The sequence below is a fragment of the Schistocerca serialis genome, chromosome 6, assembly GCF_023864345.2.
Source record: "Schistocerca serialis cubense isolate TAMUIC-IGC-003099 chromosome 6, iqSchSeri2.2, whole genome shotgun sequence".
Lineage (NCBI taxonomy): Eukaryota > Metazoa > Arthropoda > Insecta > Orthoptera > Acrididae > Schistocerca > Schistocerca serialis.
In genome coordinates, this window is record NC_064643.1 from 117,583,586 (window position 1) to 117,727,764 (window position 144,179).

Genomic DNA, 144,179 nt, shown 5'->3' on the forward strand with positions numbered 1-144,179 from the left:
CACGAAACGAATGAAAGAAGTAGAGAGTCGGATAGCAAAACTAGAGCGAAACGGGCACACGAGCACTGCGTGTTCGGATACCAATAATGAAGTACACAGAATTATGTCTCCGAGGGAAAGCCCGCCGTGCTCTAGCCCAGTGACAGAGTGCGGAACTAACAATGCATTGGCAGAAGCAGTGAGTAATAGCTCCAATAATTGCAGCCCACTTAGGAGAGTGAATTCTGAGTGCCACTGCCACTGTGATACAGAGGTAGCACATCACAGTTATCAGCAAGATAGATCAGGACACTCAGCAGATGTGCAAGTATCGGAAACGAGTGACAACACCAGTGCGAGGATCGGACAGGATTTTTATCACAATCACTTCCTGTCGATACTAAAATTCCAAAAGTTCAGAGATAATCGAGGGTCGATGCATCCCAAGAGCTGGGTGATGCAGTTTTCAAATTCATTACCGTCATCATGGCCAACCCTGGCAAAATTAGAATTCATGTGTGGACACATCGAAGGCCAAGCCGCGGAAAAGATGCGGGGTGTGGCAGCGACGTGTCAGACTTATCAGGAATTTGTTGATGCGTTCCTGGGGATCTACTGGTCAAAGGAAACGCAAGACAGGATTAAAGAGGCAATAATATTTTGTCCTGAACTGGAAGTGTCCGGGCATAGGAGCGCAACCAAATTTTTGAATGATTTACTCAAGAAGAATCAGTTTTTAGATAGCCCATATAGCAAGGGAGAAATCATCAAATTTTGTTTTTCCAAATTGCCTGTTAGGTATCAACAGACACTTGTCGGCAAGTGTGGATCTGACATCGAAGCATTCAGGAATCTATTGCGCGAACTCGAAGTAGTCTTCGATAAACAAGACGCAAAGGACAGGAAGAAGGCGCAAAATAACAAATACCACGGGCCAGCAAGGGCAGACGACAACAGATCGCATAATCGCGCTCGTCAGTTAGGAAACCAGGGTTACGGAAATCAAGGTTACGCAATTCAAGATTATGGAAACCAGAGACACGGAAACCAGAAAGTCAGGGAACAGGGTCATGCTAGACAAGGAATCTGGGACAGGAGGAATAACGAACGGCGAAGCGACCGTAACTGGAGAGAGCGAAATCAAGGACAACAGGAGAACCAGGAGATTGAAATTAGACCCGTAAATCCTAAGGCACGTCAGAGGAGGGGGAGTCTGACAAGGGATTGGCGCTAGTCCATAGGACTCCACCACATCTCTCACACAAAGAAGTTCGTGGAATAATAGTAGTTTAAGTGGTGTACATAGTGGAATAGGCAAATATATGAACCTTTCTTCGGGGAACAATAATCTTTGCGTTAATAGATTAAGATTGTTAAAGTATTAACACGCTGCGTTTTCTCGCATAAGAATTTTCTGCTGTTAACTTTTTTTGTCTATGTTCGGGATCTCCTCTGTCGTTGCAATAAGAGGCTCTACCTTTCCATGAGCAATGTTTTTGTCCTTTCCTATCTGGTGTCCATGTTAAGGGGTAAAGATGAGTGACGAGATGTCGCACAAACGGGCGCATACAAGAATGTGCTCTTAGAAGCGTTCTGAGAAGTCGTGATACGCTCCATAGCGGCCACAACCAGTTCGTGAGACGTTCATACCAATGCTTGCAGGCACGCGTCAGTGCACTGCAAGATTGTGGTATATTGCGTGATTTCGAGGATGAATATGCGCAGTATAGTCTTTGCAGAGCTGCGCCAGCATCGTTGTCTTGCAAGTCGGGGTGAACCCGTGAGCGTTTGACGCCAATGGTGCCCTAGACGATACAAATGCGGGCATAAAGCCTACCATGGCAATGTGCTGGTTGGGGATTTAGTGTGCTGCTCGTGACTGTCACAGATGAATAACCAAGGAATTATACTTGGAGATTCGTGACATACTGGGTAGCTGGCGTGCGGTGGGCGACTGAATCCTCAACAGGAACCAGTCCTGGCTTGCTCATATTACATTGCCTCTGGAAAGGTGCCCTTTGATCGCTAAAACAGCATCACATAGAAAAAGAAGTTGCAACTATAAATTTATTGTCTTGTATAGCCATGGCTAACCCAGTCTCTGGAGTTTCAGTGAGGCGTAGTGAGAACTCGGAGGCCATGTCGTACGGCGCGCACATCACTGTCGTCAATAGCGGCGAGCAGCGAGACATCTCAACGTAACAGGAATTATGTAAGATTATTATATAAAGTAAACAAAAAAAAATAAATAAATAAAAAAAGGGTACGATATACTAGGATAAGTTAAACTGTAGGATTTAACAATAACTAGATTAATATTGTGGGGGTTTTCTACCACAAGTGTTTGGCGCGCGCCTCTTGGGATGTAATTTTTCAGGTCATCAAATCACAGACCCGAGATGGAGGGACGACCGGCGAGCGAACATAGAATAGTTGCATGTTCTTTACAGCTCAGTAAAACTTCAGCCTGCATAATAACATAATTTATTCCGAAGACATAGAATGTAGATCGTTGGCATATGGTAGTTAATTCTTGAGCATGTCTAATGTCGATCTATATAAGTAATAGTAATATTGGTGCGAGCCCGCACATTTAGTTGTTCATCCATTACATAGCATCAGTTATCACACACCATGTACAATACTAAGATCGGTCTCTACACATATATCAAAATAAATTATTTCCATGTCTAGATGAGATGTTATAATGATAGCTACAGATAAATAACTATAAAAGTAAAATAAGAATGTCTGAAATGACAGACCATCAATGTGTCATTATGTAAATTTATTATAACATAGAAGGTCATGGGAAAAAGTTAGGCATAAGATTTTTGTCAGAACTGTGCAGATGACGGGGATTGTGGCAATGCAGAGGCCAGCCAGCGCTAAAACAAGAGGTCTTCGGCTACCTGCAGGAGGGCGAGCGTCCGGTCCTGCAAGCTGACAGTCACCGGGCCGTATACCTGAGGGATTAGGCGGGATCCTCGCCGGGCCACAAGCGAAAGTGAGGCTGGCTGTTGACCCTGACACGCGACAACCTGCTAGCTCTCCGGACGCGGCAGCCATTTGGAGGGATTCCCTGCAGCAGACCATGTTGTCGTGAGTACACGAAGAAGATCACATATAGTGTCAGAACCTGCGCCTCATGTGCCTCAGGACAGAAAGGGACGCTATATACTCACCTGTTTGGGTTTTTACAACCCACTAGCATTGGCCGATCTGCATACACAAAGCAGTATCGTGCCACACTAACAAATGTATGGTCTCATTTCTAACTTCTCCTCTCTATTAGAGAGCAGTTTTAGCAATCGTTGCTCCTAGTTCGATCCTGTATGGATGACCTCACACACTTGTGGAGTCACTCCACGTGCCATCATCCCTCGTCGAACTGCAATATTGGGAAACGTAAAGTACTGTCCAGCGAGAGAAGAGACCTAGACTAGTGATGTATCTCAACAAGTAGACCTCAGAGACAATTAATCGACGTGAGGAGAGCCTATCACTGTGTCTTCCTACCGTACTGCCGTGATCATATGCGTAGGTCTTGGTGCAATCTCAACAGAGTACTGCAGATGCTCCAGAACACCCTATTGCCGTTGCAACAACGTAGTAACAACACCCGACGTTTAGCCCTATGAGATGTCAGTACTGTCGAATTTGTGAAGTGCTTCGAATATTTCTAACAATGTGATTTAGTGCCTCATTCTCAGCAAAGTCGTGAACTTTGTGCAATGTGCACGCACAACTTGATGCCCCATGAACCTTGTTGTTTTTTTTTTCTTAAATTTCTTTCTCTAGTGTTGTTTTTGTAATGTATGTTATACCTTGTATGTGTTTGTGTTTTACACTGTAATTCTTATTACAAATTACTGTATTGTACTCCACACCATGTTTTTTTTGTATTTTGTATTTATTGTTGTGTGTATGCAAACAGTGTGCCTGAAGTCCCCATAAACTGAAGCAGATACCACCACTGTCATTGTGAATGGACCATCAGTTCAGGGAACATTTTGTAAAGGTTATTCTTGCTGCAGGGAGACAGAACGAATCGGAGGTTGTAACTAGATTCTGAAAGCTCACAAAGGGTTTGTTAACTTAAATAGTATCATGTGTGAGTGAGTTCAGGTTAGTTTCACGATTCAAACTGTAGTAAAATCTTGGGCATTTAATTGCGGAGCACTCCAACTCTGATTGTAAAGAATAAACTGCTCCATATTTGGCTCACATGCCCGGGCCACATTTATAGCGTGAATGTCTGTGTGAATCGGTGTTTGGAAGGGGCTCCCTGGGTATGGATGTGTGATGTGAGTGTTCCATATTAAGAAGGTGAAGTTGGCTACATCATAAATAATCCTCCCTCTATGAGCTGCATTTTTCGGTTACAGTGATTCTTTTATAGAGTGCAGCATGTGGAGTCAGTTTGTAAGATTGTTCTTGGGCGATTGACTCACTACCTTGCTCCTAAGTGAGCCAACCGCTCACCAATTACAATCTAAAATGGCGTAGGGGCAATGAAAGGTGGCATGAGCCCCCTCTCATATTTCTATCTTACGATTCTCCTCTCTAATTGCATGCGGTGGAAAGTTGCTATTCCTTCACACGCGGACTTCCCATGCAGCGTCTCTAGTCACCCAGGTGGTCCGGTGACAGGCGGGAACCACTGATCTCGAGAGGGTTAAGCCGACGTGTGTGAGGCAGTCGAGTGAATGCTTTCCAGACGCCGACATTGTCAAGAGACACGCCCGCCGGGGCCTGAAGTAGTGGCTGGGCTAGAGGTTCCGTTACTTCCCAGAAACTTTGCGAAAACACTTTCTGGCGGGCTACCAGCGAGGCGTGGGAATGACTTGTGTACCCAGGCAGTTGTGGCGGGAAAATTCCCGCGCTTTCTGCAAAATAGTAACTGTGATTGGCTTGCTCAGGGCATAGCTCCGTGACGTAGCAAAATCAGCGCAGAAATTGGCGCCAAGAATCTCCATTGGTGGAATGGTAGTGTTCCGGCAATGGGGTGGAATTTTCCGCCGGTTTTCGAGTTGCTGATTGGAACGTTTAACCACGGCCACTGTCGTGAGGGCGGGAATGTTGTGTGTTCGGCCTGTATGGGTGCTCTAGTAGTCGGCACTCGCCTTTTGGTCGAGGACGTCGAAGCAACCAGCCATCACCTACGGTACGCAAGATCGTGTTCTGGCAGTTAAGAAGACAGTTTGGTAATGTATGTCCGCAGCACCGGCAGATAGGGATTTTCCTAGGTGATAATCAGAGCTCAGCAGAGCGCACCTGTTCGTCTTTTTCTAACTTTGTTCTGTCTTGAGTACCAGCAATTAACGTTGGGTTAGTTGTGTGTCTCTCTTATGATTTGAGTAGCAAGGAATTGGCTCCACATACCACTTCGTCTTAAACCTCACAATCTAGTTTAGGGACAACTTCACCTTTACAGTGTTAGTATGAGTATCCAATTTGAGCCAATTTGATGTATTGTAAATGTTTTATGTGTTTTGGCTTAGTATTTTGTGTTTGCTCTTAATAAATCATATTGTTATTTTGGACAGAACTTTCATTCTGTTAATCGGTAGAGCAAACCTATCATTCCTCACTATGTTAATGAAACCTTCGTTTATTTAACTTATTTATCAAATTAAATTATTGCAGGTGCCAAACTCTTCTCTACTCCACTTGAAGGTTGATTACAGTCAGTTCGCATATATTTTTTTATCCTTGTGCAACAGCAAAAGTCGGAGTTAGAATAGGGGGGGGGGGGGGTTTAGAGCATCATTTACATATGTAGATTCTAGAATTTAGTGTTAAATACACTGCTAGCCCCGGCACCTCACAACTTGTGTGCATAGTACAACTAAATTTATCTTGAACATCGGGCAGCGTGATTGTTGGGCTGGCTTATCGACACTCGTGGGAAATAACCTGCTGCTTTTGATTTTACATATTATACAACTCTGTAGGTTGTTTACGGTTCTTTAATAACTTACTGTATTGGATTTTTATTAATGAGGTGTGGCACTCTTTGTCTATGCAGTGTCACTATACCTATGTCTATTAGCTGTATACAGTTATTTTGTATCATTTCTAGTTTGTTATACAGTGCATTTACAAGTCTCTTGTTGTATCACTTAGATGTTCTATTTACACAGCTTTGTAAAGCTCATGTATGGGTGTTCATGGTGGGCTGTCCAGAATCCACCTTAAAACTTTATTCTGCACTCCTCGCAGTTTTTTCCTGGTTCATCTGGTACATAATTCCTCATGCAGAGAACCCATATGTTAATGCTGCGAGTACTGTTGGCTTGTATAATGTCCTTTTCGTTTCAATCCCCATCTCCCTGCTGCGGAACAAGGGCAAGAGGGTTTTTGTGAGATTTATTCCTCTCATCCTCTTTTCCCCAATGTGAAGACGGAAAAGCATCTTTTTGTTTAGTGTTATGCCCACGTATTTCATGTAGTCTCTCCATGGTAATTCCTGAACGTTTAGAGACAGTCTGAAGTTTCCTTGAGAAGTAGACAGCTGCAGTTTTTCCTACGTGTCTTATTTTCCACACACCAGTCTTCTACCAAGTCTAGCTCCCTTTGAAGCCACCTTATGTTTTGAGTGGTGCTGCCTGCCACTCACGTAGAAGGCTGCGTCGTCTGCAAATTGGACAATTCTGGCATGTGGCGACAGGGAGATGTCATTCACATTTTTGAGAAGCATTTCCCATCAACCTCAACAAGAAATATCCAGTCTATCACAAAACTGTCTATCAGTTTTGTTTACACATCGGAGATCGTGGTGGGGTGTTTGATTTTGAATACTATGTTGTCATGCCATATCTTGTTATAAGCCTTTTCCTGGTCGAGGAATACTATACTACTGTTGAGTTTGCATAGTTGAATTTGTGCGTGATGTGATCGGTGAGTCATAGGACTTGTAGCTTTGCACAGACCTTTTTCTGGAACCCAAATTGTTCTGGTCTGATGGTTTCGTCGTCTCGCGACATTTATTGATCCTATCCAAAACTACTCTTTCGAGTATTTTCCTCATTTTGGAGAGTAGGCTGATCGGGCGATGGTTTGTCAGTAGTGTTGGTGCTGTTTGTGTAGATGTGTTTCAGAGGTTTTGTACTGCTTGTGTGATGTTTTCTTCCTCACACTGCTCTGCAGCTGTGAGGTCGATTTGTCATAGTGTTTAGCTCCTCGTATGTGTACACAAACAGTTCGGCTTTTCACACGGCATCAAACACAGGTCCTAACATCGCCCCTTTGGTTGAACGCTGCTGTCAAACATTTTGACTAGTTGCCATTCATCTTGAGATTGGAGGAAGAAGGTCTCCTTTCTGTCTTCTCATGTCTCCGCGCGCCATTCCTTTAACCGTTTCTCGGATTCGCGAGAGAGAATGTTCGTCTCCCTCCACTCATGCGAGTCTCTGCTTCTGTGCCTGTTTTTCTGGCATCAGAGCTCCCGCAGTAGCGGGGGGAGTTTTGGTTCGCGTCGGTGGCGCAGTACCATTGTTAATTTCGTGTGTTTAAAGCCAGAGATGGGTATGCAGCTCAGTACAAAAATTTCGAGAATTCGCCAATCTGTGCTAACATCTCAAAGATTTTGATGTAAATGTTGGTTGAAACTTTATTGCAAGAACTCTTGGAAACTGTGTGTGTCAAAGTTGGAGGCACTGTAAACACATTAGCTTGCAGTGCCCAAAGGAAAACGAAATCTCCTGACCGCTGATTTACACAAAATGTCAGTGAAACTTTAACAAAAATGAATTCATGTTTTGCTCACGAGATACTTATAGAATCAGCCAGAGTTTCTCGGGAAGAATGTTTTCTTTAGCTTCACAGGTTGCTAAAAGAAGAGAGAATCAGTAATTTACTTAAATTGATTGAAAGGGTAGGTTGTCAAAATATCAGAAGTAAATGACGATGGCACGTAATGAATGGTTTCATCACCGCAACGAGATTTAGAGACATTATGCGATGACAGGGAGCCAGCACGTTTCCTTTCGAACTGCCCAATGAAAAATGTCAATGGGCGACAAATATGCGTGAAATTCAGAAGCATGCCTTTTTTCCTCAAATGGGAGCTCAGGCTCACAAATCTGCTGGACTCATATACAACAACATTTGTTTGCCTATATACGCTGGGTTCCCAGAACCAGTCATTAACACTTAAAGCCGAACATCCGTCTGACAGCAGGATATGGTTTACATCTGCTCCACTAGAAGCGGTGAATATTGTCCTATGCTTCTAGGCGGCTACGAGAGTCTCATTTGACATTTAGTGGTAGTGTAGTGAAGGCCACGTGCCTCATCGTGCCGATTTACCCAGCAAAACTTGCTTCCATTCCAGACCCACACCACCGCATGGGCAGATGTTCTGAGTAAGAGTGAATATTCACCCGCCTCTAGCACTTTTACTCCTAAACTAGCACTAACGTGTCTCAGAGATAGATAATCCAGCTTATTCTTCCGGATCTTTGATATGCCATTGTTAGTTACTTGATTACGCTACAACTTATGTTTTAGGAGTTTGCTTACAAGAATTTCAAGTGAATAACTTCGTTCATAAAATCTCTACTACAAAATTACTTATTTTGAAGTGCGGTTTCAATTTGTTTCAGTGTGGTTATCTTTTTTATTAACTTTAACTTTACTCGTTCAAAATTTTTCAGTACTTAAGTATGTACTTAACACAGTATCAAACAGGCGCTAAACCAAGGGGGGTAGATGTCACGACATCCCCCCCCCCCCCCCCCCCAAAAAGAACAGGTAACTGAAAGCATATCTATTTTTACACATAAAAATTTCCAATCTTTTAAGTCAACTTTCAGAGAATAAAGTATCAAAACTGTGGGTCTAAACCTGTGAGCCTCGAACGCAAAGTGTACTAGGAGATTGAAAGTTGTGGTCAGCATAGGATACTCCTCTGTTCATTGACTGAGGGATGCTTGACACGGATGGGTTTCCGGCCTGACTGGCTCCTGGAGACACTCCCACCGGGTAACGGGGTCCACTCAAGGGCTTACGTGCTAACACTAAGTCACAGTCTGAAGTCCACAGATAGACCTCACTCACCACAGGGAGTAAGGCGACGGAGAGAGGGCCCATCGCCAATAAAGAAAATTAAGATAGAGAGACTGGCTTTCCCGAGTACTGACGGAAACTACTGACACACACAGCATTCCCTCAGTCACTCGTGTATGTATTCATAGTCTGCAGATCTGTGTTCACAATCGTAGTGTGGAGTGAAATACTGATAATGGCGAGTGTATACTTCAATTGTTATCATGTAAATTATTACTTTGTCAATGTTTCTGTGTGACACAGGTACTCAACACAGTTTCAGATGAGAGCCTTTCAAGTGATATACAATATGCGATCAAAAGTATCCGGACACCCCCAAAAACGTACGTTTTTCATATTAGGTGCATTGTGCTGCCACCTACTGCCAGGTACTCCAAACCAGAGACTTCAGTAGCCATTAGACATCGTGAGAGAGCAGAATGGGGGCGCTCTGCGGAGCTCACGGACTTCGAACGTGGTCAGGTGATTGGGTCTCACTTATGTCATACCTCTGTACGTGAGATTTTCACACTCCTGAACATCCCTAGGACTACTGTTTCTGATGTGATAGCGAGGTGGAAACGTGAAGGGACACGTACAGCACAAAAGCATACAGACTGACCTCGTCTGTTGACTGACAGGCTGCGCCGACAGTTGAAAAGGGTCGTAATGTGTAATAAGCAGACATCTATCCAGACCATCACACAGGAATCCCAAATACTATGACAGTTAGGCTGCTCATAAGCCACACATCACGCCAGTAAATGCCAAATGACGCCTCGCTTGGTGTAAGGAGCGTAAACATCGGACGATTGAATAGTGGAAAAACGTTGTGTAGACTGACGAATCAAGGTACACAGTGTGGCGATCCGATGGCAGGTTGTGGGTATGGCGAATGCCCAGTGGACGTCCTCTGCCAGCGTGTGTAGTGCCTACAGTAAAATTCGGAGGCTGTGGTGTTATGCTGTGGTCGTGTTATTCATGTTGTTTTGCGTGGCACTGTCACAGCACAGGCCTACACTGATGTTTTAACCCTTCACTGTGTTGCTTTGCAGATGTGCAAAGCAAAGTTTCAACTCTCTTTTCGCCGTTGTTCTTTAAGTTTAACGCTTGAAAATGCTTTGCTGATGTGCTATGTTGTATTATGATGGTAACTGATAAGATTCTGCCACTAGAATGCGCTACTGAGTGTATGACACGACAATGTGTGTTGCTGTGAGTAGCATTGTAAGTCAGGCTGACATTGCTCTCTTTCGGCGGTGATTGTTAGTAGTTGAATGGAAGAACATGTGACTGCAAAAAATTTGTAGTGCTTCTACAATCTTTGGAGAGTATTCTGCTAATAAATATGTGAGTAGTATACAAATCAATTTCGTTTGCATATGTGCAGTAGTGCGTAATAATACTTCTATCCACAATCGAACGATGAGAAAGTAGTGTTTCCTTCTTTCTGCTTTTTTCTAGTTTATCGTGATAGTTCGAGTGCTGTAATGGAGACATTCTCGTATTTCGACAATGGACGACGTAAAATGATGACGTATTAAGAATTCATTGCCCTAGAATGCCCTTCTGGCAGTGAGGATGAGTTAGATTTTGATGATTCAGATGAAGACCCGACAATAAACGTAAATGATCTGGAATCTGCAGATAGTGATAGCGAGCCTAAGGCTACTGTAGTTAATACACGTAATTCAAATAATTATTGTTTGAAGGATGATGAGAATGAAGCTGATGCTGATGCATAGGTACCACAAGCTTCTGAAAAACACCAAAAGGTTCAGAAAAATCGATCATCTGGGAAAAACAAAGTGCTTCATTTGGAAATGATAAATTTATATTCAAAGGAAAGTCCTCACTGCCGCACTCAGTGCTAGAGTTGTCCACACCATATCAGTTTTTTAAATATTTTTTTAATGATGAATTAATGGCAAAAATTGTTGATGAAACTAATCTTTGCAGCACACAAAAAAATCCAAACAAACCATTTAATTGCAATGTTCATGACATTCATGAACTTACAGGTATATGTATTATCAGTTCTTTGGCTCCACCTTCTGCTATTCGTGATCTCTGGAATGATGTTATTGGTGTTGAGGCAGTAAAACAGACAAAGGTACTTTGAGAGTCTGATGGCCACTTTACATTTCAATGACAATACAAAGCAGCCAGACCCTGAGAGTCAAGATCATGACAATTTGTACTATAATTGATCATGTGAATTAAAAATGTCTTTTGATTCCAATGAGTGAGCGTTTGCCAGCTGATGAACAAATCTGCACAACCAAAGCAAGGCACCACATGAAGGTTTATATGAAAGACAAACCACATAAATGGGGGTATAAACTATTTGTTTTGTGCGGGGATATGGGGTTTGCACACTAAATTGAAATTACAGTGGGCAAGAAAATAATCCAAAATTCAGGTTAGATAATGAACCAGATATTGGAGCATCTGGAAATGTTGTGATTCGCCTCATAAGGGAAGTTCCAAGGTAACAGAATTACAAGTTCAACTTTGACAGATATTATTCCTCTATGGATCTAGTCGTATACCTTTTCAAACTTGGGATCCAGAGTGTAGGAACAATACAAAGGAATAGGATACCAAATTTCAAAGTGAAAAGGAACTGAAGAAAGAAGTATGTGGCTCTTCTGAGGAATACATCACTACTGTTGACAATGTGGACATTTCCTCTGTTTTGTGTAAAGATAATAATATTGTCTGTTTCCTGTCTACATTTGTTGATGAGCTGCCAAAATCTGAAGTGACAAGATTTGACAGAAAGAAGAGATCGCACAGAATGGTGCAGTGTCCAGCTGTTTTTCTGTTTACAACTCACATATGGGAAATGGTAGATTTGTTGGATAGCAACACTGGAAGATGTCATATAAAGATTAGATCCAAACGCTGGTATTTACGTTTGTTTAAACGCCAATGAATCAGAAGACATTTAGAACTGAGTTGGTGAAGACATTTAGAACTGAGTTGGCTCAAACTTTTTGCCAGATTGGTCCTGGAGCAAAAAAAAAAAAAAAAAAAAAAACGAGGTAGACCAGCTAGCACAGATCCAATAGAGATAAACAGGATGGGATATAAGGGATCATCATTACCTCCAAGGATCCTTATGATCACTGGCCAGTGTGGAATAAGAAGAGATCAACATGCAAATGCCCTAACTGCAAAGGCTATACCTATATCATGTGTGAAACGTGCAAAGTGAATTTATGTTTAAATAAAGACAAAAACTGCTTCCTTGCATTCCATAGTGTTTAAGACATGTGTCTTTCATTAATTTTCGAATATGTCATTAATTCTTTTATATCTGTTATTAATTTGACATGAAAAAAAATTTACAGTTAATAACCTTTTTGTGTGAAAAACTTCACACAGTTTTGCATATGTGCAAAGTGTCACTTATGAGTGTATATGGTAAGTTTCCCACAGTTTTGCATAAATGCAAACTGAATAAAAATAAATTTTTTTCTGAATTAAAAACATTTTTTCCAACATTTTTCCTGACATCCCTGAACAATTTTGGGAAAAAAAATTTCAACTTCTAAAAATATGGTGATTGCATTTTTCAACACGATCGAGCACTTGTTCATAATGCACGGCCTGTGGCGAAATGGTTACACGACAATAACATCCCTATAATGGACTGGCCTGCACAGAGTCCTGACCTGAATCCTATAGCACACTTTTGGGATGTTTTGTAACGCCGACTTTGTGCCAGGCCTCACTGACCAACATCGACACCTCTCCTCAGTGCAGCACGAAGCTGCCATCAAGGCTAAGGGTGGGCCAACACCATGTTGAATTCCAGCATTGCCGATGGAGGGCGCTACAAACTTTCAAGCCATTTTCAGCCATGTGTCCAGATACTTTTGATCACATAGTGTATTTCTCCAAACATATATTTCTTGGAACTTATGCTAGAGCGATGGACTGAGCACTGACGCAAAGAGTACCGATTACAAAAATGTTTATGGTTCACCAACTAATAGAAGTTGTTCACAAAACGTATTTAACAAGCAAGGAAATTTAACATTTATTTTTGTGTTAAACATACGCTTTTGTATCATAATTACTGAATTAGTTCAATCTGTTTTTAGTAAGTGATCATACAGAAAAATAATGCATGGTTCCATTTCAGTTCATCTCTAATAGTTGTCGAAGTGGCTAGTTTTGACGTGAACCAGCGGGCCAAGGAAACGACGTCGCTGACGAAAAGTGGGCGCGATTTAAATACGAACGATGTATTAGTTTGCGCTTGTCTTTTCTCCTTTTCAGATGTCTAACTGGTCTAGATATATGTATACCAAAAAGGCAGACTGACTTACACGATGGGGTCTAGAGTTTGTGATATTTTAGCCGTTTCTAATTCCTAATTATATGATTTTGTGATCAAAAAGATTTTCATTTCAGTGGAATTACAGTTCCAAATTATTCAAAAAAAACGTACAAAGTGATCTTTAAAATGCATTCTCGCCACCACAACTCTTCTCCATGGATTTTTAGTATGCTGTTCATTGCCCTCCCATCTACCACTGTAAAAACTAGCACTACATGAATTATTTCCCATACTCGATCTTTTCTACTCTACATTACACGAGCTATCATTACATCTCTGGCTAAAGGTCGGGACACACACAACTGCATCGAGCCCGCGCCAACACACGGCCAAGTGTTGAACGTGCTACAGCGAGAAAGAAAAACAAGGCATTCCAACGTGTGTCCATACACCGCACTGCGTCAGCACCGTCGTGGTGCTCGGAGACAGCGCCGAGGCCACAACGTACGGACCAGTTCAGTTAATTTTTTGACGGAGAACGGTAAGGGCTCGTGCAACATGGATGGCGAAAACTTTATTGAAGAAGTGCGGAAATTCCCTGTTCTGCACGATCAAAATGATGATAAATATCGGAATGTCGAATACATGGAAAGGGTGTGGAAAATCATTTTCGAGACAATGAAAGCACCAGGTAGCCCTATGTTACATTTTTATATTATGTCATTTCGTATACAGGATGTTTTTTAACTCTCTGGGCATGCTTTGTAGAAATTTTGCAATTTTGTTTTTCACTACATAATTTTTAGCTGAAAAATAAATATTTCGACATATATTTCTACAAAGCCTGTCAAGAGAGTTCAAAAACACCATGTATCGTTCATGTACAAGTGTTTGTCAATTTAATTTACACAGAATTAATGCACTAACACAGTTGAAAGTTAAAGTTCAAAATATTACCGCTACTTGTAGGTTAAAAGCCACAGTTAATTGGCGTTATATCTTGGGTGCATTATATTCCCAGTGGAGCCCTCGCTTGCCACTCTACACTTCCAACTGGAGAGTTGAAGAAATCTGAGTTTTTCTCGCACAGCAAATGCTTCTCGTGTTGGCCCTCGTCGTAGACGGGGTAGGTCTTGAAGATTGCACGCCCTGCCAGGGAGTCTGGTGCTCTCAGTGCCATCACTGCTTTCATTTAATGCTGCCATGTTACTTCATTTTGTCTTATGAAATTGTGGAGGACGCAAGCAGCTAGTATTGCAATCGTTATGTTTTCAGGATTTCCTTGCAACCGTCGGGAGAATATGCAAAACTTCTGTACTAAAATTCCAAACGCATTTTCAGAAATCCTCCTGGCTCGGCTTAGACGGTATTTAAATATCTTCTTGTCACCTGTCAAACATTTTCCACGATAAGGTCTCATAACTTTTGAGAGGAAAGCCTTCATAACCTACAATTACCATTGGCAGTTCGAAATTTGTTCCAGGTAGTGCTCGACTCCTGGGAACATTGAACTGGCTATTTTCCGGATCTCTTCCAAAATTCAAGTTTAAAAAAATACCTCCATCCGAGTTTTTCCCGTAAGCTCTGACGTCTACTACAATGAAGTTGTAGCATGTGTCAACTAAGGCAAGAAGTACAGTGGAGTATGAGTGTTTGTAATACCAGTGCTTGATAACTTCAGAGCTTGAATGGTAACATGCTTTCCATCCAAGGCGCCAATGCAGTTAAATGCCACTTTTCCCAAAACTCAGATGCTACAATGTTCAATTTTGCTTCATCTGGCACAGGCATGACCTCATTTAGAATAACGTCCTCAATTGCTTTACTTGTATTGTGAATGATAGCAACTACAGTCGATCTGCCCAGCCTGTAGCTGAATGAAATTTTTTTAGAAGTATCCCCAGTTGCAAGAAACCTGAAAACAACGATATTCTGATAGTTTGTAACAAACAATTATTATTCTGAATGAATATTCTTTGTTTTTAGGAGGGCCAGAAAAGTGCAGGAAAAGATGGGCTTCAATTCGAGACCAGTTTAGTCGAACTCTACCGAAGAGGAAGACAAAACCAGGTCAAGTTGCAGCCAAAAAATAGAAGTACGAAGAAATTTTGGAATTTTGCTCCCCCACATTGTGGAAAGAGAAACCCTCTCAAATGTGCCATCAATGAAAGACCAAAGAGACGATTCTGAAATTGACCCTCCAGTGGGAGAGCCTGAACATGATCCCGAAAGAGAGCTTGAGAGTCAAAACGATGTTTTGCAATATTCTGGTACCAGTTTTCAAACTACAGTGCATCCTACCTCTCCAGTTCCTCCAGCTGAGTACACACAAGCCATTCCTGGGGAAAAAGAACCACTCTGCTAGGCCATTGAATGTTAAACGAAGAGTATCCCATCATGAAAAAACTGCACAGGAGTCTCCTTCGAGCCAATTTATGGCGTTCATATTAGCCGAAAAAGAGGCAGAAAAAACAGAAGTCAATGCAACCAATGAACAGCACTCTGTTGATATTTTTCTAGTTGGCTTGGCTCCTACTCTAAAATCTTTCAAACCCGTATTGTTGAACCAGGCAAAAACTTATTTTCACCACAGAGCAAGAGTTTGTGAGTTGATGCAGATATCAAAGAACGAAAGCCACCAACAAGTAACAAACCCGCTTTGTTTAGAAACGATGAGCGACGACACGTTTTCAAGAGTCACAGGCAGCAATGATTCCTACTCAGATTCATCATTCACCAGTGAATCATCTCAATACAATTCCCCTAACGTGGGTTGTCCTACATCTATTTTTATTTGCAAAAACAACATGTTTACTATTAAAAATTTTGCAATTAAAGTATTCATTTTTTGACACTGTGTGTTTCTATTACAAGTAGTACAATAATTTACAAAATAGTTTTATGTCTGAAAATTATGAGTTTCACCAGTAAAGCATGGGGCTTGAGAATGAGAAACCTGGGTAAAAATTGTGATCATCTCATTTTGAAAATGTGTTGTGTATTTAGTGACCTTAAAAACGCAGCAAAATATGGGCACATACCTTAAGCACACAGCCAGATGTTCTCTAGGTGGAATACACATCTCCTCCAGAAAGTATCGTTTTTCTTTGTGTGTTCGTGCAACTTGTTGAGGAGAAGATGAAAGATATTTTGTGTAATTCGAAAATATCTGTAGAACTTTATTTCATCATCCATGAGACGAGGAAACAGGGTATTAAACTCTCTTTCAATAGGTCTTGGTTTTCCATGCACTGTCCACCCAAGTCCTCTTTCTTCACCTTCTCAAAATTTCCTCTTTTTCTTCTTCTAAAGCCAATGAAATCATCGCTACATCACTGTTCCGAAATTTTGAAAACATGATTGAGATCAGAAAAACACACCACTCTGAGAACAGAACTGAGAAAATAATGACGGCTGTCGCTGGGAGCAGTGACTGGCTAGTGTGTTCTACCACCGTCACCAACAGTTGTCCATGTGGCGGACTCTGCTCAGGAAGGACTCAGTGCGGTTATGTGTGTCTCGGCCTTTAGTCGTACACTTACAAATTGTAAAACAGAAGTTTGTGTAACTTTTACCTCTAAATTCGGTTAATTCCAACACTGATAGTCTATTCAATTATCGACTATGCGTCCACTGTGTCGCTTACTTGTTTTTCCGTTTGTATGTAGTAGGTTCATGTTTCACGAATTCTTGAAGTGAAGTATCTTATACAGGGCTATTACAAATGATTGAAGTGATTTCATAAATTCACTGTAGCTCCATTCATTGACATATGGTCACAACACCCTACAGATACGTAGAAAAACTCAAAGTTTTGTTCGGCTGAAGCCGCACTTCAGGTTTCTGCCGCCAGAGCGCTCGAGAGCGCAGTGAGAAAAAATGGCGACAGGAGCCGAGAAAGCGTATGTCGTGCTTGAAATGCACTCACATCAGTCAGTCATAACAGTGCAACGACACTTCAGGACGAAGTTCAACAAAGATCCACCAACTGCTAACTCCATTCGGCGATGGTATGCGCAGTTTAAAGCTTCTGGATGCCTCTGTAAGGGGAAATCAACGGGTCGGCCTGCAGTGAGCGAAGAAATGGTTGAACGCGTGCGGGCAAGTTTCACGCGTAGCCCGCAGAAGTCGACGAATAAAGCAAGCAGGGAGTTAAACGTACCACACCGGACGGTTTGGAAAATCTTACAGAAAAGGCTAAAGCAGAAGCATTTCTTAAACAGGAGATTGGAAAACCGATGGATCGGTCGTGGTGGAGATCATGATCAACAATTCATGTCATGGCCTCCACGCCCTCCCGACTTAACCCCATGCGATTTCTTTCTGTGGGGTTATGTGAAAGATTCAGTGTTTAAACCTCCTCTACCAAGAAACGTGCCAGAACTGCGAGCTCGCATCAACGATGCTTTCGAACTCATTGATGGGGACATGCTGCGCCGAGTGTGGGAGGAACTTGATTATCGGCTTGATGTCTGCCGAATCACTAAAGGAGCACATATCGAACATTTGTGAATGCCTAAAAAAACTTTTTGAGTTTTTGTATGTGTGTGCAAAGCATTGTGAAAATATCTCAAATAATAAAGTTATTGTAGAGCTGTGAAATCGCTTCAATCATTTGCAATAACCCTGTAGATCTGATGATGGCAGAAGAGCCAAAACCTAATTCTTGTGCGTATAGAATGTAGTGAAGACTGAATTCTACCAAGTACTTAGGAAACATTTAATCATTTACCGGATTGTCATATAACCTCTAATCGTTCAGGTTGCAATATTATGTCCTCAGGGCTACTCCCTCTATTTACTATGAAGTGTTTCATGCAAAATTCATTTTCCGACTTTATGTGCAATAACTACTGTCAATAGTGACATTTTCGAGTTTCTTTCTTTTCGTGCCCGACAGGACATTTCATTTCACTATTTATCTCTAGTTACTGGTAAGTTTCCTACTTCTTGATTTTTTGTATACTACTGCACTGCGTCCCCTCGTTCTTGAATTTATCAATAGATAGTCTCAAAAATATTTGCGTTGCTTCGCCATTTTTCTTGGTTAAATTACATTCCGCCATAGTTGCCTCCTTGCTAGTACCGAAGTGGAGTCCCATGTATCACAACAACCGCTCAAACATTGTTAAAAATGCACTGAACACTCAGATATCGGTCAATAACTTAAGAACTACACTAAATACACTACATAGATTTTTGCGATCCTTAACTTTTTTGCTTGCCGTTAATGTACTGAAGTTGCATGAGAGCTTTTTTCTTAAAAAAAAAAAACTAATATTGGCTGTAAAACGATATAATTTGTAAAAAAAAAACCTTTAACTGCAGCAGTTACATGCACTTCGGCTGAACTGAACTGTGCCGACATGGCGTCAGCATGACAGACATCTAAATCGTTCTGGCAGTTCTTATGGTGGTGCAGCCAATTTCCACATATGCATTAGGTGGTGTTCTCTTAACCATTATGTAAAAGTAATGCTATCGCTCGGCATTGTCATTTTCTGCTTGCCGTCACACTGCAGCGGTGGTAACTACTGTGTTTCTAATGAAATATGGTGGATCATGCACCTGTTTTGAAAAGTGAATAAGGGAAAACAGAAGATGTATCTCACACCACCATTAAGAACCGGTTGAATAAACTGAGAGGGCGGGATTCTTTGATAACTGTGAAAGTAGTACCGTGGTTTGATAAACGCCTGATTCGTTCTGGCAACAATTTTCCAAGATTCTCGGAAAGACCTTATGCTAATGTATAACTACGGGAATTGTTCGATGGTGTTTCCCATCTCTCCTGATGGATAATTTCTACTAACTTTACCCGGGCACTGAGAGTAACAGTAGGTCTGAGGTGTACCTAACTGCAGCAAATTTTTTTCCCACACGCAGAAACTGCATCACTGTACACGTCAAAAATAAAGCAAAACCAAAGAGTAGTTAAATGTACCTGAAGAAAGAAGCAATTACAAAATAACTTATAAATACGTTACATTTGTACTTTGAAATATAAGTTAATGTAGCTCGTATATATTTTCGTTGCAAATTATCAGTGCTTCGTTGAGCGCAATAACGAATCAACATAATACTTTATTTTATTCTTACGTAAATTATTACTCTGACAGGACAATTGCTTGAAGCAGGTGAATAAGTTGAGACGCCATTCATCTGTCAGGGTGAATGATACTTTTTAACTTAAGAAGTTCAAGTCTTAAAATGACACGGGAGGAGAATCGACGTCTACGTTATGAGTTCCCTCTCCCAGCAGTAATGATTCAGATGTTTATTGTTCCGATGTTGCAGTTACCAAAGCTGAGCAGGCCTCGCCAAACTTTGTTGTTCTGGTACATTACCGTTTTCAGTCGTAGAAAAAGTTTCACCTTTTAGTATTGTCTGATACTGCGTGTTCCGCGCGTTAGTCTGCTGCACACTCCCAGAAAAAGAAAGTACACCTGGAAAGACGACATTGATTTTGACCCGATGACGGCATACTCCACCCGGGGCATAGTAGATGTACTGATAATGGCTTCAACGTCGTCCGCCAAAGGGTAGCTATAGATTAGCGGCACAGCTACCAGAGCGCCACCTGTGTCAACCCTTTCAACAAGGAAGGCTAACTGCCAGAAGGCTTAGTGCGGTGCAAATGTGTGAAGCAAGCAGGTAACCACGCCGTGGAGACGTTCTCGTGCTTCCTACAGCCAAAGACGTGAGTTTGAAAGGGGTCAAATTGTGGTCTTACCAGTGGAGGTGTGACTCTTTCGGAGAAATGCCACGGCAGTTGGACATGTTGCGTTAACTGTACAACGATGCTGGTATCAGTGGTCACGTGAACATTCTCACACCAGTCCACACAGTTAGAGGCCCGGGAGAATGGTGATACTGAAGGTAAGCAGTGGCAGATCTTACGTCTACCACAGCATAGTGAGAGAGCTTGTGAGCCGTGACATGTGAACACGAATTGTTGCACACCGGATATTAGCAGTGCGAATAGGCGCACACAAACCTGTAGTCCGTCTTCCACTCACGCTGCAGCACCGACATGCACAGCTTGACTGGTGCCATCAGAGGATCACTTGGAGAAGATGGAATGGCGTGCTGTGATCTTCAGCAGTGAAAGCAGATTCTCACTACACACAAGTGATGGTCGTCTGCGATTATGAAGTACACCCGTGAGCGCTGTTTCCAAGACACACTGGCCCCACAACAGCTCTTATGGTCTGGGGTGTGACAAACTACAACTCTCGTTCGTCTGTTTTTGGAGTGGATGCTAACCAGCACTCATTACGTGCAGATTGTCTTTAAATCAGGTTTTTTTTTGCCGTTCTTACAACAGGATAAGGCTAATCCACACACTGTCCGTGAAACTCAAAGTGCTCTGCTACATGTTCAGCAACTTCTGTGGCCAGCACGATCTCCGGACTTTTCTCCAATCCAGAACGTGTGAGATATGATGGAACAAGAAGTGACTCGTGCGACACGTCGATCAACATCTCTTACAGAACTACATGAACAGGTCGAGCAGGACCAGGACAGTATTCACAATCTGTACGACAGACTGGATACCAGAGTCAGCACTCGCACTGCCGCCTATGGTGACGACACCATGTACTCATATGGCTGTTTCAGCATGGATCGATACTTGGTACCTAAGAATCACTTGTGCTATTGACCTATAAATGATTTCATACATTTCATGTACTCCATATGCACTGTTGCAACAGTAAACTGCCTATAAATGATTTCATACATTTCATGTACTCCATATGCACTGTTGCAACAGTAAACCTGGAGTGAGTAGTGAATGTCTAAAAATGTGGACTATTTTTTTTCCAGCAGTGTGGATGACTTCACCTTGGCTATGCTGCTGGAGTGACACTCGACACTTTGTTCCGATTTTTAATTCCTTTACTGTGTCATTACCAAAAAAGTGTAAAAGCAGAAACAAAAAATACGCTCAGTGATCACATTTGGAGAAATTTCACTGGATCATACTCTCACACAAAAATCAAGGCTCTCGTGGTGGTTTCTCGGCAAATAGTTGTCTAAAGTGACTGGTCAGTAAACCTCTGAAGACTTGGAGGAAAAGCATCCCTTTTGACTCCTCAGCGGAACAAATATCATTAATGGGCTGTTAAGCTGGTAAGAAATTTCTTCTTATATTTAATCATCCTGAACTTTACGGTAACAACCAGGTTTGTTCACAAAGAGATGCTGAAGCTAAAGAGAACCGAGAACAGTTGTGTCCAATTATTATCAGCATTATCTTCTGTGGCCGTTAAAATATTTCTTTGCGTGATCACAGAGATGACAGGGATTTGTACCAAGGAAGTATTAGGACAGAAACTAATGCTCCTGATCATGAGACAGATAAAATTGTGATTACCAATGATAGGAATTTCATAGCTGATTTGTACTTCCGAGTTGATTCGGGTGATTCTGATCTATGTTAAGATTTCGAAAACACCTCTTTGAATGCCACATACATACACACAGTCACTAATCGATGTGCGTAAAGAAAAAATTCAAGACAAGATTTTATCCAGAGTTAGGAAAGCAAAGTATTTTTTTCCATTATGTTTGACGAAATAACGGTATTTCTCACATTGAACTGCTCAGTTAACCCGTCAATTACCTTCATGAAGGAATTCATATTACATTTTGTCATGCTTATGAGGAAATCCGTTCCGAAGATGCAAGTGTAGAGTGTCGTCTAACTAGATTCGCCCCTGCTCATATAGTTAAAGATCTTTGTAAGAAATTTAATATTGATCTGAAGATGCGAGTTGGAACTGGCATTGACAGCTGTTCGGTTATGGTTTTTTGTGAAAGGATGCCATTCAGGAGCTTACCAAGACAGCTATTAACGCAAAACATAGTGCTTTAAGTAAGTTGTGAAATGTACCCATGTTTCTTATATTTCCTTTCTTCTACCTATTAAGACACAAATTATGTTTCTTATTTTCTTCTGTTATTAATGTTTATTTTTCTCATTCAGGCGAAAGGGATAAGTGTCGCTCAGCCATTTTCTTTGTAGACCACCATAGATTTGAAGAGAGCAATGGACACTGTGAGGAACACTGTAAGCTTCCTTGAACACAAGTGATAAAGATGTGGATTCGATTTTCTGGCAGTTGTTCTTTAGGTATGTTTACACTGGGATACATGTATCGCGACATGTCAATTTGACATGTCACGATACATCACCTCATACAAAAATTCACGGAACTTTTATGCGGACCCTCGAGGTCATACATGTCACGTATACATTTTGTATATCGCTTTTTGGCCATATACGCAACATGTATGAGCGACATTTGAAGAACTCGCGCGCATGCGCAGTACTATCATTTCGTGTCGTCTTGTCGCCTGCCGCTTATTTTGACAATTAGCGCATACGTAGTACCAGGCTCTTTGGTGGCTGTTGGAGTTTTGGAGGTGCAAACTGTCGTTTGTTGTGTAGGTATTTGTGTATTGTGTCGTGTGTTGTGCCCGCGTGTAATACTTTAAAATTTGTCATTTCTTCTTGGTCAAAACAAAATACACTGCATTTTATAGAGGCAGTGCGCAGGCATCCCTGTATATGGGATGTGAATCTAGGAGACTATAAGAACACTCAGAAAAGGTACGACGAGTGGGAGGAAATTGCTAATTCCTCTTCAGTAGTAGGAAGCTGGAAAGAAAATGGTTACTTTTTTAATTTACGCATGGACGCTCAAAAAATTCTCAATACATTAATATACTTTGATTATAATGTATGTGTAACATATAGCTCACTTTGCCTTAGAAATGTGTTATGTATTTTAAAGGTCATGGAAGCCCCAGCCACAGAAGGAGATGGTGAAGGAGAAGGAGAAGGAAGCATTAGTTTCCCTTTCGACGTAACAGAAATGGAGGAGGTGACATTTGCCACGCCCCCACAAGACATTGTGGAAGTGGAAACCACTCCAGTCATCTCTGTGCCCCCACATGAAAGTGGATCTGCAACCGTGTCACCCTGTACCATTCCAAGTCCGAGTGGAAGTGGTAGATCAAGTGGCACTGAAGAGAGCCAGGAGAGACCTGGATGAAGACCGAGAAGGTCTTTTACAGACCTTAAGAAAAGTTGGCGACAATTTAGCAGGCAGAAAAAGGGACCAGTTTACCCACTTAGGTGACTTTGTAGCCAATAAGCTCATATTTCTTTATGAAAATGGCCATACTAGAATTATGGCAAGACTTGAGAACGGAATATACAGATGTTTGCAGGAGACAAATAATGCAAATGCAACATAATTTTGGGATTCTTTAAAAACACGTATAAATGTTGAAATATGCATGTCATTTGCTGTCAAGTAGTAATTAATAAAACTAAATACAAATTAATGTTGTTGGATACCTTTACTGTGCAGAAAGTGTCCTCAGAAATTATGATATTGTATTACTCAGTGAAGCATGTCAGTCGTTCCAAAGAACTAAAAGCTAACCCATTTCAGCAAAATTTGAGAAATTTATGGTGCAAAATGTATGTGCCGTTAAAATTTTAGTTCCTATTCCAGCAGCCTCACGTGGTTATGTTGGCAACATCAACGACGCGATAGAAAATTTGTGCTGCTGTTCCTGGCTGACAAATACTTGTATGTACCCTCGTCCGCTCGTTAAAACTAACTGCCCTCGTAAAACGAAGATTTCATGACAAAACATTTGCATTGTTGCGCGATTGCTAATGCCAACGTCTCTCACACGATTGTCAGCATTAGCATCCGTTGTCAACATTATCATGTTAGGCTGCCGGAATAATAGCAAAAAATTGATATATGTGCCAGCTGCACGAAAAAACTATATAATGTATTACATACTCTGATATATATAAAACCTTTACCTTCACTTCTTGGGATAAAACTTGCACAATGGCCTCGCAAACACGAAGAATAATGTTGCATATGGCACTTTTTTATATTCTATGCAGATACATTAATGTCAAAAAGGAATCCCCAGTGGCCAAAAAACAGAGTGTTACTGCCAACTGATCCTCTCGTGGAATTGCTTCCCGAAAGTTTGTGTTGGTTTTGGACACAAGAGGAGCCACAAGAGATAACAAACCGTGGAAATCCTCCATATTCATCCTAACATAATTTCTAAAATACGCGCCATCCTCTAGCGTTAATTCCTGAACGAGCATTGCGTAAGCTCCGCGAGTAGCGCGTTTGAGAAGAAACACTCTCTGCCACCATCTACGCTTCCTTCGCCTTTTCTTCCAATCATCTTCCAAAAGAGCAAGTGTACCAGCACATAAAAATGTGAAATCTTCCAAATCGTTGTCGGAAGCCATCACACAGTGATACAAATCAACCAGTGTAAACGCACGCTCATCCATGTATGAGGTTGATACTTGTCAACTCATACAAGTTGCGATACATGTCGCAAAGTCGCATATACATGTATCTCATACATGTGTCGATACAAATCACAGTGTAAACGCCCATTTTGAAGTTCAAAATGTCGCCGAGCAACTGGATGTGGAAATGAAAGCAACGCGCATGGTTTCCCGATAGGTATACCCAGACACTCATCTACCCGCACAGACCACCTAAGAATACTTTCGAAGGCCCTTGGACATGCCCTTGTTAGAGATCGGATGTCAAGGAGAGGCTCTCCCCAGAAGTGCTAAATCTTTCTAAGGATTTTTCTCAGCGTACATCACACAGTGAAGAAGACACTGTAATTGTGAAAGAAACATGAGGTAAACAAGCACTTTCTAAGGACTTCTATTTGATTTTTAGTGTAAGAATTCGAATTTTGTGTTGCTAGGCAGGAGCACCATGTCGAGGCAGGTCTTAAAATTCTGGAGGTGTGCGACAAACGTACCCTTCCATTTGCACGATTCTAAAAATGTTTCCCACGCTACCAGTTAGTGTAGCAACAGCAGAACGTACATTCTCAACCCTTGGTCGCCTCACGACTTGGCTTAGAACAGCTACGGGGGAAGAATGACTCACTAGTCTAGCTTTATTGTATATCTAGCAAGATATAGATATTGATGGAGTTACTACTATATTTGCAAAAAGTAAAAAAAAGAGTCAGCTTGAGTTTGTACTGTGAAGTGTATTTTAATGTAATAAAATATATGTTTTGTTGATATCTTTATTAATATTACAGTCCAATGCAGAAAAAGTACTTACTTACGATTACTCTGAGATAGGAAGGAGGGGGAGGGGGGGGGGGGGGGGGGTAGGAGGAGGCAGCATGGATAATGTACAATAAAATTAACCTACACACTAAAAATATGTTACTTTCATTCCCTCCAGCTCTCTCCCCCTTTTGCTTCAAAAAAAAAAGATAAAAATATTTTGATAATATTCCTAAATCAAGGACAACTTGTGATCTCCTCACCCCCAGAATCAGAATTGGGTCAATTGCTGGTATCAGTTTTGATTTAACCCTTTCGTAGTTGATGGGGTACATGCGTCCTACTAAACCAATATGCAGTTTTGAGCGTTGGGACGTCTCTGTGTCTCTTTTGCCTAGTGCCAGTTAGTAGCGAGATCCTTTTGGAGCGTGGAGAAAAATACTACAGACCATGGGATGGTTCTATAGAAGGCTGTAAGCAATTAAATGGGGAGGGGGGTGTTTATAACGCCTGTTTCACGAAAATCAGATCAAATCGATCTTCTCCAATCCAAGAATGTCTGAATTAAGTAACTGTGTTTTCTCACACATCACAGACATTTTTTCAAACATTGCTAAACATTTTATTCTCTGGTTTGAACATAATTTTATGTAGTGGGACACCCATGTCCCAGTAAACTTTATAGAACACAGAAAACATTGAAGTGTTGTACGTAAAAGGTATTTTCAAATGTTTTGCTGAAAATGTGTGTGTAATGTTTTGTGTGTTCCATTGCCAGAAGAATAAATGTGTTTCGCTACTGTTTTTTTTATTTTTATTTATTTATTTATTTTTTTCATAACTGCCGCCCTGATAAAACCAACCTAAAATAAAAAATTAACTTTGAAAATCCTATGTTCACATGAAAATATGCATCTAGTTACGTTCATTCGACACACGTGCCCATCCCCCCTTCATCAATTTTCAAAATAGATCAGCTTAATTTCTTCTTGTAGTGGAAGTATATTATTTATCGGAAAGGATGACATGTTTTAACCTTTTATTTCTCAAATATATGTTAAATACATTTTAAGCCTGTAAGGGTTAATTTATTACAGCTCATTCATTTTATCACAATTTCTTGGTTGTTTATGAAAATAAGCCTGAAAGTTTTCTGATAACAGTATGAAGCTGACTGATGATTCGTATGCACCTGACGAAAACCATCTGATGACGGTGACCACTACAAAGGCTCAGAAATATACGGAAACGAATTGGATCAGAATATTTTGTATAACGTGAATGCAACTGTTCACCCCACAGGCAGATGGTCCTTCCCATCTAAGTCGTGAAAGTTGATAAATTTGAATCGCTCCGGCACTAATGCCTTCCCCCCCCCCCCCCCCCCCCCTTCTTTAATGAATGTTATGATTTCGGTTTGGGAGTCATGAACATACACCAGCACGAGGCTTGGGGAACTACTAAATTCCCCAAAGGCTTGGGCTCCATTATTAAGCAACTCACTAGCAGTATTGAGAGCTGGGAAAAAGCCCCCCGTCCGTGACTAGACTCGCCTGGTTATTGAGGGTGGCTACTAGGAAATAGGGATGCCAGTATTTTTTAAAAACCACAATGAAAGGTGTCTGTCCTATTTGTTATGGTAATTCTGGGTATGTCATGGACCACACTAAAATATGAGTTAATTTGTAAGTCTGATAAATGTTCGTAAGTCTTGTAATATCGCTTTAACATTGTCTTCATAATTAAACATTTGGGAATTATGTTCGAGACCAGAGATGTTGGTAAGAGGGGTTAGCTTTACTTTGTCAGAGTGGAGTCAGAGCGTGCTAGTAGCAACTATGTAGTAACTTAGTGTACGTTTACACTGCCTGCGATGCGATGCGACGCGACGCGAAGCATAATGGCCAAAGCGATGCAATACGATGGAGCGTTCACATTGCACACGATACAGCACGCGCGCGCGATCTGGCCAGCAATTGAGCAGTCTCGGCACGATGTTGTGTTTCCTCGACCCAGTAAATTCTTTTTTATTAGAAAACAGTGCTCTGAGAATTCAACGCAGTCGTGAATGGGTGCATGAAATCAACAAGGAGAGGAGGGCTTTAGGAGAATTTCATCATTTGTACAGTGACTTGAGAAAAGATGAGGATAAATTTTGGAGTTATCCAGAATGAGTACAGAGACATTTGATTATATAGTGTCGTCTGTTTCAAATAGATTACAGAAGCAAAACACAAATTTCAGAATGGCTATTACCCCTGAAAAAGTTATCACCATTAGGTAAGTACAATATTAAGTTTACAGCAATCATTTTATTATGAAAGATTTACAAATTGTGATAGATTCAAACTTTCTTTTAATAAATTTTGACATAGTCGACAATGAGAAGTAAAATACATCACAGTTCACTCACTTAAGTATCAAAGTTTTCAGAAACTTCGTGGCTTGAAATAACAATGTCATCAGGTTCAATTTCAGAAATGACTATTTCATTCTGCGGATTTCCAGCAATTACGATTTCAACTGGATTTTCAGGTGCATAGGGTTGGTTTTTTTTTTTTTTTGTGGTTTTAGGGCGCAAAACGTCTATGGTCATTAGCACCCAGCCCGTGACGTAGGAAACAGGAAAAAAAACGAAATGTAAAACCAGCAGCAATGGGAACAAAGTCATAAAATTTGAGAAACTAAAAGCAGAAGGAATGCTTAAAAATCCACTATAGAAAGGGGTTGGTTGTCCCCAAAAAAGCTTCAAATGACTGACGTCATTTCACTGTCACTAATAAACTGGAGAACGCGGTCGGCTGAGCGCGTGTCATCTGCTAAATTCGACGATAGATCAGGCGATAGCTGTAGACGGGAGCGTAACGGATTAAAATAGGGGCATTCAATTAAAAGGTGTCGGACTGTCCACAGCTGAGAGCAGTGGGGACAGAGTGGGGGAGGATCACCGCTTAAAAGATGTCGATCGCTAAAAAGACAGTGCCCTATCCGGAGTCTAGCTAAAATTACCTCCTCCCGACGACGCGTTCGGGAGGAAGAGGTCCAAGCGCAAGGAAGGGCTTTCACTTCCCGCAATTTATTATGGGGAAGTGTTGACCAATGCGCATGCCATAAATGAGCAACTTGGCGACATAAACCGCTCCGTAGATCGGTAATGGGAAGCAACTGAATAGCTGGCCGAGGAAGAGAGACTGCAGCCTTGGCCGCTATATCGGCCGCCTCATTCCCACAGATACCAGCGTGTCCCGGGAGCCAGAGGAACGCCACCGAGACGCCCCCCAGGTGGAGCAAGCGCAGACAGTCCTGAATCCGGTGGACCAGAGGGTGCACAGGGTAAAGAGCTTGGAGACTGAGGAGAGAGCTGAGAGAATCTGAGCAGATTACGTACTGTATCCGCTGATGGCGGCGGATGTAGTGGACAGCCTGGAGAACAGCGTAAAGCTCCGCAGTATAAACAGAACACTGGTCGGGAAGCCGAAAGTGATTTGGGGTGTCGCCAACAATATAGGCACTCCCTACACCTAACGATGTTTTCAAGCCGTCGGTGTAAATAAATGTGGCGTCCGTCATTTGTGCACATAGAGCAGCAAATGCCCGACGGTAAACAAGTGTAGGGGTACCATCCTTGGGAAATTGACATAGGTCTCGGAGCAAGTCGATCCGGGGACGGAGCCAAGGCGGTGCCGTACCCCAAGTTGTCAAGAAGGTTTTAGGAAAGCGGAAGGAAAGAGAATGGAGCAGTTGACGGAAGCGGACTCCCGGGGGTAGTAGGGAGGAGGAGCGGCCTGCATACCCTACATCAAAGGAGGCGTCGAAAAAAAGGTCATGGGCTGGATTAGCAGGCATGGAAGAAAGATGGCTAGCATAACGACTCAGAAGGACTGCCCGCCGATTGGACAGCGGAGGTTCAGCAGTCTCAGCATAAAGGCTTTCCACAGGGCTGGTGTAAAAAGCTCCAGACACTAAACGTAATCCACGGTGGTGGATAGAGTCGAGACGCCGAAGAATAGACGGCCGAGCAGAGGAGTAGACTATGCTTCCATAATCCAATTTCGAGCGCACTAAGGCGCGATAGATGCGGAGAAGGACCACTCGGTCCGCTCCCCAGGAGGTACCATTCAGGACACGGAGGGTGTTAAGGGAACGCAGACAGCGAGCCGAAAGATAGGAAACGTGGGAGGACCAGCACAGTTTTCTGTCAAACATAAGACCCAAGAATTTAGCGACGTCGGAAAACGGAAGGTTGACAGGACCTAGATGTAAGGAGGACGGAAGAAACTCCTTACGTCGCCAAAAATTAACACAAACGGTCTTACTGGGTGAGAAACGGAAGCCGGTTTCGATGCTCCACGAGTGGAGGCGATCGAGACATCCTTGAAGACGTCTTTCAAGAAGGCTGGTCCGTTGAGAGCTGTAGTAGATCGCAAAATCGTCCACAAAGAGGGAGCCCGAGACATCAGGAAGGAGACATTCCATAATTGGATTAATGGCGATGGCAAACAGTACAACACTCAGCACGGAGCCCTGGGATACCCCGTTTTCTTGGGAGAAAGTACGGGAGAGAGTAGTGTTCACCCGCACCCTAAATGTGCGCTCTGCCATAAATTCGCGAAGAAAAAGGGGCAGCCGGCCCCGAAAGCCCCAAGAGAACAGTGTGCGGAGGATGCCAGTCCTCCAACAGGTATCGTATGCTCTCTCCAGATCAAAAAATATTGCTACTGTTTGGCGTTTCCGGAGAAAATTGTTCATGATGTAAGTGGAGAGAGCAACAAGATGGTCAACTGCAGAACGATGCTTTCGGAATCCGCCATGGGCTGGTGTTAAAAGACTGCGGGATTCCAGCCACCAAGCTAAACGGTAATTCACCATACGCTCCAAAACCTTACAGACACTACTCGTGAGAGAAATGGGGCGATAACTAGAGGGGAGATGTTTGTCCTTTTCAGGTTTCGGAACGGGAACGACAATAGCTTCCCGCCATCGCCTGGGAAAGGTACTGTCGGTCCAAATTCGATTATAAAGGCGAAGGAGGTAACGCAGACTATGGGTTGATAAATGCAGCAACATTTGGACATGGATACCATCCGGTCCTGGGGCGGAGGATCTAGAAGAAGAGAGGGCATGTTGGAGTTCCCGCATGGAGAAAACAGTATTGTAGCTTTCGCGATTGTGAGAGGAGAAAGCAAGATGTCGCACTTCCGCTGCACGTTTCTTCGGGAGAAACGCTGGCGGGTAATTTGAAGAGCTCGAAATCTCAGCAAAGTGCTGACCCAATGAGTTAGAAATTGCGACGGGGTCCACTAAGGTATCATTCGCGACAGTGAGCCCAGAGACCGGGGAGAAACTAGGCGCGCCTGAGAATCGTCGAAGCCGACTCCAAACTTCCGAGGAGGGAGTGAAGGTGTTAAATGAGCTAATAAAGAATTTCCAGCTTGCCGTCTTGCTATCGCGGATGATGCGACGGCATCGCGCACGGAGCTGCTTATATCGGATACAGTTGGCCAAAGTTGGATGGTGACGGAAAATGCGAAAAGCACGTCGCCGCTCACGTATTGCGTCACGGCATGCCTCGTTCCACCAAGGAACTGGGGGGCGCCGGGGCAATTCGGAGGTGCGTGGTATTGAACGTTCCGCAGCGGTGAGAATAACGTCGGTAACATGTGTGACCTCATCGTCGACGCTGGGAAAGAGACGGTCATCGAATGTCGCTAGAGACGAAAAAAGTGTCCAATCGGCTTGGGCAAACTTCCAGCGTCGCGGGCGCATGTAGGGCAGTTGAGGCTGCAGTCTAAGGACACATGGAAAGTGGTCACTCGAGTGTGTATCATCAAGGGCGAACCATTCGAAGCACCGAGCTAGCGGAACAGTACCGACCGCAAGGTCCAAATGAGATAAATTTGTCGTGGAGGCAGACAAAAATGTGGGGACCCCAGTGTTGAGGCAGACTAGATCCGCTTGGTGGAAGACGTCTAGCAATAGGGAGCGACGTGGACAAGGATGCGGAGGTCCCCAAAGCGGGTGGTGGGCATTGAAGTCCCCAACCAGCAAATAGGGGGGTGGAAGCCGATCAAGAAGATGAAGGAGATCAGCTCGTGCCATTGGTGTGGACGATGGAATGTATACCGTACAAAGAGAGAACGTGTATCCAGAAAGGGAAAGACGGACGGCGACAGCTTGGAAGGAACTGTTTAAGGGGATTGGGTGATAATGGAGAGTATCATGGAGCAGAATCATGAGTCCTCCATGGGCTGGAGTGCCTTCAACAGAGGGGAGGTCATATCGGACGGACTGAAAATGAGGGAGAACAAAGCGGTCATGGGGACGCAGCTTTGTTTCCTGAAGACAGAAGATGACCGGCGAGTAGGACCGTAAGAGGATCGACAATTCATCCCGATTGGTTCGAATGCCGTGGATATTCCAGTGGATAATGGACATAGGGTGAACAGAAAATGGAGGAACGTGACCAAGGGTGCTGTCAACTCAACGACTGCTCAGAGCTTGCGACCGACAGCATGGAATGGCATTCAGTCGAAGGCAGAAGTTCCTGATCCATAGGTTGGTCAGGAGCAGCTCCTGCCACCAGCGATCGGCCGGTTGACCGGCCACCAGCAGTGCGCCTCGGCGACACAGAAGACGGCCGAGGGCGATTTCCGCCAGGTGGTGCTGTAGATGGGACACTCCTTGGCGGAGAAGGAGAGGAACTGTGTTTCTTCGTAGCCTTCTTGGAAGTATGATGTTTAGATGAAGGAGGAACCGATGGTTGTGAAGTTGCAGTACGTAAAAACTCTTCACGAGAATGCTCTTTTTTCGAAGACTTGGCGTCTGACTTTTGGGCACGAGATTTAGCAGAACCCGACGAAGGGTGAGCCATGGAGTGGGCAGGCGAAAGTGGTGAGGTTGAACGGGCGATCTTTGCGCTGGCCGATCTGACGACCGTGGTACTAAAGGTGAGGTCGCAAGTCTGCGTGGCCGCCTCCTTTGTTGGCCGAGGAGAAGCAAGGACAGTGCTGTATTTTCCTTTCTGAGGCACGGTGGGCTGTCGACTGGCGAATAATTTTCGAGCAGCAAAGGTCGACACCTTTTCCTTCACTCTTATTTCCTGGATGAGCTTTTCGTCCTTATAAACGGGGCAATCTCTAGAGGAAGCAGCGTGGTCACCCATACAGTTGATGCAGCGAGGGGGTGGAGGTGGACAAGCACCCTCATGAGCATCCTTGCCACACGTAACACATTTGGCCGGATTGGAACAGGACTGGCTGGTGTGATTGAACCGCTGACATCGATAGCAACGCGTAGGGTTTGGGACATAAGGGCGAACGGAAATTATCTCATAGCCTGCTTTGATTTTTGATGGGAGTTGAACTTTGTCAAATGTCAAGAAGACAGTGCGGGTTGGAATAATGTTCGAGTCAACCCTTTTCATAGCCCGGTGAACAGCCGTGACGCCCTGGTCAGAGAGGTAGTGCTGAATTTCTTCGTCAGACAATCCATCGAGGGAGCGTGTATAAACGACTCCACGCGAGGAATTTAAGGTACGGTGCGGTTCCACCCGGACAGGGAAGGTGTGGAGCAGAGAAGTACGCAGCAATTTTTGAGCCTGGAGGGCACTGTGTGTTTCTAACAACAGGGTGCCATTCCGTAATCTGGAACAAGACTTTACAGGACCAGCAATTGCGTCGACACCTTTCTGAATAATGAAAGGGTTGACCGTGGAAAAGTCGTGACCTTCGTCAGACCGAGAAACAACAAGGAACTGTGGCAACGATGGAAGAACCGTCTGTGGCTGAGACTCAGTGAACTTACGTTTGTGAGCAGACATAGTGGAAGGTGAGGAAACCATTGCGGAAGAATCCCCCATGATTACCGGCGTCTCCGATGGCGCGCTCCTCCCTTGTGGGGGCCCTCACCGAGGGCACACCCGCCTTAGGTGATTGTTCACACCTCAGGTCACACCTCCCGACAAACGGACGGAGGGACCAATCGGCACTTTCGGAAGGTATCAGCTCGGGTAATCACACCTCCCTGGGCCTGGCCGTTACCAGGGGGTACGTACGTGTCCTACCTGTCTACCCGGGGCGGGGAACTACGCGTTACCCCGTCACCGGCTACGCATTGAAGTGCGTGGGTCGGCCTTCAGACACGCACAGGGAGGAAGAAAGAGAAAGGGAAAGGAAAGAAGAGGGGGTCTCAAACGCCGCAGCGGAGAAAAGGGCAAGGAGAAGAGGGAAGGAAAGGAGAAGGACAGAGGAAGGACGAGGACTTGTAAGTGTAGAAAGCAAGGAATTTGGCACAGTTTCGAGCGTCCGTCTCCGGACGTAGGCACAAACCGTACTCCCAGAGGGGGAGAAAGGGAAGGAAAGAGCCAGAGGTGAGGGGGGGGCGAAGATGGGGGACGGGGAGGGATGCGGAAAGGGAAGGGAAGGGAAGGTATGCAGCCCGGAAAGGAAGGAGGGCCACATTAGCTCGGGGTCCCGTGCTCGCTACGCACGTGTCCACAAAAGAGTTGTGGACCCCCTGGGGGGAGGTGCATAGGGTGGCATCAACGAATGTGCAGTGGAAGTGGTTGATTGTTCCAATTCTTCCAAAAGAACCTGCTGAATTTTTTATCCTGGCTCTCAACTGAGCTGCTGGTGATAGTTTTCGCATTGCTGGCAGCAAACTCACAACAAAATGATAGCTGTCATCTTGCGTTTCTGAAATCGACATTTGTTGCTGAATTAGCTTCAACTTTTGCTTCTCTATATTTAGCAACTCAGAGTTTGTCGATTTCTTGGATCTCTTGTTTTGGTTCGTGAGTAGGGTGGGTGAGGGAGGAGGCATCGAAACGCTACCCTCTGAACTTACAGACAGTCTTGAAGACCTGGCTTGCTTGGTTTTATCAGGTGAAACACTCTCTTTCTCTGTAAGAGCTGGTGAAAATGGTACGTCGTCGTGTGCGTCGTCGTGTTGCGATGCTGTTCTTTTACTGTGATGAACATTAGTCTTGGTCTTCTGTGGCGTCATTATGTCAGTCAGGAAGGTCATCAGCTCGCACCACGGCCAATTGGATTGGAAATGTGGCATGCCACCTTCGTCTCCTGAACGTTCAGCATGAGTTTTTTTGAGTTCAGAGCGGAAAGTGTCACGGAGGTTCTTCCATTTATTCTTCAGTACCTCGCCTGAAAATATAGACGTGAAATTCCAAAATGACAGAGCAAACAGTAGTGCTTCAAGAGCGAGGAGTGTCAGAGAGGCCTTCAAAAACTATGTCAACAGTCATTAACGCAAATATATTTCATGTCGAAATTATCAAATACTGTAACTATTGTGAACGTCATTTCATTATCAAAATACTGTAATAGTATCTATACACAATTAAAATTAGAAAATGAACGAAGTTGTTTGTGTTACTTATTTCTTGGAGTCTTGTAGCTATTTATTTTACTTTTTTGTACTTACTGGCTGTTCCACAATCTTCAGCTATTTCATTCCATGCTTGACGAACAAAATCCCTATTGTGGTAATATTTTTTTTTCTGCTCCCACAACACGGAGCATTCACGCACACTGTTAATTAGTCTTTCGATGTCAATTGCAAGCAAGCAATTACTTCAGACGCAAGCGCAAACAAGCAATCACTCCAAACACTCGCGCGAAACGCAAACTCGGTTGCGACTACAGAGGAGTCATCGCATCGCACCGCATCACATCGCTCGGCCCAGCCTGCTGTCTAAACGGGCACCGCTCTGTTGCCACTGTTAAACCAAGCCAGCCCATTGTCACGTGATTTCAGCGCTTCATCGCTCCGCTCGACTCGGCATCGCATCGCGGGCAGTGTAAATTTAGCCTTACTTGGTTTGAAATGGATGGAAGCAGGCCTGCCCTACAGTGGAGGCAGCATTCTTTGGAGCAATTTTTGTAACATGGTGTTTGAAGAGAAATATTAAGCAGTAGGATTGTAATATTGTATGAGTGGGGGACAATAACATTAAAGGTAACGTGGTTTGTTATATTAGTAATTAGCTCATGTGTGAGAAGTGTGGAAAGTTGTAGTGTTGTTGTGACTTAATGAAGCTTAGTTGAAGTGTCGTTTAAGTTATTTCTTTGTCGGTGAGGTTAATACCCGATTTTTCATATGTATTTATGGTTTTATTTGACTGCACACTCGCACTGCACATCACGAGGGGTGTGTGTGTGTGTGTGTGTGTGTGTGTGTGTGTGTGTGTGTGTGTGTGGGGGGGGGGGGGGGGGGGGAGGGGGTGGCACGTGCTGATTATGACAAGTGGTACATTTTGCACAGGTAAGCCACAAATTTTGTTATCACTGTAGTTCATATTCAGAGTCACGCACAGCATTTACGAGAGTAATCTCGGTATTAGTTCAGAGGTTTAATGGGAGCAAAATATTTAAGTGCTCCTTTGTGATTTCCAACAGATTTAACAGATAAAGACAGAAGAGTTTTATTCAGTGATCATTTTCGTAGTTACGATTATAGTTCTGGTACTGCAATAGATGGGAAAACAAAGATTCGCAACATTCATCGCCAACATTTAACAGAAAGTCATTTTGTCAGTCAGGTAGAGTACGTAAACGTTACTACGAACACATTTCTTTCTCGCAGTCTCATTGTTTGAACGACCGGTTACTCTCAATTTCACATCGCATAGTGTGAGCTTCACGCACTTCCATTTTAAAGAATCCACTCAACCATCACCATGGACCAATACATGTTTTAATTATATTAAGACTGAAGAACACTAGGCATAAAGCCAATGAAACATCTTAAAAATTGACTTTGGTAAATTGCTCACCATATGAAAGAAATGGTAAAAACACCACTTCAGACTTTGTCATCCACATACTGTACATAGTGCCAGAAAGTTAGTCTGGAAAACCATCGACAAAGGCACTTCCGAAATGGTGTCGAAGCATACAGAGAAAGCATTTTGTGCGCTACACTTTGCCCATTGCAAGTCGCTAGCGCAAAGGGCTATTCTTGGCAAGTTGCACAAGACTCAGTAACTTTGTCAAGTACGTGGCAATGCCACAGCATCTATCCAAACCAGTCCTTACCATAAAGAAAGAGAGAGAAATAAAATTATTCCTTTAATTCTGATCACAGATTCGAACTCCATATAAAATTCCGAGCACAGCCTTTCACATGACTTGTCAAATGATAGCTCTTGCCATGGTGGCCACATAAAGAATTTCCAATTATTACCATCAGTACCCGTGTTTAGCAATAAACCCGAGGAAAGTGTCAAAGTGTTCTCCCCTAAACTTGAAGGAGATGCCTTGTTAGGTTCCTGGACTGATTCAAATAAATTACCAGTTGCTAAATTAAGAATTCTGGGAGCCGCACGAGATTTCATTAGTGTGAAGCCCACTTGCGTGAAGTCAGATCACAATGAATTCAAAGCAACAGTTGTTCAGAGATTCAAATGCAAAAATTCTATCTGATTCTATAAAGTGCAACTTCATAGTCTGTGGATCGATGGGACAAATCTATTCAGCAGTTTGTAGACAGGATATGAAACGTTAACACTCCAACATACAAGCTGGTACAAGACTTGAATGAGAACTGCATTCAGCTGTTTGAAGGCGATCAGAGAGTTTTGGACACACTCATCCATGGCAAGGAAGCAAGCAAATTAGTCAGACTAGCGCAATGTAAGACCTTTCAGGAAGCAGCTGTTGGCTTTGTGGAAGTATTATGATAGTAGTAGGACAAAGAGAACATGACCAACTAAATTGTTGCCAAATTTATTCAAGATGGCGGCCATAGATGTGGCCAAGTGACAATGACACGGCGAAAGTTCAGATTTTGGCGGGAAAACATGTCAACTGGGCTACCACCACCAACCTAACCCCCTTCTCCTGCCCCATCTGGAAGTTGGCGAGAGGAGGACTCAGTCTGTGCTGGGCTGCTGGATAGGACAGACCTAAGTCTCATTTTTTATGCATTCTTTATTTAAACAATTTTGAGGTGGCATAGGTAGTTGCACCATCCAGTGTGTTCATCATGATGACAAAATACAGATTGGTGATACGTGGCTTGAGAAAACACCTGGCTTAACGAATCAGTTTTGGGGTGGAGCCTCCTTACGGATCTAATTGCTCTGAACACAATGGCAAATAAGCATGTGTATCATGCGAACTAATACAGTATGTGGGTTCTGCCACCACCACATATCCTACCACAGAATCAGCTGCCATACCCCCCAGGATTTTTCCACCTAATCCCTTGCATTCATCTTCGGGTATCCACTGAAACTCACCAATCAGCAGTAATCGATGCATGGCATGCCCATGTAAGTTATTTACATCCAGGTACATTATGTAACTTGAATCAAGAGATGCGTCGAACCTGTGGGTTATTCGCGTTTGCATGCCTATGGATACAATGGCAAAGTCCCCCACAAATACCTCGCTAAAAGAAATGAACTATGTCAGCATCACTTCATTTTCTTCAGCATTGAGTCTCAAGAGAACCCAGGTGCAATGTAATAAAAGGCAGGATCCAGAGAATATGTGGAAATACATAGACTCCAGAATTTCTCAAAAACGTCCGCAAGTAAGTGCACGTCTGTGTCCATGTAAAGCAGTGCATACTGGCTTAAAGTGGGGATGTCGAGTTCCAATCAGACATTCATGGCACGCTCTGCATCCGTTATGGCGTCGTCTTTAAGGTTGCTGGAGAATGCAGTTATGTCAGCTGGCCTCGTTTAGTTACGCAATACTATCCACATACTCATATGGGAAAATGTTGAAACTTTTCCTCGTCGGGAAACGCAACCCTGAGGTAGAATTTCAATGAGTTTCTGTAGAGGCACCTGCATAAAACAGTGTAGCAAGACAGCAGAATTCATGTTACCATTCATTCGGAGAATGAAATGTATTTCTCGACGCTCTCAGGTAGGACACTGACCTGATTTTTCTCCCAACCGACATCAGTTAAGTGCTCAACTAGAAAGCGAGCATCATACCTGCTTAAATTGGGGAAGAAAATGCCTTGGTAGCTGGAACTTGAAATTGCACGTACTGTGAGCTGCGCCACGGAACTTCCCTGTAAGACGACAGTGACTGCTACAAAGAGTTTCCTCTTTTCTAATGGCAGCAAACAAATACGATAATCAACCTTGTTATTATACAAATCTTCATACTCCTTCAATTTGGTCAGGAAATGTGTCACTGTAAAGCTTACTAACCTCCCATAAAAGTTTTTTGAGCTCAGTGAGCAGCCACACTGAAGGATTATCACAGACATAAGATTTGTAGCAGTTTTCTAATCACAGGACAATATAATTTGGTTCGCTGCTGCATATGGTATGTGTGTTTCTGTAAAGGTGGTATGTGATGCTGCCAGGTCACATTCACAGCAGGTCACAGGAGCGAGGAAGCATTTGAAGTCTGCATACACTGTAAACAGGAATCACTCCTGGTGGTGAGCATTCTTAAACCTTATGAATTTGCTTTCCTCAGTACTCATAACAACACATACCGGGTCCTTGGAAGTGCAATGTACTATCTACTAGATGCACAACTAATAACCTGTCTGAGGAAGAGGCACTGAGGCACCTTAAGCAAATATGCTGTTTACCATTATGCTTACTCAGTTGGGTGGAAAGGAGTCGGGACATGTCTTGATCCAAACATAATGATAATTATCACCTTCAGAGAAGAGCAGCACGTTTACATGCAACTCTCACTCACCGGCAAATTTTGAGAAATGAAGGCGTCCAATGACAATACCTTGCTCATCTGACATACTTTTCTTCTCCAGGATATAAATATGAGCCAATATTCTGGTATTCTGCACCTCAAATTTAGGTATGTCCTGAATCTTGATGGGGAACTTTACACCATCAAAGTCATATAACACCCACGAATATCGTCACCTATATGATACGTACCGGGATGCTCAGGATGATCCTACGATCCTAATGTCTCTCATGAGCCAGGAGTGTCCATGATTGGTTGGTTGGTTGGTTGGTTTCAAAGACGGGTGGAAGGGACCAAACTGCGAGGTCATTGATCCCTTGCTCACGGTAAAATAAGTACACAAGGGAAAGAAGAAGAGAAAGGAGATATACAGCACAATAACAGGAGAACGGAAGAACCAGAAGAACAACAGGAGGACAACCAACACTACTATGAACAAAACAGGAAAAAAAAACCACAGAGAGCAGCAAGAAACAGGTAGAAGAGGTAAAAACAAGAGAGCAGATGACCATGGCTGGCCGATCACGAGAATAAAAGGAAAAGCCAGCCGCTCTGTGACACATTAAAACATCCAGCCTAAATGCATTAGAGTGCAGAACACAAAGAAACAAAGGACATGCGCTAAAACTGATATAGAATGATAAAATACACCGTCACATATAAAAGGCGAAACTAAATTAGCCAATGAGGCGTTGTCAGCTAAAATTAATGGCAGCCAGTCCGGTAACTAAGAGTGCGCCGTAGTAGAGCAGCCAAAGAACAGCTCACTAAGATATGGGTCACTGTCGGCCTAGTGCCGCAACAACACAAAGTAGCCGTGTGTCACCCAAGCGTGGCCAATAAGGAGCTGACAGAGAACCACAGAGTCCCTGTGAGAGGCCCATGTGGAGGTCTCCCACACATTTGTAGTCTCCTTAAAGGCATACAGTTTGTTGTGCATACTGAGGTTATGCCATTCCGTCTCCCAAAGCCATTTTATAAAATCTTGCGGCATAGTACTGAACACAGGTCAGTTGCAGAGAAGCAAATCCGCATAAGTGGTTCCTGTGTAACCAGTTTGGCCAGCTTGTTGGCAAGTTTGTTGCCTGGGATTCTGACGTGACCTGGGGTCCAGACAAACACCACCGAACAACTGGACTGTTCCAGGGCATAGATGGACTCCTGGGTGGTCGCTACCAAAGGATGACAAGGGTACCACTGATTGATAGCTTGTATGCTGCTCAAGGAGTCAGTACACAAGAGAGATGACTCCCCAGGGAATGAGCGGATGTGCTCAAGAGCATGGTATATAGCCACCAGCTCGGCAGTGAAAACACTGCGGCCATCAGGCAAAGAATGCTGTTCAATATGTCCTCCATGGACATACGCAAAGCCGACGTGATCATCAACCATCGAGCTGCTGTCCGAAACCCTTTCATGGTCTCCATACATGTGAAGAATCATGAGGTAATGGCAGCGGAGCCGCAGGGTTAACAGAGTCCTTAGGGCCATGTGAAACGTCCAAGCGAAGCCGCGGTCCAGGTGTACACCATTGAGGTGTACATGAATGGACCTGTGTATGTGAATGGACCTCAATTATAGGTGGTAAGGGCAAGGACTCCAGTTCCAAAAGAAGGGATTTGACACGAACTGCAATTGGAAGCCCTGACGTGCGCCGCCGATGAGAGAGAAGAACCGCGATGGGTGGGAAAAGGAGATGGTAATTCGGATGCACAGGAGAACTACGAAAGTGTGCAATGTAACTGGAGAGCAATTGTGCACGCATTACCTGCGATGGAGGGACTCTGGCCTCCACCAGGACACTGGTCATGACTCATCCTAAAAGCTCCTGTCGCCTGGCGACTCCCACAGTCAGGGTGGGATTGAACAACGTCTCTGTAGAGCTGCAGCAGCTTAGAGCAATCTGCACGCCAGTTGGTGTTGCTCAGGCAGCGGACGGCATTGAGGTGCTGCCAGCACTTCCGCTTAAGTTAACGGTGAGGAAGCCAAGTCAATCGGGCATCAAAAACAAGTCCTAAGAATCGATATGTCTCCACTATAGTTAGTGGATCGTCATTACGGTAAAGTGCTGGTTCTGGAAGAATGGTACGATGCCGACAGAAGTGCATAACATACGACTTTGCAGCCGAGAACTGGAAACTGTGGGCAAGAGCCCATGACTGTGCCTCGTGGATGGCTCCCTGTAGGCACCGCTCAGGAAACCCGTACAGATGGAGCAGTACGAAATGCAGAAGTCACCTGCAAACAGAGAAGGTGAGACGGACGGCCCTACAGCTGCTGCTAGACCATTAATGGCCACTAAAAATAGAGATACACACAATACAGAGCCCTGTAGGACCCCATTCTCCTCCATATGGGGGGGAGGGGACTAAGGGAGGCACCAACTTGGACATGGAAAGTACAAAGCGACAGGAAGTTCTGGATAAAAATCGGGAGTGGGCCTCTGAGGCCCCCTCTCGTATAATGTGGCAAGGATATGATGTCGCCAGGTGGTGTCATACACTTTTTTAAAATCAAAACAGACAGCAACCAGGTGTTGGCGTCTGTAAAAGAAGCCTGCAAAAGAAGCCTGGTCCTTTTTATTTTTGATATTAATGCATGCCTGGTTATTAGCTATATCCTTAGGCAACTTGATATAGCTAGATCCTCCATTTACTGGATCATATACGTGTGTAGGGATGTCCAGGTGTAGTATCTGACTGAGTGCTTTAACTAACCCTCCGACTTCCATCTCGGGAAAACCGGGCCAGTATAGCACTCAAGATGGATTTACGAAACCACTGGACAATTGACGTGCTCTGTGGCATCGAGCCATTTTTTCTCCGAAGATGATTAAGAGTTGTCTCTTCAACGCGAGCATCAACTTTGTCGGGATGTCATAATTTGATGCAAAGCACGCACTGCATTTAATGGCCAGAAAACTTATCATTGACTACTTTGAGCAGCTTCTTTTCCACGACAGGAAGGTATGCTCTTAGAAAACCAACAGGGTTGTGATACCCTCCTGCCAGGTTCTTGACCCTTGTGAACAAGACTCGCTCCTTGAAAGTGTCTAATTACCGCATATTCTAACTGCAATATGGTGTCACTGACCTGATGTCCTTCACTGAAAGGACGGGGAAAGGGAACTGCCACTATCCACATGATCATCTCTATTACTATTAATACTGCTCTGTGTTCACCCCGCTGGTATGGTGCTGGGGAGAGGCAAATCGGAATGCGCCAAGCCACACATACCTTGTGTTTATACCAATTCTGACGAGGCTGATATGGATGACAGAGGAGGATGCTGCAGTGCTACCGGGTCACACCAATGAGAACAGCCAGGCTGTGGCTATGGTTCCCAATGCTGTTGCTTTTGCTGCTGTTGCAGTCTCGATCGATAACTTGAGGGGTGGTAGATCATTGGTAGGTCCGCAGACACCAGAGCGATGGTGCTGGGTGGCAATTGTGACCTCCCGTGCTATGTGTAGCGGCGCCCTTAGATGAGACGCGTACTTTACCAGGCACTAGAAGAAGAGATGAAAAAAATTATAGTTAAGTACATTTCTTGCCACTGTTGACACAGTGAAAGGAAGAATACTGATGATCACAAGGTTATAAGCAGAGTGAGTAATTACCTTTTTTGCTCTGGCTCCAAGGCATGAACATTTCACTGGGCGACTCCCCCACACCCTCAAAGAAGTGATCACCACCATCATTAAACAGGGCCAGATCGAGATGCCTTTTCGCCTCTATTTCAGTGACCCTCTGCCTGACCGTTCACGAATGTCACTATCCTCATCAGAACCGGCATCTGGTAATTGGTCTGTCTCGTCTACAACAGACAAGACATATAAACCATTTTGTGAGAGAAAATAAAACTTCCTATACTACTACTACTACTACTACTAGTGTTGCTGCTTGTGAAGTGGATAGTTCTTTTCAGCCTCCATCTCAGTTTGCATTTGCATCAAGTGAACTAGAGAGAGAGAGAGAGAGAGAGAGAGAGAGAGAGAGAGAGAGAGAGAGAGAGAGAGAGAGAGGTGGGGGGGGGGGGGGGGGGGGGAAGTATGAAACAAGAAAATGTTTGAACCACTACTATACAGGAACAAATTTCAATGAAAATTATACTCACAAGGCAATCCTGGCTGCTAGCCCATCACAGGAGGCTGGACTTACAGTGCCACGGTCCAGTCCCCTCCCGTCTCTCCTCAAAATCCAAGATAAAATCCTGGAGTTGTACTATAACAAGAAACGGAAACTGGATTAACAAGGTGAATTTAAGATACACATGAAATACACACTCAAAATACTAATTATTTACTAAGTTGGTAATACTGTCTCCAGAACCCTACTTATCTTGCCACTATACTCTGAATTGTTGCTGCTAGCTCTCCTCATCTTGGTGACAAAAATGTACGTAACACAGACTGATTGAGAGGGGTTATGGGACCAAACGGCGAGGTCATCAGTCCTGCAATTCAGAAGTTAATCACAAGAAATAGGGTCCGCTAAAAGTGGATGGATCCAGTCAGGGGAGTCCTAATAATAAACATTAAACACCCACAATAAAAGGCATAAAAGGTGAGACCAAATCTAAAAACTGGAAGAAAGGGGCGGTTCATGGGGTCACCAACTGAGAAGACAGGAAAAGAGGGCCCCCAACCACAACCAACCAGCCAATGCTCGAAGACTAAAGTAGAATCTTATACCTGGAAGTAAAAAACACTTTCACAGAGGTAACTGAGGATCAGTTCAACCATCCGTCAATCATCTAATATTAAATTTAAGGAATTGGGAAGACGACACTTAACACAAAGGGCGGAAAGAAGGGGACATTCCACCAATATGTGGGATACTGTCTGGCTCCAAAACCACATTGTGTGGGTGGGTCATTACATAGGAGGAAACAATGGGTGAGCCTGGTATAACCAATGCATAGATGGTATAAAACAGTGGACTCCTCCTGAGAGGACACACACATATGAGGGTACACACAACAAGGCCGACAGCAGTGGACTGAGGACTATGGAGGGCAGGTTGTGGGTTTATACAGACTTAGGCGACCAATGAGAGAGCTTCATTTGAATGGACAGCCAATGAGAAGCCTTTATGGAACATCACTATTTCCTGGAAGGGCTCCATGTGGCTATCATATCTCTTTCCAAACAACAGGAATGCTTTTATGATTAATAGCATTTTTGCAAGCATGTACAGACACAATGAAGGCTTTTAGCGGTGAGAACAAGAGTGAATGTTTACCATTTCTGAGAAGTGTGTTGAAAACAGGACATCATGTTTTCTGGGAAGGGTGACACACAATGGATGGGGTGCCTCATTAGGAGCATCAGGAAGAATGCATTCGATGTTATTCTGGGAGATTTTCGTCAACAGTTTCCATAAACAGTGCAAAAGATTCCTATAGAATGTCCAGAGGGAGGCTAGACTTTCATTTACATACACATGAAACATCAGTATAACACTGACAACCTTGTAGCCGCACCTGCGACGGTGAGTTGCTAGGATAACATCTTGCTCAGCAATTAGGCCATGTCAGAGATATCACATATAGAAGCTCTCAATGAGTCGTCGTTCACGTCATGGGTGCCAGCCAGATACGTCTCACCTGTGGGACAGGCTGGCATGTAGAGCAATTAGAAGACCGCATCTCCTATTTATGCTAATCCGTACTGGACCCGCAGATATGAAAGTGACGCGTCAGCGCACCTGACATGGCGGCCCCGTAAACATGTTACCACCCTCTCCAGGTGGGCATGCCCAGAAATCTCGCTTGTGGGACAGGTTGGATCCGTGTCAGTGCACTGCCCAAGAGAGCGTGCCTGTCACAGCTGGTCATCATTCCACCTTGGACCTCTGTAGGGAACAGATAACTGAAAAGACACAGTTGGATTTCTTAACGATAGTTTGAAAACATTTTTACATGCAGTGAGTGTTTGTGCACTGCATTATTTCATCTAAATGTTGTGAGCATGTTTGCTGAGCATTATACATGCATTATTCCGACAATTTAACACATAGTGAATGTGTCTGTACATCGGTGTACTGCATTATTTTGCTAATTTAAGAGTAGTTTGCACATTGTAGGCTATGTATTGCAATCAGGGCTAGTGTTTTGTATCAGCATAATAAATAAACTACGTGAAATCCATCCCTAAATAAACTGTTTCAGCTTCCCGCTGAAGTACACTGCTTCCTCTGCAACAGCTGGTTGGAGACTGACCATTTCCCACCAATTCCAAGGTAGATGTGGTGGTTGGATGACTTAGGTTAGAGGAGGTAGCTCAACTGACCTATTTTCCCACCAAAACTTGAACTTCCCACCATGATGACACTGCAACATCATGGCAGCCATTTTGAATAAATTTGGAAGAACAACACTTATTCAACACAAATCCTGAATATTACACATGTAACATGCCTGGTCACTGTAAGGAGAAATAATTTGCTACAACTGCTGGGTACAGGGCCACATATAGAGAGATTGCCGCAATAAAAGAAAAAGTAACGTGAGCAACAAACAACCTGGGAGACCATTAAATGAGTGCCGAGATGTATGTGCCACCACATCGTCAGTAGTGGGGCAAAAGGGGCATCACTCCACTTTGCATTATTGCCAATTTATTCAAGATGACGGCCACTGATGTAATGGTGGGAAATTCAAATTTTGCCGGGAAAATAGGTCAACTGGGCTACCTCCACTAACCCAACTCCCCCTCCCCTCCCCTCTCCCATCCAGAAATTGGCAGGGAAAAAAAGAGTCTGTGCTGGGCTGCCAGATAGGATGGATGTAAGTCTATTTTTTATGCAGTGCAGTATATTGTTTATTTAAACATTTTGAATTGCCACTGATTGAGCACTATACAGTAGCTCCATCCAGTGTGTTCACCTTGAGGTCCAGGGGCCATCTGACCTACTTCACAACACCACTACCAAAAGGCGCTCTTGACCTCCCATGACATAATCCAAGATGGCAGCCAAGATTAAAAATTGTGGGAAATTCGCTCAATCTTCGTCTAGCTGCTAGACGCCGAGGACCTCATGACAGTATGCTAATATATCGTGCACATGGCATTGTTTAACCAATTTGTTTAAGAATATTGTACATTTACTTCTGAAATCTAAAATCTCGAAAGTGACATTTGTGTTTAAACAATTAAGACAATGTTAAGCTACTATGATACTTTTTTTTTAATTCTGATAGCGACATGAACCACGTAATTACACTGTCACAGATCACACTAAACATATCTGAAAAACTTTCTCGGGAGCACTCTGTGCACCAGAATCGCACCCGCTGGAAGCAGCCATGCACCGGGTTTGAAGCACTGGCCACTGGCAACTGCAACAGCCACTGCAACTGCAGGGCAGTTGCACTAAGCACATCCTCTCTTACTAGAATTACCTCACCCTTCTATATGGCGCACATATACTCCTTGTCATTGACAAGAACTGCTTCAGGCATTATTAAAATCTGTTTAAGCAATGTGAGGCTGGACATAGCAAACACTCCCTGTTGAGGTCCAGTCCATGACTGTAACTGCCATGTGAGTATTAAAAAATTTCATGGTAGTAGTAGTAGTAGTAGTAGTAGTAGTGTAATTTGTTTTTGTATTGTTGGTTAATTTCTTATTTCATGCATGTTCTTGTTCTAGCTCACTTAGTGAAAACTTAGCTTCAGCTGGAGGCTGAAAAAATACACCTGCCACACACTGAGGAACAGCCTCCAGTGGCGAATATACAGTGCCAACAGTCACCTAAGCGTAGATGAAAAAATACCTATGCCGTAGTAGCTATTTGTATTGTATTTTGTATTATTATGACAAAAATTCTAGCGGCTTTTGACCTCCTAGAAAGGCAGCTGAAAACTATTCAGCAACTGCACAGCAGTCTCCAACACCACAAGAACGATGGAAGGGCAACAAACACTTAAATGGACAAAAGGGGAGAAGAAAATCACAGAAACGGGAGAAACTGGTAGAAGGAATTAAGATGACAAAACAGATTACCATGGCTGGCTGACCATGAGAATAGAAAGGAGAAGCCAGCCACTCTACAACCCATTAAAATGTCCACCCTAAAAGCACTAGGACGGATGACACTGAGTGACAAAGGACATGCACTAAAACTTAGATGAAATGATAAAACCCACCCTCATGAATAAAACATAAACAGAATCAGCCAATGAGGTGTTCTCAGATAAAATTATCAGCAACGAGTCCGGTAACCGAAGATTTCGTCGTAGGGCAGCCAAAGTGGGACACTGCACCAGAATGTGGACCACTGTCAACAGGGGGCTGTAGCTCAGCCAGGTGGAGAAAAAAAAAAAAGGCCGCAATTCCAGTGACGTTATCATGAGGCTGGGAAGGCATGAAGCATGGGAGGCAGGTTATGCCTCAGGGTCACCTGCTGCCACCGATTGAGTATTTGTAGCCGTTTCTAAGATGGATGAGGCATCAGTGAGATCCAGGTCCACAGTGGACACTAAGATCTCCAACGTATCCTCAGATGCAGAACTGACAGGGAGTGGTGGTCTTGGGGCCACCAGAGGGTCCTGTTTCTTAGCACACTACTACTTAGTTTGCTTGCTATCTTGCTTCTCTTTAGGGGCTTGCTAGGAAGATTTCTCCGAAGCAGCTTCAGGCATGGAGGAAGACTGTGAAGCTCTTTGTCCAGCAGCTTTTGGCTCCTTCGGCCACTGGCAAGTGTCTGCCATGGCATTAGTGGAGACATTGGGAGAGAGGGCCCCAAAGGACCCCTTCCGCACGAGAGGAGCCAGAGGAGGCTGTTGCTTCTCCGGCAGGGGGAGGGGACCGATGTCCCTGTGCTTGGGGGTGGGGGGCTTGCTCCTGAAGTAGGAGCTTTGGGAGCAACAGAGGAAGATTTGCCCCCCTACCATCAAGGTGGTGGATGTATTCTGGTGGCCCAGAGGGCCCACTGTTCATTGCACAGAGTGAGGAACAACTGGCACTTGGGATGGCGATGGTGGCATAGCTGCAGCATATGTCGACATCAATCTAATGGGGTGTAATCTTCCAAATTTACGAAGTGTAGCGGGAAGACGTGCTCGAACTTTCAGCACTTAAAGCCCCACAAAAGGGGAGGAATGTACGGCTTAACGTCACAGCGGTAAACTACCACCTTGACCTTTTCAGGCAATGAATCACCCTCAAAGGCCAAGATGAAGGCACCAGTAGCAACCCTGTTGTCTTTTGGTCCCCTGTAAATGCACCGGATGATATGAACACCCCGCTGTTCTAAATTGGCGTGGAGTTAGTCATCAGACTGCAAGAGGAGATCGCGATGAAAAATGATCCCTTGGACCATGTTGAGGCTTTTATGGGGAGTGACAGAAACAGTAATATGACCTGCTTGTCGCAGGCAAGTAACGCTCAGGATTGGGCTGGGGATGCTGTCTGAATCAAGATTGCACCGTTTCGCATCTTGGGCAGCACTGTCACTTCTCCAAACTTATCCTCAAGGTGTTCAATGAAAAATTGAGGCTTCATTGGTAGAAAGGAGTCTCGATCAGTTCTGCTACACACTAAAAACTGAGGCGAATGTGGCTCTCTCCGTTCTGTAGCCCTGTGTTCCTCCCATGGTGTAGCGAGGGAAAGAAACGATTAGGGTCATTCTTGTTGGCATTGTATTCGATCTTGCCCTCCTTAGAGACATCTGGTGCCATACGGTCACCAGCAAGAGATGACTTAATCTGCTTCATTGCGTGTCATCCACTCTGATGCCACCCACTCAGATTAGGGCTTTCCCCCAGGGTACCACCCAGCCACAGCGAAGGCCAACTGGCGTGATGGCCATTGCCAGGAGTCCTGATACCCCAGTGAGACAGCTCAGGCATCAGCAGTGCGATCCCCGTGTTGTCAGGGGGGCTACCACCAAATGGGTACATGACGGCCCCACCACAATGGACTGGCTACCGTGCTGGATACTGGGTGCAGAGAAATCCATTATTGTCGTGGGGACAAAAGAGGACAGGAGACAACTGAAGAAGATGACATACCCCGGAAAGTGTCCTCATACAAATAGCTGAATTGCAGGTGGAGATGCAAAGCCATGACAAGAGATTCAGGAGATCGAATCTAAGGGCACTATGGACAACTCGTGCACTGTGTAAGGCGTCCTTCGCCATATGGCCTGCACTTCAGTAGAATTTTGAAAGTGACAAGTCAAATCCTACAGGGGACCACCACATTAAGGCCGAAACGTGAGAGTCTTTTTAGTCTCCTCTTGCAACAGGCAGGGGGGTATATATCTTTGGTGGTGGTGATGATGTGATGGATCAGAGGCACCATATCGAGCTAACTATTTGTAGTGTCGTTCCCAGAACCGATCGCAGCCCTCTGGTTTGGAGCCGAGTGGAAGGCTTAAACCAGAGGCTCAGACGATTCTGCAGAGATCTGGGGTGCAAACGTCTCGACCTCCGCTATCAGGTGGAGAAATGTAGGGTCCCCCCCTGAATAGGTCAGGCATGCACTACACGCAGGAAGCAGCTACAAGGGTAGCGGAGTACATGTGGAGTGCACATGTGGGGTTTTTAGGTTAGAGAATTCCCTCCCTAGGCCCGTCAAGACGCCTCCTGAGACGCAACAACGAAGCAGTAGGCAAAATACAACAAGGAATGACAATATTAATGTGGTAATAGTAAACTGCATGAGCGTCTATAGAAAGATCCCAGAACTGCTCTCATTAGTAAACGGTCACAAGGCTCACATAGTACTAGGGATGGAAAGTAGGCTGAAACCATATGATCCTGTGGCCAACTACAGTACCCTCTCCTGTCCTTTTTAGTGAAGGACATCAGGTCAGTGAAACCATATTGCAGTTAGAATACTTAGTGTAGCAGATGCCTTTGAGGAGCAAATCCCATTCACAAGGATCAAGAGTCCAGCAGGACTATCGGGTTTCTCAGGGCGTGTCTTCCTCTCATGGAAAGGGAGCTCCTCAAAACAGCCCATGACCCGTGGAATCCTGCCATTAAATGCAGTGTGGTGCTGTGCATCGCACTTGTTGCAACACACCTAATGTATCTATGGCATTGGAGAGACAAGTCTTCATTATTTTTTTGGGAGAAAATGGTGTGATAATGTGGAGCACGTCAATTGCCAGGTGGTGGTGTGAATCTGCATTGAGGGCTATACTGGCCTGGTTTTCCGAGACGGAAGTGAGAGGGCAGCTAAAGTACTCAGCTGTATACTACACCTGGACATCCAAACACATGCATATGATCTGGTAAATGGAGGCTCTGGCTGCATCAAGCTCCGTAAGGATATAGCTAATAAGAGAGCACGCATTAATGTCTAAAACAGGAAGGATCAGGCCTGTTTTGCAGGGTCGAGAGAAATTACAATTATGGAGATCATCCTGGGCGTTCCAGTACATACCATGTAGGTGATAATATTCGTGGGTGATGTAACTTTGATGGTATCGAGTTCCTGTCAAGATCCAGGACATACCTAAATTTGAGGCACAGAATACTGGAACATAGGTTCAGGTTTGTGGCCTGGTGAAGAAAAGCAAGACAGACGAAGAGAACAAGCTGAGCCATGGTTGACTCATGTTATGCTTTACATTAAACCTTGGTTGCTATTCTGTGATTAGTCTCCCACAGTTATTGCGATTATGCTGTTATCCTCTCTCTCCGTGAGTGGCAGCAGCACCCTGTATCAATATTTGCACCCTTGTACTATCTTTGGCCTTGTGCTTATAGTTTCCAGCTGTACCATGTGTGGGCAGTTGGTCGGAGCAGCGAGGAAGTCTCTGTGGCGCGTGTCTCACCGGGGCCACTGGTGGCATCGACGCACGGTTGGAGTGTGAGGGGCAGTTCCTTGCTACAAGGTCTGTGGCTCACAAATCCCGGACACTAAAGTTGAGTCTTTACTTAATCTACCAGCCAGCCCCAACTGTTCACAATGTGTCGTTTCAATTTCGTTGTGGGCTGTTGGGACATCCCTGCGAACAACAGCGTGTGTCTTCAAGTTGGTGAAATTCTAGCCACCCTCCTGTGGAGTTTAACTTACCTTTATTATTTTGGAATCGAAGTGCACAAGTGGAATCTTCTGCCTTACGGCCGTTAACATTTCGGTTACCTGCCCTGGCCATTTACATAAATTGAGGCAGTGTATTTTCCTGGTCCTGCTGTGACTGTTTAGCATGGCGTGTAGTTTGACAGCCGAATGTGTAATTCGTTGTGGGTGCCAATACCTCCTGCGTTGTTCCAAGGAATTCCCTGTTGTGTGCTGGTCGGGTGGAGCAGAAGTTATCCTGTCGCTTGGTCCGCTGACTGTCTGTTAGTTGGGTTGTCGTCGGATTGAGAATTGTTGGGCCGACTGCCTGTCCCACCTAAGTGAGCGTTAGTGTTTGAATTCCAGGCCAAACCTTGGAAAATTCTGAGCGCCATTTGATGTGCTGCCTTTTCTTATTTGTTCTTGTTGTTCATGTATGGCTTCTAGCTGATTTTAAATTAAAGTTGTTTTGCCCTCGAGGCGTGAGATTGAATGGTGCATTTAGCTGGGAATTAAGTTCTAAAATTAATGTTTGGGTTGCTCTGTTTTTAATGTTTCCTTTACTCTTGTAATGTTTGTCAAATGAATAAAGTAGTATGTTCGAGTGAAACTGATAGCCACTCATTTTGGCCCCTTTCCACAAATTAAACTATCTGTCCCGTCCTGCAGGTATAGCAGGGGATCTCACAAGCGTATGGTTGTCAGCCCCCTCCATTTCTCAAAATTTGCCGGTGAGTGTAAGATGCATAGAACATGCTGCTGTTCTCTGAATGTGATAATTATCATTATGTTTGGATCAAAGAATGTCCTGACTTCTGTTCTCTCAACTGAGTAACCACAAGTGTCTAAAGCATATTCGTTTAAGGTGACTCAACACCTTTTCTGCACGCACATTATTAGCGGTTCATCTAGGAGACGGTACTTCCAAGGACGCAGTACATATTGTTATGCTTACTGCGGAAAAAAATAAATAAATAAAAAAGAAATCAAAGTTTATGAATGCTCACCACGAGGAGCAATGCCCATTTGTAGTGTATGCCGACTTTGAATGCCTCCTCGCTTCTGACCCACTGTAAAGGTGACTCGATGACCTCACATACCACCTTTACAGAGAAACACATACCATATGTGGCAGCGTACCAAACTGTATTGTACTATGATTTGAGTCTCAACCACTAGGAATCTTATGTCAATGACAATCCTGCGGTTTGGCTGCTCACTGTGCTCAAAAACTTTCATCAGAGGTTGATAGGCTTTACAACCAAAACGTTCTCATGACCACATCAAAAGAAAATGAAGATTTCTACAATAAACATTTGACTGTCATATCTGTGAGCTGCTGTTAGACATGCTGAAACTCCTCGTAGAGACCACTGACACCTAACGGGGAAGTTACATGGCAGCTCACAATACATGGCAATTTGAAGTACCAGCTACCAAGCCACAAACCTGTTTTATTCCACAATTTACGTGGGTATGATGCTCACTTTTTTGTTGAGCACTTGGCTGATTTCAGCTGGGAGAAAAATCAGGTCTGTGTCCCACCTGAGAGCATCGGGGAACACATTTCACTCTCCAAATGAATGATGCCGAGAATTATGCTCTGCACACTACGTTTTGTGCAGGTACAACTCCAGAAGCTTGTTAAAACTCTACCTTGGGAGGATATGCATACCACTGGAGCTGCATTTCCCAACAAGGAAATGGACTGCTGCACAGTCTTCCATATTCAGCGGCTGTTGCAGCTTATTTGCACCACTTTTCCTAAGTAATGATATTGTTCCACCAATCACAACTAGACCTTCCTCTATGTTTGCTTGAACTTTTTGGTGCAAATAGTACAATGCCACTTATCAATATAGGTTCTTTGGCACTAGACATAGCGTAGCAGAGCATGTGAATACACTACGAGAAATGAAGGTATAGATGATGTGAATATCCCACGAGAAAGGTTTGCCGGCAGTGTGGGCAGAGATCTTAACAAGAAACATTGTTGAGAACAGAGCTAGCAACACATCTGCAATGAAAACATGTTGCAAACTTCAGCACAGGCACCGATTAGCAACAGTAAATTGTAGTGATTGATAAGGAGAAATGTGGATCTATATGCCTGAAGTTCACAACTTGTTCATGCAAAAAATACAAATCTATTTTTGGGTTAGTGGTTATTCATAATGCAGAGGCCACAAACAACTGTGCAACACAAAGAAAATTTGATGCCACACAGGAAAATATTGGTGGATAGCATCCAATAAAGAATAAATTACAAATCACTAGTTTTACATGCCAACTTCAATGGGGCTAAACCAGGAAGCGTTTTGTTAATTGCAGCAGCAGGTTGTTCAGTATGTGCAAGGCAAACACAATGAAGACTTCCTGATTATTTGAGTAATCACCCCAATGAAGCTGCAGGAGATAAAAAGGACTTTTCCAAGTGCCTAGGTCACAGAATTCAAAGCAAGTATGAACTAATATGTGACTATTATGAAGAGGTTAGGCATTACATTGCAACATAGGACACTTGCTCAGCAACTTTCCCTAGCTTTTGATGAATTACTTGCATATCAGCACCATACAAACTACCTAAAGGTTACAAATGATTGTTGAGTTGTTTTAGGCAGATCTTGAGCCATTTGATTTCAGTGAAACAGTAAATCTGAACATGATAATCAATATTTCTCAAGGAACCTCTCTGTAAAAAGGAGGTTGTGTTATTGTTAGGTGAAAATTATATATGAGAGATAGAGATAGAGGTGCTGGCCAGTACTTACCTCAGCTCAGTACAGCCGATAGATACACAAAACAGAATAGAAAATTTACATTCCTAGCTTTCGGAACTTTGTTCCTTCGTCAGGGAGGAGAGAGGGGAAAAAAGGGAAGAAGGGAAAGTGGATTCAGTTACTCACAACCCAGGTTATGAGGGAAAGGTAAACAGGGAGGGTAGCAAGGATGGAGGCATGGTTGTCAGAGGGAAGCCAACGGTATTCTACTGTAAGTACTGTGCCAGCTTCAAACCAAAGAGGATGCATACAGAAGTAAAGAGGTATATAGTACAAAGATAAACACAACTATGTAGGATGAAAAGATGCGTGAATGGCTAAAGAGGAGAGGGACAAAGGAACAGACTGAAGAGTAAATGGGAGTGAGGTTGGTTAATGTAGGTTCAGTCCAGGGGGATGGCAGGATGAAAGTCCAGGGGGATGGCAGGATGAAAGGATGTGTTGGAGTGCAGCCAAATGGCATGTACGGTGTAGCAGGTTCCTAGGTACCTAGAATTATGCTGGAGGGCATGCTCTGCTACTGGGTATTGGACATCTCCTAGGCGGACAGTTTGTCTGTGCCCGTTCATGCGCTCAGCCAGTTTAGTTGTCGTCATACCGACGTAAAAGGCTGTGCAGTGCAGGCACATCAGCTGATAAATGACATGTGTTGTTTCACATGTGGCCCTGCCTGGAATTGTGTATGTTTTACCAGAAGCAGGGCTGGAGTAGGTGGTTGTGGGGGGATGCATGGGACAGGTTTTGCAGCGGGGTAGAGAAGGTGGTCTGGGAATATTGTAGCATTTGACAAGGATGTTACGGAGGTTAGGGGAGCGACGAAAGGCAACTCTGGGTGGTGTGGGGAGAATATTGTCAAGGGCTGATCTCATTTCAGGGCTGTCATATCCGTGGCGGAGTAATTTGTTGATGTATTCGAGGCCAGGATAATACTGGGTGACAAGGGGGATGCTTCTGTGTGGTCTGGGGGTAGGAACATTGTTGTTGGCCGGGGAGGAATGTATTGCTCGGGAGATCTGTTTGTGGACAAGGTCTGCAGGATAGTTGGGGGAGAGGAAAGCACTGGTCAGGTTATTGGTGTAATTGTTGAGGGATTCGTCACTGGAGCAGATACTTTTGCCACGAATACCTAGGCTGTAGGGAAGGGAGCATCTTTGTGGCCTGGACTCATGGTGAAGAAACACTCCTTAATTTCCTCCATAACCTCAACTCCTTTCTGAATCTGAATTTCACCTGCTCCTTCTCCAAAACCCAAGCCACCTTCCTGGATGTTGACCTTCATCTTGTTGAAGCTCACATCCCCACCTCTGTCCACATCAAACACACACACACACACACACACACACACACACACACACACAAAATTCAAGCTTTTGCAACCCACGGTTGCTTCATCAGGAAAGAGGGAAGGGGAGGGAAAGACGAAAGGATGTGGGTTTTAAGGGAGAGGGTAAGGAGTCATTCCAATCCCGGGAGCGGAGGGAGCGGAAAGACTTACCTTAGGGGGAAAAAGGGACAGGTATACACTCGCTCGCACACACATATCCATCCGCACATATACAGACACAAGCAGACTTGTGTGTGTGTGTGTGTGTGTGTGTGTGTGTGTGTGTGTGTGTGTCCATTAACATACCAACACTTCCATTTGGTACGTTACGTCATCTTTATATATATAAACTGAGTGACTTAGAAATCCTTGCATAACAGGAGTTACTGAACAGAAAAATGGAGCAAATATAAGAGTGCAGTACATCAAGTAGCTGAAAGAAATACAATCTAAAAAACAAGACTGACAGTAAGTGCAAAATGGCTAAGCTGGAATGGCTAGAGGACAAATGCAAGGCTATAGAAGCATTTCCTATAGAAAATGAAAGAAGCCTCTGGAGAAAAGAGAATTGACATATGAATATCAAAAGCTCAGAAGGCAATGCAGTACTAAGCAAGGAAGAGAAGCTGAAAAAGGAATGTACAGAGGCCTACATAAAACTAACTTGAGGACAATGTTACAGAAAGTGAAGAGGTAGATGGGATGAGAGAGTAATACTGCACAAAGAATTCAACAGAGTAAAGGCAAACCTAAGCCAAAACAAGGCCTCTGGAGTAGATGGGATTCCCTCTGAGTTGCTGAGTTCCTTGGAGAAAGCCAGCCATGACAGAACTATTCCATGGTTCAGACTTCAAGAAGACTGTAATAATTACAGTTCCAAACATAGCAGATGCTCACCAGTGTGAATACCACTGAACCAACAATTTAGTAAGTCATGGCTGCAAAATACTGACAAATTATTTACAGAAGAATGGAGAAACTGACAGAAGCCCAACTCGGGATTACTACTGCCTCCAGAACCGAAACTGATCTTCCCTTCGACATATCCTAGAAGACAGAGTGAAGAAAGGCAAACTTACATTGATAGCACATGTATACCTTGGGAAAGCTTTTGACAGTGACTGGACAACATTCTTTGAAATTTTAAAGGCAGCAGGGATAAAATACAGGGGTTGAAAGGTTATTTACAATTCATACGGAAAGCAGACTGCAGTTATAAGTGTTGGAGGACATGAAAGGGAAGCAGTGGTTGAAGTTCTGAGACATTGTAGCAGCCTATCCCTGATGGTATTCAATACACACATCGAGCAAGCTGTGACAGAAACCATGGAGAAATTTAAAAATGGAATTAAGTTCAGGAAGAAGAAAAATGATCTTTCAAGTTTGTCAATGATGCATCAAATGCTACATCTACACTCTGCAAACTACCATAAGATTCCCATTGTACCAGTTTTTAGGGTTTCTTAATGTTCCATTCACGTATGGAGCATAGGAAGAGTGCGTGTTTGAATGCCTCTGTGCGTACAGTATTTATTCTCATCCTATCCTCATGATCCCTCCATGAGTGATACATAGGGGGTTGTAGCATATTTCTAGAATCATTTACAGCTGGTTCTTGAAAGTTTGTTGACAGACATTCTCAGGATAATTTACATCTATCTTCAAGAGTCTTCCCATTCAGTTCCCGCAGTATCCCCATTAGTAATGCCCTATTAGTCCTATATGGCATGGTTCCACACACTTTAGCAATATTCTAGGTTGGGTCACACGAGTGATCTGCAAGCAATATCTTTTGTAGAACGATTGCACTTCCCCAGTAATTTACCAAGAAAGCAAGTCTACAAACTGCTTTACTTATGACTGAGCCTATGTGATCATTCCATTTTATGAACCTACAAGGAAACTTCCTGGCAAATTAAAACTGTGTGCCGGACCGAAACTCAAATTCGGGACCTTTGTCTTTCGCGGGCAAGTGCTCTACCATCTGAGCTACCCAAGCACGACTCACGCCCCGGCCTCACAGCTTTACTTCTGCCTGTACCTAGTCTCCTACCTGTGAGGACGGGGCGTGAGTTGTGCTTGGGTAGCACAGATGGTACAGCACTTGCCCGCGAAAGTCAAAGGTCCCGAGTTTGAGTCTCAATCTGGCACACAGTTTTAATTTGACAGGAAGTTTCGTATCAGCGCACAGTCCGCTGCAGAGTAAAAATCTCATTCTGGAAACCTACAAAGAGTTCCACCCAGGTATTTGTAAGAGTTGGTCAATTCCAACAGTGATTCATTGGTATTGTAGTCATAGGTCACTATGTTATTTCATTTTGTTAATTGCACAATTTTACAATAATGAACATTTAAAGTAAAATGTCAAACTTCGCACCCCTTTGACACTTTATCAAGATGTGACTGAATATTTATGCAACTTCTTTCAGATGTACTTCATAATAGGTAACTGCATCAATTACAAAAAGCCTGAGTTTACTATTACTATTGTCTGCGAGGGCATTAATGTATAACAGGAGCAGAAAGAGTCCCAACACACTTCCTCAGGGCACACCCGAAGTTACTTCTACATCTGATGGTGACATGCTATCCAAGATAACATGCTGTCCTCCTCCCTAACAAGAAGTCCTCAATCCAGTCACAAATTTAGCTTGATATCCTGTATGATGGCGCTTTTGACAATAAATGTAGGTGTGGTACCGAGTCAATGCTTTTCAGAAATTAAGAAATTCTACATCTACCTGTCTCTCTTGATCCAAACCTTTCAGTACATCGTGTGAGAAAAGGGCAAGTTGGGTTTCACATGATTGATGTTTATGGAATCCGTTCTGGTTGGCACTGAGGTCATTCTGTTCAAGATACTTCATTATGCCTGCACTCAGAATATGTTTTAAGATTCTACAACAAATTTCAAGGATATTGGATGGTAATTTTGTGGATCACTTCTACTATCTTTCTTTTAGACAGGTGTGACCTGTGCTTTTTCCAAGAACTTGGCACTGTTTTTCGTTCGAGCAATCTAAAATAGATTACAGTTAGAATAGGGGCTAATTCAGCTTAAATTCAGTACAGAATCTGACATGGATTCCATTGGGGCCTGGAGTTTTGTTAAATTTTAGTGATTTCGGCTGTTTCTCAACACCACTGACACTAACACTTACTTCACTCATCTTTTCAGTGGTATGAGGAACACACTGGGGCAGTTATGGGTTTTCCTTTGTAAAGGAGCATTTGAAAACTGAGTTAAGTGTTTCAGCTTTTGCTTTGCTACCCTCAATTTTAGTTCCTGTCTCATTCGCTAGGGACTGGACACCAACTCTGATGCCAGCAATAGCCCTTACACATGATCAGAATGTCTTTGGGTTTTTGTGAAAAATTTGACAATATTCTGCTATGGTAGTCATTGGGTCAGAAACAACAAAGGACTTTAAAGATCAGTTCAACAGACTAGATAGCATCTTGAAAAGATTACAAGGTGAACATCAACAACAGTAAACAAGAATAACGTACTGTAACTGAATTACATGAGATGATCCTGACGGAATTACGAGGGTGATTTGAAAATGTTCTCTGAATTGAATAGAAAAAAAGTACTTACATCACTGAAACTTTCTTTTTCAATGTAGTCTCCTTGCAGACCAGTGAATATCACAGGAACGACTTGTTGGGCTAGTGCTGACCTCTTGTGGTGATTCCAACAACTTTTGAAACCACCTTCATAAATTAGGAAATGAGAGAATGAAAGTACAGAATAAGTTTCACTATTTGGGCAGCAAAATAACTCATGACAGCGAAGTGGGGAGGATGTTAAGTTCATACTGGCAATAGCAAGAAAGGCACTTCTGAGAAAGAGGCATAATTTCAACTTCAGTATTAGGAACTATTTTCTGAAGCCATATCTTGAGCATAGCCTCATACGGAACTGAAATGAGGACAATAAGGATTTCAGCCAATAAGAGAAGAGCTTTTCGAGTGTGATGCTATGGAAGAATGCTTAAGATTCGAGGTGTTGACTGAATAATAAATTACGAGATTCTGTATTGAACTGGGTAAAAAAGAATTTTACAGAACAAACTGACTAAAAGAAGAGATCGGTTGATACGAGACTTCCTGAGCCATTGCCGAATCCCCCCCCCCCCCCCCCCCACACACACACACAAATCGTACAAAAGGAATCACTATATATTAAACCCCCATCATTTTCTCTCACTGCTACATAGAAATTCAAAATTTGGCTCAAAAATGCCTACAACTTCTTTCCATAATACGGTAAAGGTATGGTGCCCTGTGAGGTCATCCTCAGGCTTGATGACACTTTAAACAGCAAGGTGTTGACATAAGCAAAATAAAAGTAGAGCTCAGAAGTAAATGTGAGGTGTCAGGTGGGTTAATGATGCCACATTGGCACCAAATTTCACTGCAGTTCTATGCAACACATGTCCACAGTGACATGTTACACTGAGACTTCAACGAAAGCACCCCCTCCTTTGCAGCGTTCATTCATATATATTTCGCTGCTGAAAACGACAGTCTGCAGTGCAGTGTGCAACAGAGCAATATTCTTCACAGTCTTAGACTTTTCTGACACACTCCCAGACGATTCAACCCTTCTCTAAAGACATTACAGGGCTGCAACCCCACTTTGTTCTCGTATACAGGGTGAAACTGCAAAGGACCATTTGAAACCACTTGACGATGTTTGAACATGGTTCAAAGCAGTGTAGCATGTTTAAGCTTTTTCAACCCTCATGTAACTTCACAGGTGAATACGACCTCGACATATGCATGAATAAAACAGTGAAGGGTCCCTTAAGATCCTAAGTTTGCCAATAAGCCCTGTGCACCTTTACTGAGCACTTTCAAAATGTCCCAGTACCGAGGTAAGCATTCACCGATGACTGCGCACTGGTGGGATAGGCAATAATTTAAAGAGCCCTTGAGTTTCATTTCGCATGCAGTCAGCAAGCGGTAATGCTATAACTGAATGACACTCAACTGAGATTAGATCCGTAGTGTTGCCTATCCCACTGGCACACAATCATCGGTAAATGCATTTCTCTATACTTTTTTGAGATAGCCACCATCAACGGTGTGCAAGTGGCACCGAGGGTGTTGCCAAAGTGAGGTGACACTTCGCTCTTGTCATGTTCTTTTCCTTTCTTACTTCCTGTGATCATGCCACATGAGGGTGCGAAACAGGAGGGCTGAAAGAGTGAACATTCTTTGCTGCTTCTGATCACATTCATATTTCATTGAATGGTCCCTAGTGGTTCCACCCTGTTGACCAGGTCAAAAATTGCGGGCACACTCTACTCGAAGGATGTCAGATCAGGTTTAATGGGCCCGCACGTCTACAATTCGCTTAGTGATGCAGGGGCAGAAGGGGAGTATTGTCAGCAGTGTCTATGATTGTCAAGAATGTCATTCTGCTGCACATTGGACTGCAAACTGCTGGTTTTGTAAATGAACACACCAAGAGAGGTTATGATTTTACTGGCGCCCCTATGCCACCTCCTGGGGCCTTTTCATAGCGATTCTGGGTGGTGGTGTGCTGCAATGTTGTCCTTTGCCGCCCAGAAAACCACATAATTTAAAATACGGGCATTGCAGTTCTAACCTCCGCCACAAGAGGCATCAATAAAGGCGATGCGATGTAGGCCAGGGGGTGGGGGTGGAAGATCTTTCTGTCATGTGACAAGTCTACGGTGGCTTTGGCCAGAAATGTTGTGAAATTTGGTGCCACCTTACACCTCACATGAACTTCTGAGCTCTGGCATTTTTTCATCACGTGTCAACTTCTTGCTGCTCAGAGTTTCGCTGAGTGCGGGGGATTGTAGTCAACTTACAGTCTAATTTCGAGCTTCTTCATCACAATGGAAGAAAACAACAGGGTTTAAAAAAGTTAGCCTTTAACCTTTTCGCCCACCATCAAAAAATTATACTCTGTTCTAAAACCGAATGAATTTATTGTCATACAGTCACGGTTGGCAACACTCGGCTCTGGGTGTATATGAAATCGTTTCATTGAGGCATTCTAATTGCTGCTGGCAACTGTTGCACATTATAAACTGTTCACTAACGTGTAAGCTTTGGTACTGTGAACCTGAACCTGAACTCTGCATTCTCATGGGTGATTAACTGGAACACACTAAACCTGAATACAGCAGATTAAACTGTGAAGCGAAAGAAGAGCATATAATTGAAAGTATTCTCTACTGTTTATATGGAAGAGGATGAAGCTACAGATTTTAGCAATGAAATTTCAACAGATAAATGGATGCTGCTGCTTCAGATATGCATTTAAGACACCATTGGTGCTTGTAGTGATACAGAAGTTGAAAGAGAAACGATGATAATAGCACAGAAAATGACAGAGCTGGTAGAAACAGTGAGGTGATGATGGTTGGTTGGTTGTTTGGTTGGTGTTTAAGGAACCAAACTGTAAGGTCATCAGTCCCTTGTTTCAAAGGGGGTTCATTCGGAGAAGAGTCATAACAATAAAAGGTAAAAGGCTAAAAGACGTGAAAGTGCAGTTGTTGGTTGGGGTTGAAGGGACCAAACAGCAAGGTCATCAGTCCCTTGTTTCAAATGTGGTCCATTCCAATAGTGTGACATCTCAGAAAAGTCAGAACGATAAAAGGGAAAAGGCTACAAAATGTAAAAGGGCAGTCATGTTGTCAATGGTAAAAACAAAATGAGGCAAGTCAGCAAGAGAGCGAACCCAACGCTATGCAAGAGGCAGGAAATATCCCACCTCTGAAGCAGCAGAGGCAAGACCACCTGCGACTTAAAAGGTGCAACCACTAGAATGTAGAAGTGCATATGGCAAAAGGAGACAAACCAATCCTAAAAAAGAATGATAAAAACAGAGTAAAAGGGGAAGAAAAGAGGATCTCGGCCAGGGAGGGGAGTCAAGAATCTCCCAACACAGTTTACAGTGGGAGATACCCCAACCCTCACCGCACTCCCCCTACTCCAGAGGGAGATTAAAAACCTTAGAACTGAAACTAAAAACCACTTTCACAGAGGAAACTAAGAACCAGTTCAATCATCTGGGAATCGTCAGCCAACATTAAAGGTAAAGTGCGGGGAAGTCTGTACTTAGTATGCAGAGCTAAAAGAAGGGGGGGGGGGGGGGCGGCATTCCACAAAAATGATGTGGGCTACTGACTGGAAGGCTCCACAACCACAAAGTGGGGGTGGCTCATTACACAAAAGAAAACCATGGGTCAGCCTGGTATGGCTGATGCAGAGACGACACAGCGTGGTTGAGTCCTTTCGGGACAGGCGGAAGGAAGAACGCCATGGGACAGGTGTCATCTTAATCGCACGAAGTTATTAGACAGAAAGGTAGCCATGATTGTGCGAAGTGGGATTTGATATGAAGCCATAAATCCGCCGCAGGAGGCATTACAGAGAAGGGGGTTAAGTGACTGCTGCCCCAACCAAACGATCAGCAGGCTCATTACCTGGGATACCCATTGGCCAGGGACCCAAAGGAAATCAACTGAACAAGCAGCATGGTGAAGATCAGCGAAAGGGTGATGGATGGCCAAGAACAAGGGTTGGCAGGAAAAACACCGATCAATAGCCTGAAGGCAACTCATTGTGTCCGTACATAACAAAATGCGGGTGAGTTGGGACTGTTTAATAAAGGTACGGGCCTGGAAAATGGCCATCAATTCTGCAGTAAACACCCCACATGCAGTTGGCAGATGATTTTCCATGCCAACAGAGAATGTGAAGGCATATCCCACACGATCAGTAGATTTAAAGCCATCGGTGTAAAAAAAACCACAGGATCCCGAAACTCTCATAAAATTCAGTGGAGAAAACAACGGAACATCGTTGGGGGAACAGAATCTTTCGAACCTTGGCGGAGATCCATCTGAATCCGGGGCCAAGGAACTAACCAAGGGGAGGTGTTGGGGAGGAAACGTGGGAGACAGGACACACAAGGACGCTGAAAAACACGGCGAAGAGACGCAAGGCAGAGCCCAACCGGTAAACCCACTCAAGGGCGGGAATTAGGTGGTCGACATCCTTGGTCTGGGAACAGTATAGAATAGGAAGGATAAGTGGGAGAGAAACGGACAGTGATTGCATAAGAAACCAGAAGCTGGGACCGCCCAACAGAAAAGGGGGGGATGCCAGCTTCAACAAGGAGACCATCAACAGGGCCAGTAGGGAAGGCACCGGTGGCCAAACGGATGCGACGATGGTGGACCGGATCCAGGAGGCACAGTGTGGAAGGAGCAGCCGAATCATAAACTTGACAACCATAGCCAAGTGAGACAGCACTAAAGCCCAATAAAGGCAGAGAAGAGTGGAACGATCCGCACCCCAAGAGATGTGGGCAAGGAAGTGAAGGACGCAGAGTTTACGGAAACAACCTATCTTCAGAAGTCTGGCATGAGGCAGCCAAGTGAGCTTGTTGTTGAAAAGAAGACCTTGGAAACAAAACTGTGGGACCACAGGTAATCATTGTGCATTGAGGTAGACCTCCGGATTGGGCTGCACTGTAGTACGGTCACAGAAGTGGACCGCCTGAGATTTTGAAGGAGAGAATTGAAACCTGTGTGAGATGGTCCACGCAGAGGCAGCCTGTAGCTGCCGCTCTGCAGATAACCCAAATGCAGAAATCATCCACATACAGAGCAGGGCGATGTACTTGAGGACATATTATGGAAATGGAAGAGGATGTAGATCAAGACGAAATGGGAGATAAGATACTGCGTGAAGAGTTTGACAGAGCACTGAAAGACCTGAGTCGAAACAAGGCCCTGGGAGTAGACAACATTCCATTAGAACTACTGATGGCCTTGGGAGAGCCAGTCATGACAAAACTCTACCATCTGGTGAGCAAGATGTATGAGACAAGCGAAATACCCTCAGACTTCAAGAAGAATATAATAATTCCAATCCCAAAGAAAGCAGGTGTTGACAGATGTGAAAATTACCGAACTATCAGTTTAATAAGTCACAGCTGCACAATACTAACGCGAATTCTTTACAGACGAATGGAAAAACTGGTAGAAGCGGACCTCGGGGAAGATCAGTTTGGATTCCGTAGAAATGTTGGAACACGTGAGGCAATACTAACCTTACAACTTATCTTAGAAGAAAGATTAAGAAAAGGCAAACCTACGTATCTAGCATTTCTAGACTTAGGAAAAGCTTTTGACAATGTTAACTGGAATACTCTCTTTCAAATTCTGAAGGTGGCACGGGTAAAATACAGGGAGCAAAAGGCTATTTACAATTTGTACAGAAACCAGATGGCAGTTATAAGAGTCGAGGGGCATGAAAGGAAAGCAGTGGTTGGGAAAGGAGTGGGACAGGGTTGTAGCCTCTCCCCGATGTTATTCAATCTGTATATTGAGCAAGCAGTAAAGGAAACAAAAGAAAAATTCGGAGTAGGTATTAAAATTCATGGAGAAGAAGTAAAAACTTTGAGGTTTGCCGATGACATTGTAATTCTATCAGAGACAGCAAAGGACTTGGAAGAGCAGTTGAACGGAATGGACAGTGTCTTGAAAGGAGAATATAAGATGAACATCAACAAAAGCAAAACGAGGATAATGGAATGTAGTCAACTTAAATCTGGTGATGCTGAGGGAATTAGATTAGGAAATGAGACACTTAAAGTAGTAAAGGAGTTTTGCTATTTAGGGAGTAAAATAACTGATGATGGTCGAAGTAGAGAGGATATAAAATGTAGACTGGCAATGGCAAGGAAATCGTTTCTGAAGAAGAGAAATTTGTTAACATCGAATATAGATTTAAGTGTCAGGAAGTCGTTTCTGAAAGTATTTGTATGGAGTGTAGCCATGTATGGAAGTGAAACATGGACGATAACTAGTTTGGACAAGAAGAGAATAGAAGCTTTCGAAATGTGGTGCTACAGAAGAATGCTGAAGATAAGGTGGGTAGATCACGTAACTAATGAGGAGGTACTGAATAGGATTGGGGAGAAGAGAAGTTTGTGGCACAACTTGACTAGAAGAAGGGATCGGTTGGTAGGACATGTTTTGAGGCATCAAGGGATCAGAAATGTAGCATTGGAGGGCAGCGTGGAGGGTAAAAATCATAAAGGGAGACCAAGAGATAAATACACTAAGCAGGTTCAGAAGGATGTAGGTTGCAGTAGGTACTGGGAGATGAAGAAGCTTTCTCAGGATAGAGTAGCATGGAGAGCTGCATCAAACCAGTCTCAGGACTGAAGACCACAACAACAACAACAACAACAACAACAGAGCAGGGGTGACCAAAGGACCGATGGAGGTCTCAAGTCCATCTATAGGAATGAGGAAAAGAAGTACACCCAATACGGAACCCTGTGGGATGCCATTCTCCTGGGTCCATGGAGAACTACGAACAGTACCAACACAAACCCTGAAATACTGATGGAACAGGAACTGGTGAATGAAAATCTTGAGTGGGCCCCGAAGACGCCACTCATGAAGTGTGAGCAAGATATGATGGCACCAAGCACCTTGTGAAGGTCGAAAAATACTGCAACCTAATGGCAGCAGTGTGAAAAAGCCTGCTGAACTGCAGATTCCAAGCGAAGTACATGATCGATCGGAGATCGTCCCTCTCTGAAGCCACATTGGTAAGAGGACAACAGATCCCGAGATTCGAGGACCCAATTGAGCCGACAGGCTACCAGCCATTCAAGTAACTTGCAAACAATGTTTGTCAGACTAATTGGTCAATAGCTGTCGACAAACAGGGGGTTCTTACCAGGCTTAAGGACGGGAACCACGATGCTATCCCTCCATTGAGAAGGGAAGTCACCCTGAAGCCAAATACGGTTAAGCACTCAGAGAAGATGGTGTTGTTGTGGAGCACTGAGATGCTGAAGCAGTTGGTTATGAATGGAGTCTGGGCCAGGGGCCATATCATGAGAAGATGAAAGTGTGGAAAGAAGTTCCCATTCAGTAAAATGTCATTTGTAAGATTTTGATTGACAAGGGGTAAAATATAAGGCGGAAGCTTTGGCCCTCTGTTTCTGGTGAACGAAAGCAGCCAGATAGGAGGTGGATGCTGATAGAAAATGGGTCGCAAGATGTTCCGCGAGAATCAACGGGTTCATGCCAAGGCTATCCAGGAGGGTAGACTGCTAATGGCAACCATGGAGAGAGTGAAGTGTAGCCCATACCAGTGACGAAGGGACAGTAGAACCGAAGGAAAAAAAGAGAAAAAAGTGTTTCCAACACACCCATTTGCTCCGTTTGATTAAGTAAAGGGTTTTGGTGCAAAGATTGACAGCGGATGGGCATCTCGTAAGGTGATGCAAAGCTCGACGGCGTTCACAGATGGCAATGGCCGTACTCCACCATTGGACTTGCCTTCGACTAAATGGTCCAGATGAGAGTGGGATGGCAAGGCTGGCAGCGTGAACAATCGTATCAGACACGTCACGTAGGATGTCATGAATACAACCTGACAGAGGAAGAAAAAATGAGCTGTGCAGTATATAGAGGCCAATCAACACGTTGGAAAGACCAACGAGGTAACCTATCCATCGGGGAGCGGGAAGGTAGAGAGAGAATCAATGAGAAAGGGTCACTACTGCAAAGGTCGTCGTGTGGTGACCAGTGTAATGAAAGGAGGAGGGAGGAAGAAGAAAGGGGAAGATCAATGTCAGGAAAGGCACTGTGACCAGCACTGAAATAGGTGGTTGGTTGGTTGGTTGGTTTAAAGGTGGGAGAAGGGACCAAACTACGAGGTCATCGGTCCCTTGTTCCTAATAAAACAATGCCAAAAGTGAGAGAATAAAATGGGCGAAACATATAACAGAAAATGGAAAGAAAGGAAAGGCCACAAGAACGAAGGGAAGGCAACGAACACTTAAAGGAATAAAAGAGGACAAGAAAACAACAGAGACACTAGAAACAGAAGAGAGTAAAACATGAAAGCAGATTACAGTAGCTGGCCAACCATGAGAATTAAAAGAGAAAGCCAGTCACTCTGCAACGCATTAAAACCCCCACCCCTAAAAGCACTAGGGTGGAGGACACAGAGGGACAAAGGACACGCGCTAAAACCTACATAGAAGTATCAAACCCACTCTCATAGATAAAACGTACAACTAAATCTGCTGTGGAGGCATTGTTGCCCAACACCGAAGGCAGGATGCTGGGCAAGTTAAAAGTCTGCCACAGAGTAACTAAAGTGGGCAGTCCAGCAAGTGGTGGACGACTTATTTGGGAGTCGCAGCGACACAGAGGTGGATCCTCGCAACGGAGTAGGTAACCATGCGTTAGCCATGTATGGCCAATGTAGAACCGGCAAAGGACAACTGGTTCCCTGTGAGAGACCTGCATGGAAGACTTCCCCACATTCATAGTCTCCTTAATGACACACAGTTTGTTGTGCGTGCTGTGATGCCATTCCATCTCCCAAAGCTGGGAAACCCTGCCGTGTAAGACAGAACGCAGGTCAGCTTCGGAGATGCCTATCTCCGGAAGCAGTTTCCGAGTCGCCTGTTTGGCCAGCCAGTCGGCAAGTTCGTTGCCGGGGATTCCGACGTGTCCTGGGGTCCACACAAACACCACGGAACAGTGGGACTGTTCCAGGGCATAGATGGACTCCTGAATGGACACAACCAGAGGATGACGAGGGTAGCACTGGTCAATAGCTTGTAGGCTGCTCAATGAGCCAGTACACAGGAGAAATGACTCGCCAGGGCACAAGTGGATGTACTCAAGAGCACGAGATATGGCTGCCAGCTCTGCAGTGAAAACACTGCAGCCAACTGGCAAGGAGTGCTGCTCAATATGCCCTCCATTAACATATGCGAAGCCTACGTGACCATCAGCCATTGAGCCGTGGGTGTAAACCACATCAGAGACCCAGAACACGTCAAGAATCGACAGCGGATAGCAGTGGGGTTAACGGAGAGCCATGCAAAAGAGCCAGACGAAACTGCGGCCGAGGTGTACACCATGGAGGCGTACGTGAACAGACCACAAGTAGAGGTGGTAAAGGGAAGGACTCCAGTTCGGAGAGAAGGGACCGCACGCGAACCGCAATCGTTAGCCCCAATCTGGGCTGCCGATGCGGGAGATGGATTGCTGTGGGTGGGAAAGGAGACGGTAATTCGGATGCTCAGGGGAACTATGAGTGTGTGCTGCGTAACTGGCGAGCAGTTGCGCACGTCTGATCTGCAGCGGAGGGACACCAGCCTCTACCAGTATGTTGGTCACCGCACTCGTCCTAAAAGCTCCTGTCACTAATCTAAGCCTACAGTGGTGCAGAGGGTCGAGTAAATGCAATGCCGAAAGTGCTGCCAAACCATAAACCACACTCCCATAGTCAATTCAGGATTGGACAAGGGCTCTCTAGAGCTGCAGCAGTGTACAGCGATCTGCACCCCAATTGGTGTTGCTCAGGCAACGGAGGGCATTGACGTGCTGCCAGCACTTCTGCTTAAGCTGACAAAGACGAGGGAGCCAAGTCATTTGAGCACTGAAACCCAGTCCTAGGAATTGATATGTCTCCACTACAGTGAGTGGATCGTCATCAAGGTAAAGTGAGGGTTCCGGATGAACGGTACGACGCCTACAGAAGTGCACGACACACGACTTTGCGGCTGAAAACTGGAAGCCGTGGGCTAAAGCCCATGACTGCACCTTGTTGATGGCTCCCTGGTGGTGCCTCTCAGCAACAACAGTACTGGAGCAGCAGTACGAAATGCAGTAGTCGTCTGCATACAGAGAAGGTGAGATGGAGGGCCCGACAGCTGCTGCTAAACCGTTAAGGCCACTAAAAAGAGAGAGGCACTCAATACAGAGCCCTGCGGGACTCCATTTTCCTGGATATGGATGGAACTATGGGAGCCATGGAAAGTACGGAGCGACAGGAAATTCTGGATAAAAATCGGGAGTGGGCCTCTGAGACCCCTCTCGTATAATGGGGCAAGGATATGATGTCGCCAGGTGGTGTCATACGCTTGTCATTAATCAAGAAGGTGGCAACCAGCTGTTGGTGTTTGTAAAAGGCTGTTCAGATGGCAGACTTGAGGGACACACGGTTATCAGTGGTAGAGCGACTCTGGCGGAAGCCGCCCTGACATGGGGACAAAAAGCCACGTGACTCCAGGACCCAACCGAACCACCGATATACCATACGTTCCAGCAACTTACAAAGAATGTTAGTGAGGCTGATGGGCTGATAGCTATCCACATCAAGCAGGTTTTTACCAGGTTTGAGCACCGGAATGATGGTGCTCTCCCGCCACTGTGATGGAAAGACGCCATTGCACCAGATCCAGTTCAAGATGATGAGCAGATGCCACTTTTAGTCAGATGTGAGATGTTTAATCATTTGGCTGTGGATGCGATCAGGCCCAGGAGCTGTGTTGGGGCAATGTGCAAGGGCACTGAGAAGCTCCCCCTCTGTAAACGGAGCATTATAGGATTCACTGCACCATGTAGTGAATGAGAGGACGTTTCCTTCCAGCCACCATTTGAGTGTGCGAAAGGCTGGGGGGTGGTAATTCTCTGACGCAGAGGCTTGAGCAAAGTGCTCGGCAATCGCGTTTGCGTCGGTACATAACTCGCCATTTATGGTAACAATGGGGACAGCTGTTAGGGTCTGATACATTTGATCTTTGCCCAGACTTGAGAAGGTGACGTGTGGCACCCAATGGTGGAGACGTACCTCTCCCAACACTCCTCCTTCCGTTGTTTGATAAGGTAGCTGTGGTGAGCGTACTGTAAGACCTTCAGTACACACACCATCAGATTATTTGACTTGTCGCTCTAACGAAGTAGGCGAGTGTCAGCAATATGTCTCGTGGTCTTATCTTCTACCGTTAGGTCAGATGATTGAAATGCCACTTACACGCTTCGAGTAGCAGATTGATGGTGACAAACTTTAAACAGAACACATTTATTAAAATAATAACAAGCATAATAATTACTTAACTTGGTTCTGGGCGCTATTTACAATTGACAATCTGAAGTTCCTTTGGTATTGGTACGTTAATCTTATTCTCACATATATCTCTGATACTTGACAAAAGTGTCTATACATTTTTCTTCATGGCTATGTACAGGAATATGGTAATCTTATTAGTTGCAGACTGAAACTTGACTATAGACTGGTACAGACTGGTGCAGACAAAGGCAGACTGACTAATCGGAGGCCTGTACACTCGTTATAATACCTCGCGCGTTCATGTATCACTGCGCGAGTGTGATCTGCGAGGAGAAAAGGTTCTATGTTAGCAGCAATCTCATTGGCTGCGTTACATATTAATACGGGGATTGGCGGAAGCAGAATTTGGTCCGTCTCTATGGCAGCGCCATCTCGTACTGCGGAGACAAGACGAGCGCTGCGCCTGCGCTGTTGTGCTTAGCGGGGAGCACTCTAGTGGGAAAGTTGTGTATGCGCTGACTACGCGGAACTATGTACACAACAGTAGCGAACACGGGCACAGAGTCGTTTAAAGGTTATGAGGTGCTCCAGGGAAGGGTGCTTCTTATGCCGCTGTATAGCTCGTCGATGCTCCTTAATTGCTTCAGCGACTTCCGGTGACTACCAAGGCACTGCCTTACACCTTGGGCACCCTAAAGAGCAAGAGATCGCGTTTTCTGCTGCAGAAACAATTGCGCTCGTCACCTGCTCAACCATTACGTCAATGTTATTGTGTGGGGGAGATTCAGTGGTGACAACAGAGGTGAAAGTTCCCCAGTCCGCCTTGTTCAAAGCCCATATCGGCAGGCGTCCATGCGCCTGAAGCTGGGGCAATGACAGGAAGATGGGGAAGTGGTCACTACCACACAGGTCGACAGGCCGTCATGTCCTCTCCAGTGGATAGATGAGAGAAGTCCTGGGCTGCAAATTGATAAATTAATGACCGAGTAACTACCATGAGCCAAACTGAAATGTGTGGAAGCTCCAGTATTTAAGATGCAGAGGCCGAATTGTGACAGTAAAGTTTCGACATCTCTGCCTCAACCAGTAAGCATGGTATCACCCCACAAGGAGTTATGGGGATTAAAATCTCCCGGAAGTAGGAAAGGTTTAGGGAGTTGATCAATCAGTGCAGTTAATACATTCAGCGGCACAGCACCATGTGGAGGAAGATATAAATTGCAGACAGTTATTTCCTGCGTCATCCTTATTCTGACAGCCACAGCTTCAAGAGGGGTTTGAAGGGGCATATGTTTACTACAGACCGAGTTTAGGGCATAAATGCAAACTCCACCTGACACTTGATTATAGTCGCTACGGTTACTGTAATATCCCTTATAGTCGCGGAGGGAATGGATCCGCATTGCTGGTAACCAGGTTTCCTGCAGGGCAATGCAGATAGCAGGTGTAAAGCTTAACAGTTGCTGAATGTTTTGTGTGGGGACCGTAATTTTTCGAAGTAGGAGGCCACACAGTAACGTTTAATTTGAACCGTTATTGTCACGGGCTAGAAACTTTTCTCCGACCTAGGCTAAACCATTTTACCGCAGATCATGAACATCAAGATGTATGGTTCCAGGAAGACAGAGCAACATCCAACACCTCTCAGCGTTCTATGGAAATGTTGTGCGAGCTGGTTCGAGGTCATCTTGTCTCTCTGCGAGGAGACATCGCGTGGCCCCCAATGTCACCTGATTTGTCACCTTATGATTTTTTTCTTTGGGGACACTTAAAGGCTCTAGTGTACAAACACCGTCCCACAACACTGCAAGCACTTAAAGACGCCATTACCCAAGAAGCGGCAGCCATTCCAAGAGAAATGACATAATTTATGGAGAACTTTTGGGATAGACTTCGTCAATGCGTCAACAGTGGAGGACATCACATAAATATAATTCTTAAAAACAAATGATCCAAAATGCGAAGTATGTATTTTTCATAAATAAAAGTAAATTTTCTCTATCATATTTAGATTTTTTCTTGACAACTTATTAAAATGAGGGAGGCTTTATTGCCGGACCTTGTATTTCAGAGAACCTCAGTTCTACAATATTCGAAAACTCGGTAATCGTTTGCTATTCGTGTACATTTTGTACCAGACAAGCAGACCGAACAATCAGTTTAATAAGCCACAGCTGCAAAACACTAACACGAATTCTTTGCAGATGCATGGAAAAACTAGTAGAAGCCAACCTCGGGGTAGATCAGTTTGGATTCCGTAGAAATACTGGAACATGTGAGGCAATACTGACCTTACGACTTATCTTAGAAGAAAGATTAAGGAAAGGCAAACCTAGCATTTGTAGACTTAGAGAAAGCTTTTAACAATGTTGACTGGAATACTCTCTTTCAAATTCTAAAGCTGGCAGGGGTAAAATACAGGGAGCGAAAGGCTATTTACAATTTGTACAGAAACCAGATGGCAGTTATAAGAGTCGAGGGACATGAAAGGGAAGCAGTGGTTGGGAAGGGAGTAAGACAGGGTTGTAGCCTCTCCCCGATGTTATTCAATCTGTATATTGAGCAAGCAGTAAAGGAAACAAAAGAAAAATTGGAGTAGGTATTAAAATCCATGGAGAAGAAATAAAAACTTTGAGGTTCTCCGATGACATTGTAATTCTGTCAGAGACAGCAAAGGACTTGGAAGAGCAGTTGAACGGAATGGATGGTGTCTTGAAGGGAGGATATAAGATGAACATCAACAAAAGCAAAACAAGGATAATGGAATGTAGTCGAATTAAGTCGGGTGATGTTGAGGGTATTAGATTAGGAAATGAGACACTGTTCTGAGGCATCAAGGGATCACCAATTTAGTATTGGAGGGCAGCGTGGAGGGTAAAAATTGTAGGGGGAGACCAAGAGATGAATACACTAAGCAGATTCAGAAGGATGTAGGTTGCAGTAGGTACTGGGAGATGAAGAAGCTTGCTCAGGATAGAGTAGCATGGAGAGCTGCATCAAACCAGCCTCAGGACTGAAGACCACAACAACAACAAGCAGACCCCATGTTCTCTAGTTAATTTCGTGCCATTTGGAACATTTTGTGCCGATTCTCTTCGGATTTCAATTGCTTTCTATGACCTTAACGGAAATGGCTCTTTAATAATCATTTTTCCTCCTCCTCACTACATTGTACTGAAACAGCCTTAATTTAATTTTACAGCCTGTGTTACAAATAAATACCACATTTTTAGACAACTTTTCTATATTGTGTTTCCATGAACAATTGTTACATGTTTAGTGTCTCCTACATCTGCTTATCATTACAAGACGCGCATACTCTTAGGATGGTAGCAAGCCTGTCTGACATTGTAAGTGACAGACTTCTTGCCGAATAACTATACCGTCTAGTGGGCATTATTTTCACGTTTTGAAGTGGCCATGTATCCTAAGAGAGATGTGGTAATTGCATTAAAGGGCAAAAATGAGGTTGTGTTACTGTTTGCCACAGTGTGTGCCCCTTTTTCCCATTTAAATGACATACATTCCTTAGTCTTTACCCTTCTTTCCAAATGATATTGAATGAAGTAGGCCTAAAGTAACTGGTAGATTTCTTTGACACTCAAGAAAAATGAAGAACTGTGCTTCTGCTGCAACATCCAAGATCAACTAAACAGTACTACACAAGAAAAAGACTTAAAATATTTCAGTGTAGTTAAGCTTAATTCATTTTTGTGGCACTCTATGCTTCCTAATTAATGAGGATGATGACGATTGTGGTTTTAGTGGGGGAAATGGTGAGGTTATCGGCGCCCTGTCATAGTTAAAGTAAACTTAACGAATCTTGGTAATTTATGTTAAGTCTTTATTCCAATACTACTTTTATGTTGATTATTAAATTGTTCCTATAGCATCTAATATTATAGTAGACGCAGAATTCGTAGCTACTGAGTGCCGAAGAAGTCAACCACTTACGTATTTTATTTCTTTCAACTGCACCTGAAAATAAGTGTTTTTGGCACTTATGAAGCACGTTGAGAAACCATCAAAATGTGAGCAGAGGAGCTGTAGTTATAAAAAACTATCTGGTATAGGGCATGCACATTTGGAACTATGACAAAAGTAACAAATTCCAACTGCAGCCAAAATTGCCAACACATTTTTCAGCGGCTAATCGCAAGCTGCACCACACATTCAGTTTTAATGCAGAATGTAATATTTGTGACTTGACCAATTTAACGCAAAATACATGAAATAAAAGCTGCAAAGCTACAAGTACTGTTTAAGAAAGTCGACAAACCTGCAAAAACACCAGGTAATGAAATGTCTCCTTTCATAACTTACCAGTCTGTTCTATTTTTAACTACAAGCAACAACAGGAAGGGTAAAATTTACATTCTGAAAATGAAATTTTATACTCTACAATTTTTATTTTAAAACATTTTTCATAAAGTTAATAGAATCACAGTTATTGCATATTTATGGGGACGAAATGGCCAGTTTTTTAAAATTATGAAGCTGACTTCTTAATAAAGTAAAACATATGCCATATATCCAGGAAATGCATTTTCCAGTAAGCAATTATGTTAGAAACTAAAGATGAAATGAACAGATATTGCAAGTCTCCACAAATTGTCTGCAGTCTGGCAGAAAGCGCAGTTGTTCCAGCATGACCAGCTGATTAATCTCCAACATAATTGATCAAAATGGACGTCGATTGTAATGCCCTACATTTCTCGGTTACTTCAGCATTTTTGATTAAATGCCTATTCTCGTGAAAATTAATAAGAAACGGAAATTACAGTACAGCTATTTTGTAAGATCTGTTAAATAAATGATACAAAATATAATAATAATAGGAAGAACAGCAACAACAACCTTTATACAAAAAATCTAAATGATGATGAATATTTCCTTATTTGACAACAGTTAAAATTATTTCGCCCCCATTTAGTTTTTGTCGTGTCAGACAGCAGGCTACAACACAGATGATGGAAAAAAAAAAGAAGAAGAAGAAGAAGTCGTAAAATCCTCAAAACTGACTGCTCCTTCAGTAAACCATTAACAAGCAGATGTATGCCGAAAGATATGAGACTCCTTTTAGTCGCCTCTTACGACAGGCAGTAATACTGTGGGCCTATTCTAACCCCAGGGCCCACTGGGGGTCTGACACTGAGGCTCGAGCATAGTGTTCAGCAAAATGCTCGGCAATTGCGTTTGCGTCAGTAGGTAACATACCATTGATGTTAATACCAGGGACGCCTGTTGGGGTCTGGTACCCAAAAATATGTATGATCTTCGTCTAGACGTGGGAAGGTGAAGTATGGCACCCAATGGTCGACACATACCTCTCCCAACACTCCTGTTTCCATCGTTTTATAAGCTGGCGAACGCGGGCACGGAGCTGCTTAAAGGCTATTAGATGCTCTAGGGAAGGTTGCTGCTTATGTCGCTGTAAAGCTCACCGACGCTCTTTAGTTGCCTCAGCAACTTCCGGCAACCACCAAGGGACTGTCATTCGCCGGGGGCACACTAAAGAATGTGGGATCACATTTTCCGCTGCAGAAACATTCGTCGTAGTGACCTGCTCAATGACAGCATTGATGGTACCATGTGGTGGAGATTCAGTAGTGACAGTAAAGGTGAAGGCTTCCCAGTCTGCCTTGTTTGAAGCCCATCTGGGTAAGCGTCATGGGCATGATGCCGGAGGAGTCACAGGAAGATGGGGAAGTGGTCACTACCACACAGGTCATGTGCTCTCCAGTGACCAGATAAGAGAAGGCCAGGACTGCAAAATGAGAAATCAATGGCTGAATATGTGCCATGTGCCACACTAAAATGCATGGGGGCACCTGTTGGTTAAAAGAGGGGTGGGGAGGAACCGAACTATGAGGTCATCAGTCCCTTATTCCGAATAAAACAATGCCACAAGTGTGAGAATAAAACAAACGAGACTGACAAAAAAAAAAAAACAGGAATGATGTAGGGCAACAAACATGTAAATGCACAAAAGGGGGACAAGAAAACCACAGAAACAGGATGAATAGAGTAAAACAACAAACCAGATGACTATGGCTGGCTGACCATGAGAATAAAAAGGAGAAGCCAGCCACTCTGCAACACGTTAAAACCTCCACCCTAAAAGCACTAGGGTGGAGGACACAGAAGGACAAGGGACCATGTGCTAAAACTTAGATCAAATGATAAAACCAACCCTCACGAATAAAACTTAAAATTAAATCAGCTAATGATGCGTGGTCAGATAAAATTAGTGGCAATGAGTCCAGTCAACCAATATTCCATCGCTGGGCAGTCAAAGTAGGACAGTGCACCAGAAGATAGGCCACAGTCAACCGGGCACTGCACCGACACTGAGGCAGGTCTTCACGGTGCAGGAGGTAACCGTGGGTCGCCCGAGCGTGGCCAATGTGGAGCCGGCAGAGGACAACTGATTCCCTGTGAGAGGCCCACACGCAAGACTTCCACTCCTTAATGACATGCAGTTTGTTGTGCATACTGTTATGCCATTCCATCTCCCAAAGCCGATAAACCCTGTAACATATGAATGCAGGTCAGGTCAGAGATGCCCATCTCCAGAGGCTGTTTCTGCGTAGCCTGTTTGGCCAGCCTGTCGGCAAGTTAGTTGCCTGGGATTCTGACATGACCTGGGGTTCAGACAAACACCACCGATTGACTGGACCGTTCCAGGGAACAGACTGACTCCTCGATGGTCGCTACCAAAAGATGACGAGGATAGCTTCTAGGCTGCTCAAGGAGTCAGCACACAGGAGAAATGACTCGCCTGGGCATGAGCGGATGTGCTCAAGAGCACGAAATATGGCCGCCAGCTCTGCAGTGAAAACACTGCAGCCATCGGGCAAGGAGTGCGTCTCTGTATGTTCTCCATGAACATAGGCGAAGCCAACATGACCATCGGCCATCAGTGTAAACCACTTCATGGCCCCGGTACATGTTGAGAATCGAGAGGAAGTGACAGAGGAGAGTTACAGGATCAAACGAATCCTTAGGGCCAAGTGAAAGATCCAGGCGAAGCCGCAGTCTCAGTGTACACCATGGAAGTGTACGTGAATGGATCTCAAGTATATATGGTGAAGGGAAGGACTCCAGTTCAGACAGAATGGCCACTGCCAGGAGTCCCGATGCCCCAGAGTGACAGGCATCTACTCTTGGGCATATGTGGGGAGTTAACGGTGAATGGCATCAGCAGAGTGATCCATGTGTTGTCAGGGGGCTACAACCAACAGGGTACATGGTGACACTACCACAATGGACTGGCTACCATGCTGTATATCAGGTGCAAAGAAGTCCATGGTCATCATCGGCACAGAAAGCGACACTGCATAGTGCATGGTGGAAAACACACGCAGGAAGGTGTCCTCATGAGAATGAGCGAGACTGCAATGCAAGACTACAGATCTCAAGGCACGATAGACATGATGCAGCATGTTAGGCGCTCTTCCCCAAAATTTTGAAGGATGGAGGTCAAACTCTACAGGGGACCATCACACAAAGGCCAAAACGTGTGAGACTCCTGTTAGTCACCTCTTGTGACAGGCAGGAATACCTCAGGCCTATTCTTACCCCCAGAACACCTGTACTTAAGAGGCAGAGGTCAAGTTGAGACAGTCAATTTTTGACCTTCCTACCTTGGTCAGTACGCATGGTGACACCTCACAAGGGGGTTATTCACGTTAAAATCTCACAAAAGTAGGAAAGGTTTACAGAGTTGATCAATCAGTGCAGCCAATACGTTCAGTGGTACTGCACCATCTAGAGGAAGATATACATTACAGACTGTTATTTCCTGTGTTGTCCTTATCCTGACAGCCACAGCTTCAGGAGGGGTTTGAAGGGGCACAGGTTCACTACATACCGAGTTCAGGACATAGATGCAAACTTCACCTGACACTATTATATATGCTATGGTTCTTTTAATATCCACTATAGCCACGAAGGGCAGGGGTCCGCATTGACGGGAACCAGGTTTCCTGGAGGGCAATTCATGCAGAAAGTAGGTGTAAAGCTTAACAGTTGCTGTAGCTTAGGAAGGTGGTCGAAAAAAACACCGCAATTCCACTGGAGGATTACGTGATCTTGAGCCTGGTAAGGCACGAAACATTCAATGAGGCAGTCTACGCCTCAGGGTCACCTCCTGCCACCTGTGCGATTGACATCCATTATGTCTGAGGGCCCAGTGGGATATAGGTCCTCAGCGGATGTCAGAATCTCCACCTCATCCTCAGACACAGAGCTTGTAAGTAGTGGTGGTGTGGGTGCCACTGCAGTTTAGTTCCTGGGGGTCCTTTTCTGTTTATGTTTCTCTCGCTGCTCCTTAGGTTTGTCCAGCTCGGAGGGCTTCACTAATTTAGTCTCAGGGACTGAGGAGGACCATGAAGCCCTACGACCAGCTACCTGTGGTTGCTTCAGCCACTGGCAGGTGTCAGCTTTGCCACTGGTAGGAACCTGGGAAGGGAGTGGCCCACGGGATCCCTTCCTGGGAAGAGGAGCCAAAGAAGACTTACACTTCTCCAGCTTAGAAGTGGGAACTGACGTCCCCGATGGTTGTGAGGGGGAGGAGGTGGTGGGAGCATGTCACTCCTGAAGTGGGTTGTGCAGGAACAACAGAAAAGGGAGTGTCCCGAACCACCAAGAGGGTAGGTGGAGTCTGACAGCTCTGAGAGCCAACTGTATGCGGCGGAACGAAGATGGTAGAACCGTTGTCGGAGCAGCAGAATAGGTTGACGTCATGTGCACAGGACGCAAGCCTCTCATACACTCCTGGAAATGGAAAAAAGAACACATTGACACCGGTGTGTCAGACCCACCATACTTGCTCCGGACACTGCGAGAGGGCTGTACAAGCAATGATCACACGCACGGCACAGCGGACACACCAGGAACCGCGGTGTTGGCCGTCGAATGGCGCTAGCTGCGCAGCATTTGTGCATCGCCGCCATCAGTGTCAGCCAGTTTGCCGTGGCATACGGAGCTCCATCGCAGTCTTTAACACTGGTAGCATGCCGCGACAGCGTGGACGTGAACCGTATGTGCAGTTGACGGACTTTGAGCGAGGGCGTATAGTGAGCATGCGGGAGGCCGGGTGGACGTACCGCCGAATTGCTCAACACGTGGGGCGTGAAGTCTCCACAGTACATCGATGTTGTTGCCAGTGGTCGGCGGAAGGTGCACGTGCCCGTCGACCTGGGACCGGACCGCAGCGACGCACGGATGCACGCCAAGACCGTAGGATCCTACGCAGTGCCGTAGGGGACCGCACCGCCACTTCCCAGCAAATTAGGGACACTGTTGCTCCTGGGGTATCGGCGAGGACCATTCGCAACCGTCTCCATGAAGCTGGGCTACGGTCCCGCGCACCGTTAGGCCGTCTTCCGCTCACGCCCCAACATCGTGCAGCCCGCCTCCAGTGGTGTCGCGACAGGCGTGAATGGACGAATGGAGACGTGTCGTCTTCAGCGATGAGAGTCGCTTCTGCCTTGGTGCCAATGATGGTCGTATGCGTGTTTGGCGCCGTGCAGGTGAGCGCCACAATCAGGACTGCATACGACCGAGGCACACAGGGCCAACACCCGGCATCATGGTGTGGGGAGCGATCTCCTACACTGGCCGTACACCACTGGTGATCGTTGAGGGGACACTGAATAGTGCACGGTACATCCAAACCGTCATCGAACCCATCGTTCTACCATTCCAAGACCGGCAAGGGAACTTGCTGTTCCAACAGGACAATGCACGTCCGCATGTATCCCGTGCCACCCAACGTGCTCTAGAAGGTGTAAGTCAACTACCCTGGCCAGCAAGATCTCCGGATCTGTCCCCCATTGAGCATGTTTGGGACTGGATGACGCGTCGTCTCACGAGGTCTGCATGTCCAGCACGAACGCTGGTCCAACTGAGGCGCCAGGTGGAAATGGCATGGCAAGCCGTTCCACAGGACTACATCCAGCTACTCTACGATCGTCTCCATGGGAGAATAGCAGCCTGCATTGCTGCGAAAGGTGGATATACACTGTACTAGTGCCGACATTGTGCATGCTCTGTTGCCTGTGTCTATGTGCCTGTGGTTCTGTCAGTGTGATCATGTGATGTATCTGACCCCAGGAATGTGTCAATAAAGTTTCCCCTTCCTGGGACAATGAATTCACGGTGTTCTTATTTCAATTTCCAGGAGTGTATTTTCTCTTAGCCTCAGTGTAGGTCAGTCGATCCAGGGTCTTTTATTCCATTATTTTACTTTCTTTCTGGAGAATCCTCCAGTCTGATGAGCAAGGCGAATGGTGCTCTCCGCAGTTGACACAGATGGGAGACAGGGCACACGGAGTATTGGGATGTGAAGGACGTCCACAATCCCAACAGGTGACTCTGGCAATACAGCGGGAAGACATATGGCCGAACTTCCAGCACTTAAAGCACCACACTGGGGGAAGGACATATAGCTTTAAGTCACAGTGGTAGACCATCACCTTGAGCTTCTCGGGTTGTGTGTCACCCTCTAGGGCCAAGATGAAGGCACCGGTGGCAACCTGATTATCCCTCAGACCCCATGGATGCGCTGGATGGAATGGACACCTCACCGCTCTAAATTGCCGAGCAGCTCATTGTCAGACTGCAAAAGAAGGTCCCTGTGAAATATGATACCCTGGACCATATTTACACCCTTATGGGGCGTGATGGGAACAGAAACATCCCCCAGCTTGTCACAGGAGAGTAGTGCCTGTGACTGGGCAGAGGATGCTGTTGCGATCAAAACCGACCCTGACAGTATTTTGGACAAGCCCTCCACCTCCCCAAACTTGTCCTCTAAATGCTCCACAAAAAACTGACGTTTCATTCGCAAGAAATATCCCCCATCAACTCTCGTACATATGAAGTACTGGTGTGAATAATCTTCGCTGCCATCCTTAGCCTGGCGTTCCTCCCATGGTGTGGTGGTGAGGGGGGGACGACGACGGGGTTGTATTTCTTAGCACTGATGTTAGACATTGACCGCTTAGAGACTGCTGGTGTTCGACCACCAGCAAGAGATGACGTACTACACTTCATGGTGTGTCATCCGCACTGATGCCACCCACTCTGACCGGGGGCCCTCCCCATGTGCGCCACCCAGCCGTAGCAAAGGCCACCTGGCAGGATGGCCATTACCCAGAGTCCCGAAGCCCCAGGGTGACGGGCATCTACTCTTTGGCATATGTGGGGAGTTAACGGCACAGGCATCAGCAGATCAATCCCTGTGTGTGCAGGGGACAACAACTTACAGGGTACATGGTGGCCCCACCACAAAGGAGTGGCTACCATGGTCGATATCAGATGCAAACGAGCTAAGAAGTCCATTATTGTCGACAGTGCAGAAAGCGATACTGCACAGATGATGGAGGAGGGTGACCTCACCCAACAGCTGGAGAATGACCAGAAGTGCAGATGCTCATCAGCAACGAAGGATGCGAGAGGTCTCAGCGCACGATGGACACTATGAACCATGTAAGGCACCCTTCTTCAACTGGCTCGCTCTTTTGGAAAATTTTGAAAAATGGAGGTCAAACCCTATAGGGGACCATCACATAAAGGCCGAAACGTGTGAGACTCCTTTTAGTCACCCCTTACAACAGAAAGGAATATATCGGGCCTATTTTAACACCCACAAGGGGGCACTCTGAGGATGACCTTGAAAATACACTTAATCAAGTGAGTGTTAGCAGTGGGACAGGGACTGAAATGTTTCAGGATTATTATCAGTATATCTCCATTGTAACAGGTTAACATACCAATAGGAACAGAGGTTGAGAACATAGAGAAAGAAAGTATTTCTGACAATAATGACTACTGCCTGGCTGATTTAGTTGAGTCAATTCGTGCTATTAAAAAATACAGAGCTGAAGCATTGCTTAGAAGAACAAGCGCAAAGAATGCGGCAGTGCTCAGATCGCTGCTTTCCAACAGTGGAAAAGGGCTGTACTGTTAGAGTTCCAGTTCCAGACTTCGATACAGGAAGAGGAGATGCTAGGTCGATCTTGAGTGCCGAGACAATGGGCAATGGCTTCTACTGAACTGAAACGAGAGATGGTGTGCTGAGCCAACTATACACACAGTAACAATTTTTTTGTTTTTAAATAATTGTGGAAGGGACAACACGATATGTCACTGCCGCTACAACTACAACATTTTGTTTCAGGTCCTAGTTCAGTATTTGGCTCTAACATCTCAGTCGATGGAAAGCGGCCAGGGATTCTTCAACTGCAACTACCTGCAAAAATGTGAGACTCGGATGCTTTTGCAGAAACAAAAATGTTTTCTGCAACTCAAAGTGCAATGGTAAATTTTACATAATATGACTGTTTTCAAACTACAGGTTATGACTGTTTTGTTATTACAGCCATTGTTCACATTCCTAGCCTCTTGGCAGTGAAGGTATACATTCACTGGTGGTAATACACTATCCCTTGTCAATGTGTATTGTTTGATAGAACTGGAATCGGTAATCTGCTTTCACTAAAAGGGACCAGTGAAGGAACTATCACCAGTGAAGGAACTATCACCAGTGAAGGTATACTTTCCTAGAAACTTCCACTTCCAATATAACAGGTATACTGAAAATGTGAGGTGACAGGGTACAAAACTATGAAACAAATACACTGTCACAAAGTTGTCTATTTATGCTAAAGATGGCCGTTATTTTTGGGTTTAGCTATATTTATGGGCTGCTTCCCGTAGTTAAATCATAATTTGGCTTTAAAGTTACGAAGAGTCTTCCCATATCGTAATTATACAACAGAAACTTTGCAGAAAGCTCTTAACGAGATTACATCATCTAGGAATGAAGCTGAGAAGTTAGTTTATACATACTGGCATCTTTGTTACAGTTACAATTTTAGTCATTGAATTGTGTTGTAACCTCAATATTTTTTTCAGGTATGGCATATAAAGAAAGACAATACGGATGACAATAAAAAATAGACATTTCTTGACTCCAAGTCACCAAACAATATTTTCTTAAACAGAAGAGGAAATGTTCATTTCTCATTGCTTAATTATGTCCAATTATGGTTTTCCTGTCATAGAATTCTATCGGAGATGTATAGTGAAGGCATATCTTGACCTTGGGGGAAGGAAAGTCCCAATTTTTAGAATTAATTTTCTATAGCTGAATGACAAGGTGCATTTATGATCTGCTGTACTATCCCGACTCGGGCGTTTGCTCAGAACACGTCGACTGCGAGGTCACCTGTTGATGAAAATGTGGTAAACAAATATTTTGATCATCTCCATCCTGAACTGAAGGTGTTCCAATATATGGAACCACAAAGAGACTCATTTTGTGGATGATCCTGGATTGATTAAAATCATTACAAAGAGGGGCAAAAAACATCCTGACGAAGTACAGAATACCACCAGGGCCTGTACCTGCAGCATGTTCTGTGGGAATGCTGATGGTGAGCTTGCTCCTGTTTACAAAACTACAAATGTAAGGGTTTGTGGGGCATGTGGACTGAAGGTGGCCCTTTGGGCAAACAAACTATTTTCAGGGTTGCTGAAATAAGATTTGTTACTGTGGTTTACTTAGAATGCTGCTACTCTTGGGTTGCATCATAATGTTATTAATTTCCTTATAAAAGTTGTTCATGACTTTTTCTTGCAACAAACTGCCTCAAGTTATTTCGTATGCAATTATCTATCTTAAATAAGACCTCCACAATTACAACTATCGAACAGGCCATAAACATATGAGCTGGTTAAGTAGAAATGCAATTCTTACAAAGTTGCACTACAAGTAGATACAACTTTGTAGCACCTATAAAATTCTGGCTCCCACAGACAAAAATTCTGATGAAACAACACTGGATTTAATAAATAAAGGATGATTATGTCATAAAAGAACAGCAATATTTATAAAAGTGTGCACTATACCCTTTTCTTAAAAATAAAGCATGAATTTGTCACAAAGCTGACATGTTTTAGGGCAACTTTCGTAATTTTCATTCCATGCAAAATCTTTTGTAAATAGTATTCTTTGTGCTAATTGCAATCTGAAGGCAGATGTTGAAATAAAAGTACTGAATTCTTCATAAAATTAATTGAAAATTGGTCCAGTTATAACAGGCACCAATTGTACAGGTATTCTGTTTTTATGTGGTGCTTGTAAATTACCAAAGACCTTCATACATAGTGAATACTGACGATACTGACATTTAGACGTACCTTGTATAATTTTTAACACTAATTAATGATAATCTACAGTATTCTGATTATGTTTAACACATATAATGCAAATGGCACTTACTAATGCAGCAGGAGCCAATAAAAGGAACATTCTAAAAGTTGAGCTATCAATTATTAGTGCTTCCTCAGAAATATTAAAGACTTAATTTAAAATGCGTAGATAATGACTTTCTGTGGGATTCAGTACTGATATACATGTGCCAAGGAATATTGCGCACATGGGACATTCATCTACAGTATACTATTACTAGTCACAAAAAATCCAACAAATTTGTCATCTAAGAGTGACAAACACCAGTGCACTTACCTTGTATGAGTTAGGAAATGACAATATTAATGCAAGTTTTCTTTAGCGTGTGTCATGCTTGCGATAAAATCGTTTGTTTCAGTATATAGTAATGGCACTATGGTTCTTGGCAAGTGGTTAACAAATTGGACTTCAAGAGAAGTCTGAGGAGGAAACTGATGAAGAGGAATGAATACCATTTTCATTCTCATCAAAAGGGTTAGGGTACAAAACGAACAAGAGGGCGTGTGAAAAGAATCTGGTGGGTCTCTTGGTAGACTGCAGATGTGTAATTAATAAAGAGATAGAAGAGAGGACATTTGATGAGCAGACCACCCTAAACCATGGATATGTCTTTCCACTTTGCCCTGCATGATAGTGCGGGTTTGTTTTTAAAGTTATCATGCCTTAAACACACAACTTTTCTGAATCACTCCGCACTGCAACGAATATGCGGGCTCTCGGCTTGTGTTTGGTGGCTGTTTAGTTTCATAATGCGACCACTAGAGGGCACCAGATGACTTCAAACTTTGACGAGAAGACAGAGGCATGCATCTGCGAGGTAAATACAATGTATTTTCCTCCATTTCATTAATTTAAGGCAATGCTACATTATTTTAGTCAGAGAATGTTTCACTTAACATATATAAGTTGTCTAAACAAGTGCATCAAGTGCCAGTTGGATTTTATAAATGTTTATATTTGGAGTAGCATAATCGTACATCTCAGGTGTTAATGATGCCAAGCTTTGATGCTGACATCATTTTTACAAGAAGGCAGAACAGTAAATATTGGCTCTAAGATCTATGAACAAGTACTAATGCTTTGGTTTTTATATACAAATACAATATCTTTTTGTCTTCTAGGGTTAACTGATGAAGAAATAATACAACTTATTTTGGAGGATTCCAATTTAAGTGACCTCTCCAGTGATGATTTTCAAGCAATTACCTCATCATGGAAGAGGCAATGGGCAAGATGAAGGGAGAGAAGTCACCAGGCATGGATGAGCTAAGTGTACAGATGGTGAGAGCAGCAGGAGAGGCAGGGATACAATGGCTATATCAAGTAATGAAAATTGTGTGGAGACGGAAGATGATATCAGAAGACTGGAAGAAGGGAATAATTGTCCCGATCTTTAAGCAGGGAAATAGAAAAGAGTGCAAAAACTATCAGGGGATAACACTGATGAGTCACTGTGCAAAGATTTTTGAGAAAATTTTGGAAGCACGAATTCGGACAGAATTAGGAGGTGGTATGAGAGAAGGGTTACATGGCTTCAGAACAAGAGGGTCTACAGTGGATCTAATTTTTGCTGAACACCATTATGAGTATGGAATAGATCTACTGATGACCTTCCTGGACATTGAAAAATCATATCATAGTGTACGTAGAAGCATAGTGTGGAAAGCCCTGGAGAACAGAGGAGTAGCAAAACAGATTATTTGAAGGATAAGGGAAACGTACGGTGCAAGTGTGAGCTGTGTGAAAGTGGGAGGAGAGAAATCAGCTTGGATTAAACAGAAGAATGGCTTCTGGCAGGGAAGTGCACTTTCACCATTACTCTTCACTTTAGTGATGGATGATATAATGAGTACAGTATCACAAGTAATTGGTGAAGGAAAGAAGCTATGGTGTTTGCTGATGATCAAATGATTTGGGGGAATAAGGAGGAGAAAGTACAAGAGCAGTTGGACGTATGGTAATGAATAGTACAAGTGTGTGTGTGTGTGTGTGTGTGTGTGTGTGTGTGTGTGTGTGGGGAGGGGGGGGTTGTTTGGGGAAGGAGACCAGACAGCGAGGTCATCGGTCTCATCGGATTGGGGAAGGAAGTCGGCCGTGCCCTTTCAAAGGAACCATACCGGCATTTGCCTGGAGGGATTTAGGGAAATCACGAAAAACCTAAATCAGGATGGCCGGACACGGGATTGAACCGTCGTCCTCCCGAATGCGAGTCTAGTGTCTAACCACCGAATAGTACAAGAATATGGGATGAAATTTAGTACAAATAAGAGTGAGATGATTATCACAACAAGAATGAAGGATAGACGAACAACTGGAATAACAATAGGTGGGAAACAACTGAGGAGAGTGGAGAGTTTCAAGTACCTAGGAAGACTGGCAGCGGAAGATGGAAGAAACAACGGAGAAATAAACGAGCAGGGGAGAAAAGCAGAAGCATTTCGTAAGAGTGTCAGAAGCATGATATGGAGCAAGGATGTACCCCAAATCAGTACAAAGGTTATATAACAGTCATACTATGACCCAATCCTGACATATGCATCCGAAACCTGGGTTATGAAAGGGAGAGAGAAAAGCAAAGCACGAGCTAGTGAGATGAAGTTCTTGAGGAACAGTACTGGAGTGACAAAGTTAAGAAACAAGAGGTTCAGAGTGTTAGTGAAAGTGGAACCATTACAGGAGGAGATACAGAAATCAAGGCTGAGACGGTACGGGCATGTTAAGCGAACCAATGAGAAGAGGATACCCAGGAGCATACACGAGATCAAACTGGAAGGAATGAGACCAAGAGGAAGACTGAGAGACAGGTGGCTGAAAGGCGTGGAGGAATGCATCCAGAAGGAAGGAGAAGACTGGACCAAGGTGAAGACAGAAGACGATGGAGAGGCTTATGTTCCAAATAGACCTGGCCAGAGGCTGGAAACTGTCCGAGATAATGGCCTCATCGTGCAGTGTTGTGGATGACAATGACAATTCTGATGTTCATGGTGGTGAACATAACAGGAAGGAAGAAGAACAAGAGGTATAACAGAAATCAATTCCAATTCCAGATAGGAGGCTTTTATTCTACAAGAAGGAATTTGCATCCAAACCACATCCTCCTCCAAAAGATTACACCTCAAATCAGGTTAGTGTCGCTATAACGGTTCACTGTCAGAACATGCCCACAACAGACCGCATGAATTTATTTAGATTAAACCTTAATAAATTTTGGGCATTTATTTCTAAATTTCAGAATCCACCAATGGTGGATTTGGCTGATTACTTTAGTGACGATTTTTATGACATAGGTGCATTGTACACTAATATGTACAGTGTAAGGATGACAGGTAATCTATAAATACTACAGCTGTGAAACTAAAAAAGCTTTTTTTGACATGAACTTAGCAATGGGCTGTATCCTCTACCCAAGGTTATCTATGTACTGGGAAAAAGGTCTGGCACTATCAGTGGTGAGTGAGAGCATGTCTATAGATAGGTTTCCCTCAATCAGACAGAACACTCATTTTGTCAGCACAGAGTCACCTCCAGAGGTAGCTCAAGTAAACAAGTTGTGGAAAGTACAATGGGTCACCGACACAGAAGTCAATGCCAGGAGTTGCAAACGTATCAAGTTTTACTCTATCGATGAGCAAATGATGTCTGACCAATATTTTACAATTCCTTTACTAGAGGCCATACAAAAAGTAGGAATTGATGCCACAGGCACCATCATGATTAATCCCATAAGAGATGTGAAATTATAAGAAGAAAAAGCTCAAAGAGGCAAGTGCCATGAATATGTCCATTGTAATGGTGGCCAGGTTGTAGTAGAATGGAAAGACAACCATCAAGTGGTTTTACCATCAACTTGTGAAGGAATAGAAACACAAAGTAGAGATGGTGCAAAAAGGAGAACGAGTATGTGGAAATCAATTGTCCATATGTTGTAAAGAGTTATAACAAATACGAGGGGTTCATATATGGGCCTAGTTATGCAGTAAGTATCCAAACACCACAAAATGTTCTTGAAGGTGTGTGCATGTTATGCAAAATAGAACCTATTACTTACAAGGCCTTGCTTGTTATTGTAGCAGGAAGGGAACGTCACAGAACAATTTCCACAGGCCCAAAATGAATTAAGAAAATGTGGGGCTAGTATAACATTTAAACTCACTTATATTTTGTGATTGTCATTGATATTGAACTGGATGATATATTCATGGTACTGCATACTAACAAGGGCCTATTTTTTGTGTATTACAAGAGGAAGATGGAAATATCATATGTAAGACAAGGTGTCATGGATGTTAATGGATTTATTGATACAGAAAATTCAGTTACAGAACATGATGCAGGAGACAGCTATAGTGGTGATGACAGTAGTGCTGCTGCAGGTAAACAAAGGGAGGTCCACAAAAGGAAGGAAGAGAAAATTTGGAGGCTTGTAAAGAGAGCAGTGGAAGATCTTAAGAAATAATAACAAAAAATATGTTAATGCTGCAAAGAAATCAGTGGAGCCAAAACTGTTCAGAGATTATATCTGTAACTGTCCATGAAAATTTAGTGAAAAACTAAGCATACAGGAGAGGAAACTGTGCTTTGATAATTTTTGGAATAGTCGAGGTTATAAAGTACGAACTGCGGTGTTAGAATGATTACGCAAGATGAAGTCTGCTGTCACAGAGGAAAGGGACAATAATAAACATACTTACAGTAGGATTTACACAACTAATGATATTACAGTCTGCAGGGATTTATTCTGTCAGACATTGTGTATTTCAACTAAGAGGTTGAATACAGCAATGGAGAAGAGCAGATCCAAAGATAACAACGCATTATTAGATAAAAGGTTTAGATTAGATTAGTAATTGTTCCATAGATCATGAATATGGCATTTCGTAATGATGTGGAACGTGTCAGGTTAATAACAGGTGTCTATACAAGATATTACATTACACAAAATATTACATGACACTTTTTTTGTGGGGGTTGGGGAAATTACCCACTTACTATATCCAAAAATTCATCTAATGAGTAGGAGGAGTTGCCATTAAGAAATTCTTTTAATTTCCTTTTAAATGCTATATGGCTATCTGTCAGACTTTTGATGCTATCAAGTAAATGACCAAAGACTTTTGTGGCAGCATAATTTACCCCCTTCTGAGCCAAAGTTAGATTTAACCTTGAGTAGTGAAGATCATCCTTTCTCCTAGTGTTATAGCCATGTACACTGCTATTACTTTTGAATTTGTTCGGATTGTTAATCATAAATTTCATAAGTGAATATATATATTGTGAGGCTATAGTGAAGATCTCTAGCTCTTTAAATACGTGTCTGCAGGATGATCTTGGATGAGCTCCAGCAATTATTCTGATTACACACTTCTGTGCAATGAACACTCTTCCACTCAACGATGAGCTACCCCAGAATATGATGCCATACGAAAGCAGAGAATGAAAATAGGCATGGTAACTTTAATTTACTCAGATGTATATCGCCAAAATTTGCAATGACCCTAATAGCATAAGTAGTTGAACTCAAAACGTTTCAACAGATTCTCAGTGTGTTTTTTCCAGTTCAACCCCTCATCAACGCATACACCTAGAAATTTTGAATATTCTACCTTACCTACCGATTTCTGATTGAAGTCTATATTTATTAATGGTGTCATTCCACTTATTGTGTGGAAGTGTATATACTGTGTTTTGTCAAAGTTTAATGAGAGCCCATTTGCAGAGCACCACTTAATGATTTTCTGAAAAACATCGTTTACAATTTCACCAGTTAATTCTTGTCTGTTGGGTGTGATAGCTATACTTGTATCACCGACAAAAAGTAACAGCTTTGCATCTTCGCGAATATGGAATGGCAAGTCATTAATATATATTAAGAACAGCAGAGGACCCAAGACCGAACCTTGCGGCACCCCATTCTCGATTGTTCTCCAGTTTAAGAAATCACCAGTTTTTTGCATATATGTGAACTGCTTATTTCAACTTTCTGCACTCTTCCAGTTAAGTATGATTTAAACCATTTGAGCACTGTCCCATTCATACCAAAGTACTTGAGCTTACCTAGAAGTATTCCATGATTTACACAATCAAAGGCCTTTGATAGATCATAAAAAATCCCAACGGGTGACTTCCAGTTACTCAGAGCATTTAATATTTCATTAGTGAAAGTATACATAGCATTTTCCATTGAAAAACCCTTCTGGAAACCAAACTGACATTTTGTTAAAACTTTATTTTTACAAAGGTGTGAAGCTACTCTACAATACATTACTTTTTCAAGAATTTTGGATAAGGCAGTCAGAACAGAGATTGGGCGGTAGTTGTTGACATCAGATGTGTCCTCTTTTTTGTGCAGTGGTTTAACAATGGCATACTTCAGTCTATCTGGGAAAATACCCTGCTTCAGAGAGCTATTACATATGTGGGTAAGAATCCCACTTATTTCTTGGGGAACAAGCTTTTTATTATCCTGCTGGAAATGCCGTCAGTTCCACGTGAGCTTTTATTCTTGAGAGAGTTTATCATCTTCCTAATTTCAGAAGGAGAGGTGGGTGGAATTTCAATTGTATCAAATGGTGTGGGTAAGGCCTCTTCCATAAACTGCCTTGCTTCTTCTGATGAACATTTAGATCCTACTTTCTCTACAACATTAAAAAAATGCTTTTTCAAAATGTTTTCGACTTCCGGCTTGTTAGTTATCAAGTTTCCATTCGCTTTGACGGTGATGCCGTCATCCTGTACTCTTGGTTGCCTGACTCCCTTGTAATAATACTCCAAATTGTTTTGATTTTGTTATCAGAGGTATTAATCTCCGACATGATGCACATGCTTCTGGACTTTTTAATAACCTTTCTTAATGTAGTACAGTAGTTTTTATAATATTTGGCTGTTTCTGGGTCATTACTCTTTCTTGTTGTTAGATACAGTTCCCTTTTGTGGTTACAAGATATTTTTATCCCTTTAGTAAGCCAAGGTTTTTTGCACGGTTTCTTATAATTAGATTTAACTACTTTCTTGGGGAAACAGTTTTCGAATTCTCTTACAAGTGTATCATGAAATAAGTTATATTTTAAATTAACATCGGGTTCCTTGTACACCTCATCCCAGTCTAACTTCTGAAGATTTTCTCTGAAATTTCTAATTGTTGAGTCATTAATTGAACGCACAACTTTGCAGGGTACCTTTGAATTACTGAATGGAGCTATGTCATATACTGTAACTAGCTGAGCATCATGATCAGAAAGGCCATTCTCAACAGGACAAGAATTTATGTTTTTAAACCTATCTTGGTCTATAAAAGTGTTATCTATCAATATGCTGCTGTCCTTTACTATCTGAGTAGGAAAATTAATGACAGATGTCAAATTGAAAGAACTGAGCAAGACTTCCAGGTCATTCTTCCTATTACACTCTTTCAGTGAATCAACATTGAAGTCCCCACAAATAACAATTTGCTTTCCCATATCTGATAGGTAGCACAACAAGGCATCCAAGTTTTCCAGGAATAAACGAAAGTTTCCTGAAGGGGACCTATATACTGTTACAATTATAAAAGAGCCCTCCTTCAGTTTAAGTTGACAGGCACATGCTTTTATATGTTGCTCTAGACAAAACTTTTTTGTATGTAAGCTTTCTACACAGTGATAACTTTTGACATATATGGAAACTCCTCCTCTCACCTTATTCTCTCTACTCATAGGTGCAGCTAGTTTATACCACTGATATTTACCTTTTCCATATCAGACACAATGTGATGCTCAGACAGGCATAGTATATCTGTTACAGTGTAAGATTCAATATAATCTAAACAAACCAGGAGCTCATCTACTTTATTCTTCAATCCCGGGATATTTTGGTGAAAAATGGTAACATTATTTTTTGCTTTACTTTTGTGAGAATCTACTTTTTTCTTTAATCCACCAATATTTTCGTTAAATTTGGCAACGTCATTATTTACTTTCTTGTTGTGAGAATTTTGTGAGTTTTGGACCTGTTTAGCACCTGCTTGCCGGAACTTCTCATTGAACACAGATATTAGTCTAAAAAAGAGGTACATCCATGAGTACTAGTGTCCCCCCTTATGGATTTCGCTGACAACCCTGCCAGTTTACCCTTCCCTTTCCTACTGAGGTGTAGGCCATGCCTTGTGAAATCCCCCCTATCAATAGCCTCGACAGGAACCAATCCAATGTCTGACAGAGTGGCCGCTCTACACAACTGATCCAACTCCATATTTACCCTCCTGACAGAGCAGTTCAACTGGGGCTGATCATGGCGCATGAAAGCAGGCACCAGCCCAACATTGGTATGGGTCATTGCCTAGGCTATTTTCACCAGGTCACACTCAATACTGTAGCCCTGATCCCTATCAATACTGTTTCCCACTCCACCCACTATCGTCACACGATCCTGCTTTGTGAAACCCTTGCACAAGGAACCTATATCCTCTACCACCTGGCTAAAACATGCACTTTGCTTGAAAAAGTTTGTGACCCGATACCTGTCACCTAATTTTTCTTGCAAAATCTGGTCGACACCTCTTCCATGGCTGCTACGTAGCAACAGAACTTTCCTTGTGAGATACTGTTGCATCTTAACTACATCTACTTCTACTGGAGCCCCTTCCTTACTTAACTGTGGTCGCAAGGCAAATCTATTGGTTGTGCCAACTGGGAAACTGTCAGACACTGTCCTCTTTCTGTGGCCCCTGTCCCCAGCTACCACTTCGCACCGCTGTTTACCCCCCCCCCCCCCCCAACCTCTTCAGTTCCTCTCTAGCTCTGTCCAAATCAGCCTGAAGGGCTCTAATTTTCTCCTCCTGTTCAGCTATAATCCTATCTCTTGAACAAACCATGCAAAAGAATGAAAGAGTCACATTTGCTTCGCCGCCACAATCTCCCCAATGAAACCACCTGTCACAACAGCTGCATAAAACCCCTGAATTAACTTTCCTACTGCAGCTCACACACTTAGTAGCTAACAGATTTACTAAGTGATAACGATAATATATTAAATACAGATGCAAAAGGACACTAAATATGTTTTGGAAACTAATATGTAAGTAAACTATTGCCAAATTTACTTAAATTTGTGGTATAACGCTAAATATGCACGATCAAAAATTAGGCCTAAACAGCCGAATGTAACCAAAATGAACTTCTTGCGATAAGTGGAAGAATACGTAAATAAAAAAAAACCTTTAATGGTGAGCTTGAAGAGTACACTAAAGAGCGTATTTAAATAGTTAAAAGTGTTCAACTACAATTAATTACAACCTAAATTACTTATCTTTTACGAGAGCTCTGTCTCCGTATGTGCGGCCTTGTGCAGAGCTACCAACCAATGTAGTGGAGGTCATAATAAGATTACATCAGCAAAAATGGGACATTATGCACCATATTAGTAAGTTCCCAAAATATGTAAGTCACAGAATACATAGCACCTGATTTAAAGATAAGCAAAATGTTTGAATTATATAAGGAGGACCAGTCTTATTTTCCAAGTATAATAAAGTATTTATGAATGAGTTGAATTTAAGAAGGAAGACAGTTCAAAAAGACACATGTAATGTTTGTGACAGATATAAGCCACAAGCTGCATCAGCAAATGCTGCAGTGGATAAGACAATACACAAAGACCAGCATGACAAACACATATTTAGAGCAGAACAGGCTCAGAAAATGCTGAAAGAAGATATGATTAGAGCTCAGGAGGAAGATCAGATTGAAACATTCACTCTTGATTAAAAAAAACCAACAACATTGCCATTACCACGGATACCAACAAATATAATCTTTTACAAAAGACAACCGTGGATGTACAACTGCGGAATCCATATTGGTAAATGTAATGAAGAGCACTGCTTTACCTGGATTGAAGGCACTGCTGGCTGTGGGGCTCAAGAAGTAGGGTCATGTCTTCGACACCACATACTGAACAATGTAAATCGTGGAGTGGAGGAAATGGTTTTGTGGTTGGATTCTTGTGGGGGACAAAACCGTAATTTAAATAGTTTTTAATGTTAAAAGCATCCACCTGCTTAGCTGGGAGGTTACGTGCTTATCTCCCATGCAGCAGGCCCGGGTCAGATTCCTGGCTGGGTTGGGGATTTTCTCCACTCGTGGACTGGGTGTTGTGTTATCATTTCATCCTCATCACCGGCATGCAAGTCTCCCAATGTGGCATCGACTGAAACAAGACTTACAATAGACGGCCAAACTTCCCCGAATGGGGCCTCAAGGCCAACAATGCCATGCACTCATTTCATTTCAATGTTAAAAGCAAATCTAGAAGAGCATACTTCTTTGGAGGCAATTACACTTAACAATAGCGATTTTGGTGATATACAACGTGCTCTGAAGATGAAGGATAGACTCTATACAGCAGAAGACTATATCCGTGTACTGCAGAGGGCAAGGAAAACGAACCCCTTCAGACCCATAGGACACATAAAACATGACCTTAAAGAAGCTGTACAACTTTAAAAGAGTATTGTTAATAGGAAACAATACATACATGACAACAAGCTGGCTGCAACTCAATCAGATTAGAATCTTAAAGAGCAAACCCTTCTCTGTATTTATGAATACAGAATTAGATGAGAATTTTGTTGCCAACATCAAGAAAAGAAGAGCTGGTCGCCCAAAGTCTACAGTAAACTTCTCATCACTCCTGTTACCTTTGTGGCCTAAGGGGAAGCCTATATCACAGCCAAAATTGGATGACATCACATCCCTTATGCATCGCATTCCGAGTGATGCTACCTCGTTTTACAGTGATCTTTCAGTAGACTGTGGTATTGTGGACAATACTGATGGGGTTGGTGGGGAACTGGACTTTACCTTGGACTAACATTTGATTCACTATGCGAAATGTGTTATTTTTCTTGCCACTGCATTGCATTATGTTCATATTATTTGGAAAATAATTGAAGTTTAATATATTAATACACGCAAACATAACTGTTGCCAGGTTTTTTAATCTGCTGATGCACACTACCTAGTCCCTCAAAATACAACACAACAGATCCAAGTGCCATTTTAACTTATTGAGGTAAGCAATAAGGAACCAACTCCCATTTAGACCCTTACACCTAGAGAAATCTATATTTCATACCTTTCTTTATTTTAAATGTCTGTTATCTAAAATGTACACTGTAATAACATTCTCACCTTGTCTATATCGTACTTTTAGAATTTTGTTTTCAATGCTCTGCAAAACACGATATAGCTCAAAACTATAAATTTGGGGCTGATTACATATTGCGTAACTGGGCCCATATGTGATCAACAGATGGAGTGCTATAGGACAAAACTAAGAGGGTCGACAGAAGTGTTCGATCCCACGCGTTGTCTTTGACCCGTGACGTAAGGGTGTTGTGTGTGACGTCATGACGGCGCGGAGTTTGGTTTGAGTGTGGCTGTCTCCAGTTCTGTTTTATCTTATTTTATTTACTTTTCTGATCTGTTCGTTCTATCTCGTTTTTTTTTTTTAATTTAAAAACACTCATTACTTATTTTAATTATCTGTTTCCTCCAATTTCTGTTTTAGTTTATTATATTCATCTTTCTGATCTGTTCGTTCTATCCCGTGAGATTTTTTTTTTTAAAAAAGACAAAAAACACTAATCAGCTACTGAAGAATCTTTATCTTCTATGGGTTGCAGGGGTTACGACCCCTGGGGAGGTGGGTGGGTATTCATGCATGGCTGTCTTCACTTACACGTTGTAGCTACGCAAGGCATCTAAATTTGTTTATATTTAGTTTGCCCCCCACCCAAAACACCCCATTTCCCGCGCTTGTCCCGTTAGTGTCATTAGGCTTCTTGTGGAAAGTGTGTGTGTTTGTTTTTGTTTCCGCCATATTTGTGACGTCATGGGTCAAAGCAGACGGGCGGGATCGGACGCTTCCGTATTTCCAACTAAGACATGGGCTCTAAGATTAATATTTCGCATTTTTGACTTGAGCACTCAAAATAGTTGGTTGCAGTACCGAGAAGAATACAGAAAAACAAATATCCTTAAAGTATCATCCTGGATTTGCTCAAGTTTTAGGATGACCATTGCACAGGCTCCAATATCAACATCAGAGAGAAAGTAAAGTCATGCAGAAAATGATGATCACGAAAATTAACAACTTGAAAAGAAAAAACGAAAACTTACACGCCATCAGCAAAACCAGTTGTGGACAAGTGTTACAACCGTTGGCCCACAGTGGATGACATATCTTCCCAAGATTTTGCAGATATGAACATCGCAAAAGCAAGGGTCCAGTCATATAACATCACGTGTGACCAATATTTGAGTGTGCATGTTCAGTTTGTTTATACCACTTCTGTCATACTATTGTAAGTCCTTGAAATAAAAATAAATAAAAGCACTTCTTGATCAACACAATAAATGTTTTGTGGACTGGGATAAAATCTAACTAGCACGATTGCACTAGTGACTTTTTTTTGAAACTATCACCTTGAGAATTTTTTCAGCATTTTTACCATTTCCAAGGTCATAATGCATGAGAATTGGCGTACTTCAGATAAAGATTTTAAAAAATTTTCTCTGAGGGTGGGTAGCTTGTTTGCCTCAATGATGCACATTCTAGGCAGGTACTGCTGTTATTTTCCAGAACAATTTTTATCTTCCAGTAATAAATGTATACCACAATATCAAAGTTTTCTGTTTGTACATTTAGATAAGCACAAGAAACATCCAACTTCCCACTCCCTCTTTTAAGGTTTCTGAAGGAAGAAAGATAAACTAATGAAATAAACAGTTTATGTTTCAACACCACCTGTCGCAAATCCATATGACACGGCGCACAATTACTATGTTGATAAACTCTAAACATTCACATCAAATGCAGCACATTTCCTAAATATAAAACTTGAGTTGAGTACAATACCTGAGATGTTCCACAAGCACATACTCCAGAGATGATTAGCCTGCTTTACGACAACCTATTTCCACACACACCAAAAAGCAGCTGTAACACTGGAATGATCTGCAACCAATAATACCATATTGCATTAAGATTAACAAAATTCTAAAGTTATAACATTCAGGTTACTGTATTTAAAGAAAATTTTACACCTCCATAAGCCCAAATTCCTGTTTTTGTCATAAGTCATTACGCTTTCTTAAAAGACAGAATTGGCACCATAAGGGAACAGTAGTACATAAACAGCAGTTCAAAAATACAAACAAAACTTCTATCTGCCAAGCAAGAGTAGGGCAGCCACTTGTAAATAAAAAAACTGACAATTAACTGCTTATTGCACTACTGATCAGGTCACACAGAGCAGAGTGGAAATGAAGAAATATGTTCAAATTAGGATCAGTCACATCATATATGCAAGATTGAGAATTAAGGTGGACACAACTTTATAAAGTATACGAGACAGTGAGAAATAATAAAATGTAAGCACTGGACGACACCGTAGTATTTTAAATTCATTAGCATCTTTTCTGATCTGTTTACAATTGATTTACTCCACTAAAAATCTGCACTTTGTTTCCTGATACAAAAACAAAAATTGAATCAATAAAGCAGCCCTACTGGTGGCAAAAAGGGAAACAATAGACAAATTTTAGTTCTTGTTGACCAACACCTGTGACCAATTAGACAAAACCTTCCCTCATACAGACATTAGATAATTCCTTCTCTGTTTGAGGTCTGTACCTAACCAACCCAACTGGTGACTGCCAGAGTCAATGCTCTCTATACCAATAGTCCGACGCCTGTCTGCTAATGAATAATGACTAAATGTCACATGAAAGCAGAGCAATACTCTAACGGAGGTTATAGTTGGGTCAATCCAAATGAAGTGGTCCAATAAAAATTAAGTTGGTTGCTTGACCATTTCCAAATATTAATTTTTTTACATGTTATTACCTAATAATTCATAAGTTCAAAACAGTTTTTAAAAAAATTTACCTTTCACCTTTACTAAATGGTGGCCATTTTTGTTTGAAAGGGCACGACAATGTTTCAGTTTAGAGATGTTAGTGAAAATTTGAATATCTCTGCACTGGGTAATCTTACAACATTGTAATTGACATGATTGTTTTTAGAAAAGTGTCCTCTACAACATTGTCTATTACATAAAATACCCTAAATTCAAAAATAACCAGTCAAAATTACCGCCAAAGTTTGGTATACAAATTTTTAAAAATCCACTTTTTAGGCCCAAAAAACAACAAACAAGGAGTGATTTATGAGAGTATTTTTTCCTATAATTAGATATAATACACTACTAGTCTCATATATAGCAAGAACACTTACCTACAAATGTTTCCTTAATTTTTATGAATTTTTGAAAATTTTCATTTTTTGTGAAGTTTGGACTTAGTTATCTCAAGTGGGACTCAACATAAAAAATATGATTTTTGCACAGTTTGTACACCTATGTGATAGCAACATACTGTAAAAATTTCAGCACTGATATCTGACTGTGAACAACGATATGAATTTTTGAAAATGAGGAAATAATTGACATTACTCTACAACTTATCTTATGGCTGTTGCCTATTCATGTGTGATATTGGTTGGATATAATCAACTATTATTGAAGTAAGGTACTGAATTATATACATAAAGTGGAAACATCATTGAAATTAACATTTATTTTATTTTGACATACTTAAAATAATTATTTTCAATTAATATCCTTAGAGATGTGACTGTTCCCAAAGCTGGTGGTGAATGTTAAGAACACTTATTTCTTCAGATGGCTTCTGTGATATAGAATAAGACCTCCTAGTTGTGATAAGTTCAAGCACTGAAAGTTTCCTTAAAACATTTTTCACTGGAATCCAAACTTTGTGACTAGCAGATTTCTTGAATGATGTTCTTGGGCCAGCAGGATGGTAAAAATGCACAAAAACATCATTGTTTTCCAAACTTATTCTTTCAGCCTCTGCAAGCCATCACTGTCCATCATACACACATGCCACTATGTCATTCAAAGTTAAAGACAGAGATGTAATTTTACTGACAACAATTCTCAAATTTCTGTTTCTGATGTAACATATTATCGAACTAAGTTTTCTGTAATGGCAAGGAATTTGCGGAAATGCCTTGTTCCTTTTATTGCTATACAGTTTTCAAATCTGGTTTGAAGTGTTGTTTTCATATACAGAACCTCTTCTTGCTTGATCAGAAAATAGGTCTGCCTAATGCCTTTAATATTATACTTGCAAAAGACCTACATGTCCTGTACTGTGAGAATTTGGTCCGTGGCTGGCCTTTGTAGGCTGGCTTTACTTACTGGTAGGCCCTACTTCATGTTTTGTTGTACTTCCATCACACGCATTTTTACCATGGCAAGATGCAAAAATGTGCCATTCAGCCTCCAACCCAAAGTCTACTTTGTGGTTGCACAGATTTGAAAAATTCTTTTTATTCTTATACCAACTACTACTTCCATCTGAAAAGTATATCAGCTTCTCAATCTTGGGAAAATTTTCTTTTATGTAATTTATTACACACTTTTTAAACACATGTACAGCCAAAGTGTTGTGCTCCAAGTAGTCGCTTAGAATGCAAACTGAAGAACTGCTAACGTCATCTTTCCCATTTTTAAAGTAGAGAATAAATGGCTGCACTGTTTGTATTGCATCCTGAACCGCAAATGTAAAATTTTCTGCAAAATCAGCTAGCACTATGCATTCAGTTTCATGAAGTTGTGCTTCTTTGTCCAAAAACGTACTTTGGGTTTTAGAAACATAGTGGTGACATTTGAGTTTTTAAGTTATCAATGATTCCAAGTACTCTTCCTGAGATTTAACCACTGTTATCATTTCTGCCCTGTCAGTTGTGACCCACTGTATGAAAGTAATAGTGTCTCGCATTTCATCATCATATTCATGAAAATTCAATAACGGTTTCCTTAGCAGGGAATTTATTACACCAACTCCTTATGTATTCATAGCTGCTAATATAGTGTCACACATCATTAAATCTAGCAACTCTTGGCAGTTAAGATCACCAAGTTTTGACACACCCAGCAATAACGTACTTCTTTGTTGACAATAAACCTAAACGTAAGTGGGTATTTTTGTCACCATACAACAAAAGCGAAAAGCTCCTACTGTTTAATACTGCATCATCATCATCATTTAAGACTGATTAAGCCTTTCAGCGATCAGTCTGGAGCATAGCCCCCGTTATAAAATTCCTCCATGGTCCCCTATTCAGTGTTAATATTGGTGTCTCTTCTGATGTTAAGCCTATTACTTCAAAATCATTCTTAACCGAATCCAGGTACCTTCTCCTTGGTTTGCTCCGACTCCTCCTACCCTCTACTGCTGAACCCATGAGTCTCTTGGGTAACCTTGCTTCTCCCATGCGTGTAACATGACCCCACCATCTAAGCCTGTTCACCCTGACTGCTACATCTACAGATTTCATTCCCAGTTTTTCTTTGATTTCCTCATTGTGGACACCCTCCTGCCATTGTTCCCATCTACTAGTACCTGCAATCATCCTAGCTACTTTCATATCCGTAACCTCAACCTTGTTGATAAAGTAACCTGAATCCACCCAGCTTTCGCTCCCATACAACAAAGTTGGTCGAAAGATTGAACGGTGCACAGATAACTTAGTCTTGGTACTGATTTCCTTCTTGCAGAAGAGAGTAGATCGTAGCTGAGCGCTCACTGCATTAGCTTTGCTACACCTCGTTTCCAATTCTTTCACTATGTTGCCATCCTGTGAGAATATGCATCCTAAGTACTTAAAACCGTCCACCTGTTCTAACTTTGTTCCTCCTATTTGGCACTCAATCCGTTTATATCTCTTTCCCACTGACATTACTTTCGTTTTGGAGATGCTAATCTTCATACCATAGTCCTTACATTTCTGATCTAGCTCTGAAATATTACTTTGCAAACTTTCAATCGAATCTGCCATCACAACTAAGTCATCCGCATATGCAAGACTGCTTATTTTGTGTTCACATATCTTAATCTCGCCCAGCCAGTCTATTGTTTTCAACATATGATCCATAAATAATATGAACAACAGTGGAGACAGGTTGCAGCCTTGTCTTACCCCTGAAACTACTCTGAACCATGAACTCAATTTACCGTCAACTCTAACTGCTGCCAGACTATCCATGTAAAGACCTTTAATTGCTTGCAAAAGTTTGCCTCATATTCCATAATCTCGTAGAACAGACAATAATTTCCTCCTAGGAACCGGGTCATATGCCTTTTCTAGATCTATAAAGCATAGATACAATTCCCTGTTCCACTTATAACACTTTTCCATTATTTGCCGTAAGCTAAAGATCTGGTCCTGACAACCTCTAAGAGGCCTAAACCCACACTGATTTTCATCCAATTGGTCCTCAACTAGTACTCGCACTTTCCTTTCAACAATACCTGAGAAGATTTTACCCACAACGCTGATTAAAGAGATACCTCTGTAGTTGTTACAATCTTTTCTGTTTCCATGTTTAAAGATTGGTGTGATTACTGCTTTTGTCCAGTCTGATGGAACCTGTCCCGACTCCCAGGCCATTTCAATTATACTGTGTAGCCATTTAAGACCTGACATTCCACTGTATTTGATGAGTTCCGACTTAATTTCATCCACCCCAGCTGCTTTATTGCACTGGAATCTATTGACCATTTTCTCCACTTCCTCAAATGTGATCCTATTTCCATCATCATTCCTGTCCCATTGTACCTCGAAATCTGAAACATTACTGATCGTATTTTCACCTACATTGAGCAACTCTTCAAAATATTCCCTCCATCTACCCAAGGAATCCACAGGATTCACCAGCAGTTTTCTTGACCTGTCCAAAATACTTGTCATTTCCTTCTTACCTCCCTTTCGAAGACTGCTAATTACACTCCAGAATGGTTTTCCAGCAGCTTGACCCAAAGTCTCCAACCTGTTTCCAAAGTCCTCCCAAGATTTCTTCTTGGATGCTGCAATTATCTGTTTGGCTTTGTTTCTTTCTTCGACATAACTTTCTCTGTCTACCTGAGTTCTAGTATGTAGCCATTTTTGATACGCCTTCTTTTTCCTTTTACTGGCTGCCTTGACTGTGTCATTCCACCAAGCTGTTTGCTTCATACTACCTTAACACACTACTGTTCCAAGACATTCTTCAGCCACTTCTAGTACTGTGTCCCTGTACCCTGTCCATTCCTTTTCCAATGACTGTAATTGACTACATTCAACTAACTGGTACCTTTCTGAGATCACTGTTATGTACTTGTGCCTGATTTCCTTATCCTGAAGTTTCTCCACTCTTATCCTCCTACATATGGACCTGGCCTCCTGCACTTTCGGCCTCACAATCCCAATTTCACTGCAGATTAAATAATGATCATTGTCATCAAAGAATCCCCTGAATACACGTGTGTCCCTCACAGCCTTCCTGAATTCCTGATCTGTAGTTATATAGTCAATGACAGATCTGGTTCCCCTGCCTTCCCAAGTATACCGGTGAATGTTCTTATGTTTAAAAAAGGAGTTTGTGATTACTAAGCCCATACTGGCACAGAAATCCAAGAGTTGTTTCCCGTTCCTGTTGGCCTACATATCCTCTCCAAATTTACCCATAACCTTTTCATACCCTTCTGTTCGATTTCCAATCCTGGCATTAAAATCGCCCATGAGCAGAACACTGTCCTTGTCCTTTACTCTAACAACTACATCACTGAGTGCCTCATAAAAACTATCCATCTTATCTTGATCTGTCCCTTCACAATGCGAATATACTGACAAAATCCTAATTTTCTTGCTAGACACTGTCAATTCTATCCACATCAGTCGTTTGTTTACATACCTTATGCAACTACGCTGGGTTCCATTTCCTTCCTGATGTAAAGCCCTACACCCCATTGTGCTATTCCTGCTTTGACTCCTGACGGGTATACCTTGTATTCTCCCACTTCCTCTTCTTTCTCACCCCTTACCCGAATGTCACTAACAGCTAAAACGTCCAGCCCCACCTTACTTGCAGCCTCTGCCAGCTCTACCTTCTTCCCAGAGTAGCACCCATTGATATTAATAGCTCCCCATCTCATTACCATTTGTTTGACAAGTCGTATCTTAGGAGTCCCTGGTTTGTCAGTTAGAGGTGGGGCTCCGTCACCTCCAAAGGTCCGAGGTATTTTGCTGTGATTGTTGCCAGCATCATAGTTAAAGTACCAGGGAAGCAGGTTGCTAGCCTTACTTGCCCCGAGTCCCTTTGGGTTTTACCCCCTAACAGCTGAGGGACTAACCGGTGGATTTGGTAGTCTTTGCTGTATGAGCACAAAGGTGACCACCACTCAGAATATGTCCGAGATGCCCAGCCTTATTCCGAAGTAACTGGTATCCTGACTGTCAGGACCACTTACTTGGCCACTCATACGTTGCCTGTGGTTCATGAACTAGGACATGACTACAGGAACCCACACCAAGAACCATTATTGCATTATTAAAAATAAATAAAGTAAATGAATATTGCTAATTGTTTTTGATTTTAGGGTATTTTGTGTAATAGACAATGTTGTAAAGGACACTTTTCTAAAAACAATCATGTCAATTGCAATGTTGTAACTTAACCCGCTGTAGAGATATTCAAATTTTCGCTAATGTCTCCAGCCTGAGAAATCGTCGCGCGCCTACAAATAAAAATGGCCGCCATCCAGTAAAGACGCCAGATAAATTATTTTAAAAAACTTGTTTTGAACTTCTCAAATTTAGGCCAATCACATATTAAAAAATGGTCAAGCAACCATCACTGGACCACTTCATATGGACTGACCCCAATTACGTAGTGGAACTTGGGGTTAGTTACAGCAGATGACCACAACCAAGATTTCGAATGTATGCTGCGGTCATTTAGTGGCAGACCGAAACAGTTTACAATCTTTCAGCAGTGAGCTACTGGAAACGCAACAAATAGAACGTGACTATCACCCACTACTGGCCAGTTGCTACACCACAACTTCATATTCAATGAACTACAGCTCTCATTCTTTCCACGCAACAAACTGCTTCCAACACAATCTTAGTATTTTCGGTAAATGTGTTACGTCAAACATTGACACTACACAACTATGTAATTTTTTGTCAACTTTATATTTCAAACACTGGCAAATTCCAGAGTCTGATTACCTGTTTCGTTCAGTAAAATTTTACTGCCGTGACATGCCTTATTTGTTTGTATATACACTGATATTTTGTACACAATAGTTCCACCTTATTAGTAGTCAAACAGTGGGCTTGTGTGTAATCATACAGTTTCTTAGTAGCTCTGATTTGTCGTATACGGAGCACAGGAATAAATATTATCCTCTGCAATAGATCAAGTTTCTTTATCCCCGTTCCGAATTGGTTTAAATAGTGTTTGTTTTGCCTACAATGTCACTGATATACGACAGCTCGTGCAGATAAAAATTTATGCAAGAATATCGTGGATAAACTCACCAGAAAAACTAAAAAACATTTGCTCTCAAAATTTTCGAGACAAGCACTTTACGTATACTTCACAACAGTATCACACAAAACACACATACACGATTCGTATTTTCAACGCCACTGCTAATTCAAGTTCAAGCGCTACTGCACCAAAGATCTTAGATAAAGCAAGTACATCAAAGGTTTTACAACAATCATACACGTCTTTTATGGTCCGACAGTGGCGTCGTCTGATAGCATCGGAAGTTAAGCTCAATTCACGATGTACGTTGTGTTACTGAAAATCAAAACATTCCACAATGCATTTCAAATGGTGACATCACACAGCGTATCAAGACAACGAAATGTCAACTTTTCTGAGGAAGAACTTTTGACGCTGACATAGGAAGTCAATCTGTTCTCTCTGCTCCATTCATGTCACAGTTGTAGATAATCTGCTTTTGTTTCTTCTAATCTTGCTTTCAGTGTTTACTTTGTTTGTAAGAGACAATTCAAAGATGGAACGTGTCCTTGCATATGTTTCCTTTGTGTGCTATCACAAAAGAGACCATATATCGGATATGTACAAAGAGGTCCAGCCCATGAACCGTGTGAAAATAGGGGGAGAGGAAATAGAGCAAGTGAATAACTTCATTAATGAATGATATGTATTGCTCAACAGAAATTAGGAAAAGAACTGCAATGGCAAAAGAAGGATTCAAGGGGAAACAGAAATTACTTAGAGGACCACTAAACAAAGATCCGAGAAAAAGACTTGCCAAATGTTACACCTGGAGCGTTGCACTGTATTGTGCGGAGACCTGGACAGTGAGGAAGGAAGATGAAAGATGATTGGAGGCACTAGGGATGTGGATGTGGAGAAGAATGGAGAAGTGAAATTGGAAGACCGAGTAAGGAATGAAGAGGTATTAAAAAGAGTTGGAGAAGAAAGAAACATGCTGAAAGTCATCAGAACGAGAAAACGGAACTGGATTCGACACTGTTTGAAGAGGGACTGTTTATTTAAGGAAGGAATAGAAGAAATGCTGAAGGGAAAAAGGGGAAGGGGAAAAAGAAGATATCTAATGCTGGACAGTATCAAAGGAGACAGATATTCAGAAATGAAAAGACTTGCTATGGACAGACATAAGTGGAAGAGGCTTAACCCACGACAAGACCTGCCATAACGCATACTACTACTATATCGGACAGCGAAAAATTATGGGAGTAACAATACCTGAATAAAGGAAAATCCTATATTGTCCACAAATAAGAACGGAAATTGATTAAATACTTTTCATAAAACTATATTTTTAAACAGTGCAGAAGTCAGCTCAATTGATGAAGAAAAGTAAGGTTCTTTTTGACATTATTTGGTACTTACAGAGGAATAAAACAGAGGTTAAGGTAAAGAGCCTCTATGTGTACCTTCTAAATTTGTTTGAAGTGTTTGTATGTAAATATTTTCTCTACCAAATAAATGTAGATAAGGTATTTGAAAATTTATGGATGATAATTTTTCCATTTTTTTCAGTTCTATATCTGTAGCTATACTCTGCCTCTGTACTTGCTGTAATTAATCTAATCTTGTCCTCAAGATCCCTACGAAAGCGGTAAATAGGAAGTTGTAGTACATTCCTAGAGTCATCCCTTAAAGCGGCTTCTTAAAATTTTGTAACCAGTCTTTCTCATGATAGTTTATGTCTATCTCCAAGTGTCGAACAGTTCTGTTCTGTCAGTATGTCCACAACACTCTCCCATGGGAAACAAATCTGAGACTATTCATGCTGCCCTTCTCTGTATGTGGTCAATGTGCTCTGTTAATACTATTTGGTACAGGTTCCACAAACTTGAGTAGTACTATAGGATTACTCACATGACTGTTTAAATCAGTCTCCTTTGTGTAGTGATTGCATTTCACTAGTTTTCTAACAGTGACATAGCTTGTCTTACATGGGCCTTGTATCAAAATTTGTTGCGAGATCCTTTTACTCAACTGTGGTGAAGATCAAATCGAGGCTTAAGATTTTTCATAGAAGAAATAAAAACTCTCATTTTGAATAAAATAAATATTTATTGGTTAAGTATAGGTTTCACAGGTAAGTAATTATTTACAATTAATGCTCCTAGGAGCTAAGTTAGGCAAACAATTAAAATATATACTTTTCTCACCTTCTTTTTTAGCTATCTTACTTATTAAATTAGCCATAGCTGAAGACGATTTTAGTTTTTCAAGGTGTTCTGCCTCTGCAGACAGCACTGACATGTCTGTAAGTTGGTATTGGCTCATAGAAGTCCTAAGATAGTTTTTAATCAATTTTAATTTGGAAAAACTTCTTTCAGTCGAAGTACAGGGTTTAATTTGTGCCAGAACACGCCGGAACAGCGATTCGGCACTTCCGAGGGAATATTTTTTTGGAACAGAATGGACCAAGTCACCACTGGAGATCATATGATCACAGCTGGAGACTTCCCTAGGATAATAAAAATATTTAATAGGACAGTGTGCATACATCTGCAGGAACAGATGTTTAAGAATGTAGTGTAGACGAGTTATTCTACACTGAACAGCCAAAGAAACTGCTACACCTGCCTAATATTGTGTAGGGCCCCTGCGAGCATGCAGATGTGCCACAACATGATGTGGCATGGACTAATGTCTGAAGTAGTGTTGTGCTGGAAGGTACTGACACCATGAATCCTGCAGGGCTGTTCATAAATCTGTAAGAGTACAATGGGGTGGAGATCTCTTCTGAACAACAAATTGCAAGGCATCCCAGATATGCTCAATAATGATCATGTCTAGGGAGTTTGGTGGCCAGCGGAAGTGTTTATGCTCAGAAGAGTGTTCTTGGAGCCACTCTGTAGCGATTCTGGTCGTGTAGGGTGTTGCATTGCCCTGCTGGAATTGCCAAAGTCCGTCGGAATGCACAATGGACATGAATGAATGTAGGCGATCAGACAGGATGCTTATGCATGAGTCACCTGTCAGAGTCGTATCTAGACGTCTCGGCGGTCCAATATCACTCCAACTGTAGATGTAACACACCATAACAGATCCTCCACCAGCTTGAACAGTGCCCTGCTGACGTGCAGGGTCCATGGATTCATGAGGTTGTCTCCATTTCAGTACACGTGAATCCGCTCGATACGATTTGAAACGAGAGTTGTCTGACCAAGCAAAATGTTTCCAGTCATCAACAGTCCAATGGCGGTGTTGACAGGCCCAGGAGTGGTGTAGAGCATTGTGTCGTGCAGTCATCAAGGGAACACAAGTGGGCCTTGGCTCTGCAAGCCCATATCGACGATGTTTCGTTGAACTCTTCACACACTGACACTTGTTGACGGCCTAGTATTGAAATCTGCAGCAATTTGCTAAAGGGTTGCATTTCTGAAACGTTGAAAGAGTCTTTTAAATCGTCGTTGGTCCCGTTTTTGCAGGATTGTTTTCCGATCCCCACGTCATCGCTACCTCGGAGATCCTGTATCCCACTGCTCGTATTCCAACTATAACACCCCGTTCAAACTCACTTTAATCTTGGTAACTTACCATTGTAGCAGCAGTAACGAATCCATCAACTGCGCCAGACACTGGTTGTCTTATATAGGCGTTACCGATCGCAGTGCCATATTCTGCCTGTTTACATATCTCTGTTTTTGAATACGAGTGCCTATACCAGTTCTTTGGCACTTCAGTGTATAAAGTAGCTGTAGACTGTGTAGACTGTCGATTATAACATGTATCGTAAAGCCATCGATTCTATGGGACATTGTGGAGTTAACTGTTGGAATTAGCTCGCTCAGTTCTGTGATTCATATTGTGCCGGTATGGAGGGAAACAATCACCACTGAGCGAAATTAGACATCAGCTAGTACCCCTGTCGTCATCCCCCCCCCCCCCCCCCCTCGCCATCTGTTGCCCCGCTCCCCACATAAACTGTAGAATGAAAGACTTTTCTTGGAACACTTTTATTCATTAAAGGGTGAGAGATGAATGATATTTAGTTTGTGTGTGTGTGTGTGTGTGTGTGTGTGTGTGTGTGTCAGTATATGTGTGTTAGTATGAATGATAAAGGAGATTGTGGTTCATCGTAAGTGCTAACCTCACCTCCTTCTCAGATAAGAAAGAAAACTATCCCTATTGAGGATTGAAACTTGTTACAAAATAACCTTCCCCTGCATTACTCATCTCCACTGCCGCACTTGCTTGACCTGCACACTGCAACTCAATTTGAAATCAACCAAGCTAAAATGTGTGCACTATACTGCCTGTTCGTAAATCACTTGATTGCTGTACTCCTTTCTTCCAAACTGGCAGAAATTGAAAGACTTCGGGCTGTTAATGCTTTGTGTCTGACCACAGCCACTAATAGTAATAGTAATAATAATAATAATAATGTATACTGCACTATAGTAGCCCTTATATAGTTACTGATGTGTCGTGCTGTCACTTAATTCGTTTATCTGTGCCGAAATGAGTATTGAAGCAATTTCTGAACCACCATGGGTACTATCTACAACTTGGAGAAGACATTGTCTCGATACAGCTAGTATTTGTTACGTATATGTCTTACTTTTATCATCAGCTATGTACCGGACAAAGCACAACATTTGTGTGTAGTGGGTGGATTATGTGAGGAACCTGTAAGCACCACCACATTAATGCTACAATTTGAGAAAAAGTAATTATTGATAACTTATATGATCAATATTAGAGTCTTCTAAAACTGTGATAATAGTAATGATCTTTTGAAAATAATTGCGTGAAACAGAATCGATTCGTTTAGTTTTTACCCATCAGAAAATTTCATTTTGTCCCTTAGGGGGTAGTTAGCTCCAGGTTGGGAACCACTTGTTTAAGAGCTACATGTGTCCTGGTCTGTTGTCTTCTTCTTAACCTGTAGCATTTCGTTGGTTTGGGTTACTCTTGCATAGGTGCCTCTCCCATCTGGCTGCTGCCTCCGTTTCTGCATTTACTGACGCCCGCACCAATATGTGACAAGTAAGCAGCTGTGAAAGGCGAATATCGGTGAATGACAGAATCCAGCGAACTGAGCAAGCAATCAACACAAGGTATCTGCTATGAAAGGTGAGCTGCAGCTGTGGCACTTGAATGATAAATGTGGACATACATCGAGGTGAGGACGTAAAGATCAACAAAGTTCTTAGAGTGACTGTAAATATCCAAAAAAACGTTAAAAGGTACTTAAAAATCCTCTCCTGTAAATATCATGGAAAAAAAATCTCCGAAAGAAGGCAATGGAAAGGTTGACGAGCCTGAGAAAGCTATGTATAACAGTATAGAAGATGTGCACTATATTGAAATGAGATGAATATATGACAGCATGTCACAAAATGCAAAGTCAGAGGGGCAGAAAGTTATTCATCACTAACTATGACTCCTAAAACTGGGACAGCTGGAAAGCGTCTTTCTCTGAAACGTGTGGACCCACAACAGTAAACATCTCTCACTCGTTGGAGCAGAAAGACGAAGAAGAGGAAAAGGAAAAAAGGAGAATAAGGATATACTACCACTGATTTCACAAACCTTTTGAGTACTAGCGAATTAGATACAATACAGGGCGTTAGTCAAGATCAGCCATATACACTGTAAAAACTGCCTATATACTTATTAAAGATACCATACATGCTGGAGACAGGAAGTTTGCGTGGACACCTAGTTTATTGGAACCCTAAAAACTATTCGAAAAAAGATAAGAGACGATATGTTGAAATATTATGTATGACTAATGCACACAGGCGAGTCAACATGAACATACATTGGCATTATTAGACCAATGTTAAGCGGTGAACATAGCGGAGGGCAAGCATAAAAAAGCTGAACAGATTACCTTCGGAGTATATTCATTACAATGATCCCAAAGAAATCATAGGCTGACTACAACAACTGACAGCATCAGCCACCACAGAGAATACAATTCATACGAATTCTCAAAACAACATAAATTATTTTGGAGCTTTGAGAAAGATGCATTACTGAGTAATAATGAAGACAGTGATCCATGTGTTTCAAGGTGGCGGCTAGAGTAAAAGTTAAGCAAGTGTCCTTACAGAAAAACATAAATTTTTCCGTAAAAAAGAAATCATGTGAAAATTGTAAGGACGAAATCAAAAAACTGAATGAACGCATAACGAGCTTACAGTTCATAATCGCAGTTTGAAAACGGATATTTCGAAAATAGAACAAGAAAATAGTTAAGTGAACACGCTAAAACGTGCACGAGATAGTTCGTCCCTTACGGAAAAGTGGTCTAATGTAAAGTGCAATAACAGCAAGACCGAAGTCTTGCGAATAAGGTAAGAGAAGAAACTTTACTGACGCAAACAACTGTGAATGAGGTCAATGTAAATATGCCGACCAAAATTGCGCCGAAATGTTTAGTAAAAGCCGGCCAGGGTGGCCGAGCGGTTCTAGGCACTACAGTCTGGAACTGCGCGACCGCTGCAGTCGCAGGTTAGAATCCTGCATCGGGCATGGATGTGTGTGATGTCCTTAGGTTAGTTAGGTTTAAGTACTTCTAAGTTCTAGGGGACTGATGACCACAGCAGTTAAGTCCCATAGTGCTCAGAGCCATTTGAACCTCAGAAGTTAAGCCCCATAGTGCTCAGAGCCATTTGAACCATTTTTTGTTTAGTAAAACAATACAAAACGATTCGCACATTGTGAACTCCAATAACAGCAAACTGTTTGTATTTTCAGACAGCCATGGTCGTGCACTTGCGAGTAAACTAAAAGAAACAACTGAAACACATTCGTGTGGTATAGTGAAACAGGGAGCCCCACTTAGCGAAATTAAAAAAATGACTGTATCGGCAGAGGCAAAAAATCTCCATGATAAAGACTTCGTTGTACTTCCGGGAGGCGCAAACGACGTCTACAAAAATGAAACAGCGAGTGCAGCGCGCGATCTTAAACAGTGTCTGAGGAACCTCACTCACACTAACGTAATACCAGTCAATATTCCGCATCGCTATGATCTTGTAAGATGGTCATGTGTTAACAGGGAAATAAAAAGTGCCAACAATCAGTTTGCAAAAATCTGCAGACATTTTAAAAACGTGAAATGCGTTGATATAAGCAGTATTGGACGTAGATTACACACGCAGCACGGACTTCACCTGAACGGCTTGGGGAAAGAATATCTGGCAAACCATGATAATAAAAAACCACCAAAATAAATTCAAAACCAAACTGATAATTGCATCGCCATCGCCTGACTCCATAACGAAAACACTTCAAAAAAGGGTAAAAGCATTAGAATCATCATCAGCACCAGCAAAACATGTAAAAAAAGACGAAATTTTAACAGAAAGAACAGTGGACATCGATTTCAACGACAAAAGAACTACAGTTCCTAATCATCCAAATACTATTTTCGACGGAAACAAGAAAAACGAGAAGACTCCAAGTTCACAAGGAAACACAGCAGTAGTGGCAGAACCAACATTTGAAGTGTCAGAAACAGCATCACCATCAACAACAACAAATAGAAGGCTGTTAGGCAGAAGAAATGCTGAGCCTCCTTCTCATCTCAACGATTTTTTATGTGTGGGACTGAAGAAAAAGAAGGGACAACAGTAGGTAGAGTCAAGTGTCTCCTCTCTCCTGTCTCAAGACAGACTCCAATGGGTTCTCAGTCAGGTAACAGCACTAACAGAATGAAAAAGCAAGAGGAAGGCATCTCTTTCTTTCATCAAAATATAAGGGGCCTCTTAAACAAAACAGATCAACTTCTTATTAACATTAGTGAAATGGACAGTATAAATAATGCTCAGATTTTGTGCTTAATTGAGCACCATGTTACTGATAAATGTGCCTTGCCATCTATAGTAAGTTATAGTTTAGTAACATGTTACTGTAGGGAAAGTAAAGACAAAGGTGGAGTAGCAATTTATGTTAAGGATAGTGTAGCATACAAAGCAATAAATATTAAGAAATATTGTGTGGAACAACAATTTGAGGCATGTGCAACAGAAATAATAACTAAATTCTACACAATAATAGTGTTGGCTGTCTACAGGGCTCCTTTGGGCGACATAAAAACTTTTCTGCATTCAATGGAACTCCTTCTGTCAGGGTTACTTTCAAAAGCAAAGGATATTGTAGTTTTAGATGATTTCAATATGAACTTCATGACAGAAAATAAGAATAAAATTGACTTTGAGATTGTGATGACCTTACATAATCTGACATCAGTAATAAATTTCCCAATAAGAATTACATGTGAGTGCCAAACTATGATAGATAACATTTTTTTAGATGTATGTAGACATCAGAATAATACTGTCTGACAGGTTATAAGTGGGCTTTCAGATCGTGATGGACAAATTCTCACTCTTTATGACATCGATCTGTTCAAAAAAGAATTTCCTCTGTGGAAATTCATAAGAGAAATGAATGAAGAGGGAAAAGAAACTTTCAACCAGAGGTTGCAGCAAATGGATAGGTCTTTAGTATGATGATGATGTTGATACTAAATTTAACTGTTTTATAAATGAATTCTGTGCTCTTTTCGAAGAAATATTTCCCAAGAAATGGGCCAGAAACAGTGCTCCCAATTCTGTAAGTAAGCCTTGGATTACAAAAGGTATAAAACAGTCATGAAAAACCAAAAGGGAAACTTATGCTGCAATAAGATTCTGTAAAGATGTAGAAAAATGGGAACACTAAAGATTATACTGTAAAATTTCGAAGAAACTAATACGGAAATCAAAAGCCCTTTATTATGAGATGAACATAGATAATTCTAATAATAAAATAAAAACAATTTGGAGTATTGTAAAAAAAGAAATAGGAAGAGATACAACAAGCTGAGAAGATGTAAATAAAATCAGATATGAAGGTACTCTGGTAGATAACCCCAAAACGGAGGCTGAGATTTGTAATAAATACTTCCTATCAGTAACTCAACAGATTGGTTGCAAGCCCAATGTTGATGAGGCTGTAACTCTTTGTCAAGCAGTATATTCAAACAGAATTTCAGAAATGCACCTTAATCCTGTCTCTGTAGAAGAAATTCAAAAACTTATCATGTCTCTAAAAAGTAAGAACTCTGCAGGGGTTGATAATATATCTAGTATTTTATTTAAATATTCTTGTATGTGGATAAGGGACATTCTCTGTCATATTTTCAATGATTCCCTTCAGAAAGGTGTTGTTCCCAGTAGACTTAAGTATGCCATTGTGAAGCCCATGTACAAAACGGGCGATAAAGCTGAACTAACTATTGACCTATCTCTTTGTTGAAAGCTTTGTCCAAAATTCTAGAAAAGCTAATACATGTACGAATTACTGATCATCTCATGAAGAAAGGAGTTCTTGTTGGAATTGTGTAAACAATATATTTCGTGTGTGTCGGCGCAAAGTGCACTGTGTAAAATAGACCTCTTTGGCATTGTCTAACACTCATGTGTGCGCTAATTATTCTGTTGTGTTCGCTGTAAATTTTTTTGTTCTTGAATGTGCAAATATAGTTATTAGTAAAATGTCCTTTTTTTCTCCTTAATACTTATTCAGCTGCGCAAATTCCAATAGGTTATGGGCCCAGGCTGCATTTGGAATAAGTATATCAATAAAATAGTAGGGAGAAAGTATTGGAAAAGTTCCAATTTACGTGAAATGCGAGTTATACTTATAAGACGATCGCAATTTTTTTTCCGCATTATTTTTCGGTGTTCTTTACGGCAATAAAAAGCAAGTTACCGTTAAGAATGAGTGCCGCACAAATTCCACAGATTGAAAGACTTATAGGTCGCGAAAACTATGCAACCTGGAAGTTCGCAGTAGAAGCGTATTTACGTTTAGACGACCTATGGGACGTGGTAGATGGGACAATGAAATCCACAGATCAGAATTATTCAAATAAATATAGGAAAGCAAAATGAAAATTGATGTTACTTATTGATTCGGTGAATTATGTTCACGTTGAAAAAGCTGCTACAGCGAAAGAAGTCTGGGACAATTTACGAAATGCATTCGAGGATGGTGGTCTTACGAGAAAAGTAGGATTATTAGGCGAGTTAATTACCACTCGTCTGGACAAATGTAAGAGTGTAGACGAATACGTTAACAAAATCATAACCACGTCGAACCGACTGAGAAACATCAGATTCGAGATCGCTGACGAATGGATAGGAACATTGCTGTTGGCAGGACTGCCCGAAAGGTATGCACCTATGATTATGGGACTTGAAAGCTCGGGTATACCAATCACAGGCGACAGTGTTAAGGTGAAAATCTTGCAGGACGTAAAGAGTGTTCCAAGCTGTTGTACATTGGAGAAGGAAGGTGCGTCTGCTCTCTACTCAAAAAACAAAATGAAGAAACCGGTGAGGTGCTATAAATGTCAGAAGATGGGACATATTGCGTCTCAGTGCAAAGAAAAAGTAAGCCCAAGATCAGACACTCAGCAAAAGAGGTATGTTACTGATAGCCCAGAGAGAAGGACCAATAACAAAGGTAAGGTACTCTCTTGTTTTTATTCTTTTGGTGGGATGAGTAATCGTGATATGGAATGGATTTTAGACACAGGTGCATCTGTGCATATTGTTAAAGATAAATCACTTCTTTATGACAACAAAGATAAGACTCATATGGGAATATCTACTGTTGATGGCAACAAGCTCCAGTGTCACCTGGCTGGGAAACTAGATCTACATGTAAGTGTAAATGGTGAATCAGATATGGTTACAGCACACAATGTTCATTATGTGAAAAATGTGGCAACTAACCTGCTGTCTGTAGGGAAAATTGTCAAGAAAGGAATTACAGTCACTTTTGACATGCAGGGTGCAAGAGTAATCAGTGAAAGTGGTGAAGTTATAACTACAGCAAGTAACGAAAGGGGTATTTTTAAGTTGGATACCATTGACCGTAAACATAAAAATGTTAGTGATTCAGTATATTCAGCAGAAGGGTTTTTATGGCACTGGAGGCTTAGACATCTAAATAGAAAGATTATGTCTATAATAAAGGATATGGTAAAGGGAATACAGAATTTTAGTGTGTCCAAGGATCCTTGTGAGACATGTATAAAGGGAAAACAAGCAAGGTTACCCTTCAAGACTAGTAAGAGCAAATCCACAGAAATCTTACAGTTAATCCACACAGATGTATGTGGCCCGATGGAGTGTGACTCCATAGGTGGGAGTAATTATTTTCTTACGTTTATTGATGATTACTCACGATATACTCATGTTTATTTTCTTAGTTCTAAAGACCAAGTGAGAGATATCTTTGAGGAATATTGCAATATGGTTGAAAGGTGGACGGGAAAGAAGATCAAGATCATCAGGTCTGATAATGGGAGAGAATATATTAACCAGAAATTGAAGAAAGTTCTGGCAGAAAAGGGAATCAGGCATCAAACTACCATAAGGTACATCCCATCTCAAAATGGGGTTGCTGAGAGGGCTAATAGGGCCATTGTTGAGAAAGCAAGGAGCATGATGACTGACGCTGAATTATCCAAAGATTTTTGGGCAGAGGCAGTGTCAACAGCCGTATATTTGAACAATAGATCACCTACAAAAGCATTAAAGAATAGAACCCCTTATCGGATATGGATAGGAAAGAAACCTGATCTAAGCAATATAAGGGTTTTTGGGTGTGATGCAATGGCACATAGTCCAAAACAGCTAAGAGGAAAATGGGATCCGAAAGGTAAAAAGTATATTTTTGTAGGCTATTGTGAAAATTCAAAGGGCTACCGATTAATGGTTCCATTGACTAAAAAGATTGTCACAAGTAGAGATGTAATATTCTTTGAAAATAGAAAGGACTGAAAAGAGAGCAAAACCACTAAGTCAACTACACCTAGTTCAGAAGGTGAAACCTTATGTGAGGAAATAGAAAGTGAAGAAGAGGAAGACGACAGCCAAGGACAAATGGATACAATTTATGATGACAATGAGTTAGAGGATGAAAAAAATAAAGAAAACAATGTAAGGCATTCTTCTCGTGTACCAAAACTGAAGGAATATCCGGATTTTGAGATGAATACAGCACAGTCTTTTAATGATGAGCCAAGAACAGCAGAAGAAGCAATGAGTGGCCCAAACTCTCAAGAATGGAAAGAAGCGATGAAGAGAGAATTAGAATCTTTATATCAGAACGAAACCTTTGAATGGGTAGATATGCCAGGAGGTAAGGAACCACTGCAGGCAAGATGGGTATTCAATTTGAAGAACCCTGAAATCTCATCACCAAAATACAAAGGAAGACTTGTGGTAAAAGGATATTCACAAAAACAAGGGGTAGATTACGAAGAAACTTTTTCACCTGTAGTCAAGTATGCATTATTGAGATATCTTTTAGCCTTGGCAGTAAAATGAAATGTAATAATTCATCATATGGATGTTAAAACGGCATATTTAAATGGGAAATTGGAGGAGGAGATATACGTCATTCCACCAAGGGAAGCCATAAAAACCAGATCAGAAAGTAAAAAGATTTGGCGTTTGAGAAAAAGTATTTATGGACTTAAACAAAGTGGACGTTGCTGGAATCGATGTCTACATGAAACTCTAATAAATATGAATATGAAGCAATCCAAGGCAGATCCCAGCATTTACTATAAAGGGAGAAAAGAAGAAATAATAATAATGGCGATATGGGTGGACGATTTCTTTATCCTGACTGAAAGTGAAGGTCAAATGAGAATTTTCAAGAAACAGCTGCAAACCAAGTTTAAGGTGCATGATTTGGGAGAAGTCAAACGTTATTTAGGTATGCAGATTACTAAGGTTGAAGAAAGACAAGAACTGAGTATAAGTCAATCATCATACACGGAAAAAATATTAAAGAAATTTGGCATCAGTGATTGCAAACCCATTAGTACTCCAATGGAAGTAGGAGTGAAGTTAAGTGTAAATGAGACTGACGTGGAATGTGACAAGAATGTTCCTTATTTAGAAGCAGTAGGTAGTCTGTTATATTTGTCTCAAACGTCAGGACCCGACATTGCTTTTGCCACCAATGCAGTGAGCAGATATTGCAGAGACCCAAAGGAAAAGCACTGGAAAGCTGTAAAGAGGATATTCCGATACCTAAGAGGAACCTCAAACTATAAGTTAAAATACCATAGAGATGGTAACGCAAAACTAGAGGGATGTAGCGATGCGGACTGGGGGAGCGAATTGGGAGACAGATACTCCACCACTGGCTGCTGTTTTAAATTAATGGGGGGCCTCACATCATGGTCCTGTCAAAAGCAAAAAACTGCTGCATTGAGCACCGTAGAGGCCGAGTATATGGCACTATCTTACACCACACAGGAAGCATTATGGCTACGAACATTAATAAGTGAAATAGAACCCAATTTAATTGAGGAATCTACAACCATCTTCTGGGTCAATAAGGGAGCCATAAACCTAGCTAAAAATGATGTTACTAGTGCTAGGACAAAGCATATTGATATACGGCACCATTTCATTCGCGACCACATAGAGCGACAGAACATTGCCGTGGACTATCTGCGCACAGAAGACATGTTAGCTGACCTTCTGACCAAACCCTTGGAAAGGGAGAAGTTTGAGAAGATTGTGGGATTATTTCGTTTATCTTGTGGAAGCAACACAGAAAATATAAGTTCAAGGAGGGGTGTTGGAATCGTGTGAACAATGTATTTCGTGTGTGTCGGCGCAAAGTGCACTGTGTAAAATAGACCTCTTTGGCATTGTCTAACACTCATGTGTGTGCTAATTATTCTGTTGTGTTCGCTGTAAATTTTTTTGTTCTTGAATGTGCAAATATAGTTATTAGTAAAATGTCCTTTTTTTCTCCTTAATACTTATTCAGCTGCGCAAATTCCAATAGTTCTCAGCAAGAGCCAATTTGGCTTTCAAAAAGGCCGTTCAACAGAAGATGCAGTCTATGCACTTGCAAATGAAGTCCTAGAAACCCTTAATGAAAAAATGCTAGCACTTGGTGTCTTCTGCGATTTATCCAAAGCGTTTGACTGTGTTGATCACCAGATTCTCTTGCAAAAAGCAAAATTAGTAGGAATAAGTGGTGTTGCAGGCAATTGGCTACAGTCGTACCTCCAAGACAGAAAACAAAAAATTGTCTTGAATAGCTCAGGTGGAGTATGTGTCACTTGAGGAGCTGATTAATCACCTACTCTCAGATGTGGTTAATTGGTTCAAGGTGAATGGTCTCTCATTAAATTCCAGTAAGACCAGCTTTATTCAATTCTGTACAAAAACAGAAAAAGAGAGAGAGATAAGTGTGACATGTGGTAATCAACCAATAGAAAGAATGGAAACAACTAAATTGCTTGGAGTGCACATTGACAATAAAATGAACTGGTCTTCACATATTATTGATCTCTGTAAGAGGCTTAGCTCTGCTACCTATGCTTTACGGGTTGTCACTACGTGTGTTGAACCTAACACTGCAAAAGTGGCATACTATGGCTATTTTCATTCTCTCATTGAGTATGGAATTATTTTTTGGGCAACCAGCCATTAGCAAGGAAAGTGTTCACTGCACAAAAGCAAGTTTTAAGAATTATATGTGGATTGTGCCCAAGAGACTCATGTAAAAACAGCTTTCGAAAACTTAAAATATACACAACTACATGCCAATATCTTATTTCTCTCATGTGTTTTATTTGTAAAAATATAGAGATATTTCGACCAAACAGTAATTATCATGGAAATAACACACGGAGGAAGAATGACGTACACAGCTAGCATAGAAATTTGAGCTTGGCGCAAAAGGGTGTCCACTACACTGGAGCAAAACCCTTCAATGCTCTTCCTCCTGAAATAAAGACAGAGATTCATGACAAGAGTAAGTTTATGAAAGCACTAAAAATATGTCTGCCAGAAAAAGCTTTTTACAGAACAAGAGTAAGTTTAAGAAAGCACTAAAAATATTTCTGCCAGAAAAAGCTTTTTACAGTCTAGATGAATTTTTAACTAAATAAATTGTAAAATTTTAATATAATATAATGCAAGTTGACGTAATGCCACTAAGAATGTTATTTAACTTGAGACCTGTATATGTGTGTGCTCTGTATCTGTTTTCTGTAGTGCTTTAATGATTCTAAGATAATATGTATTTTGTTTTTCTGTTTTGCTGCCCAAAGAGTTTACTGTATAAATTTTTATATAATTATGTACTCAAATTTCTGTATATGCTATAAGATTATCAGATTGTATTTGTAAAAAACTGACTCGTTTCACGTCCTTGTGAATCCAACACAGTTGGACCTATAGACCACGAAATAAATCAAATCAATCAAATCAAATCATGAACTCCACAGACTTGCACTCAAAATTTTACAACGCAGACAACTCATAATATGTGATTTAGATGATTTAGGGCAGACCAATCTTATGGATATGAGAGAATATTCACGATTGAATAAAGAGTTCAAATAAATTTTAAAGACCATAGTTTCGTATTCCAAATTTTGAGAGGGGAACTGTGTGAATGTTTGAAGAACTGCTGCACACTGGTACAAATTGGTGTGCTGACAATCTACAAATTGACCATGGAGTTGAATTTTACAATAAGTATTTTAAGTGTGTAATAGAGTGGTAAGGAATAAACCACTCCTCAAAATTCTCCCACATGAAAGCAGGTAATGCTAGGTCGGAACAAAACCCATATGTGGATATAATTTGATCTTCATGGTTCATACACATGACTAGACATTCTCCCACAAATTACTGAGGAAGTATAATAGAGTTGAATGTAATACAATTAAGACTATACCTGTTGATGTACGCTTGAACGCTAAATAGTGGGCCAATGGCGAATGCATAACGCCAAAACCCCGTGGGGTACAGTCATTTGACTATACACAATGGTTACCACAAGAGACCACTAGAGAGCTTTGCTCATTATGACAGTCATTGCAGATGTGAACTAATACCATCATACAGCAAATATTAAAAATACATTATTAGAGATGAGACAGTTCTTAACACTGGTAAATTAAACTTCACTATAAACTTGACACTTCAGAAGACTTATCACACTCATTAAATGACATGACATTTTTGTTCGTGATCTGAATTTGAACCCACTGGTAACCAAACAAAGGCTGTCTTTCTGCTGAAGACTTGACTATACATAAAGAAATGTAAAATATCGTAGTTTTCACCAGAAGCAGTTTACAAGGCCGAATGTCCGAAATGAATGACGTTACGTTTAACACTGCGCCGGGAAATCCCTTGAAGTTATATTGAACTTGAGGCATAACCGCGAAAGGTATGTACTAAAGTGCAATGCACAAGTGTGGAACGCCATGAAGTTAAGTTATGGTGATGGACAGGGAGCAGAACCATGTACCTAAATGAATTGTTAACTCGGCACAATCAAAAGTCAGATACTAAAATTTATTTTTACCAATAGTATGATATTGGAACCTGAAACGACGGTAAAAATGGTTTTCTGCAAAATCGTAACTGTGATTGGCTTGCTCAGGGCATAGCTCCATGACGTAGCAAAATCGGCGCAGAAATTGGCGCCAAGAATCTCCATTGGTGGAATGGTAGTGCTTCGGCAATAGAGTGGAATTTTCCGCCGGTTTTCGAGTTGCTGATTGGAACGTTTAACCACAGCCACTGTCGTGGGGGCGGGAATGTTCTGTGTTTGGCTTGTACAGGTGCTCTTGAGAGAGTCGGCTCTCGCCTTTCGGTCGGGGTAGGTTACAAGACTGAGCTCTCGCTGCTCTGGACAGCCTGCTTTCCGTTGGCTGTCTAATATACTTTCATTTAATTGCAACTGTTTGACGAAGTTGCTGAAGTTTCGACTTCAACGTAACTCTCCGAGTACAGTTGGGAATTGAGCGTTCTGCATACAAGCGGCCTATGTTGTCCGTCTTGAGCAGTTTTGGCTAAAGTTGACTGTATCGGAGTTACTGTGTGACTTCGCTTGTTAAAATCAACCACTGTACTGTCAGTGATTGTGTGGCGAGCCTTCTTCGTGTCCCTCAGAGGCGCATTTGTATTGATAGGAAGTCTTTCGTCTGGAACAACCAGACCAGGATAATTTGTTTCGGGCTATACTCGCGACATTATCAAGCAACCAGCCATCGCCTCCAGTACGCCAGATCGCGGCTTGCAGTTAAGAAGACAGCTTGGTAACGTATGTCCACAGCACCGGCAGATTAGAGAATTTGCTCTGTGATAATCAGAGCTCAGCAGAGCGCGCCTGTTCCCGTCTTTTCTTACGTGGTTCTGTCTTGGATGTTCATTGCCTGAGTTCTCACTACTATAGCAGCAATTAATGTTGGGTTGGCTGGCTGTTTCTCTTAAGAATTGAGTTGCAAGGAATTGGCTCCACATACCACTTGATCATAAACGTCACAAGCTAGTTTATGTACAACTTCACCTTCACAGCGTTTATTTGAGTATCCAGTTTGACATATTGTAAATGTTTCATGTGTTTCGTTTATTATTTTGAGTTTAGTCATAATAAATCAAATTGTTATTTTGGACAGAACTTTCATTCTGTGGATCGGTAAAGCAACCCTTTCATTTCTCACTACGTTAATGAAACTTTTCTTTATCAAATTAAATTATTGTAGGTGCCAAACTCTTTTCTACTCCACTCGCAGGGTCGATTACAGTCAGTTCGCGTTTCTTCTTAATCCATGTGCAACAGCAAAAGTCTGAGTTGGAAAAGGGGGGGGGGGGGCTTAGAGCATCATTTCCATATGAAGATTCTAGAAGAATTTAGTGTTAAATACACTGCTAGCTCCGGAACCTCGCATAAAATGGCGACCCTTAGCCTCGGATCTTTCCTGTGAATCACTGATAAGCAAACAGTATTCTTAGTAGGAGCAATCAAATTTTTTTCTCTACTTTTATTTAATGATTAATACCTAAGCTCTTTTTCTTGTAGTTCCGCGATTAGTTTTTAAGCAGCGGCGCATGATTACAGTTTTTGTTTTCAGCGTATATATATTTTTTGTTTGTTCATTGTTTTATGTGTTTCTTTGATGTGGTGTCCGTACCACATCACACTTTGTTGGGTTTGTGTGCTGTTTCTGTACCACAACAAATCGTGCATGTAATAACAGTGTTGGAACGGCGTTGTTGAAATTTTATGTCTATGTGGAAAAATATATGAAGTAGATTATTTTTATTGTGCATTTTAGATAAATTTGTTTTTCATGAATGATCACGAGAAGTAAGTCACGACTATTATCGAGTGAAGTTAAAACAAAAGAGGATTGCATAATGGATAAGGGGCAGTTTACTGACGGGGATAGGTTTGGAGATGAGATGGGCACATTTTTAGCAGGACAGGACGACAGGGTCATTGATGAGGAAGGTGATTTGGACGCGATCTTAGAGCAACGTCGCGACAGTGATTGTGATAGTGAAGTAGAGGATGAAACAGAGACAGGCACACAGGTCGAGACGGTAGCAGAAGTTTATAGTCAAACGAACGAGTGCAGAGAGAGGCCATCTAGCGCTCAGGTGTCCAGAGTTACATCGCCCACGTGTGACGAGGATCAAAAAGATGACATTAACCCAATACTATGCTTCCTACGATCAATGAAAAAAGAAGCTGACGAACAACGTAAGAAGGAGAAGGAAGAAGATGAGAAACAGCGTAAGAAGGAGAAGGATGAAGATGAGAAACAACGTAAGAAGGAGAAGGAAGAAGATGAGAAACAGCGCGAGAAGGAGAAGGAAGAAGATGAGAAACAACGTATGAAGGAGAAGGAAGAAGATGAGAAACAGCATAAGGAGGAGAAGGAAGAAGATGAGAAACAACGTAAGAAGGAGAAGGAAGAAGCTGACGAACAGCGTAAGAAGGACACTGAGGCAATAATTTCGCATATAGGAGAAAATCGTGGGGAATTACTAACAATAAAGAAAGAATGTGGAGAAGCAAAACAAATGATAGCACAAAAAGTAGCAGGCCTAGCCAAAACGGCAGCAACAGGGGCAATGAAAATCGCAAAAGTAACTTCTCAACTCGCAGGGCGCTTGCGACGTGCGACACAAGCCCACTCAAAACCCCTAGTGTTCTTAAAAACTCAAGGTAATATCGCGGTTACGAACATCACGAAACGAATGAAACAAGTAGAGAGTCGGATAGCAAAACTAGAGCGAAACGGGCACATGAGCACTGCGCGTTCGGATACCAATGATGGAGTACACAGAATTGTGTCTCCAAGCTCGCCGTTCTCTAGCCCAGTGACAGAGTGCGGAACTAACAATGCATTGGCAGAAGCAGCGAGTAATAGCTCCAATAATTGCAGCCGACTTAGAAGAGTGGATGCTGAATGCCACTTCCACTGTGATACAGAGATAGCACATCACAGTTATCAGCAAGATTGATCACGACACTCAGCAGACGTGCAAGTATCGGAAACGAGTGACAACACCAGTGCGAGGATCGGACAGGATTTTGATCACAATCACTTCCAAAAGTTGAGAGATGATGGAGGGTCGATGCATCCCAAGAGCTGGGTGATGCTGTAACGTTGTTGCTTATTTTGTGGTGTAAGTGGAACTGATAGACAATAAAAGCAGGTTAAAAGCTGTGAGCTGTCTGGGGAAGTTAACCTTGCATTACTGCGCAACTGTTTCACCAGGTATCCAGTCTAGCTTACCAAATTCCCAACCAGACTAACATTAATTATAATCTTTTAATAGTCATACGACAACCGGTGATATATATATATAAAAAAAAGAGAATTTAAATGAAAAGAAATAAATCAGTTTATATTTGGAAATTTATTTTAACATTGATCATTGAAATTTCAGCATATTAAACTTGATTCATAAGTAAGCTGGTGCCTTATTTAGGTCTGTGAAAATGTGAGTTTGTAATCTTACGGAACACATCAAATATGGAGCCAAGATTGGGAGACTGCATACAACACTGCAATCATAAAATAACACACGAAGAACGTTGAAACATATGCAAGAGAAAATTAACCACAACCAACCGATTCAATTTTCACCCGAAAAAGTTACGTTCGTAGCGCAATCCTGTCCGTCATGTAATTACCACACACTGGTATACTAAATTCATACAAACTCTCTGTGAAATCTTCCCAAAAAGAATAGCTGAGGGCTACTTTGATGATTACACCACATGCTTCACCTGGTCAACTTGGTTTACACAAAGCGTGTAACTCCACAATAATTTTGATAATTAAAATAAATTAGATCGAAAAGCAATTTACAAAAGAAAAACCTCGAACTGGTTACTAACGTCTTACTATTAACCTGATGGGTCAAACAATTATATAAGCACGTGGTAGTGGTCTCACAAAGTACACCCCACTTGGGTTGAACATAAAGAAAAGTTGCTATATTGAAAAATATTGTCAAGACGAGATGTTATAATCTCACGCACACTCGCATTTAAGATTAATGATCTTAGTTAGATTTACTGATCAACACGTGGTTCCACTCTACTCACAAAGTAGTGACAAAGCAACTACTGGAAAATATTCTGAACTTCACACTCGAAATACACTGCGTTGCAATTTAAGATAACATTAGATATTTTAGAGCTAAACCTGAAATAAAGGTGATTAAATTTTCAGTTAAGCTGAACTTAAGAAATCCATGAAGCGTCGTCTCACGCGGTCTGCACGTCCAGCACGAACGCTGGTCCAACTGAGGCGCCAGGTGGAAATGGCGTGGCAAGCCGTTCCACAGGACTACATCCAGCATCTCTACGATCGTCTCCATGGGAGAATAGCAGCCTGCATTGCTGCGAAAGGTGGATATACACTGTACTAGTCCCGACATTGTGCATGCTCTGTTGCCTGTGTCTATGTGCCTGTGGTTCTGTCAGTGTGATCATGTGATGTATCTGACCCCAGGAATGTGTCAATAAAGTTTCCCCTTCCTGGGACAATGAATTCGCGGTGTTCTTATTTCAATTTCCAGGAGTGTATTAATAGAAAAGTAATCCTGGGGAATGAGTGTGCGTGTTATCAACACCTCATCATCAACATCATCATCATCATCATTCGTGACAGTGGCTAAATTGTACTGTGTAAAAATTGGGGCTTTGTACAGGCGCTGATGAACGCGCAGTTGAGCGCCCCACAAACCAAACATCATCATCATCATCGCACTGCATGACGTTGACTACTGGAACACGGCTAGGTTCTTCATAACAACAGCTCAAGTGGAAGTCCAGGTTCGGTGGTTGGAAGGAGTGAGGCTAGTTTGTAATGGCTAAGGTGTGGGTTCGATTCCCGCTGGGGTACCAGCTGTTAACAGCCACAGACATACCCCCTTCACCTCCAGCCAAGTAAAGAACACACGACTGTGCCGTGGTTCAAAATCAACATTAAAAGTGTCCATTTGCTACTGACTGGAACAGAGTTGAATTAATTTCGGCTGTCAGTGACGGAAGACGCTGCTTGCAGAAACTCTGTCTCTAATAAGCCTTCTCACACTAGTAATGTTACTTTAGTTCACGAAACAAACCTCATGTAAGGACACAGGACCTTCATTTCTTATTTTAAGTGACTTCGAGATTTTGAATATGTTGGCACCAACTGGAAATCGAGCTCCAATTCCAAGTCTTCTCTGGATTTGAACTCTAAGAGACGATACTGCGCCATCATTTCGTTGTTTCCTCACGATGCCAAAGTCCTCCAGGTCTCTTCGAACGGCGTGATCCTAACTATTACTGAGAGGGAATTTGACATTTGACACATCTTCGTGGGGGTCAACAATGACAACATGCACGGGGTTGGAGTTACAGGTGGCACAGAACTTTTCCTTGCGTTAGCTCCAGCTGAACATGGCACATCTCGCAACTGGTGAAGAAACAAATATTTCATGTCTGTTCGTGGCTATAAGATTATAGCGAAAGGTGTCACGTTCGAATCCCTGCCAAGCAGAAACCATTTGTATAGTCGTTTCAGGTTCCAATAGCATGCTATTGGTGAACATAAATTTTAATATCTGACACCTGGTTGTGCCTAGTTAACAATTCATGTAGGTACTGGGTTCTACACCCGCCCATCATGACATATTTAGTACAAGGCGCTTCACACTTGTGCATTGCACGTTAGTACATACCTTTCGTGGTTACACCTCAGGTTCAATATAAGCTTCAGAGGGTTCCTGGTACAATGCTAAACGTAATGTCATTCCTTCACCCTTGTAAACTTCGATATTTTACGTCTCTTTATGCCTAGTCAGGTCTCGAGCAGTAACACAAGCTTTGTCTGGTTACCAGTGGGTTCAAATTCAGATCACGAGCAAAAACTCGTCATGTCATTTAATCAGTGTGACAAGTCTTGTCGGCCCATATGGCCGAGCGGTTCTAGGCGCTTCAGTCCGGAACCGCGCTGCTGCTACGGTCGCAAGTTCGATTCCTGCCTCGGGCATGGATGTGTGCGATGTCCTCAGGTTAGTTAGGCTTAAGTAGTTCTAAGTCTAGGGGACAGATGACCTCAGATGTTTAGTCCCATAGTGCTTAGAGCCATTTGAACCACTTTTGGTAAGTCTTCTGAAGTGTCTCTTATTGTAGTGAATTTTAATTTACTAGTGTTAAGGACTGTCATCTCCAATAAAGTGTTTATAATATTAGCTGTATGATGATCTGTATGATGGTATTAGTTTACATCTGGCCTTACAGCCATAAAGAGCGGTGTTCTACAGTAGTCTCTTGTGGTAACTGTTGTGTATAGCCCGACAGACCCTGCTGATGGTTTAGAGGACCTGCGACACAGCTTTGCTATGTTAGTTGCATACAGTCTGGTGCAGCCAACCACTTTTAGTGCTGTCGAGTAAATGTGGCAATGGTCTTCTAAATACATCATACAGTCATATTAAGGTGATGGATCTACGGAAGCAGAACTTCAGTGTGGGTGATTTCATGCAAAATACGAAGCTGTGTTTGAGAAGTTGTACCTCCCAAACTGGCGAATAGAGATATTTGCCATGCCCAGTGTACAGAGGACAAACCCAAGAACGTACATATTAAAGGACACCAGTGGTGAAGAAATCTTGATGAGTTTTTAGACAGAGAAATTATAGAAAAGTTCTGAACCAGATGTGTTTCTTACAGAGCATGTCACAAGGTGTCATAGGAACAAGCCTTGAGCGAAAAGGTGTGGCTTTCAAGCGCCGCAATGCAGTTGCGTGGACGGTCGCTGTGTGGCTTATGACAGGGTGCACAAACGTCAGACAGCGCAGCAGCATAACTTGAGTGCTAGGAAGCACATCTCGATGAACTGCCAATTGAACTTCATATTCTGGGATGCGTGGAATGAAACTAAAAAAAAAAAGCGTGGCTTGTGCTAACAAGGCGATTTATCTACTTAACGAAGCAAGCAAGGAGTTTGATTTAGCGTACGCTGAAAATTATGGTTTGGCAGAATGTCATGCCGCATATCGAATTTTAGCTGATAAATCCAAGAAAATACGTTAAAGAAGGGACATTGGCATAGGACAACATATTGCAGCGGTCACAGTTGATAAAGCAGTGGATACCAAATTGCAACTGTGTGCTGGAATAAATATGAAACTAATCATGCATGCAGTTCGTCGTACGCGAAGGATGGGGTGCTGAAGAAATTGTCTCCAGTTAGCAGTGGTAGCAGCAAAAACGTCTTGAAGAGGAAAACGAAGAAGAAAGGAGTAGGAAGAAGAAGTCGTGTTAAAATGCGTAGGGCTCTACCAATGACTGAGACATCAGGTTGAATTATTCCATTTGCCGGCCGGTGTGGCCGATCGGTTCTAGGCACTTCAGTTTGGAGCCGCGCGACCGCTACGATCGCAGGTTCGAATCCTGCCTCGGGCATGGATGTGTGTGATGTGCTTAGGTTAGTTAGGTTTAAGTAGTTCTAAGTTCTAGGGGACTGATGACCTCCGATGTTAAGTCCCAACGTGCTCAGAGCCATCTGAACCATTTTTTGAATTATTCCATTTTTAATTCCAGCATTGGCGGGGCTATCGGTAATCGAACCGTTAGCGGGAGGAACGGCTGCTGTAGTGGAACAGTAAAGAATGCAACGCACAAAACATTCAGGAGCAACTAAGGGAATCTAAAACGCGTAACACGACGGTGGAAGCCATCGCTATCGGTAAACGACTTTATTTAAAACCATACAAGAAAGGACTTGGACTTTGCATTTAAAAAATCGCCTAACAGAACTATCGGACAGACCACTTACCAATAATTCGTCAAGAAACTGAAAAATCCCAAGATTTGGGGTCCTGTTTATGTGGAATACTTTTCTGAAGACGACTGGGTAGCATAAGGAATGTGGGATCGTAAGTTTAGACGTCACAGGAGGATCGGAATATACTGGGCTGTGTCTGTCAAAATAAAACAGAATAATGTGTGCTGCTTTGATTCATACGGAGTGTTATCCCTGCCGGAAGAATTGCGCCTAACTCCGCCAACAGCCTTATGTTCTACAATTTTCAATGCTACTAGAACTTCGACTCATATCTCTGTGGTTATTTCTGTTTTAGTTTGTTCCGATGAAAGCACAGAAACATGCAACACGCACATCACCATGGTAGTTGAGGTTTACATGTGATGTCGTACACTCTGATGTGTATTAAGTGCAAATTACTTCCCCCCAATATTTATAAGCAAGGGTGAATGGAGCATTCCATTGAATTGGTTTGGAAACTTACAACAGCAATTCAAACATCACCAAGGCGAAGAATAAAATTCATCTAGAAGGTAGCAAGGTAGTTGAGATTCCTCCTATTCCGTATGAGATTGACAATCTGAATGCAACTATAAAATGATCTGAAACAGGATCTTACATATGTGCAAACGTTAATACGTTTAAAATAAAAAAAAAATGACAAAACGTACAATAGACTTTATCCGAGAAGGCTCGGAAGGATCAGTATCCGGTTTCTCGAGAAGTCAAACTTTGGCTAATAATACAGAGAAAATTTACGGTCGAATCAACCATGTGACATTCTGCTTGTTAGCACGATCTGCGTTGAGTGTACTATCGCAACGATTTCATACCTGAAGGTCGATTAATACACGATATCCATGGGTTCTTCCGCACAGTACGATAAGGATTCAAACTCCCTAAGGTGCCCAGCATTTGAGATGTGGTGCTATAGACGAATGTTGAAAATTAGGTGGACAGATAAGGTAAGGAATGAGGAAGTTCTACGCAGAATCGGAGAGGAAAGGAATATGTGGAAAACACTGATAAGGAGAAGGGACAGGATGATAGGACATCTGCTAAGACATGAGGGAATGACTTCCATGGTACTAGAGGGAGCTGTAGAGGGCAAAAACTGTAGAGGAAGACAGAGATTGGAATACGTCAAGCAAATAATTGAGGACGTAGGTTGCAAGTGCTACTCTGAGATGAAGAGGTTAGCACAGGAAAGGAATTCGTGGCGGGCCGCATCAAACCAGTCAGTAGACAGGGAAAAAAAAAAAAAAAAAAAAAAAAAAAAAAAAAAAAAAAAAAAAAAAAAAAAAAAAGGAAAGGTGCCCGCCGGCAGTCCAGCATACATCTACATCTACGAGTATACTCTGCAGTAATTATTCTAATCATGTCCTCAAGGTCCCTATGCGAGCAATACGTAGGGGATAGCAGTATTTTCTAGATCCATCATTTAAAACTGGTTCTTGAAATTTTGTTAATAGACTTTCTCGAGGCAGTCTGTCTTCAAAAGTCTGCCAGTTCAGTTCCTGCAGTATCTCTGTCACTTTCTCCCACGGATTGAACAAACCTGTGACCACATTGGTGGTGCCCTTCTCTGTATACGTTCAATATCCCCTGTTAGTCCAATTTGTTATGGGTCTCACACAGTTTAGCAGTATTCAAGGATGGATCGTACGAGTGTTGTAAGCAATCTGCTTTGTGGACTGATTGCATTTCCACGATATTCTACCAGTAAAACGAAGTCTGACACCTGCTTTACCCACTGAGCCTATGTGATCATTCCATTTCGTATCCCTGTAAAGTGTTACACCCAGGTATTTGTAAGAGTTTGCTGATTCCAACAGTGACTCATTGATATTACAGTCATAGGATATTATGTTTTTTCGTTTTGTGAAGTGCACAGTTTTACATTTCTCAACATTGAGAATAAGTTGCCAATGTATGCACCACTCTGAAACGTCTGTTGCTGTTGAGGGATCAGACCTTACAGAATTGAACACTGTCGAGCAGGACGAGAATCTGATTGATTTTAGAGGAAAAGAAATCGTGGTACATCCTTACCTGACGCAGCAGCACTATGGGCGTAAAGTATAAAACCAGCCCACACATCAGCCAGTATTCCACTCTGCATCAGGGCAAGGTGATAAGGTGTCAGAATTACGACTTCCTCAAATCAGCAGCACTGCAACCTCACAGTGACGTCACTCAGAATAACAGCTGCAGTTCGATAAGATGAACGAATCACTTGTCAGTGATACATCTCCCACAAGCGATTTGTTTTGGCGACATTCGGAAATAACGATGAGGTATGAATTCTGATTCAGCATCAAGATGATTTAACAATTCCCAGCAGCAATTTCCTATTCTTGGAAGGCACATTTGAGAAGAATGATGGAGGCGTTCCAGCAGAAACATTGGAACTTACATGTAATTTGTTCGCCTTTCCGATTCAAGAAATACCATACAAACTTAACGGCGTGGAATTCGACCGCACAGAAAACAATGGAATCACATCAACAGTCAATAATTATGTATCCGCATCAAATTTGTACCTGAATGTTCTACAAATGCTGGACGGTTTATTGAATGATCGAGAAGTAAGCGATTTAGTACGTATATCCCACTCAATATGTTTCTGGGGTTCTTTGAAAATAACAAACACGTCCGTATGAATGAAAGGAAGAACTGATTCTCGTTTGAAGCGCTATAGATAATAATGTGATCATTCAAGAAGCACATGCAGCAGAAAATAAAATCGTTTTGCAGAATTTGGAGTGGAAATTGCCCCATATATCCGTATCACATGAAGATTGTCTAAAAGTTGTACGTGCACTAAATTCTGGGGGTCAACTGCTATTAAATTTCCATTCACGCGTACTCTAGAAGTATCCAGTTCTACCAACGATCCCAGGACGTAGATGGTAGATTAAGACACGTTTTCAGCTAGAAACGCCTTAGTTCAGGCAGGCAGTAGAGAGAATGTGGTTAGGTATTCCTGTGTATTTGACAACTGTAACCTAACCAGTGCAAAAGTGTCCCTGAACTCAGTATATTACTCATACGATAATCTAAAACTTGACTGGGACAAGGACAGTATCAGTCTACTGTGCGGTATGTACTCGAGGTTTCACTCTTCTTATTATTAGGGTGATGAATCTGCATGTACGCTTATCCCCAGAAGTTTAAAGAATTAAATCATGATTCGCGTCTTCAGGCAAAACGAGAGTATTATCTTTGTCTCTTCTCTGAGTTAACAGACGCACTCTCACTTTCTATCCATTGTGCAGAATTGCCCCAACAAACAAGGCCAAATGTACACCATGTTGCTCCTCTTTAATATCGTTTACACACTTCACTGACTGACTTAAAATGTTATCTATAATAAATACGAGGGCTTTTTCTTTTTTTTTAATTCCGATCGGTCACAAAATCAAAACCACAGGGACAATCTAATGAAGCTTTGCCCAGATGTGTTGCACAGTACCTGTATTATGACCGTCCATCGCTTCATGTCGCACTTTTCTGTTGAGAGCAGGTAGTGAGTTCGGAAAGATAGTTAGAACAACAGAATCGCCCGCCCAGTGTGAATTGTGCCCCTGTCAGTCGATTTCTTCATACAGGCGGGTCCTACATGATTACATGCAGTACACAGAACGTAACTGTCATGTGTGACATCAAAGCGTGAAAATGGCGTAGTTACTTTGAGAAATTCGTACAGACTATAACGTTCTGTGATTCTATTTAAGTTTAAAAACTCCCGAAGTGACGTAGATGACGCTGAGACAAGTATTTTAATACAAGACATACGAGGTGCAATCCAAAATTTTCGGGACTGGTGCTGCCATCTGTTGAAAACCTTACCTTTGAACCAGTAGTCACCATCACCCTCGAAGTAGTTCCCATCCGCACGTACACACCGGTCCCAGTTCTTCTGCCAGTGGTCAAACGTTTTCTGGAAGTCCTGTTCATTGAGGGTGTTTATCACCGCCAGCGATGCTTCTTGAATCCTCTCTAGAGTGTCGAACCGACGGCCTTTCAACTTGAGTTTCTGTTCTAGGAATAGCGGGAAGTCGCAATGTGCCAAATCTGGCGAGTACGGTGGGTGGCGTACAATTGCAATATTGATCCTGGTAAACAAGGACGTGTGACAGGGCGCGTTGTCGTGATGAAGCAGCCAGTTCCCTTGACGCCAAAGTTGGGGCCGTCGTCGCCGCACGTTTTCACGGAGCCGTGGCAAAACGTTACAGTAGTACGCGGAATTCACTGTTTGGTTGGGAGGGACGAATTCTTTATGCGCAATGTCTGGCGTTGTGCGGCTAAAGGGCCCTCCAGTGTGAGCATCATCTTCTACGTCTATACGGCCGGCCCTGAACTGAGCATGCCACTCAAACACAGGAGTGCGTCTCGTGCTCTGTCCCCCAAAGCCTTGTTGAATCATTGCAAGGGTCTCCGTAGTACTTTTCACGAAATTCGCACAGAATTTGATACACACGCGCTGATCCTGTTCTCGGATCCATCGTAAAGATCGCCACACACCAAACACAGAGTATTACGGAAGTCACTGTGGACACGCAACACGTCCTCCCAGCTGAATGCCACTCCGCTCACTGACTCATCAGATATTCAGCTCTCTTCACCTAGCGGCGCTAAGATCTACCACTCCTACTTTCCAGACGGCAGCACCACTCCCGAAAATTTTGGATTCCACCTCGTATGGCGTCTCAAATGTTGGAAACAGCCCAAAAGTGAATGAGAAATGTTGATCATGTGACATCACTGAATGATGAACTCGACGCATATTCAGTGGCTGTGCTTGCGCGTGAACGGATGATCGAGCGATGCAGTACTTGCATTCGAGCAAACGCTGCAAATTTCGAACATATATTGCAAGTGTGATCTGTTGTAAATGTAGAAATTACAAAATTATTGCCCTCATTGTAACCAAGTAGAAGTTGCTCCTATTTTCTGTCTCTTTCCTTTTGTCCCTTCTTTTGCTTACATCGCTCTTTAGTAGAGAAAATGCAGGTCATTTACTGTTAACGACGCAATTCGGGAGCTTATGCTCATTTGTTTGTGACGCAATACGGTGGGTTTTTGTTGTATGGCACTTTGCAATAAACCAGGGGAGACTGAGAAACCGGTAAATAAAATAATAAATCCGACTTGAGTGTAAATTCGTAATTCTCTGACACAATGAAAAACATACCGCCTACCAGACGCAAGTCTCGAACCTTGAGCTCCACGCACTATAGTCGCCGCTTGGGGTAGCCGAACGGTCTGAGCCCCTTGACATGGTTCGCGCGGCTTCCTCCGTCGGAGGTTTGAGTCCTCCCTCGGGCTGGGGTGTGTGTGTTGTCCTTAGCGTAAGTTAGTTTAAGTTAGATTAAGTAGTGTGGTAGTGTGTAAGCTTAGGGATCGATGACCTCAGCAGTTTGGTCCCATAAGACCTTACCACCATCACCACCATCACCACCACCACCACTAAAGTCGCGTACGTGAGCCCAGAGCCACACCGACGTGGGTACTTAGCTCTACCTGGTTGGGATGATCAGCTGCTACACACCGCTAGGCTCACACTGCAAGTGCGGCAAGTTACGTCATCCGGTGACGTCACATGTTCAACATTTGTCATCCACTTTTGGAATGTCTGAGGTTTTTAAAAGTTAATAAGACTCATTATCTATGCTAGCTGCGAAATACACTGAAGAGCCTGGATACTGGTGCACCTGCCGAATATCGGGTAGGGGTCCCCCTCCCCCCTCCCCCCTCCCCCAAGAAGCACCCAGAAATGCTGCAACACGACGTGGCATGGACTCGATTTAGGCCTGAAGTAGTGCTGGAGGAAACTGACACCATTAATCATGCAGGGCTGTCCATAAATCCGTAAGAGTACGAGGGGGTGAAGAGCTCTTCTGGACCACACGTTGCAAGACATCAGAGATATGCTCAATAATGCTCATGTCTCGTGGGCTTGGTGGTCAGCGGAAGTGTTTAAACTCAGAAGAGTGTTCCTGGAGCCACTCTGCAGCAATACTGGATATGTGGGGTGTCACATTGTCCTGCTGGAATTGCTCAAGTCCGTCGGAATGCACAATGGACATGAATGGATGCAGGTGATCAGACAGGATGCTTACGTACTGGCACCTGTCACAGTCGTATATAGACCTATCAGGGGTCCCATATCACTCCAACCGCACACGTCCCTCAACATAAAAGAGCCTCCACCAGCTTGAACAGTCCCGCACTGACATGCAGGGTCCATGGATTCATGAGGTTGTCTCCATACTCGTACACGTCCATCCGCTCGACAAAATTTAAAACTGGACTCGCCCGACCAGGCAACATGTTTCCAGTCATCAACAGTCCAATGTTGGTGTTAACGGGCCCGGGCGAGGCATATAGCTTTGTGTCGTGCAGTCATCAAGGGAACACGTGTGAACCTTCGGCTCCGAAAGTCTATATCGATGAAATTCCGTTGAATGGTCTGCACGCTGACATTTGCTGATGGCGCAGCACTGAAATCTGCAGCAATTTGCGGAAGGGTTGCACTTCTGTCACGCTGAACGATTCTCTTCAGTCGTTGTCGGTCCCGTTCTTGCCGGATCGTTTTCCGGCCGCAGTGATGTCGGAGATTTTAATGTTTTACCAGATTCCTGAAATTACGGTACACTCGTGAAATGGTCGTGCGGGAAAATCCCCACTTCATCGGTGATCGGTACCTCGGAGATACTGTGTCCCATCGCTCGTGCGCCGACTATAACACCACGTTGAAACTCACTTAAATCTTGATAACATGCTACTGCAGCAGTAACCGATCTGACAACTGACACTTGTTATCTTATATAGGCGCTGCCGGCCGCAGCTCCGTGTTCTGCCTGATTAGATACATCTGTTTTTGAATATGTATGAATATGCAAGCCTATACCAGTTTCTTTGGCGCTTCAGTGTATATTAATCCTCCCCCCCCCTCCCCCCGAAACTACGTAAATGTATAAAGATAAAATAAATGTATACCGATGAAAACATATTACTACTTTAATATTACATGAATTTCTGTTTCGTTTTGCTTTATGAAATACTTCATGTAATTAAAATTAGCTAATGCAGTTTGGACAGAGACCTTTTGCATCAGAGACCATAAAACAAAAGAGATGTACCTCATCTATCCTCGACATACTTAGGCATCTTTCATCGTCAGTCTGTCGTAACGGAAGCATTCTTGTTTCTATGTGGCGTAATTTTGACTTAAATAGACCTATTGTCATAATTGGGTATGTTGCATTGATTTAAAATGTTAGACTCGATTACCTTCCGTGTTAATAACCATAATGTTGTACTAATTTCTGGATTTTTTTCAGAGGCCGTAAGGAAGGTTTTTGTGTCGATTTGTTCGAAGGTACACGACCAAACGCATTACGTGTTCTTTCGTTATTTATGTAGTGACGTTAAGCAGAATCTCCCTGGGATTAATTTGCCGTTCACTTCTTTCAGTTCGTTGCGGACAAATTTTTTTATGTAACATTCTTGTCAAATTGATTCGTCAGTTGGCTTCGAACAATGACGAGGGCAATCGCTTCACTGGCTTCATGTATCGTGCCTCACCAAAATTAACAGACGGCAACTGAAATATTACGTGAGTACGTTATTTTCACCAACAGCAATCATTAGCTCCATTTATCTAGAATTTTGGATCAGGTTTGTATCTTTGGACATTTCTCTCGCTCGTTTAGGTATTACATAATAATCAGTATTTTAATAATGATACTGTACTCTGGCCGTGTCTTATTGGGAAAATTTTCAGTTAAAATAGCTCGGGCTTTTTCTTGTAATAAATTAAAGAGGGAAACGCTTCAAGTCGTTCGTGTTGCCGGAAGGAATCAAACGTCAAGCGATGATCTGGTTATCGAGTGGGTCTGACGGTTCGAGAAAATCGTCGAAAAAGACCGGTTCAGAACAAGCGAAGAGGAATGTCGTTATCAGACAATCTCCTTCTTCATGACAATGTTCGGCCACACAGAGCAGCCACAACAAGCTCCTACAATGTTTTCGCTGGGAAGTGTTGATCACTCACCGTACAGCCAGGAAATGGCTCTTTCTGATTTTCATCCCCTTGCTCACATGAGCTGCTGGCTACAAGAATAGCATTTTGGCGTAGACAGCGAGCTGCAGACGAGAGCAGAGAATTGGGGGAACGCACAGGCGGCTGCCTTCTATGAAGAGACTATTGAAAAGTTGGTACAACGTTACGACATATGTCTAAGGTGGAGCGGCGACTACGTACGGAGTAACCGGAAGGCGTAACAAAATGTTGCAAATAAAGTATTTTCGATTTTTACTGTGGTTTCCATTTCGGTACTGATCGGACCTTGAAAGAAATTGCCCTCTTAATTAATACTGCCTCATTGGCACATACGTGTAATTGTGTAGTAATGAATGCAAACGTTTCTATGACTACACAGTTCTAGTCGGGAATGGGCAGAGGGAAAATGCGTGTCTTTATGCCTCCAGATGTACACATTAATCTCTATTACATTATTCTCAAAATTACTGTATTAGATATAAGATGATTGCAGAACTGTTGTTGCAAATCCTACTTTGAATGTCAGTTCTTCAATCCAAGAGAGTTTCGAGAAAAAATGTAACGTTTCTCATCTAAATTCCTTAATCAACTCTGCTACACTTCAGTACGGACATCCATTAGGAATTGTTGGGCTCAGCGACATAATCAGCAGCAAGAACAGCAAAGAGTCGCGTATCAATCTGTGTTGTATTGCAGCTAAATCTACATCTACATCTACATACATACTCCGCAAGTGACCGTACGGTGCATGGCGGAGGGTAGCATGTACCACTACTAGTAATTTCCATCCCTGTTCGACTCGCAGAGAGAGAGAGAGAGAGAGAGAGAGAGAGAGAGAGAGAGAGAGAGAGAGAGAGATAGGGGGAGAGGGAGAGAGAGAGAGAAAGGGGAAAACGACTGTCTATATGACTTCGTACGAACGCAAATTTTTCGTATTTTATGTTTGTGGAGCTTACGGGAAATGTATATTGGCGGCAGTAGAATCGTTCTGAAGTCAGCTTCAAATGCCGGTTCTCTAAATTTTTCCTCGAGAAGAACGTTATCTTCCCTCCAGAGATTCCCATTTGAGTTCCTAAAGCGTCTCTGTAACAAACGCATGGTGATCGAACCTACTGGTAACAAATTTAGCAGCCCGCCTCTGAATTGTTTCGACGTCTTCCTTTTATCCGACCTGGTACGGTCCCAACCACACGAGCATTAGTTAACACCGGGTCGTACTTGCGTCCTATACGTGGTGCCCTTTAAGATGAACCATATTTTCCTAAAATTCTCCCAATAAATCGAAGTCGAACATTCACTTTGTCTATCACAATCCTCACGAGCTCTTTCCATTTCACATCGCTTTGTAGCTTTGTGTCGTGATATTCAAACGACATTACTGTATCAAGCAGGACACTACTCATGTTGCATCCGAACATTACGTGTTTGTTTTCCTACTCAACCGCATTCGCTCACATTTTTCTGCGTTTAGAGCTAACTGACATTCAGCACACCAATTAGAAATTTCGTCTAAATCATTTTGTATCCTCCCACCGTCACGCAACTGCTAGAATCCCCGTACATCACAGCATCATCAGATTGCTGCCCAACCTGTCCACCACATAATTTATGTATACACGAAATAATAGCGGTCCTACCACATTTTCCTGGGGCTCTCCTGACGAGACCCTTGTGTCTGATGCATTCTTGCCGCCGAAGATCTGGATTCTATTACTTAAGAATCTTCGAGTCACTCACTTATCTGTGAACTTACTCCATATGCTCTTACCTTCGTTAACAGTCCGCAGTGGGGCTTCGTCTCAAATGCTTTCCGGAAATCTAGAAATATGGACTGTTGCCATTCATTCATAATTCGCAGCGTAGCATGCAAGTAAAAGGCAAGCTGATTTTCGCACGAGCGATGCTAAGCAATGAAGATTCGTGGACATACGCTTCTCTGTCTCAAGATAATTTATTATATTCGAACTGACAATGTGTTCAACGAGTCTGCAGGAACGCAGGGATACGGGTCTGCAATTTTGCAGGTCCGTTCTTTTACCCTTCTTGTACCTAGGAGACACAAGTGCTTTTCTTGCAATTGCTTGGGACCGCGAAAAATGCAAACTAAGTAAGAGTCAAATGCCGCAAAGCACATCTGGTGACTTATTTCTTTTCAACTCTTTCAGCTGTTTCTCTACGCCAGGGATACTTATCACTATGTCGTCCATACGGGAGTCTTCATCGGTCAATCGACGATATGTTTCTACGATTTTCCTGTATGAACCATTTCTTAATGTCAAACTTAAAACTTCGACTTTCGTTTTGCTATCATCAACTGCCACACCAGTCTGGTCAACAGGTGACTGAATTTAAGCTTTAGGCCCGCTTTGCGATCTTCATAGGACCAGAATTTTCTTGTTTCCTCGTACAGATCTTTTGCTAAGATACGACGATGTTGTTGTACACTTCGCGCATAGATGTTTCCGCAGACGCACGTATCACCACTAACCTTTGTGTGTCGTCGTTTGCGCGTTATCTTTGAGCCGAGCATGCAACAGCCTTTGCTTCCTCAGCATTTTTTGGAATTTCGTTGTTAAACCATGGTGGGACTTTTTCGTGCTTAATCCACTTACTGAGTACATATTTGTATAGTTCACGATTTACAATCTGATTGTGCCCATTATTCCCCTATGTCTACCTTAATGGAACTAAGTGATGTCAATTCACAGTCTAAGTGACACTGCTTATGTGCTCCTAGCCTTTTTTACTGATTTATTAACTTTCGTAAGCACAGTTGCTATGATCCCCATCTGTATATTGACGTTTTTCGATGAGATCTGGCCTGTTTGTAACTACAAGACCCAAGATATTCTCACAGCGTGTAGGTTTCCAAACTAACTGCTCAAGACAATTTTCAGAAAATTTGTTCAAAAGTAATTCGCAAGACTGTCTGCCCGTACCCCCTGCAATGAATTCATAGACATCCCAGTCTATATTCGGTAGGTTTAAGTCGCTTCTTCCAACTAATATTGCATGATCTGGGTATTTGCGCGCTGCTGATCGTAGACTTTCTTCAAATGACTCTAGAACTGTTACGGCAGAATCGGGTAGCCGGCAAAAACATCCCTCAATTGGCTTGGTTTCACTTAGACCTGCTATACGCGACCAGATAGCTTCGCTGTCACACTCAACTTCGACCTCAACAGATACAATACTTTTCTTGTGGCTGCAGTGTAGCTGTCAGCAGTTCGTTTATATCCAGAGAACTTGTATACGCACCTTTCGTTAAAACGACCTTACGCTATCGATAGCTGAGTTCACGCTTATTGAGCTACGAACTGAGTTTGGACAGTTTAAAGATAATTTTAACGACACGTGCATATAGTAAACGCACTGTAGCTGAAATTTAGCCACATCTGCAGCACAATACACATTTATATACGACTGTTTGTTGTGTTCATCCATGATTATATTTCGTATGGACTGTACCAACGATTTGACGTGCTAGTATGGCATTTCTGAATAATTTCGCATTTGCTTTAGGGCGGTCACTTGATCAGGACTCAAAATATTGCAGCAGGAGTGCAAAAGAGGTCTTACATCTTTCTTGAGAGTTTTCTCGTTGCTTACCTATAACTCTCGCAACAAATTTTATTGTTACTTTAATACATGTGGCCGGCGGAGGTGGACGAGCGGTTCTAGGGGCTACAGTCTGGACCTGCGCGACCGCTATGGCCGCAGGTTCGAATCCTACCTCGGGCATGGATGTGTGTGATGTCCTTAGGTTAGTTAGGTTTAAGTAGTTCTAAGTTCTAGGGGACTGATGACCTCAGAAGTTAAGTCCCAAAGTGCTCAGAGCCATTTGAACCATTTAATACATTTCCACAATAATCACCTTTGGACGAACTTAGTAGGAAATGCAGTCTTTAGGTAAACGGCATTATTCTTGACCAAGTAGCACATCAAAATATCTCGGATGTAATATTAAGTTCCAAAGGTGAAGAGGATTTAGCCCATAATCGTAACAAGTTCCACTACGTATGCGGCATGATTTATCTTGATTACAGCTTCTGTCAACCCTACGGAAATGAGAACTGCTCTCCCTCAGAAAATGTCCAGCTATTCGAAATGAGTTCCTAGAGAAACACTTTAGGGGCGTTCAGACTGAATGATGTCAGAAAATGAGACAGTCGGCGGAAACTAAAAGTCTTTTTCACAAATGTGAAGATTTTTGAAGTACAGCAAGAACTGGAGAAATGGCAATAACCGAATGGAGGCTCTGAGGTACCCCATTCTGCTATACTGGACTTCCGGAAAGAGAGAACCGGAACGCATGAACAAACATTAGAGTGGTGCATGACCAGAACATTACAAGACAGCAGAACAGGCATGCTGTCTTGGATTTGGTAAGAAGAAGAAGAAGAAATATAATTGTAAGTCTGATGCTAGACGCCTGTTGCATAAAATCATTTAGTGCTACATTACGCCTGATACGCGTATTATTGAGTTGTTGAATAAGTTCGTAGGGTATTTCCATAAACACAACAAACACAAATAACAGAGATTTTAGTCATCAACAACAGTCTACCAACGCTGGGGTATGTATTCGATTTGGCGATTGTAGGAATCATCTGTTTTTGAGGCGAAGGACTCGTCGACCCATCTGCGGAGTGCACTTTCGTCCGGAAAGGAAGTTTCTCAAAAGTTGCTCGATAGAGAGCGGAAAAGGTGACAATCTGAGGGCGCAAGATCACTTGAGTAAGGTGGGTGCGGAATGACTTCCCAACTCCGGTACAGTGTTTCATGTCAATCTAGAGGCATGCGGGCGTGGAGCTGTATCACGTCGCGCAGTCTTGCGTGTCGTTTTTCTTGGACAGCGTCTCAGCTGTTGAAGATAAAAGACAGCAGTGATGGCCACACCTGGGGGAAGCGTTTCGTAGTACACTACACCGCCGCTGTTCCACCAGATACGTAACATTGTCTTTCGTGGATGCACACAGGTCTTTCTACGGGGAGTTTCTTTGTTTGGGCTTAACCATTGCTTTCTTTTCCTTACGTTAACACCAAGGCACCATTTATCGTCACCAGTAACGATACGTAATAAGAAGGGTCAGTGTTGTTCACGAGCCAATAGATGACAGGCAAGCAGAGATGCACATATGGTCACTGGCTGCAATTTTTTTACTTCGGTTTACAGCATGCGCTACCCATAAACCCGATTTTTGAACTTGCGTACATATGTCGGACGATGGTAGAATGGTCACAGTTCACCACACTTGTCAGTTCTGGATTATACTGACGTGGATCGTTGTGGATTAATGTGTTTAAACGATCTTCATCAAGCCCCGAAGATCTTCCTGAACGTGTAGTCTCTAATGTTAAAACGAGAAAGCTATTTTCTTGTCGTGTTCTGCCCACTGGCATTATCCCCAAACACGGCGCAAATTTTCTGGGTTATTTCGCTGTTGTCTGATCTCAAACAGAAGAATATATCTGAAATCTTCCGATTTCTCCACTTGGCACTACATTTTCTAGCGTCCACAGTTCCACTCACTATTTCCAAAGGAGACAATGACAATATGCAAATTCAGATAGCAGTAGTGAAATAAAAATAAAAGATCACAATCGATAAATAAATCAACAGCAACCGAAATAACAAAATGCAAAACAAAAACGCTACGACTTTATGCACCAACCTCATACTTGTCCATACACTCTCGCAATTCGACCTTCAGGAGAGAAAGCAGGCCAAAATCATTTTATGTGTCATACTGGCACACGACTTGCTTAGTTGAATTTATGATCAACACGCAACAGAAAAAAACATGTAAACGAAGCTCGTAAGGCAAAGGTGAAGAAGGGTATTGCATGGCAGGTTTTCAGGACACTGCTGGGTTTGTGACAAGGGCAGAGAAAAACAGTCGAAGTGGTAAGTCATGCTTACGTTTATTATTTAGCTGTTTACTGTTATATCAATATGAATCATTTTATTGACCAGTGATGTGCTAGAAATACGCTGTTTGTGGAGGAGTGTCGTCTGAAATATTTATCTGATTTGCACTGCTGATTGTTTCAACAAGTAAGACACATGCTCTTAGCGTCTCGAAATTCATGATAATCATGTAAGATAAGCAGATAAAAGCTGCCGTCTCCCATGAGTCAGTCACTAACACAGCTGTAGTTTCGAGGTACGTCATAATTAGATAAGATGATAACAGCTGCTGTAATGCAGGTATTTCCCTGTGTCATCCACTAAGCGGGAACCAGAATTGGATAAGGAGATCTGACTCAGAATCCTGACATTGCGTGTCGCTCATTTATTTTGTCACTCTACTCAGATCCTTCTCTTAAAACATTAGGCATGTAATCTAACCACATTTTAAAATATACAAAATATTGAATCTACTTGGCGAACGCGAACTCCACTGACAAAATACCAGAGCTTATATTTTTATTTATTTATTTATTTTTGGATCATCAGTCTTCTGAGTGGTTTGATGCGACCCGCCACGATTTCCTCTCCTGTGCCAACCTCTTCATCACAGAGCAGCACTTGCAACCTATGTCCTCAATTATTTGCTGGATGTATTTCAATCTCTGTCTTCCTCTACAGCTTTTTCCCTCTACAGCTCCCTCTAGTACCTTGAAAGTCATTCCCTGATGCCCTAACAGATGTCCTATCATCCTGTCCCTTCTCCTTGTCAGTGTTTTCCACACATTCCTTTTCTCCCCGATTCTGCGCAGAACATCCTCATTCCTTACTTTATCAGTCTACCTAATTTTTAACAGTCGTCTGTGGCGCCACATCTCAATTGCTTCGATTCTCTTCCGTTCCGGTTTTCTTATTAGATTGTTCATTCCATTCAGCATATCACGTAATTCTTTTTCACTTTCGCTCAGGATAGGAAAGTCATAAGCGAATCGTATCATTAATATCCTTTCATCTAGAATTTTAATTTCTTTTATTTCCATCATTGCTTCTTTGACGTATAGATTGAACAGTAGGGAGAAAGTCTACATTCCTGTCTTACACCCATTTTAATCCGAGAACTTCGATCTTGATCGTCCACTCTTATTATTCCCTCTTGGCTCTCGTACATATTGTGTATTACCCGTCTCTCCCTTTAGCTTACCCCTATTTTTCTCAGAATTTCGAACACCTTCAACCATTTTACATTGTCAAACTCTTTTTCCA

The 144,179-nt window shown here is 42.5% G+C and overlaps 1 long non-coding RNA gene across 1 annotated transcript; it reads right to left on the minus strand.

Annotated features, from left to right (window-relative positions):
- Positions 1-42,366: 42,366 nt before the first annotated feature.
- Positions 42,367-104,952, minus strand: LOC126483984 (uncharacterized). Its single transcript, XR_007587796.1, has 5 exons — positions 104,825-104,952; positions 97,292-97,390; positions 43,239-43,345; positions 42,742-42,938; positions 42,367-42,630 (listed from the first exon to the last, which is right to left on the minus strand). It is a non-coding gene; the product is annotated as an uncharacterized LOC126483984 (long non-coding RNA).
- Between the last annotated feature and the right edge of the window lie 39,227 nt (positions 104,953-144,179).